Source organism: Dendrobates tinctorius, unplaced genomic scaffold (assembly GCF_039654945.1).
Source record: "Dendrobates tinctorius isolate UK_male_01 unplaced genomic scaffold, ASM3965494v1 ptg000038l, whole genome shotgun sequence".
Taxonomy (NCBI): Eukaryota; Metazoa; Chordata; class Amphibia; order Anura; family Dendrobatidae; genus Dendrobates; species Dendrobates tinctorius.
The window spans coordinates 19,218,532-19,362,710 of NW_027361706.1; the positions used below are offsets into that span (position 1 = coordinate 19,218,532).

The 144,179-nt window shown below is 42.9% G+C and overlaps 1 protein-coding gene across 1 annotated transcript; it reads left to right on the top strand.

Annotated features, from left to right (window-relative positions):
• Positions 1-35,429: 35,429 nt before the first annotated feature.
• Positions 35,430-117,056, top strand: PPARG (peroxisome proliferator activated receptor gamma). The gene is made up of 7 exons (XM_073574253.1): positions 35,430-35,603; positions 78,850-79,099; positions 87,883-88,052; positions 90,397-90,535; positions 106,912-107,111; positions 109,299-109,749; positions 116,221-117,056. The coding sequence occupies exons 2-7, from the start codon at positions 78,865-78,867 to the stop codon at positions 116,466-116,468; spliced, it is 1,443 nt and encodes a 480-aa protein (XP_073430354.1). The 5' UTR covers positions 35,430-35,603; positions 78,850-78,864; the 3' UTR covers positions 116,469-117,056.
• Positions 117,057-144,179: the final 27,123 nt, after the last annotated feature.

A 144,179-nucleotide genomic window follows, 5' to 3' on the forward strand; every position in this document is an offset into this window, starting at 1 on the left:
CTCAGCAAAAGATGACAACTTTGGGAGTGCTACAAGATGGACCATCTTCGAAAATCTGAGAGACAGGAAGATCAGAAATAAAATCCATTGAGATATGGGTCCATGGCTTCTTGAGCACCGGCAGGGGCATCAACAACCCACTAGAACGAGAACAGGGTTTAGACCGAGAACAAGTCCCACAGGACTGTACAAAATTCCTGACATCACGAGATAAGGCAGGCCACCAAAAAGACCGACTCACCAAATCTCTGGTACCAAAAATACCTGGATGACCAGCCAATGCGGAGCAATGAATTTCAGACATCAATCTCTTTCTCCACTGGTCAGGAGCATACAATTTTCGCTCAGGTTTATCCTCCTGAAATTCCTCCAGGGCGCGTCTCAAATCGGGCGAAATGGCAGAAAGAATTACCCCCTCACCTAGGATGGTAGTAGGCTCGGTCACATTAAGAGAATCGGCAAAGAAACTCCTAGAAAGGGCGTCTGCCTTAACATTCTTAGTGCCCGGAAGAAAAGAGACCACAAAATTAAAACGCGTGAAAAACAAGGCCCATCTAGCCTGTCTAGGATTCAAGCATTTGGCCGACTCCAGATAAATAAAATTCTTGTGATCGGTGAGGACCACAATTTGATGTCTAGCTCCCTCCAACCAATGTCTCCACTCCTCAAATGCCCATTTCATGGCCAACAATTCCTGATTCCCCACATCATAGTTGCGTTCAGATGGGGAAAACTTTTGAGAAAAGAAGGCACAGGGATTCATCTTAGAAGTCACAGGGTCTTTTTGGGACAAAACAGCTCCTGCACCAATCTCAGAAGCATCTACCTCCACCTGAAATGGCAGTGAGACATCAGGTTGCCGTAAAACCGGAGCTGAAGTAAATCTCCGCTTAAGCTCCTGAAAGGTTGAGACAGCCTCAGGAGACCAATTCAGCACATCAGCGCCCTTCTTGGTCAGATCAGTAAGTGGTTTGACAATACCAGAAAAATTACCTATAAATTTACGATAGAAATTAGCAAAACCCAAAAACTTCTGGAGGGCCTTCAAAGAAGTAGGCTGAACCCAATCATAAATGATCTGTACCTTGGCCGGGTCCATTTCAATAGTCGATGGAGATAAGATAAATCCAAAAAATGAAATCCTCTGTGCACCATAGAGGAATTTCGATCCCTTAACAAACAGGGAATTCTCTCTCAAAATCCGAAACACAGTCCGGACGTGTTCCACATGAGAATCCCAATCACTAGAAAAGATCAAAATATCATCCAGATAGATGATCAAAAACTTATCCACAAAGTCTCGGAAAATATCATTCATAAAGGAGTGGAAGACAGAAGGGGCATTAGTGAGCCCAAAAGGCATCAACAGGTACTCAAAATGTCCCTCCGGAGTATTAAACACCGTCTTCCCTTCATCCCCGTGCTTGATGCGAATAAGATTATACGCCCCCTGAGGTCAAGCTTAGTAAACCAGCAGGCACTCTTAACTCTGGAGAATAAATCAGACATCAGAGGTAACGGGTACTGATATTTAACCGTCATCTTGTTAAGGGAACGATAATCAATACACAGTCTTAATGAACCATCTTTCTTGGCCACAAAAAAGAAACCAGCTCCTAAAGGTGACGAGGATGGTCTAATATGACCCATCTCCAACGACTCCTTAATATAGGATCGCATAGCATCATGTTCGGGTACTGATAAGTTGAAAAGCCGACCCTTGGGAAATTTACACCCAGGCATCAACTCAATTGCACAGTCATAACTCCTATGAGGAGGCAAAGATGCAGACTTACTCTCACTAAATACATCAGAGAAATCAGCCAGATAATCAGGAATATCATGAGACTGAGGAGAGGTGGAGAAAACAGGAGGGTCCCTAAGAACACACTGACAACCCCAACTCACCACAGACACAGATTTCCAATCCAAAACTGGGCTATGAGTTTACAACCAGGGGAACCCCAGAACAATAGTATCATGCAAATTATGCAGCACCAAAAATTTACAATTTTCTTGGTGGTCTGGGGCAACTCGCATTATCACCTGGGTCCAAAACTGAGGTTTATTCTCCGCCAAAGGAGTGGCATCAATACCCCTTAAAGGAATAGGCGTCTGCTGAGGCGTCATGGACAAGCCACAACGTTTAGCAAAGTCCAAATCCATCAGATTCAGAGCTGCTCCTGAATTCACAAAAGCCTTAGTGGAAAATGTAGACAAGGAGCAGATCAGAGTAATTGCCAAAAGGAACTTAGGTTATATACTGCCCACAGCAAATGTGTGTGCAAAACGTTTCTCTCGTTTAGGGCACAGAAATAGTATGAGAGGCGTCTCCACAGAAAAAACACAGCTTATTACGCCTTCTAAACTCCCGACGTTGCGCCCTAGACAAAACCCCATCACATTGCATAGGTTTAGACATTTGTTCAAAAGGTGGCAGCGCCTCCTGTGTAGTTTTACGTTCACGTAAACGCCGATCAACTTGAATGGCTAATGACATAGAGCCATCCAGACCAGAAGGAACAGGAAATCCCACCTTAACATCTTTTATGGTCTCTGACAAACCTTTCCGAAAGAGAGCTGCCAATGCACTATCATTCCATGTGGTAAGGACCGCCCACTTTCGGAATTTTTGACAGTACAACTCTGCAGGATCCTGACACTGGTTTAATGCCAACAGGGTTCTCTCAGCTTGATCAACGGCATTAGGTTCATCATACAACAACCCCAAGGCCTGAAAAAATGCATCCACATTAGTCAGAATAGGATTTTCAGGTGTCAGAGAAAAAGCCCAATCTTGGGGATCGCCGCGCAGCAAGGAGATGACAATTTTAACCTGCTGCACAGAGCTCCCCGATGAGTTAGGTTTCAAAGCAAGAAATAATTTACAATTATTCTTAAAATTCAGAAATTTAGACTGATCCCCAGAAAACACATCAGGAGTAGGAATCTTGGGTTCAGCAGCATGTGACTGAATAAGGTAGGAGGAAATTCCCTGTACTTCAGCAGCAAGCTGCTCCACACGATCAGACAGTTGCTTAATCTCCATTAGGAAAAAAAAATCCTCCTACGGCCCCAGAAAAAAAAGAGGAAAAAATACATAAAAAAAAAAATTCTGACACTTTTTTTTTTCTTTCTCTAACAATTCTTTCCTGCTTTTGAGTACCCTGGAATCTGCAGTATGGCTGGTGATTCTTTTATGAATGGGAAACCGAGGAGGAAAAACAAGACAACAAGCTAAGTCTCAGAAAACCAGAGAAGTTGGTAACTATGCAGATTGCAGATCCCTGATCTTAACCACACAACTAGCAGCAGTCGTGGAGCGTTCCTACGTTGGTCCTAGACGCCTTGTCACAACCGGAGAACTACATAAGCCTAAAGCAGGAAGAGAGGAAAACTAACTGCCCCAGAGCAGACCCCAAAGGAAAGACAGCCCCCCACATGTATTGACGGTGAAACAAGATGAAAATACAAACAAAGGCAGGAAAATAGGCTGAGCAAACGATGGGGCCCGGCTAACTAAAAAGGACAGAAAAGGAAAGACACTGTCTGCAATCTGCCAAAAACAACCTACAAAAATATTGTCCAACACTTCTGATAGCAAAATTAACCCTGACGTCACTAGACTTCTAAACCTATATCAGCACTCTGAAATATTCTGAGACAGAGCAAAAAAGAGGCCAATCTAATAAGGGACAAAAAGCAGATGGGCAAATACTGATTAATAGGAGTGGAATTTCAGCATAGCCCCAGCAGGGGCAGGCTGATTACACAACAAACTGAATTGACCAACAAGCGCAAGTGTGAACATTAGCAAAAAACAAACTTAACTTGAGAAGACTGGAAGAGAGCTGAAGTCCAGGACCTGAGAAGCAGACTGAATCACCAGCACCCGGATAGGGCGTTGGCTGTCTTATATCCAGTCTGATACTCCAGAGATCCAATCGTTATCTTCCTCATCAGGTGGCAGATCACTACCACTTAAACCAACCGCACTACCTCCTGTCACCACCAGAGGGAGAACGGAAGGGGAACTCTCAACTGGTGGAGCAGAAAATGAGTTCATGACAGCGCCCATTGTAAAGGGGGGAAAGTTCAGTGTGCTTATGATGATTAGAGTTTATGAATGAATGAGTCATGACGCCACCTGTGGTGTTCGGCAATGAAGATGTTGAGCCGACGCTGCAGACAGATCCTCTGGGACAGATGGTGTGGTGAAGCAATGATGTTATAGCCCTCCACAGGCAGGGCTGTAGTCCCAGAGCAGAGTAAGTGAAGTGACACTTAGATGGTATAGTGTCAGGCGCAAGGGATGTAGCAGTGCTGGGCGAGTTGGTGCAGGAATAAGTGGAGGACACCGGGGCATGTAGTTCCAAAGCTTTACTCACAGTCTGTTGCAGGTACAGGTGCCCGCATCCATGCCATGTCCTCTGGGTCAGGAGCTCAGCCAACTTCCAGGCAAGATGAAGTACTCCTTTCTGACACTCCGCCAACATATGTGCCTTTTCTCAACGTCTCCCTCTTAGCGCCTTTAGTGAAGTACTCACAGTACTGAGTTACGCTGGAGTTCATCCTGTCAGATGTTCCTATGAACTCTACTTGTACGGCAGACAGCTGTAGCCTGCTTCGGGGACTCCTTACTACCTAGTCCCGGCTCTCTCTTACGTTGCTGTTGTGCCCCCAAGTCTGGTGTGGGTATAAAGCGGTGACAACTTCTATTCCTCCGGTGTCTGCTGCAGGACCATTAGTATCCATACAACCTCGGGGACCGGACCCCGGCCTTGCGCTTAGAACTTGGGAAGGGTTCTCTTCTAACCCTGATCCTTGCTCTCTTCTCACGTTCCGTACTAATTCTTTCCTTCTTATGGAGAGCCAGGCTTTCTATTAATGTTCCTTTCCTGTGCCAGCAGACCCAGATCACTGAGGTCAGCTGCAGCACTTCCTTCATCCATCCCATTCAGGGGATCTCCTTTCACAGACTGACCTCGTCAGACTTCTGTGACTAACTCACTGACTAAATCCTATCCTCCCGCTCTTTTAATGCAAACTAAACTCCACCCGCCTCCCAGCACGCTTCGTGTTCCAAGCAGGGAGCCACCAAAGGGTGCTTTGCTACACTACACTGTTGTGTGGAATGCAGGTGTTGGAGTGTGGTCAGGCATCTCCACCTTACCTGGATAGTGGGGCACCACACCTCAGGAGGAGGTGCAGTACCTCTGTGGCGACTAAACCCTCAGGGGCGCCACAGATACACCTCAAACAAACTGCACAGTCTCTCTTTGAATTCACTCAAGGTATGTGACTCACCTGAGTACTGCGGTAGCCAGGCCGCTCCCGGTATATAGGGCATGGACAGCGGCATTATGGGGACTGCTGCGGTGGGTGCTGATTCTTTCGGCACTGTGGAGGCAGCGCTGGCTGCTGGATGCAGCGGCGCTATGGGAGCCGCAGCTGCGCTGGGCCCTGCAGCTTGTGGCACTGTGGGGTTTGCAGTGGCGTCCGCCGCTGCATCTGCTCTTGCTTCAGACATTCTCTTCCCCCCCTAGTTAACGTTGGCCAGGCCCTGGGTTGCCCTGGCTTACCGGATACCGCTCCACCGGCTGGACGATCGGGGGACGCCGGGTGTTGTGAGCTCATTTTCTCGTTCACCTTTGATGTCCGATGAACTCCCTCTGCTGGTGAAAGGAGGTGGTGAAGCTGATTTGGATGGGAGAAACCTGTCATCTGAACAGGTGGATTGCGATTGGACATCCGGAATCTCTGAGTGGATATAAGGCTGCCGACGCCCTTGTAAGGTTGCTGGTGATTTCTCTGCTCTGAGCTCTGGCCTCCAGTTCAGTTCTTGTCTTCTGAAAGCTAAGTTTTGTTCTGTTATTGTTCCATGAGATTTTGTCTGATTTGCTTAGTTTTGTGTTCAGCTAGCCCTGGCTGGGGCTTTACTGAATTTCCATTATGTCACTGATCGGTTAAATCTCTTTTGCGCTGTCTTCAGAATATATTGGAGTGCTGATATAGGGATTTTGAAGTCTAGTGACTTCAGGGCCGTTTTTCTTATCAGACGTGTTGGGACATTTTTGGTAGGGTTTTTGCGGATTGCACCTAGCATCTTTTCTGTCCTTTCCTATCTAGTTAGTTGAGCCCCATCGTTTGCTCTGCCTGTCTTTCTGTCTGTGTTTGTGTTTTCATCTGTTTTCACCGACAATACATGTTGGGGGCTGTCTATTGCTTTGGGGTCTGTTCTGGGGCAGTTTAGATTTCCCCTTTCTTTCTTTAGGCTTATGTAGTTCTCCGGCTGTGACGAGGCATCTAGGAACACCGTAGGAACGCTCCACGGCTACTGTTAGTTGTTGTGAATAGGTTCAGGGGTCTGCAATCCACTAGCTACCAACCTCTCCGGTTTTCTGGACTTAGCTTGCATTTTTGTTTTTTCCTCCTCCGGTGACTCATTCATAAGAGCCGGGGCTGCAGGCCTCGGCTGCTCACTTCTCGCGCGCTGGCGTCTTCCTGCGTGGCACTTCACTTTCTCGCGCTCTTCGGCTGGCTCTGCCCACGATGGCCCGCCCCTTTGGTTTCCCGCGTGCACCAAGCAGCGGGATAATGGCGGCGATGGCGCCGAACGTCTGTGGCACACAACACAGTCTCTGGCACACAGGACCCGGGGACACCGGGCTCTGTAAATCCTGTTCATGACGCCAAAATGGGTCGCCCTCCCAGGGCTGTGGGGTACTCGGTACCGGGCCAGTCTCTCAAAGAAGAATGTCACAGCAGCGGTGACCCGGTCCGTGGCCCTGGGCGCCCATGTAAAAGGGGTTAAGTGATGGAATAAAGTTTATGAGTGAATGATTCGTGATGCCACCTGTGGTGTTCGGCAATGAAGATGTTAAGCCGACGCTGCAGACAGATCCTCTGGGACAGATGGTGTGGTGCAGCTATGATGTTGTGGCCCTCCACAGGTAGGGCAGTAATCCCAGGGCAGTGAGGATAGGTGTTGAGGAAGAGGGTGCAGTGTCTGGCACAGGGATGTAGCAGTGCTGGAGAGGTTGCAGGAAGAAGGCAAGGACACAACAGGGTGCAGTTTCTTTACCTTTACTTTGCTTGGCAAATGCAGTCCAGGGTCCAGAATACAGATGGCACAGGAGCTGACTAGCCTGGAAGCAACTTAGGAATCTCTCTATGCAGATGGGTTGTGTAGTCTCCTTCCTAGCGCTTATTTTTTAGGTACTTGCAGTACTGTGTTACACTGAAGTTCCACTTGCTTATTCTCTTTAGAACTCCCTCGTATGGCAGACAGCTGTAGCCTTCCTCTTCTGGCTCACACGTCGCTGTTGTGCCTCCGAGTCTTATGTGGGAATAGAGCATTTACAGCTTCCTATTCCTCCGGTTTCTGTTGCAGGACCATCAGTGTCTGTACAGCCTTGGAGGCCGGGCTCCAGATCATGCGCTATTGCTGGGAATGATCCTCAACTCTCTGCTCAATCTCCCAGCTATTCTCCTGCACATCCACACACGTTGCCCTACTCACACAAACTCACCAATTTTCCTTCCTGGCCCCCAAAGAGTAGCTCCTCCCCCAGTTTTGGTTCAGAGCTCCCTCTGCTGACCTGGAATGGAAACTGTGTTGTGTGTTGTGGTTAACTGCTAGAGAGATCCTTTATTGCTTCCAAGCATGACATCACACTCCCTAGGAGGAAGGCAATGCCACTGTGGTGACCATACTCCTGGGGGCGCCACACATACTTTTAAAAGCTGTCTGGGATTGATGCAGGTAGTATGATTAGTCCAAGATGCAGGTCCTGATCAACTTCTCCCTGCTCCCCTCCCTCGACTGACAGGTCTCTACCTATGTAAGTCTAGGAGAGCAGGGTGGGGAGAAGACACCAGGACCTGCTTCTTGGATTAATCAAACTAGTCATATCTTCCTCAACTGGCAGAATGTTTTCTGCATACATGGCCATTGTAAAAGAGCTGGTAATTAAAGGGGATGTCCGGTCTAAAATGGAAAGTCTGCAGTCACTCTGTGTGATTGCAGACTTTTGAATCCCTCAGCGCACTGCTGATTTCTGAACGGCGGTGATGTATGCGATATGCATACTCCCACGCTAGTGGGTGCAGCCTCGCTCCATACAAGTATCAACTAGATGGCCGTGCCCACTGGAGTATGCATACTCTCCCTCCTGAAGTAAGCGGACACCCGCAGATGGCTGTACATTCTCTCATGCGAAAGAGTTGGACCGATTATGTTTATGACACGCCGATCAAATTCTGCCAGAGTTTGATCTGACTGTAACTTTGGTGCGATTCGATTCTCACACAGGATCATATCCCAGGTGCGGAGGAGAACTTTCATTTCTCCATCTTCTCCATTGTCTGTCTCTGCTGTAATCGGACTCACAAGCACCTATGTACTTGTGTGGGTGCATGATCCGATCATCGGATGCACCTGCAACATGCTGCAATTATCTTCACTCAAATCGCCAATCCATATGATTAATTGTATAATGGCTGTATATGCAGCCAGTGTGCTGCCCATGCTCAACGGACAGTATGAGACCAAATACATAATCATCTGAATGAGTCAGAACTGGTAAAACTCTATAAATAAATGTAACCCCTTGATTGTATGTCCTAGGTTGAACCCGGAGCTGAGCACACGCTCATACAGGAGCTGAGCACTTTTATACTCTGGTTTTAATGAACCCAGATCACCATCGATCTACAGGTTGTTTAAGGAGCTGCATTATATTGAAAAAAACTTCTAAAGGTTTAGTTACTTTTTAGTACTAATACACAGATGAAGGTGTTCTATTCCCCGTAGTTAATGTTTTCCTGAGTGCAAATTTCCAGGATATGTATAGATAAAGGCTATTTTTTCCTTTCACGGGACTTTGAAAATCACAAGACAATCACAGTATAGATGAAACATATTATATAGCTAATGTTTTGTGAAATTGTTAAATAATTTACCAGGTAGGAAAAAAATGAATGGAATGATGTCAGCTCTGTCATTATAGGGAGAGACAATTAGGGGGTAACTTATTAACCCCTTAACCCCCAAGGGTGGTTTGCACGTTCAAGACCTGGCCAATTTTTACAATTCTGACCACTGTCCCTTTATGAGGTAATAACTCTGAAACGCTTCCATGGATCCCGGTCATTCTGATAATGTTTTCTCATGACATATTGTACTTCATGTTAGTGGTAAAATTTCATTCATATAACTTGCGTTTATTTGTGAAAAAAATGGAAATTTGGCGAAAATTTTTAAAATTTCGCAACTTTGAATTTTTATGCCCTTAAATCACAGAGATATGGCACCTAAAAAACTTAATAAGTAACATTTCCCACATGTTTACTTTACATCAGCACAATTTTGGAACCAAATTTTTTTTTCTTAGGAAGTTATAAGGGTTAAAAGTTGACCAGCGATTTCTCATTTTTGCAACATCATTTTATTTTTACGGACCACATCACATTTGAAGCCACTTTGAGGGGTCTATACGATAGAAAATACCCAAAAGTGACACCATTCTAAAAACTGCACCCCTTAAGGTGCTCAAAACCACATTCAAGAAGTTTATTAACCCTTTAGGTGCTTCACAGGAATTTTTTGAATATTTAAAAAAAAATGAACATTTAACTTTTTTTCACAAAAAAATACTTCAGGTTCAATTTTTTTTATTTTGCCAAGGGGTAACAGGAGAAATTGGACTGCAAAAGTTGTTGTGCAGTTTGTCCTGAGTACGCTAATACCTGATATGTGGGGGGGGGAACCACTGTTTCGGCGCATGGCAGTGCTCAGAAGGGAAGGAGCGCCGCTTGACTTTTTCAATGCAAAATTGGCTGGAATTCAGATCGGACACCATGTCACGTTTGGAGAACCCCTGATGTACCTAAACAGTGGAAACCCCCCACAAGTGATCCCATTTTGGAAACTAGACCCCCCAAGGAACTTGTCTAGATATGTGGTGAGAACTTTGAACCCACAAGGGCTTCACAGACGTTTATAACGTACAGCCGTACAATTAAAAAATCATATTTTTTCCACAAAAATTATCTTTTCACCCCCAATTTTTATTTTCCCAAGGGTAACAGGACCCTAAAAGTTATTGGGCAATTTGTCCTGAGTGCGCTTATACCCCATATGTGGTGTAAATGACTATTTGGGCGCATTGGCAGAGCTCAGAAGGGAAGCAGCACCATTTGACGTTTTGGCTGGAATTAAGATCGAACACCATGTCGCGTTTGGAAAGCCCTTGATGTACCAAAACAGTGAAAACCCCCCACAAATTTTGGAAACTAGACCCCCCAAGGAACTTATCTAGATGTGTGGTGAGCACTTTGAACCCCCCAGTGCTCCACAGAAGTTTATAACGCCCGGGCGAGAAAATAAAAAAATCGTATTTTTTAAACAAGCATGATCTTTTAGTCACCAATTTTTTTATTTTCCCAAGGGTACCAGGAGAAATTGGACCCCAAAAGTTGTTGTCCAATTTGTCCTGAGTATGCTGATACTCCTTATGTAGGGGAGAAAGCTACTGTATGGGCACACGTCAGGGCTCGGAAGGGAAGTAGTGACGTTTTGGAATGCAGACTTTGATGGAATGCTCTGTGGGTGTCATGTTGCTTTTGGAGAGCCCCTGATGTACCTAAACAGTGGAAAGCCCCCACAAGTGACCCCATTTTGGAAACTAGACCCCCTAAGGAACTTATCTAGATGTGTGGTGAGCACTTTGAACCCCCCAGTGCTTCACAGAAGTTTATAACGACCGGGCGTGAAAATAAAAAATCTTATTTTTTCAACAAACATGATCTTTAGTCCCCATTTTTTTTACTTTCCCAAGGGTAACAGGAGAAATTGGACCCCAAATGTTGTTGTCCAATTTGTCCTGAGTACGCTGATACCCCATATGTGGGAGAAAACTACTGTATGGGCACACGTCGGGGCTCGGAAGGGAAGTAGTGACGCTTTGGAATGCAGACTTTGATGGAATGCTCTGTGGGTGTTATGTTGCCTTTGGAGAGCCCCTAATGTACCTAAACAGTGGAAACCCCCCACAAATAACACCATTTTGGAAACTAGACCCCCGAAGGAACTTATCTAGATGTGTGGTGAGCACTTTGAACCCCCAAGGGCTTCACAGAAGTTTATAACGACCAGGCGTGAAAATAAAAAAATCGTATTTTTTCCACAAACATGATCATTTAGTCCCCAATTTTATTTTCCCAAGGGTATCAGGAGAAAATGGACCCCAAAAGTTGTTGTCCAATTTGTCCTGAGTATGCTGATACTTCATATGTGGGAGAAAACTACTGTATGGGCCCATGTCGGGGCTCAGAAGGGAAGTAGTGACGTTTTGGAATGCAGACTTTGATGGAATGGTCTGCGGGTGTCATGTGTGTTTGGAGAGCCCCTGATGTACCTAAACTATTGAAACTCCCCACAAGTGACCCCATTTTCGAAACTAGACCCCCCACATAACTTATCTAGATGTGTGGTGAGCACTTTGAACCCCCAAGTGCTTCACAGAAGATTATAACGCCTGGGCGTGAAAATAAAAAATCAGTTTTTTCCACAAAAATGATATTTTTGACCCCAATTTTTTATTTTCCTAAGGGTAGCAGGAGAAATTGGACCCCAAAGTTGTTTTGCAATTTGTCCTGAGTAGGCTGATACCCTATATGTGGGGGTAAAACACTGTTTGGGCGCATGGCAGAGCTTGGAAAGGAAGGAGCACCATTTGACTTTTTCAACGCAGAATTGGCTGGAATTGAGATCAGACGCCATGTTGCATTTGGAGAGCACCTGATGTGCCCAAACAGTGGAAACCCCCCCAATTATAACTCCAACCCTAACCCCAACACACCTTTAACCCTAACCCTAGCCCTAACCCTAGCCCTTACCCTAGCCCTAATGGGAAAATGGAAATAAATACATTTTTTTATTTTATTATTTTTCCCTAAGTAAGGGGGTGATAACGGGGGGTTTGATTTACTATTTATGGCGGTTTTTATGTTTGGCGGCTGTCACACGCTAAAAGACACTTTTTATTGTAAAAATAGTTTTTGCATCACCACATATTGAGAGCTATAATTTTTCCATATTTTGACCCAAAGAGTCATGTGAGGTCTTATTTTTTGCGGGACGAGTTGACGTTTTTATTGGTACCATTTTCGGGCACGTGACTTTTTTTATCGCTTTTTATTCCGATTTTTGGGACGCAGAATGAACAAAAACCAGCGTTTCATGAAATTCTTTTGGGGGGTGCACTTACACCGTTCCGCCTGTGGTAAAATTGATAAAGCAGTTTTATTCTTCGGGTCAGTACGGTTACAGCGAGACCTCATTTAGTTTTTTTTTATGTTTTGGCTCTTTTATGCAATGAAAACAATTTGATATAAATAATAATTATTTTTGCATTGCTTTATTCTGCGAGCTATAACTTTTTTATTTTTTTGCTGATGATGCTGTATGGTGGCTCATTTTTTGCGGGACAAGATGATGTTTTCAGCGGTACCATGGATATTTATATGCGTCTTTTTGATCGCGCGTTATTGCACTTTTTGTTCGGCGGTATGATAATAAATCATTATTTTTTGCTTCGTTTTTTATTTTTATTTTTTAAGGGGTTCACTAAAGGGGTTAACTAATGGGACAGTTTTATAGGGCGGGTCGTTACGGACACGGCAATATCATATATGTGTACTTTTATTTTATTTTTTTAATTTCCAAAAAATGAATTTATTAGGGAATATTTTTTTCTTTTAAATTTATTTAGCGATTTTTTTAAAATTATTTTTACACTTTTTATTTTTAACTTTATTACATAGTCCCAGGTGGGACATCACTGTCCTGTGACAGATCGCTGATCTGTCACATCACAGATCACTGTGACAGATCAGCGATCTGTCACAGGCACTGCACAAGGCTTCCTCGTGCCTGCGCTTTGCAGGCATGAGGAAGCCAGCTCCCTGCAGGCCCCCGAAGGTCCGCGTCGCCATCTTGGATTCGGGGACCTGCAGGGATGGAGCCCCCCCGCAGCAGCGCTGCACATTGCGCTGCTGTGGGGGGCTCAGGGAAGCACGGAGAGAGCCCCCTCCCTGCCGATGCTTCCCTTTAACCCCCGGTACACCGCGATCGTGTTTGATCGCGGTGTGCAAGGGGTTAACGTGTCGGGGTGGTCCGTGACCGCCCCTGACACATTGTGCCGGGTGTCAGCTGTGATAATCAGCTGACACCCGGCCGCAATCAGCGGCGCTCGCCACGTGGGCGCCGCTGATCACTGTGACGTACTATCCCGTCCCTGGGAATTAAGTCCCAGGGCATATGGACGGGATAGTACGTCACATGGCAGAAAGGGGTTAAAGGTAATCTGTTACCAGATTTTTGCTATGTAATCCGAGAGCAGCATGGCGTAGGGGCCGAGACCCTAATTCCAGCTATATATCACGTACAGGGCTGCTTGCTGCAGTTTTTATAAATCCACTGTGTACTGTGCTACAGATCTAGCAGTTCTCTAAATGCTGAGCTCTGTATAACCCTGCACACATCACTGATTGGCGGCATTCTGTGTACACTCTGCATAGGCAGAAAGGTGTCAGTCAGTCATGAGGACGGGGTTGCACAGACCGGAAGGACTACCAACTTGTCCTGTGGTGATAATCTACTGTTGATAAAACACTGATTTGATTAAAACTGCAATAAACAGCCTAGTAAGTGACACATCACTGGAATCGGGGTCTGTGTCCCTACATCATGCTGCTCACAGATTACATGACAAAAACCTGTCTGTCGGCCAAATGATGCTTTGGCATATCGTTCAGCAGACAGCCATCTCAGCCGACTATCTCATATACAGGAGCACTCATTCAGCCAAGCGATCTTGTGTTCTCTATGAGAGAGCTGCCGGCTGTCAGGCAGACAGACAATGCGATCAGCTATTTCTCTGGCAGTCCAAGCACCAAAAATAAAATCTGTGCTTGCCAGTGGCTGGCGTTGATTTAGTCTATGCAGAAATAATAGTAAATGTGTTGTTGCACTAATAGGTTGTGCACCATAATTTGTGAATTATTGTATATAGAAAAATGGCAAAGATGAAATGGTAAATTCCCTATTAATTACAAGCATCAGAAATCTCCCATTAATATGTCTCATTTTCTCTCCATTTGTGCAGACCATTTACATTCCTATAACTATTCTTTTGATTTTTGTAGAACACTAACCAAAAGTATTAAGTACGGTACATCAGCATAACATACAGAAATGCCATACTAAAAAATATCAGTAACATACAAATACAACCAATTCACCTCTTCCTGTGATAACCAGTTCAGTTAAGTTTTTTTCATTCCCATTTTTCAAGAATTAGAATGTTCTTGTTTTGACAAACGTACCAGAAAAACAGAGGGTAGAATTAAAAAAAAATTTAAAAAAATCAGCTATTTGATTTTGGGATTCATTTTATTCATCTTTATAACAGCACCAAAGAGGTTTTACTTTACAAATACGGTAACTTCAGTAAAATTTTGTCTTTTTTCCCCAATGAGGCAGTGTGAGGGTTTGTTTTTTTATGGGGTAAGCTGCAGGTTTTATTAGTATCTTTTTGGCACAGATATAGCATTTTGATTGCTATATACTTCATCTTATTGGGAAAGCAAAGTATGGTAACCAATTCTGGTATTTATTTGTCTACAGCATTCAGTGTGTGGCAAAATAATGTGAGATTTTAATATTTTTACAGATGCAGTGGTTATATATATATATATATATATATATAGTGTGTGTGTGTGTCAGTCAGTGTTGCTTGCTAAGTGGACAGTTTGATTTCACAGAAGTTTGATTTACTTGGAGTCATATTCTGTTGTTTAAGTGTTCCCTTTATTTTTTGAGCAGTGTGTATATATATATATATATATATAACTCCAAGTAAATCAAACTTCTGTGAAATCAAACTGTCCACTTAGGAAGCAACACTGATTGACAATCATTTTCACATGCTGTTGTGCAAATGTAATAGACAATAGATGGAAATTATTGGCAATTATCTAGTCACCCTCAATGAAGGAGTGGTCCTGCTGGTGGGGACCACAGACCACATCTCAGTACCAATGCTTTCTGGCTGATGTTTTGGCCATTTTTGAATGTTGGTTGTGCTTTCACACTCGTGGTAGAATGAGACGGACTTTACAACCCACACAAGTGGCTCAGGTAGTGCAGCTCATCCAGGATGGCACATCAATGCGAGCTGTGGCAAGAAGGTTTGCTGTGTCTGTCAGCGTAGTGTTCAGAGGCTGGAGGCGCTACCAGGAGACAAGCCAGTACTTTCTGTATCTCTGTTGCAACCTGCAGATGACTCTGACTCTAACCTCAGTGGTCACTTGTATCTGAGAACATCCTGCTTGAAGCCTCACAATGGCGAGGTCCTGCTGATCAATTGTTAGGTGTCGTCTTAGTCTCATGAATGATGTCAAAATGTGAAGATCACGATGTGGAGAACTGATTAATACCAATTCTAATTGAACTCCGAAATGTATTAGGTGATTCATGGATCAAACACCTTTTGTGAATTTTGCCATTAAGCTCCTTGTTAGAATACAGCAAGTTGTGCAATAAATACTGTAACATTGAACAGCTGGTCACGGGCAATCAAAAGGTTAGAAACGTCACTTTAAGTTCACCTGAAATTGGGTTAGAGTGCATTTTAGGTTCATCCTGAAATTTCACCCGAAAGCCAAATATCCCTAACTTTTTGTGAGTAGCATGTGTATAAATATACAGCAGGGAAATAAGCATTTGATACACTGCAGATTTTGCAAGCTTTCCCACCTACAAAGAATGGAGAGCTCTGTAATTTTTATCGTAGGTACACTTCAACTGTGAGAGACCGAATCTAAAAATAAATAACAGAAAATTTTTTAAATAATTTAATTGCATTTTATTGCATGAAATAAGTATTTGATCACCTACTGTCATGGTTTGAACAGGGTTCTTGCCCTGCACTCACAGGGTTAAGTGTTCGTGGCCTCTTTCTGGATCTGGGAGGGGTATTTACACTCACTCTTTACCAGGGTTCTCTGTCAGATATACTGTTGTTCTGGTGTGTCTGACCCCTGGTGTGCGTGTATTCTACATTGCTTGTTTACTTCCCGTGTATGACCCAGTCCGTTCCCTCACTCTGTACGCCGTCTCTCGTTTTGGTACTATTGTCTTTTCTGGTTCTGACCTCCTGGCTTGGCTATCGTTACTCCGTTACAGTTTGTCCCTATTATACCGTCTATTGCCTGTTCTGGTTTTCTGATCTATTGCTACATCCTGACTATCCGTTCTGTCTAACCCTTTGGTACTGTATTGCTATCTCGTGCTTTGACCCCGGCTTCATCTCCTTTCTGTCTCTGTCTATGCCTCTTGGTAACATTGTCCTGTAGTTACCTTTCTAGGAGTTTCCCTGCAGCTCCTAGCTCTGTGGAGCTTAGGTCACGCCCCCAGCAGTCATGTGCTTCAGGTCCTGACACTCTGAAGCACGTATCGTCACCGCTGCTGAACTGCTCCACAGGTATCTTGGAGCACTGTGTTTGTACTCAGGACACGCGCACTGGCTCAGTGAGCAGGTGCAGTGCGGGGTTCCTGACACCTACCAACCAGCAAGAATTCTTTCAGAAGCCCTCCTACTCTACATTCATTACTTGTATTAATTGAACCTGTTTGAACTCATTACCTGTATGGAGGAGTGGGCCAAAATCCCTGCTGAAGTGTGCGCAAACTTGGTCAAGAACTACAGGAAACATCTGACCTCTGTAACTGCAAACAAAGGTTTCTGTACCAAATATTAAGTTCTGTTTTTCTATTGTATCAAATACTTATTTCATGCCATACAATGCAGTTTAATTATATAAAGTTAATACCATGTGATTTCATGGTTTTTATTTTTAGATTCTGCCTCCCACAGGTGAAGTGTACCGACTATTAGAATTACAGATCTCTCCATTCTTTGTAGGTGGGAAAACTTTCTAAATTGTATCAAATACTTATTTTCCATCACTGTCAGGCTTACAACTATGTACTGCTTCTTGGAGATATTTATCACATACTGTATGTTAATAGTTTACATTGTTGCTTTAAGAAAATAGGGGGAAAAAAAAAGTTAAAATTAAAAAGTTAATATTCTTTAATGTCCAAACAGCTTTTTATGCATAAATCATTTCCAATCTTTCAGTTCACTAAGCATTACCTGTTATGGAAAAAGCTGAAGTTGAAACTAACTACAGGCATGTTTTTTAAGGTCAAGACGTTGCATGTTTGTTCCCCACTATTCTTAGTTTTGTTTGCATTTGCAACCCTGCAAAATTACATACAGTACATCCCCATTTTAAGTGGATGATTTAAAAAAAAAAAGCAAAAAACAAAAAAAAAACAAAAGTGGTTTGTGGATAATTCATCTACGTCTCTAGGATGACAAATGTGAAAAATTGTGCAATACTGAATGTGCTGCCTTAGCAAAGTTGTATCCATGAGACGGAAGAGTTGCGATGTTTGGTGATGTGACCACCAGTGAATGTTCTCCAAACAGAATTCATTGCCAATAAGGCAAAAAAGGTGAATAAAAAAAAAATATTCTAGATGAAACTGATGAATGCAATCCAGCTATACCGCATTAAAGGGCCTGTCACACTAAGCGATATCGCTAGCAATATCGCTATAACGTCACTGGTTTTGTGACGTAGCAGCGATATTCCTAGCGATATCGCTATGTCTGATACTTACCTCCGACCGGCTCCCCCAGTGGTTATCGCTGAGCGCACGAGAACGTCCTGGACCGTTTCTCTTCGTCAGCTTCCTACTGGGGCTTCATGTGGAGAGACGAGCGACGCGTGGACGCGGGCGGGAGGACGTCAGGATCGCCTAGTGTGACAGGTAAGTAGCGACCCCCATCCCCTGTGATGTCACTGGTGAGATCTGCCTGTGTGACAGCTCACTAGCCACCACTTAGCGATGTACCAGCGATCCTGACCGCGTCATATCGCTGGTCGAGATCGCTGGTGCATCGCTAAGTGTGACAGTACCTTAACAGAAGTTGCCTTTTTTCACATAATCTAAGGAAAACCGAAAACAGGAGAAAAAAATCCCCAAAAATTGCTGTGAAATGCTGAAAATAAAACTGTAATTCCTAAATACATTTTTGGATTTTTAATGGTATTTATTGTGGTGTAAAAATGACTTAGCGGCAATATTTTCCAGGTCGGTAAGATTACGTTGATCCCAAAACTTCAACAGTTTTTTTTTTTATTTAAATGGCGAAAAAAAAAATTAGGAAATTTGTCGCGATTTTCTGAGAACAGTAATTTTTTTATTCTTCCACCGATGAAATTGAATAAGGGCTTGTTTTTTACATGTAAAAGTTAACGCATTTAATAATATCATTTTGTGATACACACCATTTTTTGATCAATTTTGTTGCATTTTTGGGAGAATAGTGGCAGTTGAAAAATAGCAATTCTAGCATTGATTTTTTTTTTTTTGCCTTTTCAGCATTTACTGTAAGGGATAAATATTTTTATATTTTATTAAATCTGGCAATTATATACATAGCAATTCCAAAGGTGTTTTTTTTTTTTACCTTTAGCCATTTACGTTTGGAGAATAAAGGGGTGATATAAACTATTTTTTTGGAGGGGTGGGAGGTGTTACATTTTGTTACAAATATTTTTAATTTTCAATTGGTCCTCGAAGTAGACTTGAACTTGATCTCTTCAACGTCTGCAGTATTGCAGTGTATTATACAACAGATGATCCCATTATACAGTTGTGGCCAAAAGTATTGACACCCCTGCATTTCTGTCAGATAATACTCAGTTTCTTCCTGAAAATGATTGCAAACACAAATTCTTTGGTATTATTATCTTCATTTAATTTGTCTTAAATGAAAAAACACAAAAAGAATTGTCTTAAAGCCAAATTGGATATAATTCCACACCAAACATAAAAAAGAGGGTGGACAAAAGTATTGGCACTGTTCGAAAAATCATGTGATGCTTCTCTAATTTGTGTAATTAACAGTACCTGTAACTTACCTGTGGCACCTAACAGGTGTTGGCAATAACTAAATCACACTTGCAGCCAGTTGACATGGATTAAAGTTGACTCCGCCTCTGTCCTGTGTCCTCGTGTGTACCACATTGAGCATGGAGAAAAGAAAGAAGACCAAAGAACTGTCTGAGGACTTGAGAAACCAAATTGTGAGGAAGCATGAGCAATCTCAAGGCTACAAGTCCATCTCCAAAGACCTGAATCTTCCTGTGTCTACCGTGCGCAGTGTCATCAAGAAGTTTAAAGCCCATGGCACTGTGGCTAACCTCCCTAGATGTGGATGGAAAAGAAAAATTGACAAGAGATTGTGCGGATGTTGGATAAAGAACCTCGACTAACATCTAAACAAGTTCAAGCTGCCCTGCAGTCCGAGGGTACAACAGTGTCAACCCGTACTATCCGTCGGCGTCTGAATGAAATGGGACTGTATCGTAGGAGACCCAGGAAGACTCCACTTCTTACCTCGAGACATTAAAGAAAAGCCAGGCTGGAGTTTGCTAAAACTTACCTGAAAAAGTCTATAACGTTTTGGAAGAATGTTCTCTGGTCAGATGAGACAAAAGTAGAGCTTTTTGGGCAAAGGCATCAACACAGAGTTTACAGGAGAAAAAAGAGGCATTCAAAGAAAAGAACACGGTCCCTACAGTCAAACATGGCGGAGGTTCCCTGATGTTTTGGGATTGCTTTGCTGCCTCTGGCACTGGACTGCTCGACCGTGTGCATGGCATTATGAAGTCTGAAGACTACCAACAAATTTTGCAGCATAATGTAGGGCCCAGTGCGAGAAAGATGGGTCTCCCTCAGAGGTCATGGGTCTTCCAGCAGGACAATGACCCAAAACACACTTCAAAAAGCACTAGAAAATGGTTTGAGAGAAAGCACTGGAGACTTCTAAGGTGGCCAGCAATGAGTCCAGACCTGAATCCCATAGAACACCTGTGGAGAGATCTAAAAATGGCAGTTTGGAGAAGGCACCCTTCAAATATCAGGGACCTGGAGCAGTTTGACAAAGAAGAATGGTCTAAAATTCCAGTAGAGCATTGTAAGAAACTCATTGATGGTTACCGGAAGCGGTTGGTCGCAGTTATTTTGGCTAAAGGTTGTGCAACCAAGTATTAGGCTGAGGGTGCTAATACTTTTGTCTGGCCCATTTTTGGAGTTTTGTGTGAAATGATCAATGTTTTGCTTTTTGCTTAATTCTCTGTTGGGTTTTTTCAAGACAAATTAAATGAAGATAATAATACCAAAGAATTTGTGTTTGCAATCATTTTCAGGAAGAAACTGAGTATTATCTGACAGAAATGCAGGGGCGTCAATACTTTTGGCCACAACTGTAGTTTGGGGCCCTATAAGAGATTAAAGGGAATCTGTCACCTCATTTTTGGGCTATGAGCTGTGGCCGCCACCATCAGGGGCTTATCTACAGCATTCTGTAATGCTGTAGATAAGCCCCCGATGTAACCTGAAAGATAAGAAAAACGAGTTAAATTATACTCACTGGGGGGCAGGGGCCGGTATGGTGGGTGTTGCAGTCCGATCCAGCGCCTCCCATCTTCTAGAGATGACGTCCTCCTTCTTACTTCTTCCACCTACGCCGGCATACTTAATCTGCCCTCAACAGGGCAGAGAAAGTACGCCTGCTCAGGAGCCGCGGCAGAAGTAAGAAGATGGGAGGCGCCGGACCGGACCGTGACACCCATTGGACCGGACGCCCGGGTGAGTATAATCTAACTTGTTTTTCTTCTCTTTCAGGTTACATTGGGGGCTTATCTACAGCATTACAGAATGATGTAGATAAGCCCCTGATGGTGGTGGCCGCAGCTCATAGGCTGAAAATGGGGTGACAGATTTCATTTAATCATTGGGGCCAAAAAAACTTCAACATACACCACTTACAGCCACTATGTAATACTACATTTACCCTGAGGCAACTGCTACTTCCAAGCCAGCTCCATCCAAAAGAAAGACTTTTGTGCGAGGCAACAGCCCTTAACAGCAAAGTCAATCGGATAACCACCATAAAAAACTGTGCCATAATCGAGGGTGTAAAAATACCTGTAAAAGCTCTTATGCTGGACAAAAAGATCATATATGTGATAAGCAGCCAATAGAGAAAGGGGAATGGCTTTGATGTTGTTCTCAGGGTTTCCTTTTTGTTTCCAACAACTGAGCCAAAAATTATAGACACCCAAAACAGTTATAAGCAAAAGAGAAAAACAAAAATATAATAGTATCTAAAGTTATCTAACATAAATGGTATATTTCTATAGCTGATATGAATACAGCATTACAAGAAAAACTAATGATTGTGTAGCTACTCCAGTGATAGCAACCATGAAAATATACTATATGAAATATCGCTTCTCCAAAGTCAATGTAAAACAGCATATTTTATCACAAGGAGAGGAAAAAATATATATATGTTTTTTCTTTTGTTTTTTTTTATCTCCTTGCAATATTTTGGCATATTTGGAAAAAATATCTGTACCCTTACTAAAATGTTAAAGTTATAGATAAAAAACACTTCTGTGTAAGTATCATTGTTGTAAAACAAATATATATAAAAACAGATAAAGATTAAAGAAATATAATTTAAAAATGTATCGAGATGAGCGAATCAATTCAATGAAAATCAATTTTGTGTCAAAATTTATCGATCTCGGCAAATTCAAATAATTTGCTATTTGATCTGCACGAATCTGAAAAAACAACAACAATGCCCCATGATATTTTACACATTGCAGAAGATTGCATCAGGCACAGAAGGCTCATATAACCGCAGGCACAGCGATTTGGGCTTTCCCATAATGCCTTGCAGCTATCACATCACATGTTATAATATAGCCAATCAATAAGGACTATTATAGCCTGTATAAAAGAAGAGGCAAGTGTGACCCTGGCCTATACCAACTCTCTCATTCTGCTCAGTAAAAGGAGAGATCTTTGCAAGCTGTGAAGAATGTGAATATTGAACTCTACAAGCAACACTGGGAGTGTGCAGTACTAAGAAATACTTATTTTGTCACAAATTAATAAGCAACGTGACAAAAGAGCCCACTTACAAAGAAGGAGGGAGATGGCTCATTGTTTCGCCATGCTTCATCAGGGGCATTCCTGTAGTAACTGATGGGGGAATGACTTTTGACTGCTTTACATCTGATGGATATCTTCAGCTCATGGTGGCTAACCTTATTTATTTTTCTATGGACCAATTTGCCAAAAAACACAGACAGCCTTTAGGCAGACATTGAATAGTCAAAGTGAATAAAACAGCTAAGACATTTATTTCTACCATGCATTCTCTTTATGTGAGGATTGAATAAGTTGTGCCAAAACTACAGACTGCCAAAGCACAAAATAATTATATATGGGTGCTATAGACCTGATCTACATTCCAGTCCTGTTAGCACAGAGTAGAAATGTTTCATGTTTTATCAGATTATGTGAAGTGGTGGAGCAATCGGGAATTTCTGGGCTATTGAGGCTATGTGCACACGCTGCGGATTCTGCTGCGGATTTGGCCTCTGCGGATCCGCAGCAGTTCTGCAGACAGTGTACAGTACAATGTAAGTCTATGGGATTTACATTCTGCTGTGCCCATGCTGCGGTTTTTTCACTGCGGAAAAGCTACGGTTTTAAATCCGCAGAAAAAAATGACATGTCAATTCTTTCTGCGGATTCCGCTGCGGTTTGCCACCTATTCCATTGTCCAGGTGCAAACCGCAGGGGAAAACCGCAGGCCAATCCGCAGGTCAATTTACCTGTGGTTTTACCTGCGGAGCCGCATGGAAAAATCCGCTGGTGAATCCGCAGCGTGTGCACATAGCCTAACAGCCAAGGTGTCTACCACCGCCCACCCCCATACTAAATGTATACTGGTAACACCGCTCACATATTCGATGCATGCAGTATACAGAACGTTTACACATTAGACACATAGAGCATACTCACCGCTCATATATCACACAAAAACACTATACGCCACCCACAGCACTACACAGCATTGGCATATTAGACGAATACAACGCACACGTTGCTCATACATCAGACACAAACAACACACACATTGATCACATATTAGATACATACAGTGAATACAATGCTCATACATTAGACACATACAGCGCACACACTACTCACACAATACACACACTACTCATACAATACACACACTACTCACACAATACACACACTACTCACACAATACACACACTACTCATACATTAGATATACAGTTGTGGCCAAAAGTATTGACACCCCTGCAATTCTGTCAGATAATACTCAGTTTCTTCCTGAAAATGATTGCAAACACAAATTCTTTGGTGTTATTATCTTCATTTAATTTGTCTTAAATGAAAAAAACACAAAAGAGAATGAAGCAAAAAGCAAAACATTGATCATTTCACACAAAACTCCAAAAATGGGCCAGACAAAAGTATTGGCACCTTCAGCCTAATACTTGGTTGCACAACGTTTAGCCAAAATAACTGTGACCAACCGCTTCCGGTAACCATCAATGAGTTTCTTACAATGCTCTGCTGGAATTTTAGACCATTCTTCTTTGGCAAGCTGCTCCAGGTCCCTGATATTTGAAGGGTGCCTTCTCCAAACTGCCATTTTTAGATCTCTCCACAGGTGTTCTATGGGATTCAGGTCTGGACTCATTGCTGGCCACCTTAGAAGTCTCCAGGGCTTTCTCTCAAACCATTTTCTAGTGCTTTTTGAAGTGTGTTTTGAGTCATTGTCCTGCTGGAAGACCCATGACCTCTGAGGGAGACCCATCTTTCTCACACTGGGCCCTACATTATGCTGCAAAATTTGTTGGTAGTCTTCTGACTTCATAATGCCATGCACACGGTCAAGCAGTCCAGTGCCAGAGGCAGCAAAGCAACCCCAAAACATCAGGGAACCTCCGCCATGTTTGACTGTAGGGACTGTGTTCTTTTCTTTGAATGCCTCTTTTTTTCTCCTGTAAACTCTGTGTTGATGCCTTTGCCCAAAAAGCTCTACTTTTGTCTCATCTGACCAGAGAACATTCTTCCAAAGTGTTTTAGGCTTTTTCAGGTAAGTTTTGGCAAGCTCCAGCCTGGCTTTTTTATGTCTCGGGGTAAGAAGTGGGGTCTTCCTGGGACTCCTACCATACAGTCCCTTTTCATTCAGACGCCGACGGATAGTACGGGTTGACACTGTTGTACCCTCGGACTGCAGGGCAGCTTGAACTTGTTTGGATGTTAGTCGAGGTTCTTTATCCAACATCCGCACAATCTTGCGTTGAAATCTCTTGTCAATTTTTCTTTTCCGTCCACATCTAGGGAGGTTAGCCACAGTGCCATGGGCTTTAAACTTCTTGATGACACTGCGCACGGTAGACACAGGAAGATTCAGGTCTTTGGAGATGGACTTGTAGCCTTGAGATTGCTCATGCTTCCTCACAATTTGGTTTCTCAAGTCCTCAGACAGTTCTTTGGTCTTCTTTCTTTTCTCCATGCTCAATGTGGTACACACAAGGACACAGGACAGAGGTTGAGTCAACTTTAATCCATGTCAACTGGCTGCAAGTGTGATTTATGTATTGCCAACACCTGTTAGGTGCCACAGGTAAGTTACAGGTGCTGTTAATTACACAAATTAGAGAAGCATCACATGATTTTTCGAACAGTGCCAATACTTTTGTCCACCCTCTTTTTTATGTTTGGTGTGAAATTATATCCAATTTGGCTTTAGGACAATTCTTTTTGTGTTTTTTTCATTCAAGACAAATTAAATGAAGATAATAATACCAAAGAATTTGTGTTTGCAATCATTTTCAGGAAGAAACTGAGTATTATCTGACAGAATTGCAGGGGTGTCAATACTTTTGGCCACAAACTGTATACAGCACACACTTCTCATACTATACTCACACTGCTCATACAACACACACTACTCATACATTAGATATATACAGCACACACACTGCTCAAAGTGCTCATACAATACACACACTACTCATACATTAGATATATACAGCACGCACACTGCCCATACAATACACACACTACTCATACATTAATAATAATAATAATAATAATAATAATAATACATTTTATTTCTATAGCGCCGACATATTCCGCAGCACTTTACATTTCAGAGGGGACTTGTACAGACAATATACATTACAGCATAACAATAATCACATACAGTAGATCATAACAAATACCAAGAGGAATGAGGGCCCTGCTCGCAAGCTTACAATCTATGAGGAAAGAGGTAGACACGAAAGGTGGGTGGTAACAGTTGCCCTGATTGTTTGGACCAGCCATAATGTTAAGTGTGTAACACAGTACGGACACAGAGGGCTAATGGATGCATAAAGCATGTGGGAACATGATGCAGATAACCTGGTTATGGTAAAACTTTTGGCTGTGCCACACAGGGATAGATTAGGTTAATGTGTTGAGGCGATAGGCCAGTCTGAATAAATGCGTTTTCAGGGCACGCTTAAAATTGTGGGGATTGGGGACTAATATTGACCTGGGAAGTGCATTCCAAAGAATTTGCGCAGCACGTGTAAAGTCTTGGAGACGGGAGTGGGAGGTTCTGATTATTGAGGATGCTAACCTCAGGTCATCAGCAGAATGGAGGGCGCGGGTAGGGTGGTATACTGAAACAAGGGAAGAGATGTAGGGTGGTGCTGAGCCATGGAGGGCTTTGTGGGTGAGAGTAATAAGTTAATACTGAATTCTGGAGTGGATGGGTAGCCAGTGTAATGACTGGCACAAGGTAGAGGCATCGGTGTAACGATTGGTGAGGAATATGATTCTGGCTGCAGCATTCAAGACAGATTGGAGAGGGGAGAGTTTGGTAAGAGGGAGACCGATTAGAAGAGAGTTACAGTAGTCGAGACGAGAATGAATAAGAGAAACAGTAAGAGTTTTTGCAGAGTCAAAAGTAAGACAAGGTTGAATTCTAGAAATGTTTTTGAGGTGCAGATGACAAGAGCGAGCCAGTGATCGAATGTGGGGGGCAAAGGAAAGCTTGGAGTCAAGTATGACCCCAAGACAGCGGGCATGTTGCTGGGGAGTAATAGTGGAATCACACAGAAATGGCAATGTCGGGTATGGGTACATTAGTAGAGGGAGGAAACACAAGGAGTTCAGTCTTTGGCAGGTTCAGTTTCAGATATAGTGAGGACATGATGTTAGACACAGCATTTAGACAATCGCTGGTGTTTTCTAGAAAGGCTGGCGTGATGTCAGGAGAAGAAGCGAATAATTGGGTGTCATCAGCATAGAGATGGTACTGGAAACCAAATCTACTGATTGTTTGACCAATAGGGGCAGTGTACAAGGAGAAGAGGAGGGGGCCTAGAACCGATCCTTGAGGAACCCCAACAGTAAGGGGAAGGTGAGAGGAGGAGGAACGGGCAAAAGATACAGTAAAGGAGCGGTCAGAGAGATAAGAGGAGAACCAGGAGAGAACGGTGTCCTTGAGGCCAATGGAACGGAGCAAAGTGAGGAGGAGCTGATGATCCAGTGTCGAATGCTGCAGAGAGATCCAAGAGAATTAGCATGGAGTAATTACCATTTGATTTAGCTGTTAGTAGATCATTAGAGACTTTAGTGAGGGCAGTTTCAGTAGAGTGTAAAGAGCGGAAACCGGATTGGAGAGGGTCGAGAATAGAGTTATCAAAGAGATAGCGGATAAGACGGGAGTGGACCAGGCGTTCCAGGAGTTTAGAGATGAAGGGAAGATTAGAGACAGGTCTGTAGTTAGCGGCACAGTTTTTGTCCAGGGATGTTTTTTTAAGTAGTGGATGTATGATGGCATGCTTAAATGAGGAGGGAAAGATTCCAGAAGAGAGAGAGAGAGGTTATATATTTTAGTTAGGTGAGGGGTGACAGCAGGGGAAAGGGACTGGAGGAGATGTGACGGAAATGGGTCACTGGTGCAAGTGGTTGGGCGAGAAGATGCAAGGAGCCTGCTTACTTCTTCTTCTGTGACTGGTTCAAAATCAGAGAGTGAGCTAGATGCAGTGGGGGAGGGAGGACAGTGCATGGTATGAGGTGATTGGGAGATAATTTCCTGTCGAATCTGGTCAATTTTTTCTTTGAAGTAATTGGCCAGATCGTCAGCTCAGAGCTCCGTGGTTGGGGCCTGTACTCTTGGGTTGAGTAGAGAATGAAAAGTGTCAAAGAGATGTTTCGGGTTATTGGACAGTGAAGTGATGACAGTGTTGAAATAGGTTTGTTTGGAGAGGTGAAGGGCAGTGTTGTATGTTCTAAGCATAAACTTATAATGGATGAAATCTTCGTGTAGATTGGATTTTCTTCACAGACGTTTGGCGCACCTGGAGCACCGCTGCAGGAAGCATGTTTGCAGCATGTGCCAGGGTTGTCGCCATCTGTGTTGTGGTGTTCTATTTATAGGAGGTGCAAATTCATCCAGGGCACTTTGAAGTGTTTCAATGTAATGCTTAAATGCAGAATCAGGACATGAGAGGGAGGAGATAGGGGCCAATGAAGACTGCAAGTTCTTCATAAGTTTCTGGGTGTTAATGGCCTGTATGTTTCTATAAGGATGGACAGTGCGGGTGACCTGAGCAGCCTGGCAGTTCTTGATAGAAAATGAAAGAAGATTGTGGTCAGAGAGCGGGAGAGGGGAGTTTGCAAAATCATCCTCTGCACAAAGCCAAGAGAAGACCAAGTCGAGGGAGTTTCTGTCTTCATGCGTTGGAGAATTAGTAAGCTGCAAAAGGCCAAACGAGGAGATTAGAGATAAAAGGTGAGTAGCAGATGGGGAGAAGGGAAGAGCAATGGGGATGTTGAAATCTCCCATGATGAGGGTAGGGATGTCACAGGAGAGAAAATGTGGAAGCCAAGTGGCAAAATGATCCAGGAACTGATGGGAGGGGCCGGGAGGACGATATTCCACCGCCACTCGCATGGAGAAGGGGGTGTAGAGTCTGACGGCATGGACCTCAAAAGAAGGAAAGACTAGTGAGGGTAGTTGAGGGATAACCTGAAAGGTACATTTTGGTGATAGGAGGAGACCAACGCCTCCATCTGCTCTATTGTCTGAGCTTGGGGTATGAGAGAAGTGTAGTCCACCATATGAAAGAGCAGCAGCAGCGGTAGTGTCTGACTGCTGGATCCGGGTTTCAGTAAGAGCCAGGAGGTTAAGAGAATTAGAAAGGAAAAAGTCAAGAGTGAAAGAGAGTTTGTTACACACTGAGCGAGAATTCCAAAGTGCACAATTAAGAGAGACAGATGGCATGCAGGGAATATTAATAAGATTAGAGGGGTTTCTGAGTGTAGCAGTTGGGGGGTTTGACTTTCTATAACATGGGGGACCAGGGTTGGGAGCAATGTCTCCTGCTACTAGGAGAAGGAGGATAGAAAGAGTGAGCAGATGGTTAAGTGATTTGTGAGAGCATCTCTTATGTTGAATGGTGGGACTGACTGGATCTGTGCAATTTAACAATGTGAAAAGAGCGTGAGTGCTATGCATAGGAGAGGAAAGGAGCGAGTGGCCGATATGGATGGAGTGTAGAGAGTTAATAACAGGGCGGTGGATGTGTGTGAATGCAGCGGCCAGGATATAAATTACACAAATGCATATGGTATATATTTGTTGTACTCCTATTGTACAGGGAATAGATGTATATAAATGTCTTACCTGTCTCCTGCCCTGTCTAACTGCCATGCTATACTGCCTCGTACTTTGATACATGTACTTCAATTACATGTGCATAAATGCTCCCCCAAGCTATGTCTGAATATATTGGGGGCTAAGGCTTAGATTTCTTTTTTGGCCTCTCTCTCTACTCGTTAATCAATCAAACTAAATTGAGACAGCAGGCCCCAATAAAATGTTGTGGCCAGATAAACAGATGTTCAGCACTACATGGATCATAAAGCACTTTGAAAAGTTTCTTAACCTCACAACATAAGTAAACTGAAATAACTATATACCAGATATAAGCTTGCATAGTTGAAAACACATATATAGCATTCAGGATTAACTGCTTGCTGACATTGAATGGAGTGGAGGAACACAGGAGTTGATTCAGAGCAGAGATTGAAAGAGCTGGTTACCTGTATGAAGAGAATAGACATATTGAGCACACACACTGCTCATACAATACACACACTGCTCATACATTAGATATATACAGCACACACTGCTCATACAACACACACATTATGCTACTATGGAACTAGAGCAGGTACAAAGGATGGCAACAAAATTAATAAAGGGGATGGGGGAACTACAATACCCAGAGAGATTAGCAAAATTAGGATTATTTAGTCTAGAAAAAAGACGACTGAGGGGCGATCTAATAACCATGTATAAGTATTTAAGGGGACAATACAAATATCTCTCCGAGGATCTGTTTATACCAAGGAAGGTGACGGTCACAAGGGGGCATTCTCTGCGTCTGGAGGAGAAAAGGTTTTTCCACCAACATAGAAGAGGATTCTTTACTGTTAGGGCAGTGAGAATCTGGAATTCCCTGCCTGAGGAGGTGGTGATGGCGAACTCAGTCGAAGGGTTCAAGAGAGGCCTGGATGTCTTCCTGGAGCGTAACAATATTGTATCTTACAGTTATTGTTAGGTTCTTTAGAAGGCGTAGATCTGGGGATTTATTCTGACAGAATTTTATAGGCTGAACTGGATGGACTAATGTCTTTTTTCGGCCTTACTAACTATGTTACTATTCATACATTAGATATATACAGCACACACACTGCTCACACAATGCACACACTGCTCATACATTAGACATATACAGCACACACACTGCTCATGCTATACTCACACTGCTCATACATTACACACACTACTCATACATTAGATATATACAGCACACACTGCTCATACAACACACACACTATTCATACATTAGATATACACAACACACACACTGCTCATACAATACACACACTGCTCATACATTAGATATATACAGCACACACTGCTCATACAACACACACACTATTCATACATTAGATATACACAACACACACACTGCTCATACAATACACACACTGCTCATACATTAGATATATACAGCACACACATTGCTCTTACAAAACACACACTACTCATACATTACATATATACAGCACACACACTGCTCATACACTAGACATATAAATACTGCACACACACTACTCACACAATAAACACACTACTCATACATTAGACATATACAGCACACACACTTCTCATACTATACACACACTATTCATACATTAGATATATACAGCACACACACTGCTCATACAATACACACACTACTCATACATTAGACATATACAGCACACACACTGCTCATACAATACACACACTGGTCACACAATACACACACTGCTCATACAATACACACACTACTCATACATTAGACATATACAGCACACACACTTCTCATACTATACACACACTGTTCATACATTAGATATATACAGCACACACACTGCTCATACAATACACACACTACTCATACATTAGACATATACAGCACTCACACTGCTCATACAATACACACACTGGTCACACAATACACACACTGCTCATACAATACACACACTACTCATACATTAGACATATACAGCACCCACACTACTCATACTATACACACACTGTTCATACATTAGATATATACAGCACACACACTGCTCATACAATACACACACTACTCATACATTAGACATATTCAGCACACACACTGCTCATACAATACACACACTGCTCATACATTAGACATATTCAGCACACACACTGCTCATACAATACACACTGCTCATGCAATACACACTGCTCACACAATACACACACTGCTCACACAATACACACACTACTCATACATTAGACATATACAGCATACACACTGCTCATACAATACAGTCACTGCTCATACAACACACACACTGCTCATACATTAGACATCTACAATACACACACTGCTCATACAACGCACACACTACTCATAAATTAGATATATACAGCACACACACTGCTCATACAATACACACTGCTCACACAATACACACACTGCTCACACAATACACACACTACTCATACATTAGACATATACAGCACACACACTGCTCATACAATACAGTCACTGCTCATACAACACACACACTGCTCATACATTAGACATCTACAATACACACACTGCTCATACAACGCACACACTACTCATAAATTAGATATATACAGCACACACACTGCTCATACAATACACACTGCTCACACAATACACACACTGCTCACACAATACACACATTACTCATACATTAGACATATACAGCATACACACTGCTCATACAATACAGTCACTGCTCATACAACACACACACTGCTCATGCATTAGACATATACAATAAACACACTGCTCATACAATACACACACTACTCATACATTAGATATATACAGCACACTGCTCATACAATACACACACTACTCATACATTAGACATATACAGCACACACACTGCTCATACAATACATAAACTGCTCATACAATACACACACTGCTCATACATTAGACATATACAAGGCACACACTGCTCATACAATACACACACTGCTCATACATTAGGCATAGACATGCAGCGCTTATACAATAGACACGGAGCACACACACCTCTCATTTCAGATATATGTAGCACACCAAGCCAGCAGCTGACGCATAGAAGTTGCCCTCTCCAGTTATGTCAATGTAAGCTGCCAGCTCTTTCCCTACCCCTTAAGCTGGAAGTGCACTAGCTATCCCTTCCCCCAGATTACTTCTGATGGTGAAGATGCCAGGGCCATGTGCCTTGCTGAGCTCCTATATGAGCCTCTATATGTCTCCTCTCCCACCCAGGGAAGTGGGGAGTTGTATTGTACAAGTACACAAACCAGACAAACAGGGGAAGATGTACAGGGATAAATGAAAATACCAATCATAAAAATATGCCCTCACAAACAACAGAGTGGAACGCCGGGTAAGTAAAGGAAGTAAAAAACAAATAGGAGAGGATGAGGATATACACACACACAAATCATCAAGCAAGTCTTCTGAATAACACTTCAAATGCCTCCAGAAACAACCAACACCTCAAACTCCAGAACCAGGCAGTATGAAACTAACACTGGCATCCCTGATTGCCAGAGGTGAGTATATATAGCAGAGGGGAGTGGCCAACACTGAACAGCTGAGATCATCAAAGCAGGAAAGCTCCAGGAGCTCTCAACTGAACAGATTAACACCTACGCTGCTAGCAGTAACCTGCACTGTTTAATATGATGGTGAAGAGATTCTAATCAGTGAAGGAGTACACTGATTACTGGGCCCCCTCTGTCGCAGTAACCTGTGACACACACAGGGGACACTATTACTATACTGAGACACAGAGGGGGCACTATTATTATATGGAGGCACAGAATAGGTATTCTTAAATGGAGGTACAGAAAGGGACCACTATTATTATATAGATGCAAAGGGAAAGCACTATTGCTTTATGGCAGCATAAAGGAGGCACTATAGTTATATGGAGGTACTACTGGGTATTTTACTATCTGGAGGTATAAGTGTGCACTGTTGCTATGTAAAGATACAATGGTGGGCTATTATTATATGGAGACATAGATGGGAATACTATAACTATACAGAGGCACAATAATATCACTATTACTGTCACGACTCTGTTGGGTGTCCTGGGACCAGGGGCTCCTTCCCTCATCCCAAATTCAAGTTAGTGTAAATCTGAGACAGGTGTGCCTAACTTCTAGCAAGATCTATCACACAGCGTGGGCCACTGTGATCAATCTGGTATATATTAAGACTGCCAGGACTACATAAGCCCCCCGACGAAGCCCAGCGCAAATTGTGCATTGGGGCTTGGGGTCTGACACGCAGACACGCCCCACATGGGTAAGCATGGTCACTACAGCACTTTCCCTTCATTTTTTGCACTAAGCACTTTAACTCTTGCAATGCATGTCTCCTTGTGCCCTGTATAGCATCTATGAGATAGAGCGATAGAGCGTTATTTTGCATCCTATCCCTTAGAATTTAGATTTAATTGATTGTGGCACAGTTCACTTAGTGAGCCATTGTTGTGCTGGGGATTTGTTGGTTACTCTATGTACCAATGCGCAATACTTTGTTCATGCTGCTGTCACTTTCCTTTTTGTGTTATTACCGCCTCCTGATCATATTATTGTTTTTTTAATGCATCTCAATTTCTTATGTATAGGTATCAATAAAGACTGTATATATTTTTCACTATAATTAACCTATTTGGGTCTGAATTTTGGGCGTCATACTCCGGATATTCTATGTAGGATCACATTTCCTGATTATTAGACAACTGTCATGACTCTGTTGTTGGGTGTGTCAGTATCAGGGGCTCCTTCCCTTACCCTAATGCTAGGGGGTGCCCTAGCTCGCCCTGTTCCCTGGATAAATTCTGATGGTGAAGATGCTAGGGCCATATTCCTTGCCTTAGCTCCTTAATCTGCCCTCAGTCTGTAACCTTCCCCCCACTCAGGGGAGAGGGGAGTAGTAATGTACCATAATACACTATCTGGGGCACAGAGGAGGTCACTGTTATATAAAGGCACAAAGGGGGCATAGTTACAATACAGAGGCATAAAGGAGGCACTAAACTCTGTGGAGGCACAATGGGGTGCTAATACTATTTGGGAGCATAGGTGGGCACTATAGCTATGTATATAGAGTTAGAATTGGGACACTGTTATCTTATGGGGGCACAGAGGGGGGAACTACTACTATATGAAGGCTTAGATGGGGACATTATTAATATTTAAAGGCATAGAGGGAGCACTATTACTATATGGGAGCATAGAGCACATACACACAGTTGTATGGATGCTTTATAACTATGAGGCACAGAAGTAAATTCTTAATATATGGAGGCATAATAGTGTTACTACAACTATATAGAGGATAAAAGGAGGTACAATTATTACATGGAGGCACAGAAGAGGATATAATTATGTGGAGGCATAGAATAAGTGCTATTACTGTATAGAGGCACCAAGGAAGCACTATTACTATATGAAGGCACTATTACTATATGGAGTCACCGAAGGGAAACTACTGCTATATGAATGCAAATAGGGGGGCTTTATTACTAGCACAAAGGGTGAACAATTATTATACGGAGGCATATGAGGGCAATATAGCAATATGGATGCACAATAGGGGGGCACAGAAGGGGCTACTATTACTATGTAGAGGCACCGAAGGGACACTGTTACTATGTGGAGGCACAATATGGAGCACACATACTGTGCTATCAATTGCCAATGATGAATTTGAGTCCCATTCTGGCACTGAGAGGGGGTGTTATAAAAATCAAAACTGCTTAGTATTAGGGCTCGCTCACAAGAGCGTATACATCAGCCGAGCGCTATTTAATTTTTTATCGGAAAGCACTCAAACCAATTTTATTCTATGGGGCAGTGCAGATCTGCGTTTTTTTCTCATACCGAGTTGGCATGAGAAAGAAATCACTGCATGTTGCAATTTGCAGGCAAATCGGATGCCACTCACCTATTCAAGCCTACGGGTGCGTGGAAATCATCGGACTGCACTCGGATTACATCCGAGCGCAGTCCAATTTCCACTGACTCACAGAATGGAGAAGAAGGAGAAATTTTGCTCTCCACCTTCTCATCTGAGCTATGATTTTCTCATCGGATCACACTCAGCTGACACTTGGATCGAATTCTTACCAGTGTCATTTACATAATTGATCCGACTCTCCCGCATGAATCTACGGTTGCGTGAGGGAGCCCTTATAATAAGATTGGTGGTATACATGCCTTATTTATGACATTTTCTGATAGCTACTTCTTATGTACTACGACCATTAGGTTCTCTATCTTCTCTATACAGTATCACTGTATATTTCTTGATGTTTTTTATTGTCATGTGCTGCGAATCAATAAAGCATTGTTATCTTTTCTGTTTATATGACGGACATGAGTCTTTTCTTTTCTATTTATATAGTGCGGACAAAGCAGGGTGACTACCCAGGGGCCAGGGCATATGTTCTGCCATATCTCCATCCACAATATTTATATAAATATCAACTTTGATAAAAGAATGACACTTATCAACCAGTAGGTGGCAGCATCTTCTAATCAGCTTTATTTGCCATATTTTGGAATTGCTTAGGGCGCCCTACAAGCATTGGGATCACTCAATCAGGGGTGGATGGGTCAGTTCAGTGCAGATAGGACAGTCAGTAATGTGCTCTCTCCAGAGTCTGGGAGGGTTAGGGGTGGAGAGAGAGGGAGGACCTGACACAGGGAAGGGGAGTGACACACATTGGAGAGCTGGCTGACAGTAGTACTGGCAGGGTCTGATGAGAGGGAAGAGAATAGTAGAGACTGAAGTGTCCTCACTTCATGTGACAGCTGCAGCTTTAAGTGGACACTATCCCATCCAGTGTGGACTCTGCTGCCAGCTTATGGCTGACTACTGCTGAGCTGTCCTACTGACTGACAACCATTGCAGGTCAGTGATGTTCACCTTCCAAGCTTATATTGCTCAGATACATTTGCACTTTAATTCCCTTCTGTTGCATATGATATATGGGAGGGGGGGGGGGGGTTCTGATTATTTAATAACTTGTCTGTTAGATATGATGGAGGTCTGGGAAATATTATCCAGGCTGATATCCAATATAGCCTAGAAAGCAGCATTGATCTGAAGCTGAATGTTAGTGGGACCCCAGATTCCCATTGACACATTATGCTCAGAGTACCCCCTGTTCACTTGAATTTACATCATCATCATATCACACAGATTTTACTTTCCAGAGTAAATGGCTGTCTGTACAAATCCCATGGATGTATTTACTACATGATCTATATTATTCTGTATTTTCAGGCTTTGTTTACCATTTTTGCAACATTGTTGCACTTGTGTTCTTTCAAGATTCTATTCACTTTTTTCTTTAAGCTATGTCAGTGTTATAATACACTGGGGTGAGAGAATGCAGAGCAAATGCTTTACTGCAAGTCACCAGCTGTACTGTACTGGTCACCATGTCTTGTAGAGGCCTCATTCACACATCAGTAGTTTGGATCAGTATTTCAGCAGTGTCTCTAATACACAGAACAGGTGTCAGTCTTTTAGTTATAGTTTTTCTCTGTAAGTTCCACTCCTGGCTTTGGCATACAAACACTGATCCAAAATACTGATGTGTGAATGAGGCCTGATTGTGGGCTACAAGACTAATCATTAGGATTCATTCACACGTCAGTATTTGGTCAGTATTTTGCATCAGTGTTTGTATGCCAAAGCCAGAAGTGGAACTTACAGAGAAAAACTATAATTGAAAGATTGACACCTGTTCTGTGTTTTAGGCCACATTCACACGTCAGTATTTGGTCAGTATTTTACATCAGTATGTGTAAGCCAAAACCAGGAGTGGGTGATAAATTCAGAAGTGGTAACGTGTTTCCAGTATACTTTTCCTCTAATTGGTCCACTACTGGTTTTGGCTTAACAATACTGATGTTAACTGCTAACCAAATACTGAAAGTGTGCAAATACTGATGAAATACTGATCAAGTACTGATGTGAACTACTAACCAAATACTGACTGTGTACAAATACAGATGAAATACTGACCAAGTACTGATGTGTGATTGAGGCCTCAGAGACACTCCTTGTTATGATTTACAAATACTGAATGTCTGCAAATACTGATAAAAATACTGACCACATACTGATGTGAACTACTAACGAAGCACTGAACGTGTGCAAATAATAATAATAATAAATTTTATTTTTTATAGCGCCGACATATTCCGCAGCACTTTACATTTCAGAGGGGATTTGTACAGACAATAGACATTACAGCATAACAATAATCACATACAGTAGATTATAACAAATACCAAGAGGAGTGAGGGCCCTGCTCGCAAGCTTACAGTCTATGAGGAAAGAGGTAGACACGAAAGGTGGGTGGTAACAGTTGCCCTGATTGTATGGACCAGCCATAATGTTAAGTGTGTAACAGTACAGACACAGAGGGCTAATGGATGCATAAAGCATGTGGGAACATGATGCTGGGAACCTGGTTATGGTAAAATTTTTGGCTCTGCCACACAGGGATAGGTTAGGTTAATGTGTTGAGGCGATAGGCCAGTCTGAATAAATGCGTTTTCAGGACACGCTTAAAATTGTGGGGACTGGGGACTAATCGTATTGACCTGGGAAGTGCATTCCAAAGAATTGGCGCGGCACGTGTAAAGTCTTGGAGACGGGAGTGGGAGGTTCTGACTATTGAGGATACTAACCTCAGGTCATTAGCAGAACGGAGGGCGCGGGTAGGGTGGTATACTGAAACAAGGGAGGAGATGTAGGGTGGTGCTGAGCCATGGAGGGCTTTGTGGGTGAGGGTAATAAGTTTATACTGAATTCTGGAGTGGATGGGTAGCCAGTGTAATGACTGGCACAAGGTAGAGGCATCGGTGTAACGATTGGTGAGGAATATGATCCTGGCTGCAGCATTCAAGACAGATTGGAGAGGGGAGAGTTTTGTAAGAGGGAGACCGATTAGAAGAGAGTTACAATAGTCGAGACGAGAATGAATAAGAGAAACAGTAAGAGTTTTTGCAGAGTCAAAAGTAAGAAAAGGTCGAATTCTAGAAATGTTTTTGAGGTGCAGATGACAAGAGCGAGCCAGTGATCGAATGTGGGGGGCAAAGGAAAGCTCGGAATCAAGTATGACCCCAAGACAGCGGGCATGTTGCTGGGGAGTAATAGTGGAACCACAGACGGAAATGGCAATGTCGGGTGTAGGTACATTAGTAGCGGGAGGAAACACAAGGAGTTCAGTCTTTGATAGGTTCAGTTTCAGATATAGTGAGGACATGATATTAGACACAGCGTTTAGACAATCGCCAGTGTTTTCTAGAAAGGCTGGCGTGATGTCAGGAGAAGAAGCGTATAATTGGGTGTCATCAGCATAGAGATGGTACTGGAAACCAAATCTACTGATTGTTTGACCAATAGGGGCAGTGTACAAGGAGAAGAGGAGGGGGCCTAGAACCGATCCTTGAGGAACCCCAACAGTAAGATACTGAAGAAATACGGACCAAATACTGATGTTTGATTGAGGCCTCAGGGACACTCCTGGTTATGACTTAAGGCTCATTCACACGTCAGTATTTGGTCAGTATTTTGCATCAGTGTTTGTATGCCAAAGCCAGGAATGGAACTTACCAAGAAAAAAATATAATTGAAAGACTGACTCCTGTTCCTTATTTTGGAGACATTCCTGGTTTTGGCATACAAATACTGATGAAATACTGATCAAAAATACTGATGTGTGAAAGAGGCCTTACAAATACTTAGGTAAAATACTGACAAAATACAGAACATGTGCAAATACTGATAAAAATATTGACCAAATACTGATGTGAACTACTAACCAAGTACTGAACGGTGCAAATACTGATGAAATACTGACCAAATACTGATGTGAAGTACTAACCAAATACTGAACGGTGCAAATACTGATGAAATACTGACCAAATACTGATGTGAAGTACTAACCAAATACTGAACGGTGCAAATACTGTTGAAATACTGACCAAATACTGATGTGAAGTACTAACCAAATACTGAACGGTGCAAATACTGATGAAATACTGACCAAATACTGATATGAAGTACTAACCAAATACTGAACGGTGCAAATACTGATGAACTACTGACCAAATACTGATGTGAGCTACAAAGCAAGTACTGAGCGGTGCAAATACTGATGAAATACTGACCAAATACTGATGTGAAGTACAAACCAAATACTGAACGGTGCAAATATTGATGAAATACTGACCAAATACTGATGTGAAGTGCTAACCAAATACTGAACGGTGCAAATACTGATGAAATACTAACCAAATACTGATGTGTGAATGAGGCCTCAGTGACACTCCTGGTTAAGGCCTACAAATACTGATGAAATATACTGATGTGCCTTAAATGGAGATATATAGGTTCTTCAGACTGTAGATTGCTCAGGACGATGTGCTGAGGACAGGAGAGCGGTCACTAGTGATATTTCGCCAGGTCTGGAGTGAGGTTCGTGTGTAATGTGCTGAGGGAGCGAGCGTGGTTGTTACTGGTCAGGGTGTTTCTGTCAATGATTTCTACCAGTCAGTACTGGGGTATACTGGGGCTGACGTGGGACGCAGTGTGTCCAGGTTGCAGCCTGATTGCAGCAGACTGGTTTTCTCGGTTTTCTCAGTATCCGTTTACCTATTTTGTAATATAGTAATGTCTCGGGTGATGTATTTTTTTAATGGCAGATTAGCCAGATTATCTAAAGATTAAAGTTTGCGGTTATATAATATGAATATTATTTTCTATGTATTCTCTTTGCTATTTAATTCTGTACAACTGTATAGACATAGATACAGTCCCCACCTGATCAGGCCAACACCAAACATACAAACGTGTTCTGCCATAAATCATCCCGATCATAGCAAAGATAAGACAAAAAGTCATTTTTCTTATTATGTGTAATGATAAAATATGACTGTGGCAATAAGAATTGTAACGTGCCTACATTGGGGAAACGAGGAATGAATCGCACTGTTTCTATAATATATTTTAGGGATACGTTGTAGTCTGTTATTCTCATATGACAAGTGTGCCTCTAATCAAACACAGAAGTATAAATCAACTCTTCACATGAATCAGCAGGAATACTTTGCAGAGTTTTCACTTCTCGGGTCACACGATGTAAAGCGATTTAGGAAGTGAATTTTTGGGGGAACCCACGTGCGCGTCTGAGCGCTTCGCAATCAGGACAGACACTGACATGTTCTGTCAAGGGGTATGTTGCAAGATAATTTTTTTTTTTTTTGTATTAAGAAATAAAAGGATGTTCGAGATTGATCGAAAAAGACATATTTCGGAATGATATTCTATGAAATGATCGTTTAATTAGTGCAAAATAGTTCATGATCGCAGCTTCATAGCAAAACCAGGCTGGGTCATTTCTCATAACCATTCTCTGTATAAACTATGGTGCGTCCTTGATATTAGTCCATAAAGGGCTGTCGACTTATCTGATCTATAGTATAGGCGGCGGCACGGTGGCTCAGTGGTTAACTCTGCAGCCTTGCAGCGCTGAGGTCCTGGGTTCAAATCCCACCAAGGATTCCGTGTTTTGCTCCGGTTTCCTCCGGGTACTCCGGTTTCCTCCCACATTCTAAAGACATACTGATAGGGAATTTAGATTGTGAGCCCCATCGGGACAGTGATGATAATATGTGCAAACTGTAAAGCGCTGCGGAATATATTAGCGCTATATAAAAATAAAGATTATTATTATTATAGGCAAGCAAAAAATGTATCAGTGACAAGTGTGAGCACTACATGTCCCCTGTTATATGAGTCCTACTGAAATCAATACATAGAAATCCTTTGAACCCTATCAGCAGTTCAGGTCAAACGAGTGCATATTCCGCCCTACCAGTTACAGTAGGTCACAATGATCGTCTCCGTGCCAGGAGACTTTATACCGACTGCGGCCGTGAGTCCAAGTGTCTGTTCTTTGCTCTCTCTGCACCGATGAGACCTTGTCGTGATGATGTCTTACACTTGACTGCTTGTAGTGTCACATTCCTGCCATCTATGAATGATTACGATGTTAGGCAGGTTTTTCTCTGACATTCAGGTTCCTGTTTGTTCTAGATGAAGAATAAGCAAACAGGTGGACATTAGCTAAAAGCCAAACTCCACTTACTCTTATTCTAGGAATCTATGACATGCCATCAAAGAAACGCTCTCCACTAGCCTCCAGTCTGAAAACGAATACGTTTATCCACTAGCCTCCAGTCCGAAAATGAATACATTTATGCCCAACAGTAGAATGTAGTGCAAAATCAGGTATTTCCAGCAAAATGGGTTTATTTTCAGGTTTCCTTTTTAGACACAAAATACAACTTTTTAAAATTACCTTTGACATAAAGTCTTGATGGCCTGTCTTTACAGAGCCCAATTACCGTGCTTAACCTGTTTCTGAGGTTGACAAGATTTAGGAGTAAATATAGAGAAAATCTTTATAGATTTATGAAATGCTCATCCTAGTTGGATGCCAAAGATCAAAACCATCAGACTTGGAACAGCAAAATTAATATTCAACTAGCAGAACAAAAATTCCCCTGTCGATGTTCTTCAGGTCTTCAGGTTTCCTCCACGATCACACAAGTACTGGAATCCAAACTCCATCATCTTTTTTTTTTTACCTTTCTCAATTAATAGTTTAGATAAGTGTTATAAAATATAACATGAATATAAAATGGGATTTTGATCAAATTGTGGGGTGCCGGAGGTTCTAAGCTACCCTAGTTTTGGAACCTCAACGGGTCTCGGTAACGAAATCTCATCTTAAGGACTCGTGTATATGACTGATTATATTGGACGAGTGCTATCCGTGGTTTTCAGGGATAGTACTCGTGCCCATGATATTCTATGGGGCTGTGCACATGTCCAATTTTTACCTTAGACCAAGCAGTCTGAGGAAAAAATTGGAGACGTCCAATTTTGATCCAAGTGTCCGATCAAAATTGGCAATGCAAGCCTTTGGGTCTGTGAGAAAACACCCGACCTCACTCAAATGACATCCGAGTGTGGTCCGATTTTCATGGACTGACAGAATGGAGAAGATGGAGAAGCTTTTTTTTCTCTCAACTTCCGAGAAAAATGGTGTCACTCTGATCAAAGTCTGATCAGAATAATCGGACCATTTTTCTCAAATGGAGAGAAAACAGTCGTGTGGACCTACCCTGGTGGTAATCACTTTAGGGCTAACATGTCTGAGAGGGGAGAATTGTGGACCAAGTGATCTGCACCAAAACATGGAGATGTACAAGTTTGATTATCAAACAAATCAATGGAAGTCTATGAGTCTGGGGGAAAAAAAGGACAGCGCTGGGATGCTGTCCTTGTACCATCCGAGTGCTGTCCACTTTTCAAGTTTGTTTGAGAAAGCTTTGCCAGTTTTTTATGTAGAAGAGACATCACTGACATCTGAATGAGCCCTTAGAATGACACGTTATCTCATCTACATGATATGGGAAGAAGAAGAACAGGTTCCTGTTACTGAATTGGTTGTAGGGGGATGAAACAGCAAATGGAGAATGAGCTCACTTTTTCTAATTGACCTCTTGTCTTGTATGTATTCTCCCGGAAAAAAAAAGAATTTTCGTAATTCTGAGATCTGTTTTATTATGTTTCAGTAAGAAGAAAGACATTCTGCTGTACCAGGTCTCTACTATCTACTCTGATCATTTTGATGTCACCATAACTTAAAACTATGACATTACTTATTGATTGTAGGGACCCCATACACCTTTTCATGGTAATTTCTGTTTGTTTGTTTTTTACGAACAATGGACTAAACATATTCAGTATGTATGAAGTAGAAGTAGCTTGTCCCTGGAGTGCATAGAGTCTTCTGTTAACATTACATTTGTACAGTAGGTCTATGTTGTCTATGTCGTCACTCTGGGAAATAGCCCATCTGAGCCTGAATGCCGATGATAAGAAAAATGGCATACTTGTTGACATATATTCTTCCATACTGATATAGTATAGGGTTTCATTACATTCACAGTTTCATATTAGCTTTTCGAACACGTTGGAGACAACATTTTGAGACATCTACCCTCTCCTACTGTATCCTCACCCATCCCTGTAGACTGTGAGCCCTCGCGGGCAGGGTCCCCTCTCCTTATGTGCTTGTGTGTCCCTTGTTTTACACATGTTTACTATACTTGTCTATATTTCCCCTTTTCACATTATAAATGCATAATAATAATAATAAATTAGCCTAGATCTGAGCTAAAGTTCCAACCTCGCCGCTGTTTTGAAAACGTGTTTGGGTGGGACGAGTTTCATTTTGATAATCTCTCTCTGGGTTGAGATACCATGCCATAAGGAAATTATAAGTCATCTTATTTATGTTAATCGAACAGTTAAAGATTTGGTGCCGACTGCATGAGTCTGAAAGAGGACGTTCTTATGCTTCCACATTACGGGCAGTGCCAGCTTAGCAAATGAGATATATGGCCAGTGGATGAACCACTTACCTCTGGAAAAATGGTGCCAGGAAAGTACAAAAGTGGTCATTTATATTTATTTGGGAATAGGAAATGGTTGATTTTTAAGGTAGTGAAGTGGCGCCTTGGTTGGCATGTCAGAAAGAGATTAATATGTTACAAAAAATGTGTATAATATGGATGTGTCTTATAAGTAAGCCTGAAACAGAATGACTTCTTCAGTATTAATTGATCGTTTCAAGAGATGATGGCTCTCATATTAAAGCCAATGGGAGAATAATATGATCACTGATGAATAGGATTTAGAATAAATGAAACCTTTTCAAATCTTTAATGTCTATTGCAATGCCCGGAGAGCTTAGTTGTCAATTCCTGTGATTGTTGGGGTCCCATTTAATGGACGAAAAGGGGCTTTCTTTGCAACTGTTTCATGGAAATATAGAAAAAAAAGTTCACATCACTTTATACCACTGTAGTGTGGCTACATTTTATACAATGTCTTAATAGGGCTACAATACTGTCGAGAATATAATATCTCTCTACATACAAGACTTTTCGGAGCTCTACAGTTCTGCACAGTTCCAAGAAGCTGTACTACCCCCATACACAGCTTTATGGGCTTCATGGACATGTGCATAAGCCATAAGTCACACTATGGGTACAGTAGACTGACTTCCCGGTGATGCAGTCGCTGTAAGAATAGAAGAGTAGACTTATGTCTGTGTACTGTAACTGGTGATAATTACGATCTTGGGTCCAAGAAATATTGTTCTCTTACACGACAATTTGTTCTTCACCTGTAAAGAGTCATTGACATAGCGGAAAATCTGTAATATTTCCCCCAATATTCCCCTGTGTAATGCCATGCGCTCAGTGCTAATTCTCTATCCAACCCTTGATCCAAAACATTTGTATTAGTTTGTCTGTTCTAAAAGATTTTACATGATTATAATTTTGACATGAATCTGTAAGTAAAAGGTATTGCTTCACTGTACAATGAATTCAGGACATGATTTTAGTACATATACTTTGGAGACGGTCACATCTGATATCTAGCAGACGTTGGTTGTGGTGTGTGTGACCAGTTGCATGTGACTTCTAGTGAGGGCTAGTTACATCACAGTACTGTATGGATGTTACTATGCTTTACGTGTCTGTGGCTGTCTTGCATTTCTTAGATAGGGAAAATCTTACAATTTGCAGATTAAAGAAGCCCTCCCGCGAACTTTTTTTCCCCTACAAAATATGTTTATATATGTATGAAGTATAGTGAGTGTCTTAATACATTCTCATCTATTGCCATCTTCTCAGTGTCCAGTGCTTCTTTGGAGTGATGCCACTGCTCTTCACACTCTCCGAGTCACACTGCGCTCTGTGTGACCAGTAATTGGCTTTTACAGTGTAACTCTATGGAGCGTCAGAACAAGGCTCTAGCTTTCACTGTAAAAGAATGATTCAGAGACTCTTAAGAGCAGTGACGTCACTCTGCTCATGCATAGAACATAGAGAGCTCTGGAGATTCTGAAGAACGGTGACGTCACTGAGCTCATGCATAGAACATAGAGTGATCCGGAGACTTTGAAGAACGGAGAGCTCACTCAGCTCATGCATAGAACGTAGAGTGATCCAGAGACTCTGAAGAGCGGTGACGTCACTCCGCTCACGTATAGCAAATTGAACATAGAGTGATCCGGAGACTCTGAAGAGCGGTGATGTCACTCAGCTCATGAATAGAACATAGAGTGATCCGGAGACTCTGAAGAGTGGTGATGTCACTCAGCTCATGCATAGAACATAGAGTGATCCGGAGACTCTGAAGAGCGGTTATGTCACTCAGCTCATGCATAGAACATAGAGTGATCTGGAGACTCTGAAGAGCAGTGATGTCTCTCAGGTTATGCATTGAACATAGAGTGATCCGGAGACTCTGAAGAGTGGTGATGTCACTCAGCTCATGCATAGAACCTAGAGTGATCCGGAGACTCTGAAGAGCGGTGATGTCACTCAGCTCATGCATAGAACATAGAGTGATCTGGAGACTCTGAAGAGCAGTGATGTCTCTCAGGTCATGCATTGAACATAGAGTGATCCGGAGACTCTGAAGAGTGGTGACATCACTCAGTTCATGCATAGAAAATAGAGTCATCTGGAGACTCTGAAGAGCAGTGATGTCTCTCAGGTTATGCATTGAACATAGAGTGATCCGGAGACTCTGAAGAGTGGTCACATCACTCAGTTCATGCATAGAAAATAGAGTGATCTGGAGACTCTGAAGAACGGAGATCTCACTCAGCTCATGAATAGAATGTAGAGTGATCTAGAGACTCTGAAGAGTGGTGACATCACTCAGCTAACGTATAGCAAATTGAACATAGAGTGATCCGGAGACTCTGAAGAGCGGTGATGTCTCTCAGCTCATGCATAGAACATAGTGTGATATGGAGACTCTGAAGAGCGGTGATGTCTCTCAACTCATGCATAGAACATAGAGTGATCCGGAGACTTTGAAGAGCGGTGATGTCACTCAGCTCATACATAGAACATAGAGAGCTCTGAAGAGCGGTGATGTCACTCAGTTGACGCATAGAACATAGAGAGCTTTGGAGACTCTGAAGAGCGGTGATGTCACTCAGTTCATGCATAGAACATAAAGAACCACTAAAGGAAAGAAAAGCATCAATAGGGTCTTATCTGAGGATTATTCCAAATTTATAACCAGTTTCCACTCACTTGATCTTTCTTAATATAAAGGCATATAAACTGCTCGGAGTTGACAGCTACTGCAGATCCACAGGTCAAGCCGATGACCGAATCACAGTTTTAGAAATGGAAAATTTGTGGATATCATCTGCGCTGCTGTATAAATAATGGTCCAGTCATGTAGAAGATAAGAAATGGGTGTTTTATTCTCAACGCGTTTCGAAGTCAATAGGACTTCTGACTTCGAAACGCGTTGAGAATAAAACACCATTTCTTATATTCTACATGCCTGGACCGTTACTTATACAGCAGCACGGATGATATCCACAAATTTTCCATTTCTAAAAATGCATAGAACATAGAGTGTTCTTCAGAGACTCTGAAGAATGGTGCTCTCACTCAGCTCATGCATAGAACGTAGAGTGATCCAGAGACTCTGAAGAGCGGTGATGTCACTCAGCTCACGTATAGCAAACTGAGGAAGAGGAAAAGTCAATGCATATAATCCCAACAATCATCCAAATCATAGTTCCGTTAACAGCTATCTAAAGTTATAACAGGGGGTTTAGTCATGTAATTGACAATATCCGAAACGCTGGCATCTGAATTATTGGCATGTAAAACTATATCACCTCTGCAACCAGCATTCCGTCAAGTCTCTCTGGCTATTGCTTCTTACAGAAAAATCATCTGCTTCCACAGTGACTTCTATATCAAAAATAATATTATGTTTTAGTCTTTTTTTTAAGAATTATCATTATGATTTTCAGCTTTCGACCTTGAAAAAAATCTCTGTAACTGATATGAGTAGAGCCTTCCGTAGGCTGCAGATTTTACGTTTAGTATCCCATGTGCCACATGACTTATGCTAATATATTACAATTATTTTTCTTACTTTAATTGCAATATTTAATGAAATAATAACATTATGATAAATATTAATATTAACGCACAATAACCTAATGACTTTTAGGTATTAGCAAACCACATAGTCATCAGGTTCTGTCCACGTTTTTAATGTCTCATTCGTCATTTGTGAATTGTGAAACCAGCAGGTTTCAGACATTTCCCTTTTATATGTTCACTTGAATCCTTTCTATAAGGCCATGTGCACACGATGCAGATTTGCAGCGTTTCCGCAGCGGATTTTACCGCGCAGAAATGTTGCATATCCGCATTGTGATGTACAGTACCTTTAAAATGAATGAAAAAAAAAAAACGCTGTGCAGACGCTGCAGATTTTTCCTCGCGGTTTTCCTGCGGTACAAAATCCGCAGCATGTTACTTCTTTTGTGCGGTTTTCTATCTCCCCTGTTACAAAATCCGCAGGGGGAAGACCGCAATGGAAAACCGCACAAAAACCGCATGAAAACCGCGTGAAAAATGGAAGAAATCCACAGGAAAAATGCAGGTCATTTGACCTGCGGTTTTCTTCCATTCTGCACGGAAAAATCCGCAGGGCTCAAAACTCCGTCTGCACTCAGCCTTAGACTTTGGGAAGTTACATTAACCACATCACATCCATGCTGTTATTAAAGAGCCTACAGTTCGTTTATGACATCATTTATTGTGTAGGTTGATTTTATTTCACAATGGATTCAAATATAATTGTAGGGAAAAGGTCAATGAAGATAAAATATTGAGATACATTGTCGAATTCTCATCTTCATTGACCTTTTCCCGAAATGGGATTAAAGGCATGACTGTGACTGGTTAATAATGGAGACCACAAGTTCCTTAAATGTCGTCAAAGAAAAATCTAAAGACCCCACTCATCACTGATATTTACTTAAGTCACTGTTCTCATTCTGTCTTATGGTATCTGTTGAAGCTCTTTGCTCGAAATTCTTCAAAATGATGCTTGCTATATTTATGAATTTTTGCGCAAAGTCCAGAATGCTCTTTATTTTTGTCTTCGACCTGTTTTACGATTAATTTTTTTTTTAGTGTAGTTTTGAAAAATGATACAAAATTTGCACTAAAACACTCTGGTGTACATAAAATCACTCAAGAGGAAAATGGAGAACATTTCCAGCAAATTTTGTGACTTTTTAAAAAGTCGCAATTGATGAACAGGATTTGGACATGCCTCAGAGAGCCATAAGCTTCAATTTGAAATGGTATCCAAAACATTCTTTTTTTCAGACATATCTATTGTGACAAAGTCACTGGCAAAGTGCTGGAGAGGAGATATGTTTCACTGAGGCTATTAGGCTATTAGCTTCAGTGATTTGAAGCCTAGAAATTTTGCTCCATCACACTAAATGCTGAGAGGGGTTAATCAGCCATGTTTAAGGGGCTGGGTTTTTTTGCTGGGTTTTTTTGTGGACAGCTAATGTGTTGTTGGGAGGCTGTCCACCTTATCTCCACCCCAGGGTATGGTTTAGGATATAAATAGTTGGCCTTCTGAGGCACTCAGTGTTCGGTAAGCCTGGAGAGTGGAAGTCCAGTGCTGTTTCCTGAGAGGGCCGGTCCCCGCTACAATGTGGTCTGTGCTCTATGTTATGTTTTTTCCTTAAGGTACTGCCACACTTAGCGATGCACTTAGGATTGCTGGTGCATCGCTAAGTGGTCGCTAGTGAGCTGCCAAACAGGCAGATATCACCAGCGACATAGCAGGGGTCGGCGGTCGTACTTACCTGTCAGACGAGGCGATGAAGACGTCCTCCCGCCCGCATCCACGCGTCGCTCGTCGCCACAGCAGGAAGCTGACGACGAGAAAAGGCCCAGGCCGTTCTCGCGCGATCAATGTTAACCAGTGGGGGAGCGGTCAGAGGTAAGTATCACACACAGCGATATCGCTAGCAATATCGATGCTACGTCACAAAATCAGTGACGTTATAGCGATATTGCTAGCGATATCGCTTAGTGTGACGAGGCCTTTAGGCCATAAAGGCCTTGTATATTTTTGCTAATTCTGCACAGGTTTATGCAGCATCCTTATTAAACCAGTGAGAGATTTAAAGAGACAGCATTTCCTGTGCCTACCTCGGTGTAGCCAAGTGAGCTGATCTACCACACCTTCTTTGAAGTCAGAAACCATAGCTCAGTAGACTTCACTACTGTATACAACTTTAAAGATAGATACGGCTAAAAAAAGTTCAAATGGACTCCAGAGTTGCATGTTTTGGAATTAATCTGATAAGTTTATGGTTGTGCCCAAGACATGTCCAAATCCCATTTTTGAGGGGATCAAATGTATCAATCCATGGAGTCCGGAACTTATGGCCAAGACGTGATGTGAACCTGACTTTACTAGGACACAGTCTAGTAAAGCCTTAGGGCTGGTATTCACTAAGGCTATGTTCACATGGGCAGTAATCATTCGTTAGAACGGATCCAGCAGCAATCAGTTGACAAAAATATTGAGCAGAAACAACTTTTTTTTCTCCGGCTGAAAAACCTGATTTCAACTGGATCTGTTTTTTTTTAACAATGAAACATTTCAAAGCGATCCGTTTTTGCTTTCAGGATCCGTTTCAAATGGAAGAAAGCAGATGGCTACATAAGAGATCCATTTTCCGTAGAATTCAGTGATAAAAAAGGATCCAGTTGAAATCAAGTTTTTTAGCCAGAAAAATCACTTACGGTAAATGAGCCCTGTCTGATGTTCCAGTATTTCATACTATTGAGCACAACTCACTATAATGGTATGTTTCCTCCATCCGACTCTTTCTAATGTGTAATATTTCGTCAGATATACTGTATAATTTTGGTTTTTATAATACTTCTTGTTGCATTTAAAAAAAATAAATAAAAAAAAAAGTTTTGTGAGTTAATTAACTTTTTTTTCCTTGAAATCTCTTCACCTGCAAATTCTTGAATTCTAGACTTTGCCAAACACAGGAAGCCATGATCCACATCCTACCCACAGTGAAGTTAATGTATAACTCGAAGAAATGATTCTATAAAAAGAGAACATAAATACAAAGCATATTAACTCCTGACAAGAAGGAGAAAAAAAAAACTCGATAAAGATATCTAACTGGTTAGTGCCGCAGATTTTATGGTTGAGGAACTGGATAATAGGTGTGTCCAGGGCAGCAAATCAGAAGCTAGTCAAACGGTAAGGGGCCATACAGATCATTATCAAGACCAATACAAGTTCACACGCAAGATGCCGTCCTGCCCTGTGCAAACAGCGCTTGTATAATCATGGCTTCCAGCTTCACACCTCTCTGGAGAACCAGAACAAAGACTCAAACCTGATGGAGATAAATGTATTTAGCAATCACTGGTGGTAAAAGCTAGAAGGAAAATACCTTTCCTTTACCTCAGACATATAGTAGGCAAACAACCCATCCAGAGTCTTGTGAAATGCATTGAACATACAGTTTTGCTGTAATTTTGTATGTATTTTTTGGCCAAAACCAGTACATCTCAGGTTCATAGACAACACATGTGATCTTGGTATGGGGTGTATGGGCACCCCGCTGACACCAGCAGGAAGAGTTAGGCCGGGGTCACACTTGAGAGAAACTCGCAAGAGTCTCGCGTCTCAATACCCGGCACTGCCGCCGGCACTCAGGACTGGAGTGTGCGGCTGCATCTATTTCTATGCAGCTGAGCGCTCCGGTCCCTAGTGCCGGCGGTAATGTTTGGTATTGAGACGCGAGACTCTTGCGAGTTTCTCGCAAGGGTGACCCCTGCCTTAACCATAAAGGGTTAATTGCAGTGATAATGTATTTTATATATGTTAAGAGCAGAGCCGATACTTAACAGCAACTTATCAGGGCAACTAATGAATGGATGATAAGCTTCACGTCCATTTATGTATGACGGCAGCATGCTGTATAAGGATTTGCATTTGCATATTGCTAACATTACAGAGACTTTAAAAGGAAGCTATTATCAGAAAATTACCTATTGTTTAAGTCAGGTTTTTATGTTTTTTTTTCTTAAAATATAACAATTTTATTTTTTTTTTACATATAACAATTTTTATTTAACCCCTTCATGACCGGAGGTATTTTCGTTTTTGCGTTTTAATTTTTTACTCCCGTAACGTTTTTAATTTTTTTGGCCACTATGGCCATGTGAGGGCTTGTTTCTTGCGGGACTAGTTGTACTTTTGAATGACACCATTGGTTTTACCATGTCATGTACTGGAAAACGGGAATAAAAATCCAAGTGCGGTGAAATTGCAAAAAAAAGCGCAATCCCACAGTTGTTTTTTGTTTTGCTTTTTTTTTTTTTTTTTTTACTAGGTTCACTAAGTGCTAAAACTGACCTGCCATTATGATTCTCCAGGTCATTACGAGTTCATAAACACCAAATATGTCTAGGTTCTTTTTTATGTAAGTGGTGAAAAAAAATTCCAAACTCTAATAATAATCTTTATATAGCACTAACATATTCCACAGCGCTTTACAGTTTACACACATAATCATCACAGTCCCCGATGGGGCTCACAATCTAAATTCCCTATCAGTATGTCTTTGGAATGTGGGAGGAAACCAGAGAACCCAGAGGAAACCCACACAAACACAGGGAGAACATACAAACTCCTTGCAGATGTTGTCCTTGGTGGGATTCAAACCCAGGACTCCAGCGCTGCAAGGCTATCCACTGAGCCACTGTGCTATCCACTGAGCCACTGTGTTATCCACTGAGCCCCTGTGCTGCCCTGGTTTAAAAAAAAAAATTGTGCTATTTTCCGATACCCTTAACATCTCCATTTTCATAATCAGGGGTTGGGTGAAGGATTCATTTTTGTGTGCCGAGCTGACGTTTTTAATGATACCATTATGGTGCAGATACGATCTATTGATCACCCATTATTGCATTTTAATGCAGTGTCATGGCGACCAAAAAAAGTAATTCTGGTGTTTTAACTTTTATTCTCTCTACGCCATTTAGAGATCAGGTTATTTGATAGACCGGGCGATTCTGAATACGGCGATACCAAATATGTATATGTTTGATTTTTTTTTATTGTTTTATTTTGAATGGGGACAAAAGAGGGGGGGTGATTCTGTAATGCTGTAGATAAGCCTCCGATGTAACCTGAAAGATAAGAAAAACACGTTATATTATACTCACCAGGGTGGGCGGTCCGGTGGGCGTTGCGGTCCGGTCCGACGCCTCCCTTCTTCATACGATGACGTCCTCTTCTCCCATCCTGTAATGGCTGCGGTGCAAGCGCACGGCCCTGCCCTGTTGAGGGCAGAGCAGAATTCTGCAGTGCGCAGGCGCTGGACCTCTCCCGACACCTGTGCACTGCAGGACTCTGCTCTGCCCTCAACAGGGCAGAGCAGTGCGCTTGCGTCGCAGCCATTACAGGACAGGAGAAGAGGATGTCATCGCATGAAGAAGGGAGGTGTCGGACCGGACCGCAACGCCCACCGGTCCGGACCGCCCACCCCGGTGAGTATAATATAACGTGTTTTTCTTATCTTTCAGGTTACATCGGAGGCTTATCTACAGCATTACAGAATGCTGTAGATAAGCCCCCGATGTCTATGCCGGCAGCTGGAAGACGAAAAAAAGGGTGACAGATTCCCTTTAAGGGATTAATAGCCGCGGGTGGATTGCGTTTCCATCCGTGGCTGTTCCGAGCACATGTCAGCTGTTCAAAACAGCTGACATGTGCCGGGAAAGATATGGGCTCACTGCTGGAGCCCACATCAAAGGGAGGGTGCCCGACATTGGAGTACTATTACGCCTGATGTCGGAAAGGGTTTAAAATACAAAAATAGAAATCTTGGAATTCTCACATTGACCACTGGGGCTTTTTTAAGCTATAACTTCCTGTAGTTTCAGGAAACAACACATGTACATAGCCAAAATGTTAAGATCCTGACCCTATCTTTTGTATTGAAGCATGTGACAGGCATGTGCAAAGGTCACACGGACTATTGTGATTGGTGGAGTCTGTGTTATCAGCTGTGTATAGAGGTGTTACATGTCATTTTAATCCTGCCTCTGATGTTAAGGAGACTTCTGAAAACTCGTACAGGAACTATGAGTCTTAAAAAGCCCAAGTGGCTAGAGAGAAAATTGCAAGATTACGAATTTGAAGAAGAGAAGGAAAATTCCTAAAGACATAAGGGAGAGACAGTGCTATCTGAGCGTAGCATTACTACATAAAAGTAGTGAATAGGTGAAAGAAATTCACTCTCACCTTATGGCTGTGTGCAACACAGGGCACTAATCCATTGAAAGCCATAAATACGAGGTATTTCAATCAGGTGCAGTCCTTCCAATGACCCGCTGGCTTCTCCTCCAAATAAAAACCTGGTGGCTGACAATGGTACGAGATAAAAGGATTCACCAGGTAATCAGATGCTCCAGTGAGGCAGCCATCCATTGGATGGATACAATTAATTATTTAAAGAGGATATCCGGGACTTTATAACAGAACGCATGAAGTTGCTAACAGAGGCAACTACATGTCTGCTGTACACAGTGCTGGTCATTGACCGCTCCTGCAAGAGGTTCAACTATTGAATGTCAACAGAGCAGCTGTTTCTCCTTCTGTTGACAGGACTGGACTACTGGCATCATGCTGATTGACAGCTGGCTTCTGCTGCCTAATTGGGAGAAGCCAGCTGTCAATCAGCATGACACCAGTAGTCCAGTCGTGTCAACAGGAAGAGAAACTGCTGCTCTGTTGACAGTGAGTAGCTGAATCTCTGGCAGGAACGGTCAAAACCGGCGCTGGGTACAACTGGCAGGTAGATACAGGTACATCTGTTAGCAACTACATGTGTTTTTTTTATAAAGTTGCGGATATCTTCTTTAACCTAATGTATTGTATAACCAATCTTTTTATTAAAATTCTTGTTATCCGAAGGTGGTTGGCTCGCTGTTGCGCCTGCTGACCTAGTGAATCCTTTTTTCTCTTACCAAGATTGTGAATATAGTTTTGCATTTTTGTTTTAAAAAAGATCATGATATAAAAAAAATCTTGATATTAGAAAAAAATCTTGATTTATGTGGAACATGTAAATTTCTTCTTTTACTTGCACCCTAAATTGCTGAGTTACTATTATATTATTTCCCAAACATAACCTGTGGTAGTGTCTTCTCTTTGACTTTCGGGACCCTTTTGTGCAGTATGTCAGAGCCTGGGTCTACAAACTACTCTGGGGAAAGAATTGCTAACTTTCTGATATTTGGAGTACAGTACGTAGGGCTTTTGTGGTTATGTGTTTTCCTAAAACACAAAAATAGATTTCTTATTGGTGGACCTATGCTTCGAAATATATAGTGAATAACGACACAATTTGTTGGTAACATTGAGATAGCATCGTTATCGCCTGGATATCTTTGCAGTTTTCTTCTGACAAGTCAAATAAGAGGATTTGAATGTGGAGGGGAACATTTCTACTTTGTTGTTCAGTTCATTGGGGCCCTTTCCTGGAATCATGGGGTTTTCAAAATTGTCTTTATTTTTCCTTCTGGAACTTCTGGGCTCCAAGATGCACACAGGTCCTGTAAACTTTCTCCCACAGAAAGAAAAATTAAAATAACCACTGTGTCTAATGCTGTTCCCTAGCCAATAACTTCCATTTTAAGTTTCCTGTTGTCCATTTAATCCTCAGTTCAAGGACATCGGAGTAAGTTGTTGGGTGAAAAAGCGAAGTTAGAAAATATCCAGATCTCTGGGAATTGTAGACTATGATGTAAATGTAAGGTTCTAAAAAAAGTATAGATAACACAACGAAAGTAAAATTGTGTGTTAATGTTATGTGGCACCCCTTAGGGTTCAGTCGCCACAGAGGTACTGCACCTCATCGAGAGGTGTAGTATCCCACTATCCCAGGTAAGATGGAGACACCTGACCACACTCAGACACCTGCATCCCACACACACTTAGAACAGCAGGGCATCCTCTATGACCTCTGCTTGCTTCATGAAGGGTGTTGGGAGGTGGATGGAGCTTAGGTTTAGAGCGGGAGAACTGTAGGAAGTTAGAAAAGTTCCCCTTAGGGGGAGGAAGTGAGAGGACGTGTCTGCAGCAGCTCCTAGTCAGGAGGAACTGCTGGACGGAGTGGGCTTTGAAAGGAAGTTCCCTGGAGGAAAAAGGGGTTCTCCCAGAGGCACGGGTGGAGAGTGCTCCCTGTGGGGCTCGTTCCACGCTGACTGACGTCAGGTATGGGAGAATCTAGGTCGCAGAAGGGTCTCGGCCCCTAGCCTAGTGGAGTGGACAACAGGACTCAGCTAGAAAGCAGATAGCTGTGGCAACTTTAGGGGCCACAGCCAACTACCACAGTTATCTTCTCCAGAAAGGCAGCCAGAAAGAATCAAGGAAACATAGTGGGTCACGTTGTTCCGACAGGATTCGCGGCAGCTGGCCTGGGACACTGACTGTAAGGTGCTGGAAGGGAAGGCAAGTGGAAAGCAGCATTGTGGAGACGGCCAGGAAAGGCACATATTGAAGGGAGTGCTGGAAAGGTGTACTTCATCTGAATGAGACTTGACTGAGCCCCTTGCATGAAGAACATAGTACCAAGCAGTAGAGTTGAGCGAAACGGGTCGAAAAAATTCAAAAGTCGCCGACTTTTGGCAAAGTCGGGTTTCATGAAACGAAACCTGACCCTAGGATGAGGTCGGCCACGAGGTCGGCGACTTACGCGCCAAAGTCGCGTTTCAAAAGTTTGTTTTGCGCTCTTTTTCAGCCAATCAGGATCCACGGACACTGTGGGCAACGTGATGACCTAGGCACGGGTCACCACCATCTTTCAGAAGGGCATGCAAGTGATTGGCTTGCTTTGGTGGGCGTCACAGGGGGTATAAAAGGGCATGCACGCCGACCGCCATCTTACTTATGCCGATCTTAGTATAGGGAGAGGTTGCTGCTGATTCTGTAGGGAGAGCGTTAGGCAGGGAAGAAGACAAAAAAACTGCTTCTGCTGCTAGCGATTTGGCCTGCACAACACACAAGTCACTGTGTGTGCAGTGCAAGGGGAGGCTATATTGTGGTGTATCAGTGGAGTTGGTTGTTGGGCTGCCTTTTAAGGCTTCCTGGCACGCTGGCATTGCTGTTTACCCACTGCTCCGCAAACTGCTTTTTTAAAAGCAATCCAATCTCCCTTATCCTCTAGTCACTTTTGTCACAGCTGTGCCATCGAGCCTGTCACATAGCGCTCAGATATCAGTGGGCCTCACACAATCCTCAAGTGTCCAGTGTCCAAAAGTGTGCGCAGAGATTCAAAATCTCCATTATCCTCTCGTCACTTTGGTCACAGGCAGCTGTGCCATCGAGCGTGTCACATAGCGCTCAGATATCAGTGGGCCTCACACAATCCACAAGTGTCCAGTGTCCAAAAGTGTGCGCAGAGATTCAAAATCTCCATTATCCTCTCGTCACTTTGGTCACAGGCAGCTGTGCCATCGAGCCTGTCACATAGCGCTCAGATATCAGTGGGCCTCACACAATCCACAAGTGTCCAGTGTCCAAAAGTGTGCGCAGAGATTCAAAATCTCCATTATCCTCTCGTCACTTTGGTCACAGGCAGCTGTGCCATCGAGCGTGTCACATAGCGCTCAGATATCAGTGGGCCTCACACAATCCACAAGTGTCCAGTGTCCAAAAGTGTGCGCAGAGATTCAAAATCTCCATTATCCTCTCGTCACTTTGGTCACAGGCAGCTGTGCCATCGAGCCTGTCACATAGCGCTCAGATATCAGTGGGCCTCACACAATCCACAAGTGTCCAGTGTCCAAAAGTGTGCGCAGAGATTCAAAATCTCCATTATCCTCTCGTCACTTTGGTCACAGGCAGCTGTGCCATCGAGCGTGTCACATAGCGCTCAGATATCAGTGGGCCTCACACAATCCACAAGTGTCCAGTGTCCAAAAGTGTGCGCAGAGATTCAAAATCTCCATTATCCTCTCGTCACTTTGGTCACAGCTGTGCCATCGAGCCTGTCACATAGCGCTCAGATATCAGTTGGCCTCACACAATCCACAAGTGTCCAGTGTCCAAAAGTGTGCGCAGAGATTCAAAATCTCCATTATCCTCTCGTCACTTTTGTCACAGGCAGCTGTGCCATCGAGCCTGTCACATAGCGCTCAGATATCAGTGGGCCTCACACAATCCACAAGTGTCCAGTGTCCAAAAGTGTGCGCAGAGATTCAAAATCTCCATTATCCTCTCGTCACTTTGGTCACAGCTGTGCCATCGAGCCTGTCACATAGCACTCAGATATCAGTGGGCCTCACACAATCCACAAGTGTCCAGTGTCCAAAAGTGTGCGCAGAGATTCAAAATCTCCATTATCCTCTCGTCACTTTGGTCACAGGCAGCTGTGCCATCGAGCGTGTCACATAGCGCTCAGATATCAGTGGGCCTCACACAATCCACAAGTGTCCAGTGTCCAAAAGTGTGCGCAGAGATTCAAAATCTCCATTATCCTCTCGTCACTTTGGTCACAGGCAGCTGTGCCATCGAGCGTGTCACATAGCGCTCAGATATCAGTGGGCCTCACACAATCCACAAGTGTCCAGTGTCCAAAAGTGTGCGCAGAGATTCAAAATCTCCATTATCCTCTCGTCACTTTGGTCACAGGCAGCTGTGCCATCGAGCGTGTCACATAGCGCTCAGATATCAGTGGGCCTCACACAATCCACAAGTGTCCAGTGTCCAAAAGTGTGCGCAGAGATTCAAAATCTCCATTATCCTCTCGTCACTTTGGTCACAGGCAGCTGTGCCATCGAGCGTGTCACATAGCGCTCAGATATCAGTGGGCCTCACACAATCCACAAGTGTCCAGTGTCCAAAAGTGTGCGCAGAGATTCAAAATCTCCATTATCCTCTCGTCACTTTGGTCACAGGCAGCTGTGCCATCGAGCGTGTCACATAGCGCTCAGATATCAGTGGGCCTCACACAATCCACAAGTGTCCAGTGTCCAAAAGTGTGCGCAGAGATTCAAAATCTCCATTATCCTCTCGTCACTTTGGTCACAGGCAGCTGTGCCATCGAGCCTGTCACATAGCGCTCAGATATCAGTGGGCCTCACACAATCCACAAGTGTCCAGTGTCCAAAAGTGTGCGCAGAGATTCAAAATCTCCATTATCCTCTCGTCACTTTGGTCACAGGCAGCTGTGCCATCGAGCCTGTCACATAGCGCTCAGATATCAGTGGGCCTCACACAATCCAAAAGTGTCCACTGTCCACAAGTGTGTGCATAAATTCTAAATCTCCCCTGTCCTATAGACACCTTGTACCATGTTTTACATTACTATATAGTTTGTTGGATTTTGTCTACATTTCTACCAAAAATGAGGAAGGCTGGTGGAAGAGGCCGTGGAATTGGGCGGGGGTTGGCAGCTGGTAATGATGGTGTTGGTGGTGGATCTGATGGTAGTGGCAAGAGCAAAATAGGACCGAATGCAGGAGGTGCTGACCCTGCGTCATCGTCTGGCTACATAAGGCCTCGAACGCTTAGTTTTCTAGGAGTTGGCAAACCGCTTTTAAAGGCAGAGCATCAGGAAAAAGTTTTGTCTTACATTGCTGACTCAGCCTCCAGCTCTATCGCCTCCTCTTCTTCAGTTGTAAAAAGTAAAAGCACTGAGTCGTCATTGGAGGCTCATGTTCATGAACCACACCTTTCCTTGTGTCCTTCACCCCAACCAAGATTGAAGGATGACGCAGGCCATACTACTGATTACTCCATGGAGCTGTTTTCACATACCATGCCTGGATTATCAAGTGAAATGGTGAATTACCCAGGCCAAGATGAATCTGACATGGAGTGCACTGATGCACAGCCGCTGATGGATGATTCTGCTGGTACATTCACTCAGAGCACTACATTGTCCTCGCAGTGTACAGAGCCAGATTTTGACCCTGATGAGACTCAGGTGCCCCTTCCCGCACACTATACCACCATACACGGTGACACAGAGAAAGGTGCACATGACATAGAAGAGGAGGTGATGGATGACCCAGTTGTTGACCCAGATTGGCATCCATTGGGGGAAGAGGGTGCTGCTTCCAATAGCTCAGATGAGGAGCATCCACAGTAGACATCGACATCGCAACAGCTGTTATCTGGCAGGCCCGGAGCACTCCAAAGACAGGTTCCAAACATCAAAAGAGTTGCTGGACAGCTTGTCCAGAGGGTCAAAAGATCACAGCGTGCTAGGCCGCAAAATGTCTGCCAAAGTAGGAAGAGTGCAGTGTGGCACTTTTTTGAACAAAATCCTCATGATCAGGCCAAGGTTATCTGTAAGAAGTGCGCAAAGACCTTTAGCCGAGGGAAAAATCTGAAAAATTTGAATACCAGTTGCATGCTTAGACATTTAACCAGCATGCACTTGCAAGCGTGGACACAACACCAAACCTCAAGTGCCACATGTGCAACTGATCACAACGAAGGTAGTCAGCAACGCTACATTGTTTCCCCCACTGTAAGCCCACCGGTTAGCACAGCAGCAAATGTTGAGGTGTCGTTGCAAGACCACAGCAGTCAGGGAATCCCACTGTTATATCAACGAAAGACTGATTCTAGGCCATCAGAAAGAACACCAACTCCATCACCATCATCAACCCTCTCTCAGTCCACCCTGTCCACCGCTACTTCCACCATATGCAGCTCTCAAGTCCAGCTCACCCTCCCAGACACTATGAGTAGGTCAAGAAAGTACTCAGTCTCTCATCCGCGTACACTGGGTTTGAACGCCCACATTGCCAAACTAATCTCGTTTGAGATGATGCCCTTTCGGTTGGTGGAAAGCACAGCTTTCCGCGAACTCATGGCCTATGCAGTACCACGCTATGACCTACCCAGTCGCCACTTCTTCTCTCGCAAAGCCATTCCAGCCCTCCACCATCATGTGAAAGACCGCATTGTCCATGCACTCAAGCAGTCAGTGAGCGGAAAGGTGCACCTCACAACTGATGCATGGTCCAGTCGGCATGGCCAGGGCCGTTACGTGTCCATCACTGCGCACTGGGTTAATGTGGTGGATGCAGGGTCCACAGGGGACAGCGGTGGTGGGACAGTGCTGCCTAGCCCACGGTATAGGAAACAGTTGGCTGTAGGCGTTCGACCCTCCTCCTCCTCCTCCTCCTCCTCCAGAAGCGAAAGCTCATCCACAGAGCGCAGTCGTACGAGCACTCCATCTGCAGCTGCCACTGTTGCACACGATGTGTCCCCCTATCAAGCAGCTAGTGGAAAGCGTCAGCAGGCTGTGTTGCAGATGATGTGTTTGGGCGACAGACACACCGCCGAGGTGCTGGCCGAGTACTTGAAGCGACAAACTGAGTCATGGCTGGGCAGTGTACATCTTGAGGCAGGCAAGGTAGTTAGTGATAACGGCCGTAATTTTGTGGCAGCCATAGCCCTTTCAAAACTCAGCCACATACCTTGCTTGGCTCACACCTTGAACCTGGTGGTGCAGTGCTTCCTCAAAAATTATCCGGAGTTAACAGCCCTGCTCCAGAAGGTGCGAAGACTGTGCGCGCACATCCGCCGGTCGCCTGTACACTCCGTTCGTATGCAGAAGCTGCAGCGATTGCTCCACCTTCCCAACCACCGCCTCATTATCGACATTGCAACAAGGTGGAACTCCACCCTGCACATGGTGGAGCGGCTGTGCGAGCAGAGGCAGGCCATAATGCATTTGTGGGAGGATACACGGCCAGGCACTTTGAGAGCAGACATGGAGTTGACAGGCGTGCAGTGGTCGAAGCTGAAAGACCTTTGTAAAGTCCTTCAGTGTTTTGAGGAATGCACACAGCTGGTAAGCGCAGACGATGCCATCCTAAGCATGAGCATCCCACTTATGCGTCTGCTCATGCAAACTTTGACGCACCTTAAGGAGCAGGCGTCTGCAGCCAATGTTGATGAGGAGGAAGAGGAGGAGGGAATCCTTGATGACATTCAGCCATTGTCTGCTCAGGGACCTCTCCTGGACGAGGTGGAGGAAGAAGAGGAGGAGGAGGAGGATGATGGGGATGATTACTTAGGGGAGGAGGATGCATCTCGTGGGGCAAGTGAAAATGTTGGCGTGGCAAGGTCTGGTACAGGGTTTGTGCGTGACTGGAGGGATGTGGATTTGCCAGAAAGTGCTCCTCCACCCAGCACTCGCAGTGCATCATTGACACCGGGAACATTGGCCCACATGTCAGATTATGCCTTGCGGATCCTAAAAAGGGACCCCCGCATTGCCAAAATGATGAACGATGACGACTACTGGTTGGCCAGCATCCTGGATCCACGCTATAAAGGCAAATTACAAAACATCATGCCACAGGAGAACCTTGACCTAATATTGGCTAATAAACAAGCAACTCTGGTAAATCGGTTGCTTGAGGCATTCCCAGCACACAGCAGCGGTGATGGTTCTCACACGAGCCGTACGGGCTGGGGGCAGCTTGGCAGAGGTGTTCGTGGTGCACACAGCAGAAGTGGCGTTGGAGACAGGGGTTTCATGACAATGTTGTGGACTGATTTTTCAAATACCGCTCACACAACTGGTAATACTGCATCGATGGAAAGTGACAGGAGACAGCAGTTGTCAACTATGGCTACAAACTACTTTTCCTCCCATATCGATGTTCTCCCACACAGGTCATTCCCCTTTGACTATTGGGCCGCTAAACTGGACACCTGGCCTGAATTGGCCCAATATGCCTTACAGGAGCTCGCTTGCCCAGCTGCAAGTGTGCTATCGGAAAGAGTCTTCAGTGCAGCTGGATCAATCCTGACAGAAAAAAGGACCCGTCTGTCAACCCAAAATGTGGATGATCTAACCTTCATTAAAATGAACCACGCATGGGTTTCCAAGGATTTTGTCCCACCTTCCCCTGATGACACATAGGGTGACAGAAAAATGGCTTGCTTTGGTCCACCTCTTCCTGGTACTTCACCTATTTCGTCTTTTGCATCAGCTGAATGTCCAACATCAACATATGCCACTTTCTAAAACTCCCTAACTGTGCTGCCTCCCCCCCCATGGCCGGGGTCACCACCTACCGCACGACACCGTGCGAGTGCCGTTGCCCTGGACAGGTGGGTAGGCTGACTCTTGGGCGCGGGCACTGGCACAGGGTCCCTCATAGTGCAATCAAGTGTCTCTGACGGTGGTGGTGCACACCCGCCGTCAGACACACCGCTGTACTATGAGGGGCCCAGTGCCAGTACCGACGCCCACGAGTGGGCCCCCCTTGCTTGGGCAGGGCCCCAGCATTTGCAATCTTTACCTCTCCCTGCTCCTCCGCTGTGTAATCTGGGCCGTCAAATCCATACTGTGCCTGACACCGTCTGAGCCTGCCTCCTGAGACATATATTTTGAATGTGTACGCTATCCATACATGTTATCCGGGGATATGGTACCCTTTCTAACCTTTGTGCAATCACGTGCAATCCATACTGTGCCTGACACCGTCTGAGCCTGCCTCCTGAGACATATATTTTGAATGTGTACGCTATCCATACATGTTATCCAGGGATACGGTACCCTTTCTAACCTTTGTGCAATCACGTGCAATCCATACTGGGCGTGAGAACGGCTGGCGAGCTGTTAAGCAAGCTACAGCACCTGTCCAGACAAGTACAGGGATTCCCTAGCGAGGAGACTTATTTGATTGTTTTCAATGTTGGGACAGCAATTTTTGGGGAGCACTATACTCTGGAGAATGATAGATGGGGCCCACCATACACTGGAACATTCCAAAGGTGGACATCAGACACTGGAGCAGCATTTACAGGGCCCATTATACACTAGAGCATTAGAAATGGGGCCCATTATGTTTGGAGCATTATTTGGGCCCATAAGACAGTGGAGCTTCATCCATGGGGACCAACATATACTGTAGCATTATGTGGAGCTCATCATATACTGTTTCAAACATTATATGGGACCAATGATTCTGTATGGAGAAATAGATGGGCCTCGTCATGAGATGTAAAAAGTGAGGTATTTTTCATTGTACTATACCACTATTTATCTGCCGTATCGGAGCATGATGAGTTGTGGTATGTGTTAAAGGGGCGCTCTTTCGCCCAGGGCACATGAAAACCTGCAGCCAGCCCTCCCCCCCCACAACTTTAGCCAAATAACCCCCATTTTTCAGTGCGTAACTTGTATTATGAAGTTAATTAAGGTTGACAAGCTTAAGTAAGAAGAATTGATGCTTTTGGCATTCAAATGGGCACTGTAGGTGTGTTTCCTGTCCTCCTCTCACTGCCGACTTTTATTCCCCATTGACTTACATTGGGTTTCGTGTTTCGGGACGACCCCGACTTTTCCCTATAATCGGACGATCTTGCTCGACCCGACTTTTGGAAAAGTCGGGTTTCACGAAACGAAACGCGACCCTAAAAAACCAAAAGTTGCTCAACTCTACCAAGCAGGCCTCTGTGTGCATCAGAAACTGTGAGTAAAGCTTTGGAACTGCACTTCACTGTGTCCTTTGAATTCTTGCCTGAACACTCACCCAGCACTGCTACATCTAACATCAGCAACCATTGCATCCTTAACTAATTACCACTGCCCTGGGAAAACAGCTCTGCCTGTGGAGAGCTATTCCAACACTGCTGCAACATCGGTCCCAGAGGATCTGCACTGCAGCGTTGGTCCCTATTGATCAAATACCACAGGTGGCATCACAAACTCTTCACTATAAACTCTTTATTTCATCCCCTTATTAATACATCCCTTTCATTGGAGCCCTAGGGACACTGACCCTTTAAGGAAAGCAGTCCGGTACTGAGTACCCCACTGCCCTGCCTGGCTGAGGGCGCTCCAGTTATGTAGATCTATCTATCTTTGATATCATTAATCACAAACATATTTTCCAGAAAGACTTTGAGGTTACTTCTGAAATAAAATAATCAAGAGAGATAGATAGATAAATAGATAGATAATAGATAGGTGATAGATATACTGTATAATAGATAGATACAGAGATAGATAGCTAGATAATAGATAGATAATACATAGATACTGTAAATAGATAGAAGATAGATAATACATAGATGGATAGATATGAGACTGACTTTCTATCTATTTTTCTTTATCTTTATTTCTTTATCATTCTATCATCTGTTTATCTACTATGTATTTATTGTTCTATGTATTCAAAAAATATAGAGCAGCACAAAAACAAGACAATAAGTCCGGGTGCAAAAAGCCCCCCTAGGCAAGTACCAAACCTTGTATCCAGAGATCCAAAAAAATAGGAGCAGCACACCGTAATGAGTGAAATGGAGCTATTTTATTTTAGCCCATAATGGCGACGTTTCGGTACTGAGTGCGGACCTTTCTCAAGGCTTGAGAAAGGTCTGCACTCCTTGAGAAAGGTCTGCACTCAGGACTGAAACGTCGCCATTATGGGCTAAAATAAAATAGCTCCATTTCACTCATTACGGTGTGCTGCTTCTATTTTTTTGGATCTATTGTTCTATGTAGCTATCAAGAAGAAATAGAACCAGCCACTCTGTGGGATATTGGGTGCAAGTCCCTGAACATCAATCTGAGAGCCACTATATAAAACATAAAAAAGGTAGACAGTACTCCAAGTAAAGTGTTGAACAAAAGAGGGGATATTTATGCAAAGTACCCTCACTTTTTGTACAAATTACTTGGAGTACTGCCTACCTTCTATCTATTTAAATAGAAAAAATTAAGGCGGCACCAGTGAAAAGGACAGGGGCGCAGAGCCTCCCAAGCATAAGTCAATCCTCTAATATACATACCAAATGAAGGCAGCACTCCCAAACTAAGAAAAGTGAAAAATGTAATAGCCCATGTGACGGCAATGTTCTGGTACAATTGAGAAAGGTCCTCAATTGGAACAAAATGTTGCCGACACTATGGGCTATTAAATTTTTCACTTTTCCTAGTTTGGGAGTGCTGCCTTCATTTTGTACATCTATCTATCTATCTATCTATCTATCTATCTATCATCTATCTATCCCCCTGTATTTCCTGTAGGCTTACGCACCATCGTATAATTTGTCTTTTTGAGGTCCTGTTTTAGAGTCATCCCAATGATCCCTTGCCATATTCCTTCACATAAAGGAAGTTCACCATCTCCCTTAGGGACAATTACGTGTAAACTGGATACTAAAATAAGAAAAGTGAGGGAAAGGTTATATCCTAATAATCTGTACACACTGAGCTTCTCATGAAGCTTGAAATAATTTCTGAAAACATTATTGAGTAGGAGTAACAGCGGGGGGACTCCAGTCCTGGACGTCTTATTGTCTGTGTACATGTGAAATCTAGTGAACAGGATTCTGTTTGTTATCAAGCTTTTTGGGGGAAATGACTGGCTCTGTGTCAGGTTTCCTTTTTTTAGCAATTGTGTTTAGAGCTTGTGAGTATCTGGATGATGTTAATAATCTATAGTCATTTTATGAGGATAACTTGAAGCTCCTGAGGACCAATGTAAAACCTGTAAGAGCCTCCAAAATACGAACTTGGTGGCAGTCAGTGGAGAGGTGACTGCACATGCTCCACTCACTTCAATGATTTCTATGCGACAGTCAAAAAAAAAATAGGAGCGCAAGGAAAAACCCACAAAAACCTTTAATTTGTTTGCTGCTTTGATAATGTATTTATTTCAAGTCTGTACCTGTTAGGGTAGCCAGGCTCAGTTCTTCCTGGGGTCCTAATTGGCATTTAATGGGGTTTAATGGTGCCGCCTTGGTCGAACTAACTTAAAATATTCCAGGAATAACATGCAAAAGCCTCCACAGCTTATAAGTGTTGCACAAGCTTAGCAGGACTACAGAGGTGACCTGTTATCGCAAGCTTCAAATAACTGCACTCTTCACAGTGAACTTTGGTTGGGAATCAATAAACCAATAAATGCGCATTTGCTGAACACATGTATTGAAGCTAAAAATGTTACTTTAGTGCATAAATCTTCTAAATTACACGTTTATTAATGTGGTTAATTAAAGGGGAAATTGCGATCTGATGCAAGCTGCCTGAACCTCGGGCAGCATGAATCAGCTACGTGCAGCTATGCATGTGTTTCTCTGAATTGCTGCAGGGCTTCAGAGACAACATCTGTGCATCTCGGACGACTTGTCCGAGGCCGGTCACTAGGCAGTTTCTCTCCTCCCTGCTCCCCAAGAGTGACAGGTTTCTCCCTATGTGTGTATATAAGGAGAGACCTGTCAGTCTAGGGGAGCAGAGTTGGGAGAAGCCACCAGGTACCTGCCTCGGAATAAAATCACCCAGTTAAAGTAAGTGTAATGCGGCACGGGACGGTAGATGTGGGCTAGGTACTCCTCTATCGTGCCCCGTCACGTTACATGAAAGTGAGGGTCCTCGCTGGGTTTGTGGACTTGTGCTGTGAGTGCGCTACGCCCGTGCAAGCCACATGTGATCGATGTTGCTGCTTTGCCTGGACCAGGTGTTGGACAGTTCAGTGAGGGTGACCACCATTTAAAAATAAACTTTATACTGAACTGGAACTTGGTAAGGAATATACAGTATATAGGGATAGCAGGCACACAGTCTTATGAATGTTTCCTTTGCAACTCAAAACATTTTCCACACAGTGTCCTTCCTTCTTTCCGCTATTGTTCACCTTTCCTCTTTACTCTCTTTACTTGTCCTCTGCCTCCACTGTTTCTCACTACTTCACCACAACCCAGCTAGACTCTACAGTTTTGTTTAACAAGAGTCTTTTACTCAACCCACGATTCCGAGTCCTCTTTCTTCATAGGGTGACAATATGACCTGTACTTATTTCCTCCGACGTTGACGCTCGGGAACTCCTCCGCGGGATATTCTATTCGTCTCAGTCCTGTCTAGGCCCGTTACCTTCAAGAGTTATAAGCTCTGGATCTTTCAGTTTGGCATCCTTTCCCAGGACCCATTTCAAATAGATCACTCTGTCTCTTAGTCACTTATGCTCCATATCTCGCTATCAATTTCCTTTAATCTCCTCTCACTTAGGGACACCCCAGAATGCGGCACAGCTCACATGGGACCTAAGGTCTTTTTTTCTGTGCCCTCCAGACCCTATCTAACATTCTGATAAGAAACTGAATCCTTTCCCTTCAGCTTTGTCACTCCCTCTATGGGCTAGTCTCAACACTTAACTCTATCTTATCCTACTCACTGTCTGATGCTGGACAGAAAACATCCTTCTCCTAGTACAGTGCAAAACACTACAATGTACCACAACACAATTCACATAATATACATTACATTTTACTCATGTTCTTCAAAGGGCAACGTGGACAGTATGTCCATCATCTTACATATGTACTCTCTAAAACATCGCAGCATTTCAGAGTAAAACATACATGGCTACATTAATACAGCCACTGGATGATTCATGCTGCCCATGGTTTGGAAAGCTGGCCCGGAAACTATGCATCTCTGATGACTAGTCCGACGCCAGTCCCCCGACAACTTCTCCCCTTCCTGTCCCCCTAGAGTGTCAGGTCCCTATGTGTGTATATAGGGAGAGACCTGCGAGTCTGGAATAGCAGAGCCGGGAGAAGCAGTTGGGTATCTGCCTCGGACAAGTCATACCTAGTCAAAGTACGTTCTCTCTGAAACACTGCAGAGTTTCAGAGTAAAACGTACACGGCTATAACAGTAAAACTAGTGTTCGATTCATACTGCCCATGGTTCGGCCAGCATGAATTAGATGACATGTTTAACTTAAAGCACAACAGTTACTGTATTTAACAGTTAATATTTACAAATGTCAAAGAAAGCTGAGTGTTACAGCCTGTATTAAAGTCCAGAGCTGTAGTTTCAATTTTCCATGCTTCAGAGCTGAAATCTTCCTGCATTATTTGTTGATTTCAGTATCCACACAGGACCAGTGCAAACTTTAGATTTTAGTAACTTTTTTCTTTACACAAGTGCTGTAATTTCATGCAGGGAAAACTAACTTTTAGTAGCTGGGCTACAAGTTATGTTATGGTAAAGTTTGTTGAATTCTTCCATTAGCGACAAGCTGAATTATGAATGCAGCTCCAGATTATTATTTATAAACTTAATCCCAGTTATATGACAAACGTTGACCAATTCTAAATGCAAACTGTAAAATCCAAGCTAATGACCGGAAAGCGAGGCTGCATTGTTAGTTGCAACTACGTAAAGTCCTTTAGGCATATAAAATAATCAGGGTTATTTGAGTTTGTTTGAAGACATGAATGAACACATATATGTACATCTGGGAAACCTGCCAGGTCAATGTTCATTTCATGTTCAGCTATTAGATTTCTAGGCAATATGCCAAATTAATAGATTACAAGAAGCGTAAGTCATGTATTATCAGTCTTAGCAGGCAGTGTGTGCGTATGTAGCATGCAGTTTGCTTTGTGATTGCACTGGCTGCAAATACATTTGTGGTTCTTGACATCATGATGCTGAAGAAAGCAAAATCGTTCGAAACCACAAAAGAAACTTGCTCAACAAATAGACGGTTTGAAGAGTCAGCAAAAAAACAATCAGACATGGTTGGTGGTGACACAATGTGATGTAAGATGGGTTAAACTTTGGATGCAGCCATAGGCCGACAGCTGTTCCTCCAGATCCCTCACACATGCACACTCATCTTGGATGTGTTACAAATGGGAAGATTTAAAAAAAAAAAAAAACAATTAAAGAAAAAAATATGTCATTTTTAATAAATTATTAAAGAAGTTGGTCACCGCTTTTTTATTGATGGCCTATTCTTAGGATAGACCATCAATATACGATCGGTGGAGACGCGTCCGACACCTGCCAGTCAGCTGTCACGGCGTCGGTGGTCAGAAGTTCTCGGATGATGCTGGGACACAGCAGCTCCGTCATTTCTATAGTGGTCGTGGCTGGGTACTGCAGATTCTCCTTCTATTTCAGTCAATAGGGCGTGGATCTGTGGTTTCCGGTCGCGGCCACTATAGCTTTGATGGAGTTTCTGTGTTCCGGCAGCATCTGTGAACTTTTGGCCTTCATCGTCGCTAGTCACAACTGATCTGCATGGATACCTGGTGTCGCATGCACACCTATCAGATATTGATGGCCTATCCTAAGGCCTAAGGAAAGGCGGCCATCAATAAAAAAAAGTCCAATCCCTTTAAATACCTGTCACATGAAAAAACGCAATTAACCTGCAGATATGGGGTTGATCTGAAGGTTAATAATGTTCTGAACCTGCCTGGCGCACTGCTTAGAGCATTAGGCAGGCTATCAGTCAGTGACGGCAGCACGACTACAGCCGCCGCTCTCCAGTCCCATAGATAATTCACCGGCACCATCTGGCAATTATGTGGTTAAGGGCCTCCTGCTGGGTCCAAGATAATTCAAAAGTCCAAAGAAATCAAGGCACCAAAAGACAAATCCTTAAAAAACTTAAATCTTTGTTCCATAATATTAAAAATGGGTCACAGCAAGAAGACAACTAGACAAGGCAATGTTTCAGCCCCATTTGTCCTTTCTCTCTATTTGTATAATTATAGTCTATAAAGTTTGCAGCTACAGCTTTGAGGTCAAAAGTTTGCAGCAGGTATTCAGGAGCCGCACATCCTGCCAAGCAGAACTTTCTATAATTGGTGTCTTGAATGTGCCGCGTATTACATGGTGTAAACCACAAAGGTAAAATAATACAATGAATTCGAAAGAATATCTAAGTGACACCGGTATGTCAGATTATCATTGAAAATCTCACGCCCTTTCCTTCTTTAGACTGAAGATTCCTTTTGTAACATGACAGTGACAGTCCATGGGAATGCGTTACATGAGGGTTGCATGTCTACTTGTTGTTCCTATAACTATGGCAGGCTGATATATAAGCAAAAAACGACAAGGAAGTTGCATGTGTTTAGACTACAAGTCACCAGTTTGTTGCTATTTAAACTCTCGTGGCAAAAGTCTGTGGATAACTTAAAGAGTGATTTTAATTTTCATTTCATAAATCAATAGTACACATGAAAATAAGCAACTGTGTAATATATCTTATCAGAGAAATCTGCTTGTTTCACCTCCTGAGATGATATTTCGTTCTCAATTTATGGGTAGAATCTGTATTCAGTGAAGACAGATTTCCCATTCCGGAGATAGGAGATGACAGTTGGTGACTATAAAATTCTATGGAGAAGGCTGTAAGTTCTCCTGAAACGTCACTTACAGTTCTCCAAAGAACTCTATGAGCACCAACTGTCTTCTTTTTCTCAGTAATGGGAAAATCTGTTCACTGAAGTCAGAGTTTTGAGAATTTTGAGAATAACTGATCTGTTCAGGGGAAAGAAGTGGATTTCTCTGACATATATATATATATTGCAAAGTTTCTTATTTTCACGTGCTCTATTGATTTATGAAGAAAAAAAATTAATGTGGCAGTAACTCTTTAATTTTAGGCCAATGGTTATTTTTGCTTAAAGGGTTTGTCAAGTATTCTTATGTTGATGACATATCCTTAAGAATTGGTCATCAATATCAGAGCAGTAGGGGTGTGACATCCAGCACCCCGCCAATCAGCTGTTTTCAGTGCTGGTGGTAGAGGGATGTGATCAGTTGGGGAGCAAACCAGCACAGCTCCATTAACTGTATAGTGGCTGCAGTGGGGGAGATCAATCCCCATTAATTCTAATAGGGGCAGATGTGAAGTACTCGGCCACTACCACTATATACAGTAGTTGATGTATATGTTGAGCATAGTAAACAAAATTTTTCCGTCCACAATTTCCGCAAGACAGATACATCAAATTTTATCGTTTTGAATCTTTATATTCCCGTATATAACGGGATGACCTCACTCACCCTTATGTTCTAATTAGGATAAAAGTCAACTGGTGTTGGGAGTGATGTACGCATCATCAGTCATTAGACTGACCGCCACGCAAGCAGCTTAGTCACTCATCCGAATTTCTCCTTGTACCAGTCATATTGTATCTGATGATGACAAATGCGCGTGGTCCATAATTAGTTTTGATAGCTCTCCAGTGGGTACAGAGGTTAAGATGAAGTCCTAGCCACAGCTGTTTATCAGTTTCTTATGGAATTATTGTCCAGTAACCACTTCAGATTTGATGCTGAAATATTTATTTTCTGTCGTATTGGCGCTGAAAACACAAGTATCGGGTGCCAGTTTTAGTGACTCACTGGATAGAGGAACAAGTTGGTTTGTTTCTGCTCAAGAAAAATTCTCGGGAGTAGCTTCTGGATCCTACTCGACAATTCTCGGAATAACTTTGTGACAAGACTTTTCACGGATTGCCAAGTATACTAAAAGAAAATACATGATGTCTTAACGGCGGTGTTACATGTCTACTAGTACCTCCACCACCTTGGAAACCTATAGACCTCCACCATCTACTCATCCTGATGGCTGTACAACAATCCTAAAAACCATTATTTTCTTGAACTCACGTTTGTAAGATAATCGTTGGCTCAAACGACTTTGTAAATCCCAAAAACTTCAGCGAATAGGGCTACATGAATGCACAGTCATCTTCAATGTGTTTCTGTAATAGAGGCATGATCGATCTTATGTTGGATGATGCCCTACACAGTACTACCTGTGTGGGTGCTCACCCCACCTACCAGAATATAAATGATCATACATTGACCCCACCACCTTCCATTTGAAAAGTGATATACTGTCCTGTACAGTGCCTACATAGGAATTATGTAACATTTTTCTTGACCGAGCCTTCATGAGTTTTAAATGTGAATAGTGGAGAGAGCCATCGCCAGACAGACGTGGCAGCGGCTTATCTCACAGACAACAGAAGGGTCAGGTGTTTAATTTCAAACTGCCTATCCCGTATCCCCCCCTCCCACAATCATCTAGGATGATATTAATTTAGGCAATATGGCAGCATTTAGCATTATAGATAAGTAACTGGAGCTTTGTAACTTTTTGAAAAATGGCAAAGCTTTCAAAAATGTCAAAAAAGCTCACTTTGACTTGTGAAAAAATGCAAAATTTTGGACTTCAGTTCATGCAGGGAACGATATACAGTGATCCCCTGATAGTGGCCACCTTATTGCCACCATGCCAGCTTATAGTATGTCCAGTGACATTTTAATGATTAGTGTCAGACTCCTTATAGTGCCCATATTCATGTTAAAACACAAAACACTTTCCTTTTTTTTTCAAAAGCCAGGAAGTTACATGAGAGCAGCCTCACAAGCGTAGCTGTAGGGGGCAGCCTCACAGGTGTAGCTGTAGGGGGGCAGCCTCACAGGTGTAGCTGTAGGGGGCAGCCTCACAGGCGTAGCTGTGATGGTTAGCCCCACAGGCGTAGCTGTAGGAGCAACATCACAGGTGTAGCTTTAGAGGGTAGCCTCACAGGCATAGCTGTAGGGGTTAGCCCCACAGGTGTAGTTGTAGGGGCAACCTCACTGGTGTAGCTGTAGGGGCAGCCTCACAGACGTAGCTGTAGGGGTTAGCCCCACAGGCATAGCTGTAGGGGGAAACCTCACAGGCGTTGCTGTAGTGGGTAACCTCACAGGCGTAGCTGTAGTGGGCAGCCTCACAGGTGTAGCTGTAGGGGGCAGCCTCACAGGCGTAGCTGTAGGGGGCAGCCTCACAGGCGTAGCTGTAGGGGCCAGCCTCAAAGGCATAGCTGTAGGGGTCAGCATTACAGGCATAGTTGTAGGGGGTAGTCTGCCAGGTGAAGCTAGAGGTTGTAGCCTCACAGGCGTAGCTGTGAGGGTTACCCCACCACAGGCGTAGCTGTAGGGAGCAACCTCACAGGTGTAGCTGTAGGGGGTAGCCTCACAGGCGTAGCTGTAGAGGGTAGCCTCACAGGCGAAGCTGTAGGGGGCAGCCTCACAGACGTAGCTGTAGGGGGCAGCCTCACAGACGTAGCTGTAGGGGGCAGCCTCACAGACGTAGCTGTAGGGGGCAGCCCCACAGGCGTAGCTGTAGTGGGAAACCTCACAGGTGTAGCTGTAGAAGGTAGCCTCACAGGCATAGCTGTAAGGGGCAGCCTCATAGACGTAGCTGTAGGGGCAGCCTCACAAACATAGCTGTAGGGGGCAGCCTGGCAGGTGTAGCTGTAGGGGGCAGCCTCACAGGCTTAGCTGTAGGGGGCAGCTTTACAAAGCATAGCTGTAGGGGGCAGCTTCACAGATGTAGCTGTAGGGGGCAGCCTCACAGGTGTAGCTGTTGGGGGCAGCCTCACAGGCGTAGCTGTAGTGGGCAGCCTCAAAGGCATAGCTGTAAGGGGCAGCCTCAAATGCATAGCTGTAGGGGACAGCCTTACAGGCGTAGTTGTAGGGGGCAGCCTCACAGAGATAGCTGTAGGGAGCAGCCTCACAGGCGTAGCTGTAGGGGTTAGCCCCACAAGTGTAGCTGTAGGGGAAGCCTCACAGATGTAGCTGTAGGGGGCAGCCTCACAGGGTTAGCTGTAGGGGACAGCCTCACAGACGTAGCTGTAGGCTGCAGCCCCACAGGCGTAGCTTTAGGGTGCAGCCTCAAAGGCATAGCTGTAGGGGGTAGCCTCACAGGTGTAGCTGTAGGAGGCAGCCCCACACGCATAGCCGCATACAAATATTATAATTGGTACAAGGTATGTAGGGGATTCTGTTATAGATTTTGCATTCAGACTCAGAATCTTCAGCTGTTGATCAGCCTTTTTGTGCTAATTTTGTCCAATGTGAGGCAGTGACCAGTGTTATATGCAAGGGTCGCTATGTGTCCCCCAGGATGTGTACAGAAACATACTGAGGCCGCGGGAGTGCATTGCAGCCACAGGCATAGCTGTGATTGCAATGCAAAATAAAAGTAAGTGTTGGTCTTGGGTAAGCTATTTGCCCAAGGCAGAGTTAAGAAAACCTGCCATGGTCTTTTATTTTGTGAAGCGGACTACAGGATGGAGGTGGGGCAGTCCACTTCCTCCAGGCCGGGTCTTCCTAGTGGCCTATGGCCACAGGTTCCTTGTAAAAACCCTGCAGCAGAGGTTGGGTGGGACAATTTTGGTTTACAAGCGTGCAGAGCAGGAGGCTCTGCAAAGCTTCAGAATGTGTGAAGCAACACTGAGCCAAGCGGAGCCAAAAAGCCTGGTAGCCCTCAGCTTACATAGTGGTGCAGTTGTCCACGGCAACCAGTATCGGTTACAGACTGTCTTGTTTCCCGGCTGCGATCCGGAGGATACCTTTTGAGTTCAAATTGTAAGTTTTCTTTGGACATTAAAAGACATTTGTTTTGAACTTTCCTGTGGTCACTGCCTGTCTGTCACATTGCACCAACCCCGCTGCACTACACCAACCAAATGCTCCAATGCCACATGCAGCTCTTCAGCCCTTGCTCATGGCTCACCAGCTTCACCAAAGATGTCATTGCAAAATTAGAACTTCAAACAAAATTCAAAACTATTTTACTGACAATTTAGAAATATTACTCAGTTTGTTGTCCATAGATTGGGTTGCAGCATATGGACAAACTTGGGTTGCCAAATGCAAGATTAGAAGGGTGGGAGACCTTCGCTCTTTGCTTCATGGAGTGCTGCTTACGGATAGCCGATTGCCCTCGCTGGGACACTGGAAGTGCTTGTGTGACTACGGTCAGCTTATATTGTGTCTGCTACAGACTCCAAATTGGCATGATCTTCTGGAAAAGTGTCATGTCTATGGCCAGTTGTAGGGCAGAGATGGAAAACATATGTCCTAATATGCTACATCTGGCAGTCATGGAGGGGCACTGCCCAAGGCTAATTGGATACATCGCCTTTTATTTTAATAAGTCAGCAACTATATATGCCAGATATTCCTATTTTAGTATTTTTCAATATATTTGTAGTGAAATGTTTTGTGCTTCGGTTCCTGAGTCACGTTAAGTTTGTTCTACTGTTTCGTGTGTATCATTATTGCCATCACCATGGTCGGGATCCTGATGTGCTTTATATATATATATATATATATATATATATATATACTAGCTGAAGAGCCCGGCGCTGCCCGGGCACAGTAACTAACTGTGGTTAGTTATAGCAAATTATAATTATCCTCCATCCCATAGTCCCGTGCCCATATACCCATCATACATATCCACGATCCCATAGTCCCGTGCCCATATACCCATCATACATATCCGCCATCCCATAGTCGAGTGCCCATATACCCATCACACATCCTTCATCTCATAGTCCCATGCCCATATACCCATCATACATATCCGCCATGCCATAGTCCCGAGCCCATATACCCATCACACATCCTCCATCCCATAGTCCCGTGCCCATATACCCATTATGACATCATCATCATCATCACCATGGCAACCGTTATGACATAACCGTCACCATTGCAACCTATTAAGACATCATCGTCACCATGGCAACCATTGTGACAGCATCTTCGCCATTGCAACCTATTATGACATCAGCGTCGCCATGGCAACCATTATGACATCATTATGAGGGGCGGGGCTTGATACGCACACACTTTTTCCCCATTATGTAGATAGGGGCAAAATTGTTTGGTGAATTGGAACGCGCGGGGTTAAAATTTTACCTCACAACATAGCCTAGGACACTCTCGGAGTCCAAACGTGTGACTGTGACAAATTTTGTGGCTGGAGCTGCGACGGTGCGGATGCCAATCCCGGACATACACACACATACATACACACCCACATTGAGCTTTATATATATTATATATATATATATATACAGTGGGGCAAAAAAGTATTTAGTCAGTCAGCAATAGTGCAAGTTCCACCACTTAAAAAGATGAGAGGCGTCTGTAATTTACATCATAGGTAGACCTCAACTATGGGAGACAAACTGAGAAAAAAAAATCCAGAAAATCACATTGTCTGTTTTTTTTTCATTTTATTTGCATATTATGGTGGAAAATAAGTATTTGGTCAGAAACAAGCAATCAAGATTTCTGGCTCTCACAGACCTGTAACTTCTTCTTTAAGAGTCTCCTCTTTCCTCTACTCATTACCTGTAGTAATGGCACCTGTTTAAACTTGTTATCAGTATAAAAAGACACCTGTGCACACCCTCAAACAGTCTGACTCCAAACTCCACTGTGGTGAAGACCAAAGAGCTGTCAAAGGACACCAGAAACAAAATTGTAGCCCTGCACCAGGTTGGGAAGACTGAATCTGCAATAGCCAACCAGCCTGGAGTGAAGAAATCAACTGTGGGAGCAATAATTAGAAAATGGAAGACATACAAGACCACTGATAATCTCCCTCGATCTGGTGCTCCACGCAAAATCCCACCCCGTGGGGTCAGAATGATCACAAGAACGGTGAGCAAAAATCCCAGAACCACGCGGGGGGACCTAGTGAATGAACTGCAGAGAGCTGGGACCAATGTAACAAGGCCTACCATAAGTAACACACTACGCCACCATGGACTCAGATCCTGCAGTGCCAGACGTGTCCCACTGCTTAAGCCTGTACATGTCCGGGCCCGTCTGAAGTTTGCTAGAGAGCATTTGGATGATCCAGAGGAGTTTTGGGAGAATGTCCTATGGTCTGATTAAACCAAACTGGAACTGTTTGGTAGAAACACAACTTGTCGTGTTTGGAGGAAAAAGAATACTGAGTTGCATCCATCAAACACCATACCTACTGTAAAGCATGGTGGTGGAAACATCATGCTTTGGGGCTGTTTCTCTGCAAAGGGGCCAGGACGACTGATCCGGGTACATGAAAGAATGAATGGGGCCATGTATCGTGAGATTTTGAGTGCAAACCTCCTTCCATCAGCAAGGGCATTGCAGATGAAACGTGGCTGGGTCTTTCAACATGACAATGATCCAAAGCACACCGCCAGGGCAATGAAGGAGTGGCTTCGTAAGAAGCATTTCAAGGTCCTGGAGTGGCCTAGCCAGTCTCCAGATCTCAACCCTATAGAAAACCTTTGGAGGGAGTTGAAAGTCCGTGTTGCCAAGCGAAAAGCCAAAAACATCACTGCTCTAGAGGAGATCTGCATGGAGGAATGGGCCAACATACCAACAACAGTGTGTGGCAACCTTGTGAAGACTTACAGAAAACGTTTGACCTCTGTCATTGCCAACAAAGGATATATCACAAAGTATTGAGATGAAATTTTGTTTCTGACCAAATACTTATTTTCCACCATAATATGCAAATAAAATGAAAAAAAACAGACAATGTGATTTTCTGGATTTTTTTTTCTCAGTTTGTCTCCCATAGTTGAGGTCTACCTATGATGTAAATTACAGACGCCTCTCATCTTTTTAAGTGGTGGAACTTGCACTATTGCTGACTGACTACTTTTTTGCCCCACTGTATATATATATATGTATATATATATATATATTCATACAATACAGTACAGTAAATAGTGGTAAATAGTGATGATTTATGGTAGTCAACCACATTTACGGAGCTTGCTCTTTATTAGCACTGGATTTCCGTTCATGGTAGACCTGATGGCATGCTGTGTTCATGGTGTTTCAGTGTCTGATCTCTGGGGTTGTACACTGTTTGGACCCCGCTGATCAAAATGACTGGAGTCTTGTGTGTCCTGTTTAAATGCAGCATTGGTTGTCCATTCAATGGAACTGAAAGGCCCCTTAAATGAGGGACACAGATCAGCAGGGGGTCTCAGCAGTGATTAGTCTATCCTGTGGATATGTGATAAAATTGTAATTTTTGGGACCACCTTTTTAAGTATACAATCAAACAGGCAAAATGTTATAATATTATATTCTATATATAATGTTATAATATCTATATATAATGTTATAATATTATATTATATATATATTCCATTATATTATATATAATATATATAATGTTATAATATTATGTTCCTTTTTTCTGTGTAATCTGTGGCACCTTATCAGGTGACACATACAGTATATTACATACTGTAATAGAAAGGAAGGAAATAATGGATGTTAAGAAATAAGTTGACTTTGTCACTGTGTACGTTCCCTTAGCAAACAGGATTCATCCTCAATGACACTGATTTTACATCATACTTTACTTTACAACAGATTATTTATATATCATACTCACTGGGAAACTGGTACATTTGTAGGATGGGCACTTACTTAAAGGAGTTCTTCTCTTGTTAGAAAAGTTCCTTGACATTTAGCTGATTGCACAATGCCAGAGGTGTAGAATGGGCTGCCAGCAACCAGGGCAAGGCTAGTATTTGCCCCTTCCTTATACCAGGGATCATTGGCACTCCCTTCTACTAGTCGAGTATTGAACCTGTTATTCCCCAGGCATTGGTATTGTATTTTAAGAAAAATAGTGATGTATTTATAGTTTTCCCTTTGGATCTCTATTTTTTTTCTTTCTTCCAAAATTTGGCACAGAATGTATAAAAATAATCTGTTATACGTTTTTAATTACACTTCAGTGTTTTTTAATGTAACTATTTTATTACAGCTGCCCTAAACCTAACCCTACCACAGCCCTAGCTCTAACCCTAACCCTAGGAGCGGCTCTGTCTTTCCAGTTGTTTGCAGAAATCCCTATGCAGAGCGCAGAATTCGAAACAGATTTGTCATTGGCTGCTGTGCTCTGCAAAGGCATTGATCAAGATGACAAAGCTCACTAAATTACTGTATACCATGATCTTCTTCATCTTGGTTGCTGCCTCTGCAGAGTACAACAGATGATCTGCATAGGTATTTTCAACATCAAACAAAGTGACAAAGAAGCTGCTTGCCAGAGAGCAGGAAAAAGCAGCTTTTACTGGCATTACTCAGTCAGTAGACAATGTGGATGGGTTAAGGGTAAAATTTTGTGACCCCTTAGAATTTGGCACCCAGGGTAACTACCCCTATGACCTCCCTAAACCACTCAACTGTACTGAGACCCTTGCAGGACAGGCCCTCCAGAAAGAGAATCACTTTTGGTAACTGGTTTCCTTTTTGGCTCAAAGATGAGAATCCTAAATAAAGGACCCCCTACTTTCAACTCAACTTCATTTGTGTTTAAACCATGCCAACCCTTTATACACAAAATTATCCATAATTATTTACCAGAGTGTCTGACGATTCAACAGTCTGTTTCAATCACAGGATAATCCTATGTGTTTAGCCGTGAAACGACACTTACCGTATTTTTCACAGTCTCTTAATAGACTTTTTACTCTCTTCCAGGAAACAACAGCAATCATGGTCGACACGGAGATGCCATTTTGGGGGATGAATTTTGGCATGAGCTCAGTAGACTTTTCTGGTATTGAGAGCCATTCCCATGACTTTGACATTAAGCCATTTGCAACGGTGGACTTTACAAGTATTTCTGCTGCTCAATATGAAGACATTCTAGAAGATAAGAACTTCCTGTGCCGAAATGACCAAATGGACGCTGATTATAAGTATGAGCTGAAACTACAAGACTGCCAAAGTACGCTGACTCATTCCATGTTCGTGATTGCTCTCTGGAGTCTTGTATAATTATTACCTTCATGTAATACAATATAATTGCTCAATAATGTACCGGATAATTTAAACAACGGTGGCTTATATATCCTGAAGGCCTAAAAATTGCATCAGTAACTTAAAAGGGACCAATGTTAAAACTGGATGGTTATGCTGGTACACAGTGGTGAATAGCTAGACTGGATGGTTACATTTAATTTGTATTTATGCAAAACTAGCTGTCACAAGTGTGTCACGTCCTCCTGGGAGATCTGTGGGTAGAAGATCACTATGTACTGTTAATCACAGATCTTCCACTTAGTCTGTGTGTTTGTATCCCATATTACATGAATTTGGTTTCCTTTGGTGCTGCATAGGTTAGCAACCCTTTCTATGCTGGTCAGTAACTTGTAGCTCCATTTTCAGCTGCTTCTGATCTGGTCACTACCTCTCCCTATAAAACCTGACCAGACCTTCTCTGCCTTGCCAGTGAAAGCTTTGCTTCCTAGCTCCTTGGAGACGCTGTGCTGAATAGGAGTTTGTTGTTGCTACTGGATATTTGTCTTCCTGTGCTGAGTGGCTGGAGTGGAGTTGTTGTAGTAGTGATCTTTAGTTTGCTGTAGTACGTGTGTGTTTATCTCCTGGACCCTATTCCCATTTGGTTGGTACATTCCTATTCTTCCTCATATACCTCTCTACCTTTGGTGAGTGTTTGTATGTTTGTTGCTGTCTGTTATCCCTGTTTTGTCTTTGTGTCATGTTTACCCTATATTTTTGTCCCATGCCTCATAGAGTGTGGGAGGGGACAGATCAGGGTTTAACAGGACCACAGTAAGGTCAGAGACTCGGTCGTCTCTACCTTCAAGAGTACCCTTGGGACTTGGATAGTTAGGGTCCCAGTTTCAGGGACAGTTTGAGGCCCCCCTTCCTTACCGAAGACCATCATAGCGTAGCGCTAGAATACTAATTTGGCTTATTTCAATCACCACCAGTGCAAGTTTGTATCATATATGATTTATATTACTGCATTATATACGTCGGCTAAATTACCATTTTGATTTTTGGATAGTCCGACATAGGTCATGAATGCTTAATATGAGAGTCACGCAGGCTTCTTATGAGCGTTTATCCCTCCATAACACCATGTTCTTCTCCTTCATATGTTTTGCAAGACAGAACAGTGTGTACCTACTGTAATCCATGTACAAGACGGTATAAGGCAAGAGCTGCACACACTGAGATTGCCATTCCACATGAGACATTGCATGTAATGATCTCCTATGATGTCTCGTTGGAACCTGCAACCTATTCCGATTGCAACAGAAAGTTGCACATGTTTTCAAATGCATTGGATTTTCAGACTCTGGCTGCAGGTCATATGTGACTTTCTAGCCATGGACTTTGTTGAAAGTTGCATGCGACTGAGAACTGCTTGTGACTTGTCTGCGACTTGACCTTTCTTTACTGCAAAATCACACATCTAATAAAAAAGTTGCATGTCTTCGAGTCGCAGACAAGTTGCACTGATGTTTTCGGTTGGACTTGTCTAAGAATTGATTTGGCGAGACTCAGCCATAGGCAGACATGTCCCATGCAATTCGCAGTTGCATGCGACTTTCATTAAAGTCTATGGCAAGTTAGAGGTGTGCAGCTTGCAACCATCGACAGAAAGTAGAACCCATTTGGAAACATTAACGACTGTGTAGTAGTCACAGCAGGTCACAAAGTGCAATTGGACACTAAAGGAAATCATTATTTGCGATGTTACAGCGCGATACTGAGATAAATGTCACGCGACACATGTTGCAATGTTGCCATATCCTTATAGTTAAATGAATAGTGGTGTGTAAGGTGAACTTCACACACATTTTTTGCCACAGTTTTTTCTTTTGACTCAAAAAGCATAGACTTTTTTATGTGTTTTTCAGCACTTTTTTTTCTTTTTAGTTTAAGGGTGAAATCACACACTACAGATTTTACTACAGAAATTTGTGTGCCTGGAAATTCATCTGAATGGAGTTGTTTCAGATTAGTTGGGCAGTAGCAGACCTTTTCACAGTATAACTGTCAGCATACAAATTCAGCCTGATCGGTTTTAGTATTTATTAGTGATGAGCGAGCACTAATATACCAGCTAAGGTAAAGCAGACAACTGAGGGCTGATATTATCAGTCTGGGATGTTCCATGGATATTTGCCCCTTCCGAGCCTAAAAATACCAGCCCGCAGATACTCCACAATTGGCTCCCCCATTAGGTGCACCAATTCTGGTGCTTTGCCCAGCTCTTCCCGATTGCCAAGGTCCAGTGGCAATCAGAGTAATATATATTGGGGTTGATGTCAGCTGTGTAGTGTCAGCTGGTATCAAGCCCAGGAGTTAGAAATGGAGAGGCGTCAGACACTCCATTACTAACTCAGTAATTTAAAAGGAAGAAAAAACACTAAAATATTTTATTTTTAAAAACACTCCCAGACACCCTGATTCACCAATTTATTAATTAGAAAAGAGCCATAATGGTCTGAAGTAGTCCAAGGATTCCGACGTAGTCCACAAATGGCAACCTGAAAGACATAAAAATAGGAAATTAAATAAATAAAGACAAAAGACAGACCCTTGTTCACCAATGTATTAACCCCACAGCTCTGACGTAGTGCATGGCATTCTCATGATGTCCACCGATTCTGCAGTAAAACCTATGGAGCCTGAGAACAAAGCTTCCTATGTCACTCCCTGTCAGGTTGCTCTCTGTGAGACCCGGCGGGAGCGGTGATGACGTTAGTATTGTTACATACATCACCACTCCCGCCGGGTCACACAGAGCACAGCCTGACCGGGAATGACCTATGAACGAGGCTCCATAGGTTGTACTACAGAATTGGTAGACATCATGTTAATGACATGGACTACACATTGGAGCTGCAGGGTTAATAAATTGGTGAACGTGGGACAGTTTGTCTGTATTTATTTAATTCTCTCTTTTTATATCTATAAGGTTGCCATTCGTGGACTACATCGGAAACCTTGGACTACATCAGATCCAGACCAGCATAGCTTTTTTTATTAATACATTGGTGAACCAGGGAGTCAGGGAATTTTTTTTAAATAAAATATTTCTTTGTGTTTTTCTTTTTCCTTTAACTTACTGGGTTAGCAATGGGGATGTCTGATAGACACCTCTCCATTACTAACTCCTGGGCTCGATGCCAGCTGACACTACACAGCTGACATCAACCCCAAAATATATTACCCCGATTACCAACGCACCAGGGCAATCGGGAAGAGCCAGGCAAAGTTCTAGAATTCCTCCATGTAATGTGATTTGCCAATTTGCAGGCTGGTATTTTTAGGCTGGGAAGGGTCCAATATCCATGGACCTTCCCAGCCTAATATTATCAGCCCACAGCTGTCTGTTTTACCTTAACTAGTTATCAAAAATAGTAATAGGGACCCTACATTGCTTTTTTATATTAATTATTTATTTAATAGGTTTAAAAAAGTTAAAAACACCCTTTAGTGCCTCATGAAAGGCAATAAAGGATGCAACTTTATAATATGTAGGGGGCGGACATTAATCTAAGATCTCCCTTCTAGATCAACTCTCCCTGAACTTCTTTCAGAGGACAATGTGCTGAGCATCGTGCCACCGAGTCTTGCATAAGACTCGATGACGTGATGCGGCCGGCTAATCACAGTAGCCAGTATCCAACATGGATACGGCATTACCGTGTATGGCAGGCAACCCATGCAAGTCTATTGACTATCTAACAACTGTGAAACATGTGGGTCAGGGACTCGAGCATGGTGCTTGAGCATCCACGATACTCGATGGAGTAACGAGCATACCTGAGTAACACTGATGCTCAATTGAGTATCGAGCAGTGGCGTGCATGCTCACTCCTCACTAGTACAGTTGGGGAAATAAGTATTTGATACACTGACCGTGCAAGTTTTCCCACCTACAAAGAATGGAGAAGTCTGAAATGTTTATCATACACTTCAACTGTGAGAAATAGAATCTTAAAAAAAAGAAGAAAACCACATTGTATGAATTGTACAGTTAATTTGCATTTTATTGCATGAAATAAGTATTTGATACAATAGAAAAACAGAATTTAATATTTGATACAGAAACCTTTGTTTGCAACAACAGAGGTCAGACATTTCCTGTAGTTCTTGAAAAAGTTTGCACACACTGCAGCTTGGATTTTGGCCCACTCCTCCTTACAGATCTTCTCCAGATCTTTCAGGTTTCGGTACTGTCACTGGGCTACACTGTTTTTCAGCTCCCTCCAAAGATTTTATATTGGATTCAGGTCTGGAGACTGGCTAGGCCACTCCAGGACCTTGAAATGCTTCTTACAGAGCCACTCCTTACTTGCCCTGGCTGTGTATTTTGGGTCATTGTCATGCTAGCGGACCCAGCCACAACCTATCTTCAATGCTGTTACTGAGGGAAGGTTGTTAGCCAAAATTTCGCGATATATGACCCCATCCATCCTCTCTTCAGTACTGTGCAGTCGACCTGCCACCTTTGCAGAAAAGCACTCCGGAAGTATGATGTTTTTCCCACCGTGCTTCACGATTGGGCCGGTGTTCTTGGGGTTGTACTGATCCGTCTACCTCCTGTCACGTCCGCCATGTCTGTTTTGTCTCAAGAACTCCTGGAGCGATGTGCATGCGCATATCTTGTCTGCTATCCTGCTTGTTCCCTAGAGCAGTGTGCACACTCACCTCATGTCTGCTGAGCTACAGGATGCCTGCGTTTCTGCTTTGCCTTCTGTGATCTTCTCGTCATATCTAGAATCCGTGATCATGTGTCTTTCCAAGGATCCTGCACTGTCTGGTTCTGCAATCATCTCGTCATGTCTGAAACTCTGATCATGTGACCTTTCCAAGGATCCTGCACTGTCTGGTTCTGCAATCACCTCGTCATGTCTGAAACTCTGATCATGTGACCTTTCCTAGGATCCCGCACTGTCCGGTTCTGCAATCATCTCGTCATGTCTGAAACCCTCATCATGTGACCGCACCCTGCCTTGAACCCTGGCGTGGCTCCTAGCACGCACCCTGCCCTGAACCTGGCGTGGCTCCTAGCATGCACCCTGCCCTGAACCTGGCGTGGCTCCTAGCACGAAGGTTCCTTTGCCCCCTCCTGTGCCTTAGTCGTGCCTTGTGCTGGCGTTACAGCCTTGTGCATTGGCGAGGTGAGGTGTGCGTCCCGCGTGGCTCCTAGCACGCGTCCTGCCCTGAACCCTGGCGTGGCTCTTAGCACGCACCCTGCCTTGAACCCTGACCCTGGCGTGTCTCTTTGCACCCGCAGGACTCTGTCTCGTATCTTGTGCCGTGGCGTGTCTCTACACACGCACTCTGTCTTGTACCTTGTGCTTTGGCGTGTCTCACACGCACTCTGTCTTGTACCTTGTGCTTTGGTGTGTCTCTACACACGCACCCTGTCTCGTCTTGTGATCCCTGGCGTGTCTCCTACACACACCTCGCTTTGAACCCTGGCATGTCCCTTACACACGCACCTTGCTTTGCACCTCGCTTTGAACCCTGGCGTGTCCCCTACACACGCACCTAGCCTTGAACCCTGGCGTGTCCCCTACACACGCACCTTGTCGTGCACCTAGCCTTGGACCTTGGCGTATTCCCTAACACGCACCATGCCTGGATATCTGTCGTGCCTCCGTGCCTGAACCCTGGTTTGCTTGCAGGATGCCCGGAACCTGCCGATCGCTGCCAGAGATCGTAAGCTGGATGACTGCGGCCTGATGTCCAGAGCTGATGTCCGCAGCCTGATGCCTTGATCATGTCGATCGTTGCCAGCGGTCCGGAGTCCGATGCCATTGTGCCTTTACCTGTACCTAGGTGTGCCACCTGGCATGTACTATACTATGGACCTTGGCGTGCCCATGCGCGCACCTTGCACGTTTTGCTTGTTTTCTCGTTTGCACTGAATGTGATCCAGAAGATCTTAATGAAGATACCTTGCACTTACCTCTTGTCTTGTCTTGTTTCCTGCTTGTCTCTGGTCGTCAGACACTCCCATAGTGTCCCCCTGAGCCGGCCGTCTGATCCCAGCAGTCGTGGTGGCTCACCCCCATGGTCTTGCCGCTGACACTCCCTGTATAGGGGGTGGATTCTCACAAGGTCAGCTCGCCCTCGGTGGGTGGGTGCCACGACCCAGAGGGTCCACTCAAAAAATGGGCTCAGCAGGAGCTGAGTCCGTCACACCTCCAAACCCGGCAAGTGGAGTTGATACCAAAAAGCTTTATTTTGGTGTCATCTGACCACATGACCTTCTCCCATGCCTCCTCTGGATCATCCAGATGGTTATTGGCGAACCTCAAACGGGCCTGGACATGCGCTGGCGTGGGCAGTGTGGTGTAGTAACCACTGTGTCCGCTAGGGGGCGCTGTGTGGATGTCCGAGGAGAAAGGATGAATGGCAGAATATGGAATGGCCAGTATGTATCTCAAAGTGGGTGGCTTTGGGATGGAGACTTATGTGTTGATCAGCAGTGATACTGCTGAGGTGTTGTTTCAATGTGTAAGGGAGAAGTCTCCAGGTAACTAGAGATATGGGTGGGCCAGTTACCTACAAACCCACCCAGGGGTTGTGTTTAAAGCACTATTGTAAAGAGTGTGTAAAGGCTGAAGGACCTGTGATGAGGTCAGAGTCATGTGACCCGGTGGGCGTGGCTATGGACCATATAATGTGGCCAGGGTAGGTCACATGAGAGAGAGCGCATGGCTCTGATTGAGCCATGTGGAAGGTCCCGGCAGGCCTAGGTGGAGGAAGGTGTGCTACCTTCCTGAAGACCACGTGCTGAGGCTGCTGACCCGGTGAGGCCTGTGGATATTGGCTATATGTGAGGACGGATAAGCCTCCTGTGTTTGCTGAGGCTCCAGAACTGAGTCTGAAATCATGGACACTTATGCTTGCTTTCGCCTGAGCTAAAGGCTATTCCTTGTGTTATGTGCTGCTTTATGGGTTATGAAGCAATAAACCCTGTGAACTTTTAAAAGGAACGTGCCTCCTGATTGACTCCCGTGGCTCCTGAGCGAGTTGAATCCCTACAGCAGGGGGACCTTGCATGCCCTGTAGGATTTTAATCCACGATGGCGCAGTGTGTTACTCGCAGTAATATTTGAGACTGTGGTCCCAGCTCTCTTCAGATCATTGACCAGGTCCTCCCACAGTTCTGGGCTGATTCTTGACTTTTGTCAGAATCATACTTACCCCACAAGGCAAAATGCTACATGGAGAGCTAAACCGAGGAAGATTTTTTCGAATAATTGCGCCAACAGCTGTTGCCTTCTCACCAAGCTGATTGCCTATTATCAGTAACCCATCACAGCCTTGTGCAGATCTACAATTTTGTTCCTTGTCCTTAGACTGCTCTTTGGTCTTGGCCATGGTGGAGAGGTTGGAGTGTTATTGATTGAGTGTGTGGACAGGTGTCATTTATGCAGGTAAGAAGTTCTAACAGGTGCAATTAATACATGTAATGCGTGCAGAGTAGAAAGGCTTCTTAAAGGAAAATTAATATGTCTGTGAGAGCCAGAATTCTTGCTGGTTGGTAGGTAATGAAATACGTATTTTATGCAATAAAGTGCAGTTTAATTATTTAAAAATCATACAATGTGATTTTCTGGTTCTTATTTTTAGATTCTGTCTCTCACAGTTGAAGTGTATTTACGATAAAAACTATAGACCTCTCCATTCTTTGAAGGTGGGAAAACTTGCATAATCGGCAGTGGATCAAATACTTATTTTCCAACTGTGTTTATGTTTGCAGTTTTTAGTTGCATGTTTACATTACAAGTTTTGAGATACAATGAAAATCCAAAATTCCTTTTAGAATCACATGATATCTTATGTGAAAAAAGCCACCAAGAAAACACAATACAAATTGTTTGAACAGAGAAGAAATCAAATAACAATAGAGGTTTATAGAAGAAAAATACCACAAACTGCACTAAAAACGCTATACCTAGAGCATGGATTGATTCTAAAAAAAAGCAACAAACACAAAAAAATGATGTACCCTTACAGATACTTTTAGAAATGTTCTACGTAATTACTCTACATTGCCTTATTTTGATTTCATATTGTATTTAAAACATTTTAACAAACAGTTAATGAACATATCTTAGAGGAAATCTGTCACCCCATTTTAGCCCTATCAGCTGGCGGCACCGCCATCAGGGGCTTATCTACAGCATCCTGTAATGCTGTAGATAAGCCCCCCCCCCGAAGAAACATGAAAGATAAGAAAAAGGAGTTAGATTATACTCACCGGGGGGCGGGGGCGGTGGGTGTCGTGGTCCGGTCCGGCGCCTTCCATCTTCATACGATGACGTCCTCCTCCTTTCTTCTCCCTCGGCTCCTGCGCAGGCATTCTGTTGAGGGCAGAGTAAAGTACTGCAGTGCGCAGGCGCCCAGAAACGGCAGAGGCAGATAAAGTACGCCTGCACAGGAGCCGAGGGAGACATAAGGAGGAGGACATCATCATATGAAGATGGGAGGCGCCGGACCGGACAGTGACACCCATCGGACCGGACCGAATGCCAGGGTGAGTATAATCTAACTCTTTTTTCTTATCTTTCAGGTTACATCGGGGGCTTTTCTACAGCATTACAGAATGCTGTAGATAAGCCTCTGATGGTGGTGCCGGCAACTGATAGTCCAAAAATGGGGTGACAGATTCCCTTTGAAGGCAACATTTCTAGCAATTATTTATTTTTCCACTTTCTTTTACTTCAGATACAATAAAATTGGAGCCTCCTTCCCCACCTTACTATTCAGACAAGTCACAGTCGTTTACCAAATCTCAGGACGACGCCTCCAACTCCTTCATTGCCATAGAATGCCGCGTGTGTGGGGACAAAGCCTCGGGATTCCATTATGGGGTCCATGCATGTGAAGGCTGTAAGGTAACATATTTGTGTTATATTTGCTGTAATTATATTATTGAATAATTATTGACTAATATTAATTTTTGCAACTATATTGTGGGTTCTGTTAGTTAGACATTTCTGGAAACTCACTGGTTAAAATAACACATTTTTTAATGTTTTGGGGGAGTCTATCAATATAACTGAATTGTAAACTATTCCTTATTCAGATATTTCATAGAAAAGTATTTCAGAACCATTTATAAAAATTGTCTTCCGGTAAAACTGGACCGCATTGCATGGACTGGACAGCGGCTCTTCCGACCTGTCACGCTCAGGTCCGTGCACTGCTGTCTGATATTGCTCCAATTTATACGGCTGTCTGACTGCACCCAATAGAGGACAATGGGGCTAAATAAAACTTTCATGGGAAATGTTTAGCTCAAAGTTGGATTTACATTTTTGCATGAAGTTAACACCTTCAGAAACTTTAATAGTCATAAATAGTGATGAGCGAACGTGGTTGGATAAGATGTTATCCTCAGGCGCTAACTGAGTGACTTCGGCTTGCTCAAATAATATGTTTGAGTCCCCACTCCTGCATGTCTTGCTGTTGCTCGACAGTTGCAAGACATGCATGGATTGCCTAACAAAAAAGGCAAACCCTGCATTTGTTGCGGCTGTCGAACAGCCGCGGAGACTTGAGCATATTTTTCGAGCATGCCGAAGACACTCGGCACATGAGCATGCTTGGATAACACCTTATATGAGCACGTTCACGCATCACTAGTCATGAAAACTATGATAGTTGTAAACATGAAACCCTTACAGTCATGTTACCGAAAGAAAATTTACAGTTCTTATATATTAACATGGTCACATATTAAAGGGCTAGTCTGATCCTCCGTTACTGAGAAATCAGCGTTTGGATATATATACAAATGGCTATGATAGATCTGAAGCCTGTGTCACTCCAGATCTATTCCCCACCCAGCATCTCCTCCTACTGCTTGACTGATAACACCTTTGCCTAAAGTCACACATCATAGATGCTTCAGATCTACCCTAGTCATTGGCATATCGATTCCAACAATGATTTCTCAGCAACGGAGGAATGAACTGGCCATCTGAAGGTATTGGTGGACTTGTCTTTCAAAAAGCTATATTCACAAATAAATAGATTTGGATGTAAACTCCCGCTCACACATTCCCTTTAATGCCATGTATCATATTATTCAGTCCTTCGTTAGCACAGTCACTTAATTTTGTCTTCTTCCAATAACAAAGCTAAAGCTTGTGTGGTCCTAGGCTGATGACCTCATGTAATTCACTTAGTTTTCCATTGTAAACAGTTGGAAAATTAGATACAGCTCGTTTACTCTGTTGATTGCGCTAGACAAAGTCTTGGCTGTAGGAAATTAAAAAATACAAAAAAAAAATCAGTGTTGCATGTAAGAGGCACGTATAAACTAACAAAATATTGTGAAATATGGCCACAAGCTCGGAATTATATTGGTTTAATAATGACATATGCCTTCCTATTTGTGCACAAAGCAGAAACATAATTTCCAGTAGGAAAAAAAATCCTTTAATTGTTTTTTTTTTTTTTTCATGTGTTTGGTTAATTTGACTTAACTATTTCAAAAAATAATAATAATATTCTGACCAATGAAATTTCTAAGTCACCAAATTTTGATGTGCATCTGCTGTACATCTAGCCATTAGTAAGGGTTAATGTTCTTTATATTGTTAGTCTAGACTTTATATTTTAATAAATCAGATCCATTGAATTAGTTATTGGTTATTACGGTATGTCAGAATTATCACTGGCTAGATAAATCCGTCATCGTAACATAAGACATCTTTCTAAAATATTAGAGTTGCAGGTTTTTGGTATTTTTTCCTCACGTTTCAATTTATTTTGCTTTCTGAAAAATACCTAAAACTTTTGTTATTACTTTTGTTATTAGATGGAAACTATCAAAAAGCCGCTGTTGTAACATTAGATATTTCTATGTGTGCATTACGGTAATTAACTTTTTGGAGTGTTTTATGATGTACTAATTTCTATAATTGCTAATTAATGCTTCACTTAAATATTTTCTACAGCTTCATTGATAAGGCCGGTTTCACGAATTTTTTGGGGGGATCAAAGAAAGACATGTCTCCGTTTTTTTTTCTTTTGGTGGGGGCGTTGTGGACAATCATTCCTCAAAAATATAGGACGTGTTAAAGGCGCTCTTATTATAATGAGTCAGTGATCCATAAAAATAACGGATAGCACACATTTGTACAAAATTGGACTTCATATAGCAAAAGGCAAATTGAAAACCATACCCTTCTTTTACAGAGATGCTAAAAATGATAATGTTCCTCTTTACAGGGATTCTTTAGAAGAACAATAAGATTGAAGTTAATTTATGAACGATGTGAGCTCAATTGTCGTATTCACAAGAAAAGTCGCAACAAATGTCAGTACTGCAGGTTCCAGAAGTGTCTGGCAGTCGGGATGTCTCATAATGGTGAGTTGGATGATTAGTTGCTCAATATTATACATATATAGAAAGAGACGCACATTTATAAAACAGAAATAATGATAAAATAATGGGAAAGGGCCCTTTGAGTCAAATCCAACTTGGATGGGTGCAAACTCAAGTTCATAAGAGCAGTTTACAAAAAAAACAAATAGAGTAGATTAGCCCTCCCCCCTCAAAAAAACTATATATATAAGGTATATGTATTCATGCTATAGTAGATAGATGCAAAATAAAAATAGAATACGGCGTAACTCCAAAAAATGTAAATAAATATATATGTACATATATGTGTTAATACAGTATACATACAGTATATATGAATATATTTGCATATATATATATGTGTATATATATATATATATATATATATATATATATATATACTGTATATACATATAATTTGTGCATAAAAAAGTATATATATAAATATATACGGATATGTATATGGGCACGGGATTATGGGATCGTGGATATGTATGATGGGTATATGGGCACGGGACTATGGGGTGGCGGATATGTATGATGGGTATATGGGCACTGGACTATAGGATGGAGGATATGTATGATGGGTATATGGGCATGGGACTATGGGATGGCGGATATGTATGACGGGTATATGGGCACGGGACTATGGGATGGAGGATGTGTGATGGGTATATGGGCACGGGACTATGGGATGGCGGATATGTATGATGGGTATATGGGCATGGGACTATGGGATGGAGGATATGTATGATGGGTATATGGGCATGGGACTATGGGATGGCGGATATGTATGACGGGTATATGGGCACGGGACTATGGGATGGAGGATGTGTGATGGGTATATGGGCATGGGACTATGGGATGGCGGATATGTATGACGGGTATATGGGCACGGGACTATGGGATGGAGGATATGTATGATGGGTATATGGGCATGGGACTATGGGATGGCGGATATGTATGATGGGTATATGGGCACTGGACTATGGGATGGAGGATGTGTGATGGGTATATGGGCACGGGACTATGGGATGGAGGATATGTATGATGGGTATATGGGCATGGGACTATGGGATGGCGGATATGTATGATGGGTATATGGGCACTGGACTATGGGATGGAGGATGTGTGATGGGTATATGGGCACGGGACTATGGGATGGCGAATATGTATGATGGGTATATGGGCACGGGCCTATGGCATGGAGGATATGTATGATGGGTATATGGGCACTGGACTATGGGATGGAGAATATGTATGATGGGTATATGGGCACGGGACTATGAGATGGAGAATATGTATGATGGGTATATGGGCATGAAACTATGGGATGGAGGATGTATGATGGGTATATGGGCACTCGACTATGGGATGGAAGATATATATGATGGGTATATGGGCACGGGACTATGGGATGGAGGATAATTATAATTTGCTATAACTAACCACAGTTAGTTACTATGCCCGGGCAGCGCCGGGCTCTTCAGCTAGTATTATATATATATATATATACATATATATATATATATATATATATATATATATATACACACACACATATACTTGTATAATATATATAAATAATTTATTTATACATACTGTATGTATACTTTTTGTGCACAAATATATATATATATATATATATATATATATATATATATACACACACACACCACTGGCAGAAGCAGATACTATGTGAGTTTGTGGACATTTTGCTTTTTAGTGTGTCGGGTATGTCTAGATAATTTTCCATCAGGTTTTCACCTTGAACTTTTATGTCTGCCGCCCTGGGAATTTTCTCTCTTATTTAACTTTAAAAAGTTGAAATTGATCATTTGTGAAGGGCCTTGTTCCTCCTGGAGCGCAGAGTGCATGTTCATAACAGCATTTGTCAGTGCTTGCTAAGGCGTAAAATACCGAGTCATTATGAAGGAGCCCACACCAGAATGGCCTGCTAGGAAGGAGGAGGCTGGCAGGAATTACCTCATTCCTTCATCTCATCTCATCATCATGACAAGAAGTGAAACTGGTTGGGCGGGTTGAGTGGACAATGCTTTTAAAACATCATTTGAGTAGTAATGCAAACATGAAACAGGCCAAGCAAGGCCTGACAATGTCAATACAGCCCCTCAGGCCTACTGGCAGGACACTAAATCAAGCAAAGTCTTGATTTCTTGGTCAACAGGTTTATAGATAATTATATTATCACTATGAGACTATTCAGGGCTGGCGGTTTTTCTCCTTGTTGCCCATGTTTTTTTCTATTCTTTGTCACAAATGCATTGGGCCTAAACTGTTTATCAGAGATATAGGCCTTGTTCCCAATAGCAACCAATCAGAAATAAGCTTTTATTTTTTACACTGCATTTGAAAAGTAAAAGCTGATTTGTGATTGGTTGCTATGAGCAACCAGGCCTACTTCTCTGTTTTGATAAATTTGTTCTAGATTCTAGAGCAGTGGTTCCCAAACTCCAGTCCTCGCGGACCCCAACAGGTCGTGTTTTCAGGATTTCCATAGTGTTACACATGTGAGAGAATTCCTGATGCCTTGATGATACTTCCATCACCTGTGACATACTAAGGGCATCCTGAAAACATGACCTTTTGGGGTCTGTGATGACTGGAGTTTGGGAAACACTGTTCTAGAGGGATGTGCTGAGGGGTTTTTCAAAAAGCCAATTTCACAGGGTTCACATGCGGTTTGGTTCACAGAACCATCTTTGTTTGAGTTGGGTATGGCTTCAGAGACCACTAGCAGTGCCATCTTCTGACTGACTGCCTGTCCTTGTGTTGACCATGGCAATTCTTTAAAAAAAGATAAGTAAGATTTAGACCTCAGTCATATGTCCGTGTTTAAACACATATGTGATAAGATGGTACCGGTGTAATCATTGTTTAGGATCAGTGTGTCATCAGTATTTGGTCTGCATTTCATCAGTGTTTGGTCCGTGTGTCCATTCTTACCATCAGTGTGTCATTGTGTGTCCGTTCTTACCATCAGTGTGTCATTGTGTGTCCGTTCTTACCATCAGTGTGTCATCAGTGCTTGGTCCCTGTGTCCGTTTTTTACCATCAGTGTGTCATCAGTTCTGTTTTTACCATCAGTGAGTCATCAGTGTTTGGTCCGTGTGTCCATTTGTACCACAGTGTGTCTTCAATGTCCGTTTTTGCCATCAGTGTGTTATCATTGTTTTGGTCCGTGAGTCCATTGTTACCATCAGTGTTTGGTCCGTGTGTCCGTTTTTACCATCAGTGCGTCATCAGTGTCTGTTTTTACCATCAGTGTGTCATCAGTGTTTGGTCCCTGTGTCCGTTTTTACCATCAATGTGTCATCAGTGTCCGTTTTTACCATCAGTGTGTCATCAGTGTTTGGTCCGTGTGTCCGTTTTTTACCATCAGTGTGTCATCAGTGTCGGTTTTTACCATCAGTGTGTCATCATTGTTTGGTCCGTGTGTCCATTGTTACCATCAGTGTTTGGTCCGTGTGTCCGTTTTTACCATCAGTGTGTCATCAGTGTTTGGTCCGTGTGTCCGTTTTTACCATCAGTGTGTCATCAGTGTTTGGTCCGTGTGTCCATTGTTACCATCAGTGTTTGGTCCGTGTGTCCGTTTTTACCATCAGTGTGTCATCAGTGTTTGGTCCGTGTGTCCGTTTTTTACCATCAGTGTGTCATCAGTGTCGGTTTTTACCATCAGTGTGTCATCATTGTTTGGTCCGTGTGTCCATTGTTACCATCAGTGTTTGGTCCGTGTGTCCGTTTTTACCATCAGTGTGTCATCAGTGTTTGGTCCGTGTGTCCGTTTTTACCATCAGTGTGTCATCAGTGTTTGGTCCGTGTGTCCGTTTTTTACCATCAGTGTGTCATCAGTGTCCGTTTTTACCATCAGTGTGTCATCAGTGTTTGGTCCGTGTGTCCGTTTTTACCATCAGTGTGTCATCAGTGTTTGGTCCGTGTGTCCGTTTTTACCATCAGTGTGTCATCAGTGTTTGGTCCGTGTGTCCGTTTTTACCATCAGTGTGTCATCAGTGTTTGGTCCGTGTGTCCGTTTTTTACCATCAGTGTGTCATCAGTGTCCGTTTTTACCATCAGTGTGCATTCAGTGTTTGGTCCGTGTGTCCGTTTTTACCATCAGTGTGTCATCAGTGTTTGGTCCGTGTGTCCGTTTTTACCATCAGTGTGTCATCAGTGTTTGGTCCCTGTGTCCGTTTTTACTATTAATGTGTCATCAGTGTCCGTTTTTACCATCAGTGTGTCATCAGTGTTTGACCCATGTGTCAATTTTTACCATCAGTGTGTCATCAGTGTTTGGTCCCTGTGTCCGTTTTTTACCATCAGTGTGTCATCAGTGTCCGTTTTTACCATCAGTGTGTCATCAGTGTTTGGTCCGTGTGTCCGTTTTTACCATCAGTGTGTCATCAGTGTTTGGTCCGTGTGTCCGTTTTTACCATCAGTGTGTCATCAGTGTTTGGTCCGTGTGTCCGTTTTTACCATCAGTGTGTCATCAGTGTTTGGTCCGTGTGTCCGTTTTTTACCATCAGTGTGTCATCAGTGTCCGTTTTTACCATCAGTGTGTCATCAGTGTTTGGTCCGTGTGTCCGTTTTTACCATCAGTGTGTCATCAGTGTTTGGTCCGTGTGTCCGTTTTTACCATCAGTGTGTCATCAGTGTTTGGTCCCTGTGTCCGTTTTTACTATTAATGTGTCATCAGTGTCTGTTTTTACCATCAGTGTGTCATCAGTGTTTGACCCATGTGTCAATTTTTACCATCAGTGTATGACACAGCTTCCCAATCCTTTGCAATGTTAAGTACGGGCAGATAATGGATGGCACAGTGATGCCATCCATGTGCTGCCTGTAATTGTTTTTCACTGACGCAAAGACTTGTATTGACACTTTTCATCCCTAATATCGGAAAAAAACGGATAGGTCTCCTTAACGTTAAGGCCACGTTCACATGTTCAGTATCTGGTCAGTATTTCTCATCAGTATCTGTAAGCCAAAATCAGGAGCGGGTGATATATCCAGAAGTGGTGACGTGTTTCTATTACACTTTTCCTCTGATTGTTCCAATCTTGGTTTTGGCTTATAAATACTGATGTAAAATACTGACCAAATACTGAACGTGTGAATGAGGCCTTACACTGAGACACGGTCTGTGAAATAACACCAGACATGTGAAGATCCCCATAAACTATAACGGGTATGTGTTGTACCCGTGAAAAACACTGATGGAACACGTTCGTGTAACACGGACATATGAATGAGGCTTTACTCTAATATTAAGGAACCCTGTGGATTACAATCTATACACATATGAATGAGACATTTATTATAGGAGAACCGCAAAAAACATCATATGTTAGATCTTGTAGGCTATTATAATAAATCGGATCCATTTAAATGCCCTTTTACATGTTTACATGCCCATGTTAACAGGGCAGCGATGGACCAGCGAACAGGCAAAAGCTGGTTTCATCTTCTGTGCAGACAGGGGGTGAGCTGCTAACAATATGTAACTGTATGGAGCCAATCAACCGTATGTATCTCAATGTAGTTTGTACGGATGCTAAACATAACCTTATTTCTCTCTTATCCTTTTGCAAACACCCAGAAGGGGAGGAGTCAGACACATGAGACCAAATCCCGCCCACATTTACTGCAGTCGTAATGCGAGCTAGCAGTACACTAGATTTTCATGACAAATTTCAGCAGCTGCTCCCCCTAGTGTTTAAAAGTTGAAAACATTAAAACTTTTTAAATACTTTTTCAGATTTTTTACTATCATTTATTTATTATTTGTAAACATTTTAAAAACATGAAAACATTAATTGTTAAAAAAAACTTTGGCAGGGGAGGAAGTGGAAGGGATGACACACAAACACGCAAATACTTAATTTATGTTGAGTAAAAAAAAAAAAACACAGTGGGGGGGATTTCTATAAATCCTATTCACTTTGTTGAAGCTGTAAGACGCTACATTTTTTGCGCAGTGAAAATATACACAAAACTCACCAAAAAAACACTGTGGGAACTTAACCTAAAGGGATTGTTCGCTTCTTGGACAGCCCCTTTTAAAATGATGTCGCCCCCCCGATAAAAAATAGCCGCACTGCTGCCTCTCAGTGGCCTTTGATTGGCTGTTGTGCTAGCGATGTATAAAAATGTCACACAAACGAGGTAAATGTAGTTTTTTTGTTTTACACGGGGGACTACAGAATTTAAAAACTATTTTTTTAATAATTTGACAGCATAAAAAGTTATGAAACTTTGCACTTTATTAGGGGATTGATCTTCATTCCTATAAAAAAAAAATCTTCACATAAGTGGCATCCAAGCTTCTGTGTTACCCCAGTCTACTTGCCTGCCTTTAACTGCATTGATATTAGAATATACTCCTTTGGAGTACAGATGATGGCAGTGATGGATCAGTTCAGCACGTGTTTCACCAATTCTGGGAATAAGCTGCTGCAGGAGATGTTTCTGATAAAGCCAGGGTCACACTTGCGAGAAACTCGCACGAGCCTCGCGTCTCAATACCCGGCACTGCCGCCGGCACTCGGACCGAAGCACTCAGCTGCATAGAAATACATGCAGCCGCACACTGCGGTCCGAGTGCCGGCGACAGTGCCGGGTATTGAGAAGTGAGGCTCGTGCGAGTTTCTTGCAGGTGTGACCCCGGCCTAAGCACAAGACTCAGAGTAGGAGACAGATGCTGACCCATCACTGCCATCAGCTGTACTCCAAATATGTACAGTATGATAATAATGCAACTGAAAGCAGCCAAATAGATTGGGAAAAAAAGCAGATTTTTCGATTTTTAGAAACCACATGCTGCAATTTTTTACAGTAATGATGACAAATCCCTCAATAAAGTGATTTGCAAAGTTCTAATAATTTTCCATACTGGATAAAGTTATTTACAAAACAAATGATAGTTTAATTACTCTTTAAGTCAACCCCTTTAAATGATTGACTTAATGGTACAAATCTGTCCATATAAACTTTCACTTATATAAAAAAAAACTATAAAATTAAATGCTAGAGTGAACTCCGCTTTATATGCACATGGCTGGCTTCAGAAACCTCAGTGCACCACTATTTTATGGATTTTATTTACGGCAGCAGCGGATCTCTCGCTCCCATTTTTCACCTTTAAGAGTTTTAAAGTCAGAGGATAAATGACCTTTGAATGACTGACTTAAAGAACATTCTGCTGACGGTTTCCCATTGTCCTCCTGTAATAGAAAACCAATGAATCGTGGTGCAGTTCAGATGTAGTTGTTTGGACAGAAAATATTCGTTCACACTTAGTACTAATTAATACTACGATTGTCTAATCTATAGAAGAACATGAACAAACCTTGAGTAAATTCTGCAGCAATATAATATAGCGTCTATTCACCGAGCTTTTGAGAATTGCCATTATTAGTAGTTCCCTAATTTAATAGCCGTCTTGGCATGACTTCCTGCACAAGCAAGGACTATAGCAAAATTACCATAAATGCTCTTCATCAGGCATCACAAAATACAATGGCTGTTTTTGGTAGCCTGTATTTTTTGTTTCTGCCCATGGTTCATCATGGCAGCCTTTGTGAGAAATGTACTCACATAATACATGTTTGGCATGGTTATTTATTTTAAAATCAACACCACTTATTGGTTTGTGTCATGAATCCCATGCTGCATGGAACAAGCTGGGCAGCAATAATGGGACATAAAACTCTTCCGTCTGATATTACTGATAGTATCAACAGACAGCAATGAGCAGGCTTCCATCTTCAACCTTTAAAGGGAATCTGTCGGCAAGTTTTTGCCACGCAATCTGGGAGAAGCATGATGTGGGGATAGAGACCCTGATTCCAACGATTTGTCACTTACTGTTCTGCTGGCTGTTGTTTTCAATAAAATCAATGTTTTATCAGCAGGAGATTATCATTTCAGGACTAGGTGTCTCTTGCCTCCTAGTCAGCTGCTCTGTATAATCCCACCCCCCACACTGATAAGCAGCTTTCTACTTTCTACCTATGCAGTGTACACAGAAAGCTGACAATCAGTGGTGTGGGTGAAGTTATGCAGACCTCAGCCTTCAAAACGCGGCAAGACCTGCAACAGAGAAGACTACCAAGTGACACATAACTGGAATCAGGGTCTCATCCCCTACATCATGTTGCTCTCAGATTACATACAGATTCCCTGTAACCCCTGTTAAACATGATGTATTGTATTTATTGTGTTTGTATGTATATTTCTGCACCTGCCACTAGATCCCTTGTATAGTACATTGCATTACTATAATATTGCAGTGTATTGTAAAATTACCCATCTCTTATGAAGCCCAGACACAGGCTGAGCTTCACCGGTATGCAAATGTGGCAGATAAGGGGGTCTTATGAAGGCTTCAGCAATGTCATTGGAATAATGTTGCTAGGGGAGTGAGGGGGATTTGGCTCAGACACTGTACCCCCTTTTTAACCTTTTAAATGCCACCTTCACGATTGGCAGAGGCATCTAAGAGGCTGAATTGCAATGATTGTTGATGGCAGTTACTTTCGGGAGTCTTCTGTATAACGCAGCCAGCACTCACTCTTTATGGACTCTGCTCACTAACCAACTCCATGCATGCAGTGCATACATTGGACAGATGTTACAAGCTGACATCTAGTCAAAGTGGTCCCCCCACGCGCCGTGAGCCCCGGCACTTGCTTGCTTGTTCTTGCCCTGGGTAAATGTATTTGTGGCATGGCACCTTCCATCCTTCCAATATTCTGCATTCTACAAGATTAAATCGCTTGCTCCATGAAGCCAAGTGTCCACGTGTAAAACGGAAAACCAAACATATACGGACCCAACCTTGCAATGGATAAATGTGCCTGATCTGCCAGAGTGAAAGCCGCTCTTACCCCCACCTCCCCGCCATAGAAGGGGTCCTTTGTGAATGACTACCCTACATGACATTCATAGGACCAAACTGGGGGACACAAATAGTGGAATTTTTAAAATTTTATTACAAAATATGTCCCATACATTTCAGTATCCCTCTATCAATATGATCATATACTGTATTAAAATGACCTTACTGCAGCAACCCTTATTATTATATCTCTGTCTTATTGACCTGATGGTGATCCAGCCTCAGTGCTTGATTCACCTTTCTGTAATGGTGATGTCCTGTTCTATCTTTATGAATGCTGCAGCCCATCGCTGGCCTCAGCTGAGAGCACTGATTAACTGCAGCGGTCACTTGGGTAGATGGAGATGTTATCATTAAAGAGGATAAACAGGTGGAAAGCGTAAGAGCGGGAACGCCGCAGACAGGTATAGGGTTTTTTTTGTTATTTTTAGCCATTTCCTCCTTTCTTTTCAGTTCTTGGAAAACCCCTTTAAGTCAGATTTCATGTAATCCAATGAGGAAACGCTGACGAATGTATTTCTCCAGCAAACAACCAAATAGGTGTGGACTCCTGATAAATCATTTTTCAGTTATTAATATTTTCTGTTTGCATTTCGTATGGAGTTAGCCCTAGTAAAGTCATCGTGTCCCTAATCAGTGTGACCGGTCCAGAAAAAAAAAAGTGCTGATAAATAGACCTGTAATTTAGTATTAATGGGTTTGTTTTAAATTCATTCCACATTAACATCATGCCAGGAACACAAATAGCCTCAGATAAAAAAAAAAAATGTACAGGTTAAATTGTCCTTTGTATCAGCAAAAATTCCAGCAGATTTCACTGAAAGGTTAATGGTTTTTTTTAATGGGTGCAGTACCATGTGTTATCTCACACAGGAACACAAATGTCTAAACCAATATGGCTTTGTACTGACTATTTGGACGCATAGCAGCAATTTATAAAGTTTCCAGTTTTACTACAGTAGCTAGTAAAAAAAATGTTAGTTAACACTGAAATAATTCTGGACCTGCAGAAGTTCCTTCTGAAGAGGTCAAATTGACCTTTTGGCAAGTCATAATACCAATATCACCACTAGGGGGCATCTGATAAACTTTTGTGATCTTCAGATACGAATAACACTCACTCATAAGATAGATAGATGAATAGGTAGGTAATAGATAGATAATAAATATATAGATGATAGATATTAAATAGATAGATAGATAAATAGATAGATAATAGATAAATAATAAATATATAGATGATAGATAAATAGATAGATAATAAATATATAGATGATAGATAGATAGATAGATAGATAGATACATAGATAGATAGATAGATAGATAGATAGATAATAAATATATAGATGATAGATAATAGATAGATGGATAGATAGATATGAGATTGATAGATAGATAGATAGATAGATAGGTAGATAAATATGAGATACATAGATAGATAGATAAATATGTGATAGATATATATAGATAGATAGATAGATAGATAAATATGAGATACATAGATAGATAGATAAATATGTGATAGATAGATAGATAATAGATAGGTAGATAAATATGAGACTGATAGATAATAGATAGATAGATAGATAAATATGTGATAGATAGATAGATAGATAGATAGATAGATAGATAGATAGATAGATAGATAGATAGATAGATAGATAGATAGATAGATATGAGATACATAGATAGATTTGCTAACTGTGACAACTTATTTTTTTATTATATATTATTTCTAATTTACCCATAATAAATAAGAGCTCAAGTACCTAGTATTAACGTGATGACCCGGCATTACAAATCAATCCTAATAAGTTAAGAGGCATATATGTAATAAAAATATATATCTTTATTAAACATAAAGGTTAAAAAGAACAAAATAAATTAAAACAGGCAAAACAGGAGGATTACAATTACCCCCCTAGCCCTTTAAGATCAATGTAGAAAGCAGCCCAGTAAGTGACACATCATTGGAATCAGGGTCTATGCCCTTTCATCATGCTGCTGTGGTAGCGAAAAAACCCTGGTGACAGATTCCCTTTAAACACAGGTACTATACACCCATCTCAATGAAGACTAATGCATGTTTGTATACATGGTTCTCTTTGAACATTCTTGAACGCCTATATTGGAATAAAGTGGATAATGTATATCTTTTAATTCCTGTGGATTTTGCCTCGGGGATCAGTTTTAGGGCGGCATTTTGTTTACTGCTTGCCACAGATCATACCAGGACCCACACAAGATGCTTTTCTGGCGTCGATCCTGAACTGTAGGAAAATAGTCTTGTTTTCTGCTTTTGGTATTGCAACAACATTGTCAAATGACTAATAAATCATGACATATTTGTGCAGATCACATTTTCGGACTGGCAGCTCATATTGTCTTTAAGGGAAACGTTTCCTGTTTGTTTAACTCTACATCTTGGAGAGGTCGTCCATATTATTTCAGGTTAAGAAATGTCATATTACTAAACAATAGGATGCTGGTATATCAATTTCATGGCAGCCGCCTTAAAAAATATGGCGATTTACGGTCACAGCAATACTCTGGATATTTAGATATATAAGGCTACTGCTTTCCAATCTGCATTATCAAAAGACAAAACCGTAATCTGATTGGTTGCTGTTTACTGGAAAATGACAGCTGTAATATTATTGGTTGCTATAGGCAACACTTTAATGAGATTACGCACCTTTAGGGACAACAGGTTTTTTTTTTTACTTTGATGAATGTATTTGGGGACTAAAAACATTTTTCCAGTTGGATATTATTAAGAATTTTGCCCCGTTTGCCTCCTGTAGCCTCTCTGTTGCACTGTCTATTGCTGGCTGCAGAATGAGTTAACTGAGTATCCATCAGTGATCTTGCAGCGGCCAGATGTTACAGCAGAGTGGATGGAATTTCTACAAGTCCCACGTCCGCTATACATGTATGTGCGCCTGCGGATTACCAGCTTAACTGACATGCGGCACGGGTTCAGGAGTCGCAGCTTGTCAATTTCTCTTGCAGAGACGCTAGTCTCCGCAACGGAAATTTCCACAATAGAATGTATCTGGATGCGGTAAATCCGCACATTCAGTGAACACATTCGAATTTACCTGCGTTGCCATATAATTTTTCTTGTTTTGTTGGTTCATTACAAACAGCAGAAAATTAGGAAATTTTGCTAATAAACCAAATTTGTAGCGGGGTGGATAAATAATTCAGATTGTCATTGTGTGCCCACTGCCTAGTAATGAACATCTACTGAAATCACTCTACATCGTGCCTGTGTCCTACACGGAGGTAGCTCTGCCAATTTGTGACATTTTCTATAAACTGGAAACTTATTAATCTGTGTTGGTTTAGTTTGAGAGATAATCTGCGTAAGTTATGCGGTTAAAGAATGACTGGATCACATAAACATTATCCTGTGTAATGCATGCTCTTCACAATTAAGAAGGCTTCATTCTTTCAATTATTTGGGGATTCTGCCGTGGTTTTTTTCAGCTTTTCTGTTAAAAGCGGTATTTGCAAGTTATTAAATTGCTTTAGTTAGTTAGACAGCATAAAAATTATCAAGTTTGCAATTGACATGCTTTTTCTATCTGCTGTCATTCTCCAGCAATAAGAGCTTTTATCTTTCATAGTGTACAGCGGGTTTCAGTGGAGCTAGGCCACTAATGCCTGCCCAGACACTGGCTGAGACTGCACAGTAGTCACATTCCAGGTCAGGGATTAACATACCAGCCACCTTTCTCCGGCTAATTGTTTTCTATACAGCAGTCAGCTACTCATCTACCTTCCACTCCCTCTTAGCTCCTGACAAGCTGCTGTTATAAATCTTGTTATAAATCTTGCAGAATCACCAGCCTTGCACCTTTCAAAGCAGACCTCCTATTCATGCCTCTGACTTGTGACTTGGGCTGTCCAGAGCTGGGAGCTTGTTCACATGCCCAGTTATCTCTATGTGTAAATAGAGTGATAGCAGTGTAGACTCAATCCACTGATCACTGATTGTGTTACAGCAGATCTTGTGCTGAGCTTTATACTTCTACTAATACTACAGCTTGGCTACGCAAAAACAGAAATTCCCCTGGTCCGTAAGGGGTTAAAAACATTTTTTTTCCACTTGCTTCAATAGTCCCCATGGGAAACTAGAAGCTGCGATCTTCCGATCGCTTGTGCTACACATAGCGGGGCTGCGGCCTTGCTCTATGTGGCAGAAAAGCTCACTTTCTATGAGCGTCGACAGCTATCTGGCTATGACAACCACAGGGATCTCCTGCTGACCCATCGCAGGAACCCGCATCAAACAGGGGGAGGCGTACAATGACAGACTCTGCCCGTCATTGGACGTTAAGGGGTTAAAAAAATATAAAAAATATCTAAAGCTTCCCTTCCGAGCCTTGCCATGTGCCCAAACAGTGGATTTCTCCCACATATGGGGTATCGGCATGCTCAGGAGAAATTGCACAACAAAATGTATGGTCAATTTTCTCCCGTTACCCTTGTGAAAGTAAAAAAAATTAGGTCTAAGGCTAGTTTCACACTAGCGCATTTTATAGGCAGCGCACGGCGCCGCAAAGCCCAGCCCCCTGCCCGCCCCATCTGGTCATTTCCTCCTACTATCGCACACGGCTGCATGCAATCTGCGCACCCTATCTTTAGCATAGGGTGCGCAGACCGTGCACTGGCCGTGCGCTAGTAGGATTTTTGCGTGCGCTGCGTACTTTTGAAGGTGCGCCGAACGCACCAAAATGCAGCATGGCTTAGTGGCGTCATGCACTGCCTGTAAAATGTGCTAGTCTGAAACCAGCCTAAAGCAAAATTTTTGCTAAAGAAAAGTAAATGTTTATTTTTTTCTTCCACATTCAAAAAATTCCTGTGTCGCACCTGAAGAGTTAATAAACTTCCTGAATGTGGTTTTGAGACCCCTCAAAGTCACTTCAAGTGTGAGGTGGTCTCTAAAGAAATAGTTTTGCAAATTTTGTTGTAAAAATTAGAAATCGCTGGTCAACTTTTAACCCTTATAACTTCCTAACAAAAAAAAAATTATGTTTCCAAAATTGTGCTGATGTAAAGTAAACATGTGGGAAATGTTATTTATTAACTATTTTGTGCGATATGACTCTAATTTAAGGGCATGAAAAGTGTGAAAATTGCAAAATTTTCAAAATGTTCGCCATATTTCATTTTTTTTTAACAAATAAACACAAGTCATATCAAATAAATTTTACCACTATAATAAATATAGTGGTATATATGTCTTGAGAAAACATTCTCAGAATCACTGGGTCCATGGAAGCGTTCCAGAGCTATAACCTCATAAAGGGACAGTGGTCAGAATTGTAAAAATTGGCTTGGTCATCAAGGTGTAAACAGGCTTCAGGGGCGAAGAGGATAAGGGGTTAAAGTCATTTTTATACATTTTTTGAGTTTACTGCACAGACTTTTGAATACAATACAGTCATATGTTAAAGTTTGGGCACCCCTATTAATGTTAACCTTTTTTCTTTATAACAATTTTGGTTTTTGCAAAAGCTATTTCAGTTTCATATATCTAATAGCTGATGGACTCAGTAATATTTCTAGATTCAAATGAAGTTTATTGTACTAACAGAAAATGTGCAATCTGCATTTAAACAAAATTTGACCGGTGCAAAAGTATGGGCACATCAACATAAAAGTGACATTAATATTTCGTAGATCCTCCTTTTGCAAAAATAACAGCCTCTAGTCGCTTCCTGTAGCTATTAATGAGTTCCTGGATCCTGGATGAAGGTATTTGTGACCATTCCTGTTTACAAAACAATTCCAGTTCCTTTAAGTTTGATGGTCGCCGAGCATGGACAGCCCGCTTCAAATCATCCCACAGATGTTCAATGATATTCAGGTCTGGGAACTGGGATGGCCATTCCAGAACATTGTAATTGTTCCTCTGCATGAATGCCTGAGTAGATTTGGAGCGGTATTTTGGATCATTATCTTGCTGAAATATCCATCCCCTGCTTAACTTCAACTTCGTCACTGATTCTTGCACATTATTGTCAAGAATCTGCTGATACTGAGTTGAATCCATGCGACCCTCAACTTTAACAAGATTCCCGGTGCCAGCATTGGCCACACAGGCCCAAAGCATGATGGAACCTCCACCAAATTTTACTGTGGGTAGCAAGTGTTTTTCTTGGAATGCTGTGTTTTTTAGCCTCCATGCATAACGCCTTTTTGTATGACCAAACAACTCAATCTTTGTTTCATCAGTCCACAGGACCTTCTTCCAAAATGTAACTGGCTTGTCCAAATGTGCTTTTGCATACCTCAGGCGACTCTGTTTGTGGCGTGCTTGCAGAAACGGCTTCTTTCGCATCACTCTCCCATACAGCTTCTCCTTGTGCAAAGTGCGCTGTATTGTTGACCGATGCACAGTGACACCATCTGCAGCAAGATGATGCTGCAGGTCTTTGGAGGTGGTCTGTGGATTGTCCTTGACCGTTCTCACCATTCTTCTTCTCTGCCTTTCTGATATTTTTCTTGGCCTGCCACTTCTGGGCTTTACAAGAACTGGACCTGTGTTCTTCCATTTCCTTACTATGTTCCTCACAGTGGAAACTGACAGGTTACATCTCTGAGACAACTTTTTGTATCCTTCCCCTGAAAAGCTATGTTGAATAATCTTTGTTTTCAGATCATTTGAGAGTTGTTTTGAGGAGCCCATGATGCCACTCTTCATAGGATAACCAAATAGGAGAACTACTTGCAAGTGGCCACCTTAAATACCTTTTATCATGATTGGATACACCTGGCTATGAAGTTCAAAGCTCAATGAGGCTACAAAACCAATTTAGTGCTTCAGGAAGTCAGTAAAAAGTAGTTAGGAGTGTTCAAATCAAGAAAATGATAAGGGTGCCTATACTTTTGCACCGGTCAAATTTTGTTTAAATGCAGGTTGCACATTTTCTGTTAGTACAATAAACCTCATTTGAATCCAGAAATATAACTGAGTCCATCAGTTATTAGATATATGAAACTGAAATAGCTGTTGCAAAAACCAAAATTGTTATAAAGAAAAAAGGTTAACATTAATAGGGGTGCCCAAACTTTAACATATGACTGTATCTAAGGCTACTTGTTATATTGAAATAAATTCCAAAGATATTGATTGAGTTATGTCTAAGCTTAAAATTTGCTTTCTTCCAAACATTTTATATATAAAATGACGAGATGTCTCATTTATCAGTCACTTATACTTATCATAAAGTTTTAAGATGGGGGTCATCCAAGTTCATTAAATTTATAGCGATAATTAAACATTATTTGCGCTGAGATATTGTATGAAAGACACGCCTCAGTATACACTGAACTGCATTTATTGTATGTTTTATAACACCACATTCTTGTTTTACCGCCATACGGTGTCTCTTCATAATGTTAATAATAATCTCGCTCCTAGTAACAGAAAAAAAAAATTTGCTTTTAGCTATCAGGTTTGGACGGATGCCGCAGGCCGAGAAGGAGAAGCTTTTGGCTGAGATCTCCAGCGACATTGACCAGCTAAATCCAGAGTGCGCTGATCAGCGAGTCCTGGCCAAGCACTTATATGACTCATATCTCAAGTCCTTCCCTTTAACAAAAGCTAAGGCCAGAGCCATATTGACAGGAAGGACAACAGATAAATCGGTGAGTGGGAGTTACGAGTGTAAATGATTTACTATGATTGTATTTTCTACAATTGTAAGAAAAGGCTGGGGCTACACAGATATCTGTCACGCAAGAGCAATGCTCAGGAAAGTTGCTGTCATGCAGCTATTTTAGAATTGTGGTTTTACTGTTACAAAAATGGCCAAATCACCTAGAGTCCTAGAAGATACACTGAAGTCTCTGGCAAGAGACCGGCAACCAGTGCTGGGAAATCCAACACATTTGGAAACACCTTCGATTCTAGGAGCAGGAGGTGCAACCCCACAGGAATTCACTAGATGCGATGTCATGTCGCCGTGTAGGTTTAGCCATATCCAGAATTATTTTCAGAAGGTGATATCCTTTTTATATAACTGTGACAAGTTTTGGAAGTTTGCGATTATTACATACAGGACGTAAATTTAGACAAGGTCATGCATTACCTTGGGCTTCCGGTCTAAAGGTACTGTCACACTTAGCGATGCACCAGAGATCCCGACCAGTGATATGACGCGGACAGGATTGCTGATGCATCGCTAAGTGGTCGCTAGTGAGCTGCCACACAGGCAGATCTCACCAGCGACATCGCAGGGGTCGGTGGTCACTACTTACCTGTCAGACGAGGCGATCCTGACATCCTCCCGCCCGGCTCCACGCTCGTCGCTCGTCTCTCCACAGGAAGCGCCGCAGGAAGCTGACGACGAGAAACGGTCCATGACTTTCTCGCGCGATCAGCGATAACCAGCGGGGGAGCCGGTCGTAGGTAAGTATCTGACATAGAGATATCGCTAAGTGTGACAGTACCTTAAGATGTGTAGAAACTCTGAAAAATTATGATATATGTCCAGAGCAGGGATATAGACATAGCAAAGGCCAAGGCCATCGCATGACTAGAGCCAAGTCATAATATGTTATGGGGTTGATTCATCAAAGCTTTTACACCAGAAAACTTGTAAAACATTTCGAAAAGTCACAACATTTTTGTGCAACTTCACGACTTTTGGTGTTTTCACGGCAGTTTGAAGTAATTCTAATAAAATTTGATGAGCTGGGGCAGAGTCATGGTGTGGCTACTCTTGCCTGTTAAAGTTGTGGCGTTTCTTATGCCAGAAATACTCCAGTCACTGACCAGAATATGAGGCGAATGGAGTCCCATTCCACAGAGAAGATTCACTAAATTCTTTAAATGGGGTGGCCAGGATTATTATATATATATTTTTTTTACTACGGGCCTAAAAATAATAGGCATGTAGTTGCTAACAGAGGCAACTACCTTCTTGTTCTACCCGACGCCGGCTCAGAGCAGTCTTTGACCGCTCTTGGCGACAATGCAGCTTTGTCGACTGAGCAGCTCTTTTCTTCCGGGCTGCTATGTTAATGGGTCATGACTGACGATGTCATGCTGATTGACAGCCAGGTCTCCGCAGCTAGGAAGCAGGGAGCCAGCTGTCAATCAGCATGACATCGGCAGTCCCACCCCTTCAACAAAGCAGAGAGGATGAGAAGCCGCTGTTCTGTCGGCGTGACGTCAGAGAAAGCCACAGAATTGGCAGCAGGAGAGGTCCTTGATTGCTTTGTGCCAGCATAAATCAGCGCTGGGCGCAATAGGCAGGTAGGTATCAAACTGCCTGTTAGTTTTTAGGTTTGTAGTGTAAAAATGGTATAGTCCTTGATAAGAAGCACTCTCCTCTTAATGAATTTGGCATATCATTCTCCAGCAATACCTTAATTAAGACTGGGGTGAGAAATGCCAGTCTTAATAAATTGGCAATTATGAGTTCAGGACTTAGGCCGGGGTTACACTTGCGAGTGCAGTGCGAGAAACTTGCGCTTCAATACCCAGCACTGTCGCCGGCGCTCGGGACCTGAGTTTGCGGCTGCATGTCTTTCTATGCAGCTGAACGCTCCGGTCCGAACCGCCGGCAGCAGTGCCGGGTATTGAGGCAGGAGACTTGCGTGAGTTACTCGCATTGCACGCAAGTGTGACCCCGGCCTTAAAAGGGTTATCCAGGATTAAGGGCCATGATTTGCACAAGCATTTGTTCCAAATCATTGAACATTTTGCTAGTTTTCATAACTGGGCCATCCTATAGAAATTAGGACATTAATATATCTAAATAGAACATATCTGTGAGAAATAGTAGGGGGACACAAGCATCATTTTAATATCTGTACTTCTCCTTTTAGCCTGTGGTGATCTATGATATGAACTCACTGATGATGGGAGAAGATCAAATCAAGTGCCAGTACTTGACTCCTTACATGGAGCAAAATAAGGAAGTTGCAATTCGCATTTTCCAAAGATGTCAATCTCGATCAGTGGAAGCTGTCCGGGAGATCACTGAATTTGCCAAAAACATTCCAGGATTTATCAATCTTGACCTAAATGACCAAGTAACTCTACTGAAGTATGGTGTCCATGAGATCATATTTACAATGCTGGCCTCTCTCATGAATAAAGATGGGGTCCTCATCGCCGATGGCCAAGGATTCATGACCCGAGAGTTTCTCAAGAGCTTGAGGAAACCATTTGGTGACTTTATGGAGCCCAAGTTTGAATTTGCCGTAAGATTTAACGCTCTAGAGTTGGATGACAGTGACCTGGCCATTTTCATAGCTGTCATCATACTTAGTGGAGGTAAGACTTGTTTTGTGCCAGTGGGTGGTTTGCGTGTGTGGCACGGTTCCCAACTCTACTTGGTAGATTTTATGAGATATGACATCAATGTTAGGCAGAGAAGGAGAATTTGTTAAAGTGTAACCATCTAGTAAACGTCAGATGAAAGCAATGTCATTTCAGGATAAGTTCACTGGGTGTACTTCTGTCCAGGTGCAGAAAGAATACAGCAGCAAGTTCAAACCAGACTCATCTACGAAGAAGTAGATGATGAAGGAAATGTTGAGTGTTTTCAAATTATAGACTATAAAATATTAACATTTTATTATATCCCATATAATACTTGAAGATTTCATTGGCATTTTAAGGAAAAAGGACAGTTTATATGACCACGTAAAAATCATGTGGAGAACATGAAGATGACCTGCATATCTGCCCAGCATGTCATATAAATTTTAGCTTAAAGTCACCGTTGTTTCCAGTTTTATTTCATAAATCAATAGTTCACATGAAAATAAGCAACTTTGTAAAATATCTTATCAGAGCAATCTGCTTCTTTCTCTGCCAAGACACATTTTTAGTTTCCCAAACTCTCGATTTACGGGTAAAATTCACATTCAATTAAGACAGATTTTTTTTACATTACTGAGATGGGAGATGACAGTTGGTACCTATAAGATTTATGCAGATGGGAGAGGGGAGCTCTGCCTCCAAATTTTCCCTCTCCTGTCCCTCCAAATGGAATGTTAACAATAGGAACTGTGATCCCAGAAATATAAAAATAAGGAAAGAGGTAAGAGGGTCCATGCCCAACTCCCAAGCATCACAAAAAAGGGTGCATTATGATTGTAAAGGGCACACATGCTCGTCTTACACAGCAGCCCTCTTCTGTCTCTATTTAGCCTGGATTTAGTGATTCTTGCCTAATTATTCAATTTAATATCATATTTGGTAATACACTAATTATTATTGAAGCTGATCTCTCACCAGATTTCAAAATGCACATGCATTATTAATCTCTTAGACCTGATGAGTATTATGTATTTACTGTACTTCTGAAATTCAATGTCAGAATGGCTTTTCTGAAAGGTTCCCTGTCTGATATTACAATGGGCATTTTGAGTCCTGCAAGTCTCCTTTTAATATCCAAATGATACAGCCATATTCACATGGATTTTCAAATCAAAGTACACCAGTGTCATCAGCTCTAAGAGACTTGTTCGATAATGTATACAGTTTATATTGTGAAATATCCTGACAGATTTTGTTAAAATGTGACATACAGTTCCAGAGATATGGGCCTTTTTATTTAGTGCTAATTAATCTGGTGTTTTCTAAGGGGGCGTTGCTTACCGGCTAATTATGCAAAGCAGCGTAAAGACACGCCCCAGAGGATCCTGTGAGCACCACCCTTAAATAAAAAGCCTATTATCTCTGGAACCGTATAGCGGAATTTAAGTAAAACAAAAAATGGGATATTCAGTTGAGTAGCAGGAATAACATAAGAGCAAAAATTGACCTCTTTTGATCATGTCACTGGTCCTCTTTAAGTTAAAGTACAGCATTTCAGCAATCTTTAACTCAGCCTTTTCTTGCCTGCTGGCTTTCTAGAAAAAAGGCTCCTCAGTCTAAAGAAATATGCCTAAAATAAGATAGACTGAAGGGTAGGAGGGGGATGCAGCTGCAGTTTCTTAATATTTTAGTAAAACCACATGAGAAAGAAAAAGGAATAGAAACAAAAGACAGGGGGGGGACATTTTTAATCAGCTAAAAACACACAAAACTAGGCTCTTACTTCATACCAAGAGGAGCCCACCCATTCAGAAGCCATTGGGAAAAAGTGGGATATTTACAGATTATAATGAACAGAAAATGTCTCTATGTACCGTATGCAGATTCAACACACTGCTCAATAGCGAATACATATACAGCTACCAAAGAAGTGATTTTTTTTTTAATGATAGGTGATTTTCAAATTCTTAGAAGTACAACAGTAAAGAGTTAAATGATACTAATGGTCTTAGGGTGCTTTCACTTTTCAGTGGCCACGTTGGAGTTTACGTCCTAAGCCCCTGCAAAACGGGATTTCGACATATGCACCAAAAAGGCTATAGACTTTAATAGTGACAGCAGAGCAAATGTGCCCTCTACCATGCATAATTTTCGTGAGTGTAAGCCTACAGAAGGTGGACACTCAGAGGCACGCTTCTACGTCCAATTGTCCCCCTCCTGTAGGCGTCCACTCCCAAAAACGATGCAAGGTAAAGCAAGCGTTTGCTCTGTCATCACCATTAAAGTCTATGGCCTCATTGGTGCATACATCCGAACTAAGTTTTGCAGGGGGTTTGGACGTAAACTCCGACAGGGCCACTGAACAGGTGCAGAAAAACAATGTAAAGGTGCCCTTTCAGATGTCCAAAATCAGATAACACGGCTGCCTAGAAAAACACCGGATAAATGCATCAAAAAATAACTTTATTTTTTCCAAAAGTATCAGTCACTTGATTTCTGATATATTTCGGCACACCAGCACATTTCGGCACACCAGTTGCAATTTATAAATCTGAGAGCTATGTAAAAATTCCCAAAATTCACATTTTCTGGCCCAAAAACAACAGGTGACAAAATTTGCAATTTATTGATGACCCAAAACCTGATTCAAAAACCTTGATAAATTCTCTCCTATGTTCCTCTCATTGATCCAATGTAATATGGCGGTTAGTTTAATTGTGAGATGCTGCTTACGTTGGTGAAATTTAGTGCCGTAGGTTAGAGACCTTTTTGTAGGTTGTGAGTCAACTGTACACAGTATAGAGCCACACCTAAAACTAAATATGGAAAAATGCAATTGATGTCTTTAACACCAGTGTTCTCTGCCAGTGATATCGCTCTGACCCTGGTGCCAAGTTCTATAAATGCTAGTGCACAATAGTATCTGCAGCAGCCAACAGCTGGCAAGCCATATGCTATAGGGCCGGATGGTTACATGTGGCCCCAGTCACTGGTTGGGAAACGCGGCTGCAGGACATAATTGCTTAAATGGTTCCATCTGCTTGAGAACAATCTGGGCCGATCCGTTGATCTTAGAACATTTATTGTTTTTAAAGGGATTGTCCACTTCTGGGGATATTTATTTTTCTGAGTATGGAGCCCGCCCCATACTCAACAGGTTGCGTATTACAGCCAGGCCCTGCCTCTGTCAATTACTGGTGGAGCAGTTCTCTGCCCGGGATTGTTAAACGGGCGGCATTAATAGCACACAAGCATGGGGGCGCGTTATTCTACGTGTCCATCTACGCGCTTGGGATGTGATCACCAATGGATTGCTATGACAGCAGGGGAGTCTATTGAAGACCTGCATGCTTGTCATTACGTACCTTCCTTGAAACCCAGCCTCATGATTTCTACTATATGTAGCACTATATATAGGCACTATATATAGGAATGCTGTTAAAGTTCTGTATGTAGCACAAGCGATAAGATGATCTCAGCTTCAAGTCCCCTAAGGGGACTAATAAGAGCAGTGAAAAGTTAAAAAAAAAAGTTTTTAACAATATGAAAAAAAATCCATTAAAAAAATCCATAAAAAATAAAAGAATACATAAAAAATACATAAGTTCAAATCACCCCCCTTTTCCCTAATTAAAATAAAGATAATTTACTTGTGTGTCCCTTGTCTTACACATGTTTATTATACTTGTCTATATTTCCCCTTTTCACTTGTAAAGCGCCATGGAATAAATGGCGCTATACAAATGCACAATAACAATAATAATAATAAGAATTTTTAAAAAACGTGGTATCGCCGCGTTTATAGAAGTCTGATCTATCAAAACATAAAAATTATTAACCCAATCAGTAAACACTGTAAATGAAATAAAAAAAATCAAAAACGCCAAAATTATGCTTTTTGGGTGTTTACAATACCATAAAAAAGTTACCAAAATGTCATATCTATCCCAAAAAGGTATCAGTAATAACATACTCCGCAAAAACTAAGCCATCACAATGGTCCATCAGCTGAAAATAACAAAATATCACGGGTCTCTCAAAAGGGCTACACAACCAAAAAATGTATTTTTTGCAAACTTCTGATTTTGTTTACCACTAAAATTATAAAAACACTGGATATGTTTGGTATCACCATAACAGCACTGATGAGGATAATCACATTGCAAGGTCATTTGTACCACAAAATGTACATCTTAAAACAATTCCCAAAAAGCAATGTCAATATTGCGTTTTTTTCACAATTTCTCCCCATTTGGATTTTTTTTCCCTTTTTACATTATGATGTAAAATGAATGGTGTCATTCAAAACTACAACTCGCCCCACAAAAAAAAACAAAAAACATCATGTCTATGTGGACAGAAAATTGAAAAAGGGGAAAAAAAGGGGGGAAAAAATAAAATGCAAAAATGGAAATAATAAAATCCAAATACAAAATGAGTTTTTAGCTCGAAATAAATGCATTTAAGTAAGAAAAAAGTAAGAAAAAAATTGACCTTAAAGATGGACAAACCCTTTTAATTTATGCGTACTAGGAGCCACAGGTATTTTTTTAGGAGACTTACAGTTTTAGTGTATAGCATGATTTTTGATTTTGTCACAATGATTTAATTGTATCACAAATTATAATAAGCCTTTTGAGTTAAAATAGAGTGCATTATGAGGCATTATTCAGACGTCCGATTTTTTTGCGTACGTCTTATTCTGATCAGAGTTTGATCACAGTCTGAGAGTGGTCCGAGTGTGGTAGGAGTATGGTCCAGGTATGGTCTGAGTGTGAGCCAAGTATGGTCCAAGTGTGGTTCAAGTATGGTCCGAGAGTGGTCTGAGAGTGGCCCAAGTACGGTCTGAGAGTGGTCCAAGTATGGACTGAGAGTGGCCCAAGTATGGTCCAAGTGTGGCCCAAGTAAGGTCCAAGAGTGTCCCAAGTATGGTCCGAGAGTGGCCCAAGTATGGTTCGAGTTTGGTACAAGTATGGTCCTACTATGGTCCGAGTATGGTTCGAGTGTGGTCCTAGTGTGGTCCGATTTCCTTGCCCATAGAGAATGAAAAAAAAATCTCCACCTTCTAAATTTTGAGAGTCTGTGAAAATCAGACCACATTCGGATGTCATCTGATTTTTTCACTTAGCCATTGAATTCTATTGCCAATTTTGATCTGAACCTCATCTAAAAATCATACGTGTCCAATTCTGCCCACCAACCTCTCTGCCCAAGGAAAAAATCGGACACGTGAATGGCCCAATAGACTATTACTGGTACGAGTGAAATCCATGAAAAATATGAATAGAACTTGTATGCAAAAATCACATGTCTGAAAATGACCTAAATCTAGGTACGTCTAGGTAGAAAGAAAATCTTGTTCTGGCGCTTTATGCATGGTCCTAGTGTGGTCCGAGTATGATTCGAGAGTGGTCTTTGGTCCAAGTATGGTCTGAGTGTGGCCCAAGTATGGTCCAAGAGTGGCCCAAGTATGGTCCGAGTGTGGTCCAAGTATGGTCCGAGAGTGGCCCAAATATGGTCTGAGAGTGGTCCAAGTATGGTCCGAGTGTGGTCCAAGTATGGTCCGAGTGTGGTCCAAGTATGGTCCGAGTATGGTACAATTAGGGTCCGAGTATGGTCCGAATGTGGTACAAGTATGGTCTAAATGTGGCCCAAGTATGTTCCAAGTGTGGCCCAAGTATGGTCTGCGAGTGGCCCAAGTATGGTCCAAGAGTGGCCCAAGTATGGTCTGAGTGTGGTACAAGTACGGTCCTAGTGTGGTCCGAGTATGGTCTGAGAGTGATCGGAGTGTGGCTCAAGTATGGTCCGAGTATGGTCCGAGAGTGGCCCAAGTATGGTCCGAGTGTGGTACAAGTGTGGTTCTAGTGTGGTCCTAGTGTAGTCCGATTTCCGTGCACGTGGAGAAGTGAAAAAAAAATTTCCACCTTCTAAATTTTGAGAGTCTGTGAAAATCAGACCGCATTCGGATGTCATCTGATTTTTTCACTGAGCCATTGAATTCTTTTGCCAATTTTGATCTGAACCTCGGCTAAAAGTCAGACGTGTCCAATTCTGCCCACCAACCGCTCGGCCCAAGGAAAAAATTGGACACGTGAATGGCCCCATAGACTATTACTGCTACAAGTGAATTCCGTGAAAAACACGAATACAACATGTCTGAAAAAGACCTAAGTCTAGGTAGAAAGAAAATCTTGTTCTTAGCTTTATAGATTGGTCAGTAGCTCTGCGCCCCTGCCATTCATCATCTCGCAGATACAATGGTGTATATATATATATATATCATGTAGCATTAAAGGGTTAAGTCCGAATCATGTCATTATTACTTACGTACTTGTGTACATGGATTGTGTGAATGGTTTCATTGTTTTCCATTACACTTTTATTGCTTTTACAGTACGGCATAATGACTTTTTTATGGTCGCAAATATCATTATTAGACCATTTACCTTGGATTAATTTCTTTTAATCTTCTTCGCCCAGATCGCCCTGGATTAGTGAACGTGAAGCCAATAGAAGATATTCAGGACACTTTGCTACAGGCCCTTGAACTGCAGCTCAAGTTGAACCACCCGGACTCCTCTCAGCTCTTTGCTAAACTTCTCCAAAAGATGACGGACCTTAGACAAGTAGTGACAGAGCATGTCCAGTACTGGCAAGTTATAAGGAAAACGGAAGGAGAAATTAGTCTTCATCCACTCCTTCAAGAGATCTACAAGGATTTATATTGATAAAATTCCACCTAGAGCTGAAATAGACGTAGTATGAAGACTTGTCTGTCTGCCTTCAACGACATCCGTGAGAGATTGGCAAGGACTTGTACCGAGTCTGCACACAAGTCTACAAGAAGTTGATAAGGATATATACAGAGATTTAACATACATTATTACTATATATTCAATTGCAACTAAAAAAAAAAAGACTTGTGCAAAATCTCCACCCAAATCTCCGAAAGATCTACAAGGACTTGTTCTAAATGTCCAACCCCACCTGCCAAAGATCTACAACTCTTCCAACGACAAAGTATTTTTTGTGAACCTCGGCATCTGTAATAGATTTATAACAACCCGTCTTAAACCTCCATCACTCCTGCAAGAGATCCACAGGGACCTGTACCAAACTAACATTTTTATTTTTCCAATTATGTATTTTTACAATTTGCACTATTTTTATGAGGGGAAACAGTAACAGCAGATACAATTACTGTGATAGAGCCTTAAAAGATGCAAAGCTTTCATGTAACTGGTCTATTTTATGCAACTGGTTTATAAAGCACATGTACAATGACTTTTAATATTAAAATATTTTACGAAAAAGCGGATTTTAGTTGTTTTTGACGTCTACGGTCATAATTTATACTTGTGACTTGATTTTAATCTGTTCCTCTGTTTGGTCTTTTGGTTTGAAAAAACGCTTAGTATGATACTAACCTATCCTAAGTTCTGCAATAGTAAAGGTCTCCACTAGGAAATGTGCACACGGTAACTTTTTTAGGTGGATTCCGCCTGGAATCCACCTGAAAAAGTGCCGAAAACAATGAACATAGTGCACATCAATGTCAAAACAACACTACTGTGCACATGTTCGGTCTTATGTGACTTATTTTCACTGCTTCAGGGTTCAGAAACTTAGAAGCGGTCAAACGAAATGACCTGTTAATTTGTCAGGCCGCCTTCTCTATACACTCGAAAGTATAGAGCAAAGCCACCGGAAAAAAGACAGAGTAGAAGTCAATGAAGATGCTTAGAGGGGTATTCCCATCTCCAAGATCTTATCCCAATATGTAGTAGGCAAGGCCGGACTGGTCATCTAGCAATTCTGGCAAATGCCAGAAGGGCCTGTCTGGTTGTCGGCCGCCTTGTCTGCTACATTGTTAGCAGAATCAGTGTTCTCAGGACGTCCATATTGTTAAGAGTTGTGACAGATCACAAAGTCACTGACTCCGTTACTTACCCCAGCAGTCCACAGGTATCATTAGAAATATTAGTCTTGTAGTAAATCTTGCTTTCCTCCATCCAGGGTAATATTAGTAGTAATATATCCCATCTGGTGCTTGGGGACGGGAACAGCATGGGCCTGTGTGATTTCAAATGCCAGGGCTGAATGTCAGTCCCAGTCTGTACCTGGTAGTAGGTGTAATAATAATAATAATAATTAATAATAGCTAATACCTTCAATTAGAAATGTAGTATAGTTTTTCTGTTTAGCTATGTCTCTTTCCTTATGTGCAGGACATTGCAGGACAGGGACATAGCCAATCAGAAGAACTATACTACATTTCTAATATTATTATTATTACACCTACTACATATTGGGATAGGATCTTGGAGATGGGAAAACCCTTTTAAGGTTGAAAAAAGACAAAGATCCATCAAGACCCAATCTATATGTCATGATCCCAGTGCAGGTTTTGACCTGCACGCCAGGGGTTAATGTCTTGAACCCAGTACAGGCTTTGATCTGCACGCCTGGGGTTAATTATTGTGACCGCTCTGGTTAAGGGAGAGCTTCTTATAGCCCTGGGAAACTCCAATCCCCGTCAGTTATACATTTGCCTTTGGCCGAGTGTGGTGACCCCTTTGTGCCTGTGCCTTCTGATTGTCTTCTAGCTTGCTTATATGGTTCTGACCCGTTTCTGTCCCCCGTTGTGAGTTTGCCTGTTGATTCTGTACTGTATATCTTGTCTCTGGTTTCTGACTTCTTGGCTACGTCCTGACTATCCGTTCTGTCTAGCCCTTTGTTATTGTTGTGCTAACTCGTGCTTTGACCCCGTCCTGATCTGTTTACATCTCCATCTTTGCCCCTTGGTAACTTTGTCCCATAGTTACCATTCTAGAAGTTTTCCTGCAGCTCCTAGCTCTCTGGAGTTTAGGCCACGCCCATAGCAGTCACATACTTCAGGTCCTGTTATTCTGCTGCCAGCTCCACAGGTATCTTAGGCCATGTGCACATGTTGCAAATTCTGCTGCGGATCCGCAGTGTTTCAGGCTCTGCGGGTCCGCAGCAGATTTAGCTGCGTTGTACAGTACCATTGTTTTCAATGGTGAACTGAAAAACGCTGTGCACATGCTGCGGATTTTTCCGTGCGGATTTGCTGCCGGTTCAAATCCGCAGCATGTCAATTCTTTGTGTGGAATCCGCAGCGGTTTCACACCTTCTCCATTGTAGAGGTGTGAAACCACAGGGCTAAACCGCAGGCTAATCCACAGGTAAACCGCAGGTCTTTTGACCTGAGAATTTACCTGCGGATTTTCCCAAATCCGCGCAGAAAAATCTGCAGCACCTAAAACTACGTGTGCACATAGCCTTAAAGCACAGTTTGTATTACTCAGGACACGTGCACTGGCTCAGTGAGCAAGTGCAGTGCGGTGTTCCTGACACTATAGTCCCAATGCGCTGATCTGGAGAAAGACTAAAAACCCATGAGGCAAATTTCTAACTGCTCCATGTTTTGTTTTTGCAGGCATTGCAGGACCTTAGGTACCTATGGTTATGACCACTAGCAAATAGCTAACTATCACTATATCTTCACTCTATCAGTGGTTGTAACCATGGATAACTAAGGTCCTGCAATGCCTGCAAAAACAAAACATGGAGCAGTTAGGAATTTGCCTCATGGGGTTTTTAGTCTTTCTCCAGGTCAGCGCATTGGGACTATAGATGGGATCTTGATGGATCTTTGCCTTTTTTCAACCTTCCGGGGATCGTTATTGTATACTGTATACTTTCCTGTGACTGCTTAAAAGTGCACCATGACTTTACAGACACACTGTATATATTGTTTTTGGAATTTTTTTTTTTCATGAAGAGGTTTTTTTTAAAAAAATGCCCATTAGTAAAAAAAAAAAAACGTCGCTTCTTCGTAATGGACCATGACGAAATCTGCTACAAACTAGGCACTGTCGAAAGGCTGTAAAAAAAACACTTTAAGAAAAAAAAAATTCTTCAAAAACTCTTCAAAACCACTTCAAGAAAAAGCTTCAGGAAAAGATTAACTCCTCCAAAAAGTTTCCTGGAGGGGTTCCGAATTGAAAAACTCATCGGTTTTGCAAAACGCTCTGTGAACAAAGCCTAGCGGGTCCTTCTTGTCCAGTCCTTAAAATTCTCAGTAAGGATAAGTTCACACAGACGGTTTTGAGGAGGATATTGACGGAAAGCGAACGTTTCCTAAAGGTGAATGCAAATGGCATGTTTTTCAGGTGGGTTCTGCCCTGAAAAAGTGCTAGAAAACCTAAAAATGAAATGCACACATGTGCTGCAATAAACGGCTTTTCACTTCTTTTAACCACTTCAGGCTTTGAAATCCATGTAGTGGCCAAAGACGTAACCTGATCATTCTTCAGTATATTATATGTAAAAAATTTTAGCAAAAACAGCTACACAGGCGACAAAGAAAACGTTCAAGGAAAAACACCGTATTCCTGAAGCGTCTTCTGCTTCAAAACCCATGCGGGTAATTTGGCATTTAGAAGATGACATGTGGACATACCCTTAAGTGGATACTTCTTGAAAAACATTGTATTTTTCTGTCTTTAAGGTTCTGCTCACACAACTAATGGATAAGAATTATCTTCACATCTGTGAATACTATGTTCACATTGAGTATTTTGGTTTGCGATTTTGGTGCGTATTCTGAGCAAAAATTCAAAGTTATGGATGAGTTTTGTATTTTTTAGGAGAATTTGGAGGCTTTTCGCTCAGATTCTGTTCCAAAAACTTCTCCAGAAACTCATTGTGTACGTTCCTTTAGACTGCATCCACATGACGCAGCCACGCTGCAGTCCTGTGTTTCACCGATATCCTGCACATCACTTATAAAGCTTTCCACCTATTTTCCATTATTGTACTGCTGGGAAACAACCAAGGAACATTCAAAGGAAATATCCTGCTCTGTCGCACAAGTAACCTGGAGATTGTGGTGGACGGTTCCATATCTGAGATTCTTAACCCCTTAACCCCCGAATGGTATTTTCGTTTTCGTTTTTCGCTCCCCTCCTTCCCAGAGCCATAACTTTTTTATTTTTCCGTAAATATGGCCGTGTGAGTGCTTGTTTTTGCGGGACGAGTTGTACTTTTGAACGACACCATTGGTTTTACCATGTCGTGTACTAGAAAACGGGAAAAAAATTCCAAGTGCCGTGAAATTACAAAAAAAGTGGAATCCCACACTTGTTTGTTTGTTTGGCTTTTTTTTACTAGGTTCCCGAAATGCTAAAACTGACCTGCCATTATCATTCTCCAGGTCATTACGAGTTCATAGACACCAAACATGTCTAGGTTCTTTTTTATCTAAGTGGCGAAAAAAAATTCCAAACTTTGTTAAAAGAAAAAAAAACTGCACCATTTTCTAATACCTGTAGTGTCTCCATTTTTCGTGGTCTCAGGTTGGGTTAGGGCTTATTTTTTTGTGTGCCGAGCTGACTTTTTTAATGATATGATATTTGTGCACATAAGGTCTTTTAATTGCCCGTTATTGCATTTTAATGCAATGTCGCGGCGACCAAAAAAATGTAATTCTGGCATTTTGACTTTTTTCTTGCTACCCCCCTTTAGCAATCAGGCTAATTCTTTTTTTTTATTGATAGATTGGGCGATTCTGAATATGGTGATACCAAATATGTGTAGGTTTATTTTTTTTATTGTTTTACTTTGAATGGGACGAAAGGGAGGAGATTTGAACTTTTATATTTTTTTATTTTTTTTTAGATTTTTAAAAACTTTTTTTTTTTACTTTTGGCATGCTTCAATAGTCTCCATGGGAGGCTAGAATCTGCCATAGCCCGATCGGCTCTGCTACATAGAGGCAAGGCTCAGATCGCCTCTATGTAGTAGTATTACTTGCTTAGAGCGCCGACCACAGGGTGGCGCTCACAGCAAGCCGGCAGTGACAACCATAGAGGTCTCCAGGAGGCCTCCGGTTGTCATGCCAACACACCGGTGATCTGCGATCGCGTGACATGGGGCACCGGTGGGCGGATTTCCGGCGCGATTGCGAGAATCGCATGTTAAATGCCGCAGTCAAACGCATTTAACTGGTTAATAGCCGGTGGATTGCGATTCCACCAGCGGCTATTCCGGGCACATGTCAGCTGTCAGGTGACATGTCCCAGGAAAGCTGTGGGACTTGTCACTGCCGCAGCCCACATCAAAGGGAGGACGTCGAACATCGGCGTAAATGTATGCCCGATGTCGGAAAGGGGTTAAGGAAAGGAACAAGACTGAGTATTATATTTTCATAAAGGCGATAGATTGCAATACAAGCTGCATACATTAGAAAATCGATCTTAGACCTGACGTGAATGGTGTAATTACTTTGAAAAACCATGTCAGAATAAATGTATCATTCAGATATTCAAATGCACGTTTTACGAGTTCATCTATAGAGTGAAAGAGCTCATGAGCCCTAACGTATGCAGTCTCTACCCACCCAGCCTCCCTGAGAGCTGCAACTTGTACTGAGCAGTGTGACCTCAGCAGCAGCAGGGAGGAGGGACACTGAGGAACTGTCAGTCAAGCTACATATATCAGGACGACATTGCTGTGCACATGTTCAGTCTTATATAGCATCTTTTACCCACTTCAGTGTATGTAAACTCTGAAAGTGATACGCTCTTTCTTCGAAGCCGCCTGCTCTCTATACTCTGCAAGAAAAAAGTTTCTGCAAGAACGATGTTTGTATTGCATTCCCTTTCAATCAATTTCCTATTTAGTCATGTGCCTCTGCAATTGCTTACAATCTGCACGTACGGTTCCTCTAGTATCATCTATCTATCTATCTATCTATCTATCTGTCTATCTATCAGTAATGATGTGCTCCTATTACGACATGGCCAAAGGGTTAGAAAATTAAATTCCATAATGTAGCTTTAGCCTGATGTCAATCAAGCTGTTATTACCATTTAGGGAAACTCTTTCTATATTAAGGCTGTGTGCACACGTTGCGGATTCTGCTGCGTTTCCCAGCGTTTTTGCCGCTGCGGAAACGCAGCAGTTCCGCTGACCAAGTACAGTACAATGAAACCCTATGGGGTTTCAAAAATGCTGTGCTGACGGTGCAGTTTTTTCCGCGCGGTTTTGCTGCGGTTTTCAAACCGCAGCATGTCAATTGTTTGTATGGTTTCCGCAGCGGTTTCATACCTCTACCATAGTAGAGGTGTGAAACCGCAGACCAAACCGCAGGAAAACCGCAGGTCACTTTACCTGCGGTTTTACTTGTGTTTCCGCGCGGAAAAAATCGCAGCGGAATCCGCAACGTGTGCACATAGCCTTAAAGGCATTGTCCCCTATGTTATAACACCAAGCAAGCAGAGAAATAACCACCATAATGCCAAAATATCCAAAAATATTAAAGAAGTCTTTAATGAAATAGTATCAAAATATAAAAATTCACATAGATGAATAGTACAGCATGTAACACGAAACAGATAGTTGTTAGCACATGAAAAACCGGATGAAAAAGCAGTCCTGCGTCCAGACATGGACATAAATGGGCTAAGAAACAAGTATTAGTTCCTTAATGAGGATCATATCCCTTACTCTGTAGTATAATGCTATCAGTCACCATATAATACTTTTCCCTATAGTAGATACCCGTACACATGTAACCATGGCTAGTAAATGGATCCAGGTATATGGGACAAAAACATACGGCCCCCCGAGGAAGCAACTGCGAAACGTGCGTAGGGGCACGTTCCTGCACACCAGACAAGGACATGGGTAAGATTAACCTCTGATTACTCTGTCTCTATGCCGTATGTTTTTGTCCCATATACCTGGATCCATTTATGAGCCATGGTTACATGTGTACGGGGATCTACTACAGGGATAAGTATTATATGGTGACTGGGGTTTATCCTCTGATGGCATTATACTACAGACTAAGGATATGATCCTTATTAAGGAACTAATACTTCTTGTTTCTTGGCCCATTTATGTCCATGTCTGGACGCAGGACTGCTTTTTCATACGTTTTTTTTCCGGCTCATGTATTAACAACTATCTGTTTCGTGTTGCATGCTGTACTATTTATCTATGTGAATTTTTATATTTTGATACTATTTCATTGAAGACTTTAATATTTTTTGGATATTTTGGCATTATGGTGGTTATTGCTCCGCTTGCTTGGTGTTATTACATATCAGGAGCTCCATAGGGGATTTGTCTTCAAAAAGTCACTGAGGGTGACTTAAGAAGGATTACGATTATGCACTTTGTACTTGGGATCTTGTTATTCATTGTCCCCTATGTTGTTAGGTAAATGAAATTAAAATTGCCCTTCTGAAGTATTTGCTGATTTGACTCTGATCACTCCGACTTTCCAGTGCACACAGCTCTTGTCTTTGCCGTAGGTTCACGTTACATTCACGCCTTATGTTCAAAGTGCATATTTGAAGAGCGATGGTGCTGAATGTTTATCCCTCAACCTAAGCAAATCGATTCCTATACACTTGCTCAGGTGTGCCATTGACACCTTTCGTGAAAAAATCAAAAAGGTAAACCACGGAAGGAACATATACAAGCCAAACATTTAGTAAGACTAGGGACATGCTAACTATACACCATGTGGACGTTACACTACATTTTTACATTTATTTTGCTCACTTATAAAGCGCCATTAATTGCACAGTGCTATACAGACATTGTCAGCACTGTCCCAATTGGGGCTCACAATCTAGATGAGCTTTTATGACAACAAATCTAGATCTATAGACAGTAATATGGAGTTGGTTCCCTTTTGCAGTTAGGGCAGCTTTCACTCTTCTAGGAAGGCTTTTACAAGATTTTGGAGGTGACTGTGAGACACGGAAGAGCATTTGTGAGGTCAGACACTGATGTTGTTGATGGTCTGGCTTGCATCTCCAATCTAGTTCATCCCAAAAATGTTCGCTAGGATCGAGGGCTCTGTGCGGTCGGTCATATTCTTCGCAGAAATTTCACCCAAACATGGATTTATGGTCCTTGCATTTTTGCCTAGGGCACAGTCATACTGTAAGAGAAAAGGGCCTTCCCCAAACTGTTCCCACAAAGTTGGGAGTTACAATTATCCAAAATGTTTTAGAATGCTAAAACTTTAAGATTTCTCTTTACTAGAACCAAATGGCCTACTCCAACTTTAACCTCACAGCACCTTCATCTACCAAACCTTATAAATGGCACAATGCATTTGAACTGGAAACGTTCTCCTCGCCAAACCTCAACTCTTTTATCAGACTTCAGATAGAGGTTTGATCTGTCAGTGCAAAGAACATGTTTCCACTGGTCCAGAGTCCAGTGTTGGCGGCTTCACACCACTCTATCCTACCCTCAGCATTGTGTTTGGTGATGTACGGCTGCATGCAGCTGCTCAACCATGTTATTCCTGGCAGGGGCACAGTTGTTATGCTGTTATTAATAACAGAGGGGCTTTGGACTCTGCAGAAATGGATTCCTGGTGATATTTCTCTATTCTGGTCCTCAGCACTTGGTGACCCTGCTCTGTAACTTTATGTGGTCTCCACTTCGGTGGAAAGTTGCTCTGGTTCCTAAACACTTCCATTTTTCAATAATATTACTCAAAGGTGATCATGGACTTTTAACAAGCTGACATATTTCTTCGGTGACACTGGCATCGGTGAGCTCTTTAGAATGGCCTATTCCTTCAAAAATATTAGTAAAGGCAGACTGCATGGCGAGAGGCCGGATTTTATAGATCAGCCCATCTGTGCGGCTGGTCACATGTGGCCCAAACTTCTAATTTTGTTCCACAATTGTGCAGCCATCGGACAAAGCTTCGGCAGCAGGTCCATCGTTATGTGCCGTCAAAACTGTGTCCCTATAATTTTATCCATATAGTCAGACTGGGGTGACAAGGGCCTACCAATAACATTTACTTGGGGGGGGGGGGGCAAACTGTTCAGCTTAATGCAAATATTATATTACTGCCTTTAACAAATTTGTTTCTGCCTCTATATAAAAATAAGCTTAGTTTGTTTAATGAATGATGAGATACTGTTATTATCTGTTCGTATTGGTCAACTATGTTTGGGGTAAATAGCTTACTCTTGCTTAGGGGCCCACCGGAGGATTCTCCTGTTCTCCTGTTGGCCAGTCCGAGCCTGCATATAGTGTTTAGTTCAAGAGTACTTTCTAATTGTAGGTTGACCATTGCTTTGTTCAAACAAAGTGACATATAACAAGGACAATACTAAATTGCTTATTTTCTGAACATTTTCTGACCCGATTTACTGAATCTTCAAAAATCACCTTTGCTCCAGGTGTACTGGCATCCTGCTAAATAAACCTACCCTTTCATTAAAATTCTGTTTTGTCAATTCTCACAAGATCATTTCATAAAATATTTCGAGCATCAACATTTTTATGAGAAAACTGTTTTACAGCAGAGTAATTGCGGTTCTGTGTCATGAAATACTAACAACATATTGTGGTCGTAACTTCTACTGACTTTACTACTGTACGAGTGAAAAACCAACCACTAACAGATCATCTCATATCATTCTTGTCTTGCAATTGAACTATTAACTTTGCTTAAAAATCTCTAGTAAAAGTCCCTCATCTGTGGGAAAAAAAAGTTTTTGGCTGGTTTCACACTAGCACATTTTACATGCAACGCACGGTGCGCTAAGCCCCGCCCCCTGCCCGCCCCATCCGGTCATCGCCTCCTACTATCACACATGGCTGCATGCGATCTGCGCACCCTATCTTTAGCATAGGGTGCGCAGACTGTGCGCTGGCTGTGCGCTAGTAGGATTTTGGCGTGTGCTGTGCACTTTTGAAGGTGCGCCAAGCACGTCAAAATGCAACATGGTGCGTTTGGCGCACACCGGCGCACCTTCAAAAGTGTCCAGCGCACGCCAAAATCCTACTAGCGCATGGCCAGCGCACGGTCTGTGCACCCTATGCTAAAGATAGGGTGCGCAGATCGCATGCAGCCATGCGCAATAGTAGGAGGCGATGACCGGATGGGGCGGGCAGGCAGCGGGCAGAGGGCGGGGCTTAGCGGCGCCGTGCTCTGCATATAAAATGCGCTAATGTGAAACCAGGTTAGAGGTTTGGGAAAAATACACAGCAATAGAATGATTCCTAGTCCCGAAACCAGTTCAATGGGTTTGTAATGTTTACATATATGAATGCATGGAATTTGTTTGAAATGTTTTTTTTCCAGTTTTCTCAAAACCCCTATAGTATAGCATTCTTTCTGTAGCAATGAAGTATAATAAGTCACATGTGGCCATAGAAAACCAATCAGTTCCTGCAGTGGTTATATCAGTATGACTGACCCATCACTTCTAAGGTCAGTGTTCAGATGCTGTGATCACATGTTAAATATGTCATGCCATTGATATGGCCCAAAAAACAAAGACCACCTGGAGACCGTGTATATAAAAACAGGGGGTTTAAAAAAAATGCAATGTATGTGTGTGATAGGCTAATTATATAATTTTAAGGATTTGCATATAGGACTTAAAGCGTAGTTATTCTTTAATGAGTAAAATTGCTAACTTCTTGCAAGAATGTAGGGACTTTAGTTTTATTGTGCATTCCTTGATGCCTAGGCTGGTTTGCTGTTTTTTTAGGCAAAGATTGCAGCACTGACAAGCTCTTCCCATTAGAGTTTGTACGCACTGTTCTAAAGTAAGAGTGACCGTGTGCTCCTGTGATTCTGCAGAGGAAAAGATGCCTCTTCTTACTGCATTTCAGGAGGAAAAAGGAAAAAGCAGGGTGCCGATATGTTGCGGGTGCTTTGATGGACTCCTCCACATTATGTTTCACACAGCACAGCAAATGCATCCATATAGCTAATGCACAGACTAAGTCCAACACAACGTTTCTTTCTTGTACTTTTGTTCCTTTTTCATCTTTATCTGTCCCATTGTCCATCTAGCTTCACATAAAACTACATTTGCCAGCAGCACTTGCTTCTCCTTGGTGCTGCACACGCCTCTAACTTCTCCTCAACTTGACCCATTTTTCTGAGATATCATCAAGCTAACCTAAGTGTAGATTTCACCTTATGCTTATGTTCAGAGTTAAGATGCAGGGTAGCTTTGGGGGGGTGAACATTAGAGCAGGCATGGAGTGAATGTCATGGGGTGGACCAGGAATCACTTGAGAACTCCACCTTACATAGGCTGACTGCTTCATTCTTCTGAGATACCAAGGTCAAATCTGACTGTTGGCACTATGTAGGCAGAGGTTGAATCTTCTTTCTCTCTCGATAGCCTCCCAACATAGTAATGGGATAAAATGGTTTCTTATTAATTTGGCTCTCATGTGTGCAAAGAAATAAAAGGAAAGATAACAATGAATGAATGAAAGCTAAACGTCCCTTGATATATCATAGGTTTGGGGTTTTTTTTGGAAGAACTTGTGGGAAATTTATTATGCGCTTGCCTAGAACATCAGCTGATTTTACCAAAGCTGGAAAGACCAAGCATACAGACCGAAAATATAGCCCAACCAAACTTTACTTAGATATAATGTAGATGTCAGGGATTTTAATGTGAGAAGGGGGGTATAGATTTTCAGTCTTTGGGGACCTGCGACACAGACCCCCTCCAAAGTCCCCAGCTTTCTGCGGTGACTGCAAATTCCCACACACACAGGAATGACATAGATCTTCTCAGCGGTTCACCACTGCTCTCTTCCACTTGCCAAATTCAACAATGGAATCTTGAAAATATGTCTCTCTTAGATTAATTCCATTCATTTCTTTTACGACTACACTGGCTGAATTCTCGCTGGGTACCCAATGTATTTATGTTTCTTTTCAGTTCACGACAGCCTTCCTTATTGTGAGACTCTCAGTGGAATTTTTTTGGTTTGAAAAGAATAATGATCCAAAATATTTCCCCGTTCCCCTAAATTGTAAAGCAAACACTGAAATAATGGGCATTTTGTGGTTTGCTCTGGTCAACTTAAAAATAGCAAACGAGTCAAATAAGGTAGCAAAGTGTCAAGCACCGTAATCTACTGTACAATATGACTTTATAAAACCCTCTACTATAATATCATACATTAAAGTTAATCAGGTGTGCATTGTACGGAAAGAGGGTCCCCTAAATACAGAATAATAATGGCAGTAATTCCACCAGCAACCTTGCTCCAGAATCTGATAAGGTCTATAAGCAAAAAACATATCTGTTCTTGGACTTGGTAGAGGTGAACTCTTTTTGCCAGTCTGCAACTGTGGCATATGCTGGACCACCATTAAACTTTTGCTTTGGGGTTTTGTCAAAATCTAAAAAAGTTTTCAGAAAAGTAGCGAATAGGACAACCCCTTCTTGATCAAAATATTTGACGCCGATAAAATAATAAAGCCTACACTCACCCCCCATGGTGTCAGCACTCGCTCTCTAAAACATGAAGAGGAAGTCCTGGTTGCAGCTGATCTCGGACTTCCTCTTCCTGCTCAATTCGACAGGAGGCCAGGATAGTGACGTCAGTGCTGATTGGGCACCAGTGTCATGTGTCACAACAACACCACGAATTCCGCCGGCACAGGGTGAGTATAGGCTTTCTTTTTAAGGGGGCCAAGCGATGGGTATGAGAAGTTGTCCAAGTAGTGGACATCTTCTTTAATGATAGCTGTACATATCAGTATGCTTCCCCAAGTGGTGTCTTCATGCATCTAGAATTAGGGTATATTATATGTTTAAAATAGGATCAACCCTACCAAGCTGTCTATATGGGCATGCAGGTTAAAGTAAGCTGAATAAAATAATACCCTGCCATATATACAAAGGAAACACTTAATGTAACTCCAAGTCAGTCAAACGTGTGTGAAATCAACACTGATTGTGATTCAATTTCTCATGTTGTTGTGCAAATAGAATAAGCAAAAGTTAGAAATGATAGGAAGGTCACTAACATCCATGTGTCTGCTCAGTAAGAGTGTCCACACAGGGTTCCCTTTATTTTTTTGAGAAGTACATATATATATATATATATCAAGAAAAAAGGGCAGCACTTCCAAAATAATATTATAGTAGGTGCAAAACCTATTCAGCAGTGTCCAAACAGCCAAATTAACAAAAGGAAAAAAATAGGCAGCACTCAAATTAAATGTGAAAGCAGTGGATACTTTACTGATCCTTAGGTGGCCACCTGAGGATCAGTAAAGTATCTACTGTTTTCACATTTAATTTGAGTGCTGCCTATTTTTTTCCTATATATATATATATATATATATATATATATATATATATATATATATAGTAAGGTAGCGCTTGTTATTCATGTAGGGGACACTCACTTGGCAGCCGATTAATCAGGTCCGGCACGGGTTTTTCAACATAAACAGTCCATGCGGTTTATTAATCAGCATAAACCATATACTGCAACAGGCTTATATCCAGCAACAGAAAGTTTATGATAGAGCTCCGCTCCCTCAGCCCTGTGATCACACAGGTTGTGCAATGTCCAGCAATCAGGCTCTATAGCCTCACAGTTATTTCCCCCTATCCAGGGTTACCTCTTAGCTGCTTCTCATTCAGGTCATCCGTTCCCTCCTGGGGGACTGTCCCACACACACAGGCCAATATACAGATGCCTCCCCATGTCAGCGGCCTCCGCACGTGTGCTTCAGGAAGGCAGCACACCTTCTAGCACGTCGGCCTTCCGGGACCTTCCACACGGACCAATCAGATCCAGTCACTCTCTTGTGACCTACCCTGGTCACCTTTTATGGTCTGTAGCCACGCCCACCAAATCACATGGCTATGACATCATTGCAGGTCCTATTTCAGATTCACAACCATTCACACACATATACAGCTTTTACTATGGACGTTCAGACACATGCCCCTGGGTGGTTTGTAGGTGACTGGTCCCACCCATCTCACGAGCCACCTGGAAGCTCTCCCTGATACACTGTAACAAACCTCATCAGTACCTCTGCTGATTAACAGATGTTCAAGCTTCCATCCCAGGGTCACCCACCCTGGGATATATAACGGTCATTTACCATCCTATCTCCATTACCACAATGTATATGCCTGTGTGCATGACCCATACAGTGCCCCCTAGCTGTCACAGCAGTCACTGCACCACTATATATATACAGTATATACATATATTGTTCCAGAGTATTCCACATCTTTTTATGTGCAAGTGATCTTTGAAGATCTATGGGCCGGACATAAATCGATCTTCTCAAGAACCTGAATTCATAGATCGATCTTCTCAAGAACCTGAATTCAGAGCTTATTTTAAATTAAAGGTGGTATTACCAGTGTGAGATATGTAATGACTGTCAGTTTGCTATCCTGATCTCACTGCAGAGCTGTGCCTGATTATAACAAACACAGTAAAGCAGAGCTAAACTTGCTCTCATTGCAAACACATTTGAGGCTGCAGTTCTCTCATATATCTGTCAGCTCTGCTGTACTGCCCTTCACTCCACATTGGATGCATGTGAAATGGAAGGTGAAGCACCATCAGAGGACAGCTGCAGCTGCAGATGTGTTTGTAATCAGACCAAATTCAGCTTTGCAGTACAGTGCTAGTTATAATCCCACACAGCTCTGCAGTGTGATCAGCAGAGTTAGTCATTACATGTCTCACACTAATGACGCTCCTTTCATTCAAAATAATTTCTGTAGGTAGATTCCTGTGCAGATCAGTGAGATCTTGATAGCTCATTTACATATGAAGAAATACATGGATTTTTCTGGAATAACTTGTTGGATCGCAGATATCATGGTAACATTTAATTCAAAATTCTATGACCTGCAAATGTGGCGCCCACAGGAATATGGTCACCAAAGTGGCATTACCTTCCTCCTAGGGAGGGTGATGTCATGCTTGGAAGCAATGAAGGGTCTCTCTATCAGTTAAATTCAACACACAGCACAGTTCCCACTCCAGGCCAGCAGAGGGAGCTCTGAACCAAACTGGGGGAGGAGCTGCTCTCTGGGGGTCGGGAAGGGGAAGTTAGTCAGTTCTGTGAGGAGGGCAAAGTGTGTGGATGTGGAAAATAGGAGCTGGAGGATTGAGGGGAATTCAGGCCCACTTCTGGCTTCAAGCGCATGGTTCGGAGTCCGGTATCCGAAGTTGTATGGATGCTGATGGTCCTGCAGCAGAAACCGGAGGAACAGAAGGCTGTAAATGCTCTGTTCCCAACTAAGACTAGGAGGCACAGCAGTAACGTGTGTGAGCCAGAAGAGATAGAAGGCTACGGCTGCCTGCCATACGAGGGGCGATCAAAAGAGAGCAAGGAAGGGGCACTTCAGTGTAACTCGGTACTGCAAGTACCTCAGATAAGCGCTAGGAAGGAGACTACACAACCCATCTGCATAGAGAGATTCCTAAGTTGCTTTCAGGCTAATCAACTCCTCTTCCATCTGTAATCTGGATCCTGGACTGCACTGACAAAGCACAGTAAAGGTAAAGGAAACTGCACCCTGTTGTGTCATTGCCTTCTTCCTGCAACCCCTTCACCACTGCTACATCTCTGTGCCTAACACTGTACCCTCTCCCTCAACACTTATTACTACTGCCCTGGGACTACAGCTCCACCTGTGGGAGCTCCAACATCATTGCTGCACCACACTATCTGTCCTAGAGAAGCTACCCTGCAGCACTGGTCAAAGTGACCAGAAACCACAGGTGGCATCACGAATCATCTCAATAACTTTATCCCCATCACTCTACCTCTTTTACATTGACTGCCTGAGGCCACAGACCGGGTCACTGCCACTGTGATATCCCCCATTGAAATCAACGGGCCTGGCACCGGGTACCCTACTGCCTCTGGGGCGGGTCAATTTTGACGTCACAAACAGGAATTACGAAGCCCAGTGCCACCGGGTCCTGTGTGCCAGAGACTGTGTTGTGTGCTGTGGACTTATTGTGCATTTGCTGCCATTACCCCGCCACTTGGCGTGCGTGGAAAGCCAAAGGGGCATGCCATCGTGGGCGGAGCCTGCCAGAAAGCGCGAAAAGTGAGGTGCTGTGCGGGAAGAGACCAGCGGGCGGGAAGTGAGGAGCGGAGGCCTGCAGTCCCGGCATCCCCCGATCATCCAGCCTACGAAGCGGTGACTGGTAAGCCAGTGAGACACAGAGCCTGGCCAACGTTAACTAGGGGGAAAAGAATGAGGCAAGAGAAGATGCAGCGGTGAACGCCACTGCACCCCCCACAGCGCCGCAAGATGCAGGGGCAAGCGCAGCTGTGGCTCCAATGGCATCGCAAGAACCAGTGCCCATTGCTGCAGTCCCCAAAATGCTGCTGTCCATGCCCTATATACCGGGAGCGGCCTGGTTACCGCAGTACTCAGGGGAGTCACATACCCTGAGTGAATTCAAAGAGAGACTGTGCAGTTTGTTTGAAGTGTATCCTCTGTCTGAAAGCCAAATAGTGAACATCCTTATTGCGCAGCTAACTGGTGCAGCACAAAGAGAAGTAAAGTCCTGGCAGGACACTGATAAAGAGACTGTTAAAAAGATTTTGGCTAAGCTAAAAAGCACCTTTGACACCCGCCCTGCAGCTGAAATAAAAATGAGATTCTTTGGGTTTAAGCAAAGAGTGCAGGACAGTATAAGGGACTATGCTCTTAACCTGCAGGAGGCGCTGCGAGCCATAAAGCAGATTGACCCAGACAGTGTGAAAGATGGAGACAGACTGTTAAAGGCGCAATTTATTGAGGGACTCCTATCCAGTACCCACAGATCACAGCTGCGCATCATAGCCCTACAGAACCCTGATCTAGACTTTGCAGACAGAGCTATCCGGGTGCTGCATGAACCAAATGTCAGCCGTACAGCGCCCCCTAGGCGTCCAGCGATCACATACCACCAAGAAGCAGCATCTTTCCCCCCAAGCCCTGTGGGGGCTGATGCACAGACTCTTGATAATGATCCATCTACAGAATTGCGTTTTCAGGTCCAAAAGCTGACCAAAAATATGGCTGCACTTACCAAAACTGTGCAGTCCATGCAGGTGTCCTCAAAGGAGAAGATCCAGCTGGCCTCCAGTCCAGAGGATGTCCCGTGGCTACGGAAGAAGAGGATCCCGCCACTCCGAGAGAGAGACAATGATCGCTATGACCAGGAAGGACATCCCATCTGTCGTCACTGCCACAAGGCAGGCCACATCGCAAGATTCTGTTATTTAAATGAGCAACTCCTGGGTCAGAGAGCCAACCCCCAGGAGTAGGACCACAAGGCCTAAAGAACTGGCGAGCCAAGTATGGTGGAGGGCGACCGGTCCTCCCAGTGGTGATTGATGGCATCCCCATGAACGCTTTGCTGGACACTGGCTCTCAGGTGACAACTATGCCATATATCCTTTACAAGCGGTATTGGGCTGACTCTGAACTTACCCGTGGCCCAAGTGATGAGCTGACAGTAGTTGCCAGAAAATGGTCAGTCTTTGCCGCAAGTAGGATGTAAAGAGATTACCTTTAAAGTGGGGCGAGTAGAGTTAAAATCTCAAGGTCTGATAGTTGTAGACATTGATCAATGAGAATGTAACCCAATGATGACCTTAGGTACTAATGTGATTGAAAACTGTCTTGCCGAGGTTATTGTTTTGTTGCAACAGGTAGCCGAGACTGCTGGTTCCAGTGAACAATGAGTCCTGCAGAAGGAGATCAAGGCCCTGATGCAAAAACAGCAGGTAGAACTGTCTGGCAGAGAAATTGGCAGCATCAGAGTGAGTGATTCTTTCCCCATTGCGATACCCCCCAGATGTGAAATGTTAATTTGGTGTCAGGCAGCCAAAGGCCTCAGAGGAAAAGATTACCAAGCATTGGTAGAGCCAGTATACTCTGATAGCAGACCCACTGTCCTGACAGCCAGAGGGGTAGTTGATGTACGCAAAGGGAGAGTACCTGTACGCCTCTTGAATTGTGGGGAAGAGGAGGCCACAATACCTCGGTATGCCACAGTTGCTAAGCTGTTTATTGTCAGTAACAACGCAATACAGGCAGCAGAGCCCTTGGTCTCATCCGACCAGGCAGGGGACAATGGCTCTGTAAAGCAGCTGGAGGAGTGGTCAGCAGCTGCATGTGGGAACTGACTCCACCCCTTCATACCAAAAGAATGGGGTTTACCGAGTGGCTCAGAAGTATGAGCGGGTATTCAGCAAACACCCTCTAGACTTTGAGAAGGCAAAAGGGGTTCAACACCATATCCCCACTGGAGATCATCCACCCATTAAAGAAAGGCACCGGCCTATACCCCCAACAAAATATCAATGTGCCAAAAGTATGTTGCGGGAAATGAAGGAAGCTGGGGTGATCAGAGATAGTTGTAGCCCATGGGCAGCCCCAATAGTCTTTGTGAAAAAGAAAGATGGTACCATGAGAATGTGTGTTGATTACAGAAAAATTAACAGCATTACACATAAGGATGAGTACCCATTACCCAGAATTGAAGAGTCATTAGCTGCACTTAAAACTTCTAACTATTTTTCCACCTAAGATCTCACTAGTGGGTATTGGCAGGTTCCCGTGGCAGAGGCAGACAAGGAGAAAACAGCGTTTACCACACCAATGGGTCTCTGCGAGTTCAACTGCATGCCATTTGGGCTCTGCACCGCCCCAGGGACTTTTCAACGGCTAATGGAGTGCTGTCTTGGACACAAGAACTTTGAGACAGTTCTGTTATACCTTGATGATGTCATTGTTTTCTCCAAGACTTATGAAGACCATCTGGAGCACCTGGCTGAGGTGTTTGAAGCCTTGTCCAACTTTGGCCTGAAAGTGAAGCCATCCAAATGGGACACCCTCGCACACCCAGGGCAGCGGTACCGGGCCGGTGTCATGGCGGGAATGTATCACAGCAGCGGTGACCCGGTCCGTGGCCCTGGGCACCCAATATCAATGGCGGTGGTGTTAATGGTGTTAAAGTTTACATGAATAGTTTGTGACGCCACCCGTGGTGTTTGGCAAGTAAGATGTTGAGCCAACGCTGCATACAGATCCGCTGGGACTGATGGTGTGGTGCAGCAGAGATGGTATAGCTCCCCACAGGTGGAGCTGTAGTCCCAGGGCAGTGTAGGGGCAATGGATGAGGAGAGGCGCAGAATGGTATGGAGGCTGGTACCCAGGTGTAGCGGTGCTGGAATAACTGGAGGACAACAGAGTATGCGGTTCCAAAGCTTTACTCACTGTTTGCAGTTCACTCCACTGCCTTCCTCCGTACTGTGTTCTCCAGGTCAGGGCTCCAGCCAACCTCCAGGCAGGATAGGATTCTCCCTTCCACACCCCGCCAACATGTACCTGACTGAACGACTCCTCCAATGCACCTTTAGGTGCGAAGCACTCCAGTACTTAGTTACCCTGGAATGCCTCTCTCTAGGTGTTCCTAGTCTTTACTTGTATGACAGACAGCTGTAGCCTGCTTCGGGGACTCCTCACTGCGTCCCGGCTCTCTATTCAGTTGCTGTTGTGTCCCAAGTCTATGATGGGAGCAAGGCGTTAGCGGCTCACTACTCCTCCGGTGTCTGTTGACAGACATAAAGATCCAATCAACCTCGGGGACCGGGCCCCGGCCTTTGCGCTCTCTGGACTGGAAGGGTTCTCTCTCTTTCTCAACCTGCTTCCCACCGTCCTTCTCTTCTCCTTCGTTCTGATCTGTTCTATCTCTCTCTTATGGAATCTGTAGTCTTCAGTCTACATCTCTTTCTCCTTCTCTTCCTTCCCTGAGGAGCTCGTTCCACTAAGACCAGTCCTCAGCCTCTCCTGACTGACTGCCTTCCTCCGCCTTGAGCTCCTCTCAGGCTGACCTGCTGTCAGCCTGCTCTCTCTCTCTCAGACCCTCGTCTGACTGACCTCAGACTGACTTCAGACTGACTTGAAATCCTACACCTTCCCTCTCTTTTATATCTAACTCCACCCACCTCCCCAGCACCTCTCGTGTTACGAAGCCAGGGACCACAAAAGGCACCCTATGACCTTTCCAGCATAAAGCATGGATGGGTCCCTGCTGAACTATCCTGTGTGTGGGGTGCAGGTGTTGGAATGCGGAAAGGAGTTCCCAGCCTACCTGGATGGTGGGGCACTACACCTTAGGAGAAGGTGCAGTACCTCTGTGGCGACTGAAGCCTCAGGGGCGCCACACAAATGCCACCTCCTGAAGCCCAAGGTACAGTACCTCGGTCATGTAATGAGTGCAGAAGGTGTGGCACCGGATCCTGACAAAGTCACTGTCATCCGGGACTGGCAGAAGCCCAGCAACCTCCATGATATACGTCAATTCCTCGAGTTGGTAGGCTACTACCGAAGGTTCATCAAAGGCTTCACTGAGATAGCCACACCTATGCAAAATCTTCTAGTGGGCCAGCCCAAGAAAGCCAGAAAGAAGAGTCCTACATTTGAATGGAATGAGGAACTGGAGAAGTCCTTCACGCGACTGAAAATGGCTCTCACTTGAGATGAAGTTCTGGCCTATCCAGATTATGACCAACCATTTGTTCTGTATACTCTTGCCAGCAACGTGGGACTGGGAGCAGTACTGTCACAGGTACAGAATGGCAAAGAAATAGTGATCTCCTACGCCAGCAGGAAGCTTCATCCCACTGAAAGGAACCCTGACAACTACAGTTCCTTCAAACTGGAGTTCCTCGCCATAGTCTGGGCTGTGACTGAACGATTCAAGCATTACCTAGCTTCAACCAAGTTTACCATCTTCATGGACAACAACCCGCTGACTCACTTGGAAACTGCAAAACTAGGTGCACTGGAGCAGCGATGGATGGCTCGGCTGTCTAACTATAAATTTACCATCAAGTACCGAGCTGGGCACAAGAATGCCAATGCTGATGCGCTGTCCAGAATGCCCAATCTGCCAGATGCAGGAGAAGACCCTGAGGCACTTGAAGAAACAGAGTTACCTGCCTTCAACTGGCCAATTGCGGCCCAACGCGCCCAAGGAGTGAGAAACAGACCATCTATCGTGAAAGAGGCCACCCTAAATTCATCATGACTGGGCAGAAACACAGGATAGCGACCCCGCAGTCCGCCTGGTAAAGGAGCTACTGTCATAAGCTGACTCACGCCCAGGTCTAGATGCTCCTGAAGAAACCCAGCAGTTGTGGAAGGAAAGAGGCTGTTCATCTATGAGGGAAAGCTGTGTCGGAGGAGTATCAATGCCCGCACTCCTGAGTTGGTCTGGCAGGTGGTAGTCCCAAAGAGGGAGGCATCGATGGTCTTGGAAGCATACCACAATGGAGCTGGACACTTTGGATGGAAGAAGTTGGAGGCCTTGCTCCGAGAGAGATTCTACTGGGCTGGTATGAGGAAGGCCATTGAAAATTGGTGCCGGGAGTGTGGACAATGTAACCTGCGCAGGAAGGACCGTAACAGCCAGCGAGCTCCTTTGCAGCCAATAAGAACCAAACAGCCACTCGAGTTGGTAGCCCTGGACCATGTGAAGCTGGTCCCAAGCCACTCAGGCTACATTTATGCTCTTACCATCGTTGACCACTACTCAAGATTCCTGGTAGTCGTGCTGTCAAGGATCAAACAGCCAGGACAGCAGCCAGAGCATTCCAACAGCACTTTTGTTGACCACATGGATACCCCGAGCGAGTGCTTACAGATCAAGGTCCAGCCTTTGAGGCAGAAGTGTTGCAGGAATTCTGTAACTTGTACGGTTGCAAGAAGATCAGGACAACACCGTACCATCCACAGACCAATGGCATGTGTGAAAAGATGGATCAAGTCGTGATCGATCTACTGAAGACCTTGCCTTTGGAAGAGAGGAATCTGTGGCCAGAGAAGTTGCCAGATCTGGTAGACCTCTACAATCACATTCCTGTGAATTCCATCAACTGCACTCCAGCCTACCTAATGAGAGCGAGGCCTGGCAAGCTGCCTATTGATTTGGATATTGGAGTCCTGACACCTGAGGTAACATCACCAGATGCTGACTGGGATACAGAACGGCAGCAGCAATACCGAAGAGTACAAGAGTGCATGGAAAAGAGTCTAGTGCAGGCAAGACAAAAGCAGGAAAAGAACTGCAATCAACATGCACCTGCAGTTCCCTTGTCACCAGGAGAACAGGTCCTAAAGAAGAAAAGGAGGATGCATAAATTGGATGACCAATGGGAAGCTGAACCCTACACCGTCTTACCATCAAACTTTGACAACACCAAAGTGTGCCTTATCAGTAAGGATGGAGGAGAAACCTCATCAGCAGTATCGAGGGATCATCTGAAACTGTGCCCTGACCAACTAAAGGACAGGATGGAAGAGCAAAACAACCTTCAGCCCATAGAGGAAGAAGAAAAGGTCAGCAGCACTGTACTCGGAGAATTCCCTGCAAATTGGACTAGAGCGAATTAGGCCATAGTGGTACCAGTTTTGACCTTTCCCCAACTAGTAGTGCAAGAAGAAGTGACTCAAGACCACCCTGAAAACCATCAAGTACAGGTGGCGGATGCCACACCAGCAGTGGAGCAAGAGAATCCTCGCCCTGCCAGTGGTGAATCTGTCATGCCCACGGTGAGTAGGAGTGGTCCTAGGAAATCTAGTATTCCTGTGCTACGCAGAACCACCAGTAGTGTAGCCAGTACAAAACACACTACACCAGTAGTAGTTAACACAAGGCATCCAGTAAGGTACCCAACAATACCAGCGCTACGTAGGTCTGTCCGTAGTACCCAAGGTATACCACCCATAAGGTTTCATATATAAATAAGTTATGTAAATGGTAAAATGTAAATATGCAACTTTTCAAGCTTATGTGCCTACAGAGACTCTGTAAGAACCTTTTGAGCAATCTCAGTCTGTTTTTGATGGACAATTGGGCCACAGGACTATGTGTGGCCAAAACTCTACTTGTACATAGTTACCAACTGCTCAGGAATTGGACCATGGACATTGACGCATGGACTAATCGTCACAAGGACTATTTTTGAGCTTTGGTTTTTGTAATTTTTCATTTTTGAAATCTTGTAACAGTTACAATTATTCATTTGTTAACATGTTTTGCATGTTTTCTTCAGTCCAGGAGTACTGAATTGCACTAGGGGGGAATGTGGCACCCCCAGGAGGATGGTCGCCACAGTGGCATTACCTTCCTCCTAGGGAGGGTGATGTCATGCTTGGAAGCAATGAAGGGTCTCTCTATCAGTTAAATTCAACACACAGCACAGTTCCCACTCCAGGCCAGCAGAGGAAGCTCTCAATCAAACTGGGGGAGGAGCTGCTCTCTGGGGGCCGGGAAGGGGAAGTTAATTCTGTGAGGAGGGTAAAGTGTGTGGATGTGGAAAACAGGAGCTGGAGGATTGAGGGGAATTCAGGCCCACTTCTGGCTTCAAGTGCATGGTTCGGAGTCCGTTATCCGAAGTTGTATGGATGCTGATGGTCCTGCAGCAGAAACCGGAGGAACAGAAGGCTGTAAATGTTCTGTTCCCAACTAAGACTCGGAGGCACAGCAGTAATGTGTGTGAGCCAGAAGAGATAGAAGGCTATGGCTGCTTGCCATACGAGGGGCGTTCAAAAGAGAGCAAGCAAGGGGGACTTCAGTGTAACTCAGTACTGCAAGTACCTCAGATAAGCGCTAGGAAGGAGACTACACAACCCATCTGCATAGAGAGATTCCTAAGTTGCTTCCAGGCTAATCAACTCCTCTTCCATCTGTGATCTGGATCCTGGACTGCACTGACAAAGCACAGTAAAGGTAAAGGAAACTGCACCCTGTTGTGTCATTGCCTTCTTCCTGCAACCCCTTCAGCACTGCTACATCTCTGTGCCTAACACTGCACCCTCTCCCTCAACACCTATTACTACTGCCCTGGGACTACAGCTCCACCTGTGGGGAGCTCCAACATCATTGCTGCACCACACCATCTGTCCTAGAGGTGCTACCCTGCAGCGCTGGTCAAACTGACCAGAACCACAGGTGGCATCACAAATCATCTCAATAACTTTATCCCCATCACTGTACCTCTTTTACATTGACTGCCTGAGGCCACGGACCGGGTCACTGCCACTGTGACATCTCCCATTGAAATCAACGGGCCTAGCACCGAGTACCCTACTGCCTCCGGGGTGGGTCACATGCCCATATGGATGAGTGTGGTGCCCCTGAGGGTTCAGTTGCCACAGAGGTACTGCACCTCAACCAGAGGTGTAGTATTCCACTTCTCAGGTAAGATGGGGGCAACTGACAGTACTCTAAAACCTGCAACCAACACACAACTTATAGCGGCAGGGCACCCTGGATGATCCCTGCCTGGGTCATAAAGGGTGTTGGGAGATAGGTGGGGCTTGTAGGTTCAGAGCGGGAGAGTAGGATTGTAGACGGAGAGTCTTCTCGTAGGGGAAGGAGTGGACAGACGTGAGTGGAGCAACTCTTAGTCAGAGGAGCTGCTGGGAGGAAAAGACAGAAGAAAGCTTCCTGAAGAGGGAAGGGGTCCTAGGGGCAAGTAATAAGCGACCATACTTTCCATGGGGCCCGATCCGTAAGGTTGCATGGGGCTACCGGCCCCCTAGCCTAGTGGAGTGATCATCGGACTCAACTAGCAAGCTGGAGGTAGAGGCACCTTTAGGTACCTTAGCCACAAGCCACAGTTATCTTCGCCGGAAAGGCAGCAAAAAGGTAGCAAGGGAACGCAGTGAGGACGTTACCCGACAAGGTCCGCAGCTGTTGGCCTGGAACACTGACTATGAGGTGTTGGGCTGGAGAGGCGAGAAACCAACACAGTGAGACAGCCAGGAAAGGCACACACTGAAGGGAGTTCTGGAAAGGTGTTCTCCATCTGCCTGGGAGTTGACTGGGCCCCTCACCTGAAGGATGAAGCACCAAGTGGGCATCTGTGTTCACCAGAACTGTGAGTAAAGCTTTGGAACTGCACCCAGCTGTGTCCTCTGAATTCTTTCTGCAACACCTTCTCAGCACTGCTATATCTCTAGCCAAAAATACTACATCACCATCAGCTAACACAACATCGAGTATCCCCATTGCCCTGGCGGGCGATCCATTAGGAAGGTTAATCCTTCTGACAGATTACCTTTCAGTGAGCCCATCAGCAGTTTTGTCAGGTGGATGATTGTATTAGTTGTGTTACCGTGAAAATGAAGTTTGTGCTAGAATTTGTGTCCACTGGACGTTTCCTTACTGAGCCTGAGGCTCTCTGCACTGAACGCCCCCCAACTCCTCTCCTCTAATTTTGAGCGACACCTGAAGCAGTCTCCTGGCTACAGACATCAAGTCATACCTTACTTAATGAGGAGGAATTACTTGCTCAAAAAGAGTGAATGGCCAGTCACAAAGCATGAAAATTAGATGGCAGGTTTAAAGGGAAAGAGCCGGAACAATTTAAAGGGGTTGCTTTCTGCTTGATAGGGGATTATGAGTTTCTGCTTGATACACAGTTAAGACCAGCGGCATTTTTGCCACACTTGCCAGAGCCATGCACTCTCTGATGCTGTAAGATTAAAAAACAGAGAAAAGCGCTCCCTGTGTGAATGAGCATCTACATAGGACAAGATCCAAGTAAGCATTGCATACCTTCACTTTCATCTTCATAACACTGCTATAGGGGACAAAATGGAGAATTCTTATGATCAGCTGCCACACCGACCATAAATTCCGCACTCTCACAGGGCAGGAGCTGCATTATAAAAGGATGAAAGCCTATACCACTGATAATCGCTAAAGTAACGTGCTGGTGATGGTGTCCCTCTGCAACGATACTCCTTTAGACCAGCTTCTTCGGAGGGCATCACCAGCACGTCACTTTAGCAATTATTAGTGCCAGGTAAAGACTTTCATCCTTCTATAATACCTTAGTGTTAAAATAACTGTTTGAGAGTTGTTTATTAATCTCGTATATTAATTTTGGTTCTGGCTAAGAAGAATTATTGAGGTTAATTATATAAGCAGCCATAGATACTAATAGCATCAAGCTGCAGTTGCCATCTATTTACTCTCTCCCTCACTTACATGGCGGTAACTTTATTATGGTCCAGTGTGGATTGGTAATTTCCTAGTATGGACTGCTAAAGACCTATTAAAAATTGTTTGCCAATAGATCTTGGAAGACCTATATAGCTCGAATCCCTTCTTTTCTCTTTCATCGCCCTTCTGTTATGTTTCTATTGAGATTTATATTAATAAAAATTTACATTTTTAATATCACTTCTTAATTGCCATCAGTGATTTTTCAAAGAATGGTAATGGTAAAACAATGTTGTTAGAAAATAGTGCTCCATACAGTATAATGGCCACAAAAAGTGCTCCATACAGTATAATGGCCCCACATAGTTCTTCATACAGTATAATGGCCACAAAAAGTGCTCCACATAGCATAATGAGCCCCAAATAGTGCTCCATACAGTATAATGGCCTCACATAGTTCTCCATACAGTATAATGGCCAAAAAAATGCTCCATACAGTATAATGGCCCCACATAGTTCTCCATACAGTATAATGGCCACAAAAAGTGCTCCATATAGCATAATGAGCCCCAGATAGTGCTCCATACAGTATAATGGCCCCACATTGTGTTTCATACAGTATAATGGCCTCAGTGCTCTACACACTATAAAAGGGGCCATAGTTCTCCATACACTATAATAGCCCTACATTGTGCTCCTTACAGTATAATGTCCCCACATAGTGTGCCATACAGTATGATGCCCCCACGTAGTGCTCAATACAGTATAATGGGCTGCACATAGTGTTCCATATAGTATAATGGGCCCACATAGTGTTCCATGCAGTAAAATGGCTCCACATAGTGCTCTATCAAGTATAATGGCCTCATATAGTGCTCCATACAGTATAATAGGCCCATATAGTGCTCCATACAGTATAATACTACCCTCATAAAAAAACTCACCTCTGGCCTTTTTCCTGATGCTCTAGTCTCTTCATGGTGTCTTCAGATCCTCTACACATCTGGGTACAGCAATCTCCCTCCTCTATCATTACTTTCAACTGTATCAGCATCCAGGTATGGGACTCATCCGACGTTGCGGGTCAAATATACTTGGGTGACCTAGCTTCATGGGCCAAATATACTCAACCAGCGGGCCAGAGTTTGACATATGTGGTTTAGATGTACTTGTTTGTCTAAATTTTCAAAATAAGTACTATATGAATTGACACTTTGTCCTCTGTTTGCAAAATTATTTGTATTCTTGTCTTGGAAAATTAAAAAAATATTGTAATCTATGTGGTTCTGTTACTCATCTGTCCCAGGTATCCTTCCTACCCTTTGGTCCGCCCCCCTTGATGTCCTCCACGTCAGGCTTTGGAAGTTGCCTGGCATGGCTCAATGACATCACCTCCCTAGACCTATCTAGGGCCCATCAAGACAAACATCTGTGTGTTGGATTGAGACTCTAAAGTCCAATGTTTGGCGTTCTTCAACTTCTGCACTTATTGTGCTTCAACTTGATTCAGCCCCGCTGGGTTCCCATTCATCTGTCCTACTGCTCCTGAGATTCCTGATTTCCAAGTCCTCACGGTTCCATGTGTCATCTAG

Excerpts from the sequence above, each read along its gene's own strand:
- PPARG (XM_073574253.1), top strand. The coding sequence starts at position 78,865 with ATGGTCGACACGGAGATGCCATTTTGGGGGATGAATTTTGGCATGAGC. Across the intron at positions 79,100-87,882 it reads GAAACTACAAGACTGCCAAA|ATACAATAAAATTGGAGCCT; the intron begins GTACGCTGACTC and ends CTTTTACTTCAG. Across the intron at positions 90,536-106,911 it reads AGTCGGGATGTCTCATAATG|CTATCAGGTTTGGACGGATG; the intron begins GTGAGTTGGATG and ends ATTTGCTTTTAG.